Below are 110,152 nucleotides of genomic sequence, written 5' to 3'. Positions count from 1 at the left end.
GCTGTGTGCTCTGTGGGGCTGTGAGCCCTGTGTGCAACGTGGGGCTGTGGGATGAGGCTGTGAGCCCTGTGAGCCCTGTGGGGTGAGGCTTTGTGCCCTGTGGCTGTGGGGCAGTGAGCCCTGTGTGCCTTGTGGGGCTGTGACCTCTCTGGGGCTGGGAGCCCTGTGTGGGGTGAGGCTGTGACCCTGTGGGGCTGTGAGCTTTGTGGGGTGAGGCTGTGGCCCTGTGGGGCTGTGAGCTTTGTGGGGTGAGGCTGGGAGCCCTGTGGGGTGAGGCTTTGTGCCCTGTGTGCCTTGTGGGGCTGTGAGCTTTGTGGGGTGAGGCTGTGGCCCTGTGGGGCTGTGAGCCCCGTGAGCTCTGTGGGGCTGTGAGCCCTGTGTGTGGTGTGGGGCTCTGGGCCCTGTGCTTTGTGGAGCTGTGAGCCTTGTGGGGCTGTGAGCTCTGTATGGGGTGAAGCTGTGAGCTCTGTGAGCTCTGTGGGGCAGTGTGCCCTGTGTAGGGTATGGCTGTGTGCTGTGGGGCTGTGAGCCCTGTGCAGTGTGGGGCTGGGTGCTCAGGTCCCCTGTATGTTGAGGGGCACTGTGTTCAGGGGCCTGGTGCCCTGAATGCTGTGGGGCTGAGGTCAGGACCCCACTATGATCTGGGGGTCAGCCTGTGTCTCACATGATGTGGGGCTCAGTCCCCTGTGTGATGTGGCCATCTATGGGGGTCAGGTCCTTCATGTGGGGTCGGGCTGTGCCCCATGTCTGGTTTGGGGTTGTGGGTCAGGGCCTCCATGTGGGGTGGGGTGGGGCTGTTCCCCATGTCTGGTTTGAGTCTGAGGGTCAGGCCCTGCCGTGCCATCTGGTGTGAGACTGCAGCTTCTGTTTCCCATGGAATGGAGTCCCTTTGGGAGCCAGGGCTGGGGGAGAATCACGCAGACACTGTGACATTTGTGAGGGAACCGCAGCTCCGTCTGTGGAGCAGGGGTGGAGGTGAAAACAAGGTAGGAGAATGAGTCATGGAGGTCTAGAAGTGACAGGAGCTGTAAGAGTAATTTCCGTCCTGTCTCCTGCTGTAGGGCAGGAGCCAGCTTAGACCTGGTATCAAACCTGTTCTTTAAAGGTCCTGCAATAAAGAGGAGTAAAAGGGAAAGTAGAAATGAAAGAAGTGTGGGAAGAGCCTGTGGGATTTCCCTGCTGGGCTGCTATTCCCTTCCTTGAGCCTTGTTTGACAATGCAGCTCTCAAGGACAGTCTGAATTTGTGTTTTTATTCCATGCAGCAGAACCAGCAAAATGGCCAAGCCTGCAGGCATGAGCCACAAGTTCCCAAACCAAGGATTATTTCCCTGACTCAGTATTCCCCATCTCCTTTAATGGAGGCACTTCATTTGTTCTCACAGCCTAAAACTTCCAACTGAGCTGTTATTTCTTTCTGTGCTGAGAAATCTTATCCCAGGTGGGGCTGCACCCTTCACTGTTGCTCTCTTTACACCAACCATGGTTGTTTTTTTCCTTAAAACTAAACCCTGTCATTATCAAATATTATAATCTGATACTTTTCCATCTAATTCATTTTCCTGCATGGAGGTGGTGGCCCCATGTCCCTCAGTCTGTGGGGATCCCTCCCCAGCCCCACACGTGAACTTTGGGGTCTGTATTTGGAGCTGTATTTGTGGAGGTGACATCATGGCAGTTTTTTTCCATGGCAACAGGAGGATGCTGAACACTGGAGCTGAACACAAGGAGATTTTCAATGGCAACAGAGCAGGCAGCCAAAGGCAAGTCTGAGATGTTAATTAGTTAATTAGGGTAAAAATAAAGATGAATGTGGGAAATCCCAGAGGCTGACAGGCTCATGCTTTCAGTTTAATGTTTTCTTGCTGACACACCTCCCATAAATACATTTAATCAGGATTAGTCCCATTTTAGAGAGGGGAAAACAGAGGTGCTGAGAAGAAAACTGTGATCAGACAACATTGGCTGGGGGCAGATCCTTCCAACACCTCCTTTCTGCTCCTTGGCCTTGGCTGCAATCATTCCTTGGGATTTTCAGAGCTGTGCAGCCTGTCAGTGTGACTGTGGTGGGTGTTTCTCTGTTCTGCCCATGAGGAAGGACTTTCCTCCTCAGTCTCTGGAGCAGGGATGGGCTCCTGGAGGTGTGGGTTTCCTGTGGGTTCCATGCAGGGTCCTTGAATTTTCTGGAGACTCTGCTATCATACAATTACATATTTATTCATTTAAACATGAGGTAAATATTCAGATTTGTTTTTAATAAACGCTTATTTATTTAAACCAGCAGACTTTGGCTGTGCTGGAATGAGAGAGCTCACAATGGTGGAGGTTGGATGGTGGAATTTCATTGAAATTATCTCTGGTCCTTACACCCCAAACAGGTCAGTGTTCCTTGCCCACACACAAACCTGCTGCAGGGAGGAGGAAGAGGAAGAAGAAGAAGAGGAGGAAAAGGAGGAGGATAAAGATGAGGAGGAGGAGGAGGCAATCCCTGCCCAACCCTATGTTATCACTTTTTAATCATCAGTCTCCCTACAGAGTGATTATTTGTTTCTTCAGAGCATTCCAGGCTGAGGAAAATGGCATTTACATACAGAACACACATGGAGATCATGGGAAGTGCTTGTTGCTGCCCATCCAGCAGGAGATTTGGTTTAGTATTAGTTTTTTTCTAGTTTTGGGGTTTTTTTGTAAGTTTTGAGCCCATGTGAATCTCCCAGCACAAGAGCACCACACGAGCACACTTGAGTGAGCTGGTAATGAGCCTGGAAAACCTGTTCTGTGCTTGGCCAGTCCCAGAATCCACCCAGGCATGAACCAGGACTGGGAATATTCCTCTGTGGTGGCTGGAGGTGCTGCTGTTGCCTGGCCCCAGGTGGGTAAAACCACAGGCATTGAGATGGCACTTAGGTGATCTCAAATGTTACTTTTAGCTTGTCCCCTCCCTGGTTTTGCCTCATTTACACCCATTCCATTCCCCACTGCTGCTCCCTGGGAGGGGCTGGCCCTCATCCATGGTGGGGTGTCTTGAGCAGAGCCAGCCTGGAGAGGATGAGGAGGAACAAACACCTGTGAGCTGTTCTGGGCAGCACTTTTGATCACTGTGGTGATGCAGCTTCAGCATCAGCACTAAATATTAATTCCCCCCAAACAACTCCATGTGTGTCTTCCTGAGGTCTCACACTTGCCTCATCCACCCTATTAGATGTTGCTTTATCTTCTAAACAAATACCCTGCTGCTACCACATTTGTTGGTTTGAATCCCAGGATTTCTCCTGGCATATGTTATTTTCTTCCCAGAAGCCACAAGCTGTGGTAAACAAACATTTACAGGCACTGGGAACACGGGACCTGTGTTTTGCCATGGCTGACTTATTTGTCTGGCAAGAGCCATAAATTCTGGAGGGTCAAGGCTGAAGTCAGCCCTGGGAGCTGGGCTTAGGAAAAAATTCTTGATCAGATATTTGTTTGTGGAGTTTCTTGCCATTTCCTCCAAAACACATTGTTCTTGGGGGAGAGGATGGGTCATTAGGGGCGCCACATGTCTGGTTATGCCAATCCTGCAGTGTGGATGTGTCCTTGGAGGCCAGGGGGAGAAAGAGGAGCTTTACCTTCGGTGTGCTGTGACCCAGGCTCGGTGTCCAGCTCTGCTTTGGGACAATGTCCGAGTCTGTGTCCCTCCAGCTGCCTCAGTTTCCCCTTTCTACAAGTTTTTCCAGGGTTTAAGTGTAAGTTGCTCAGGGCAGGGACTGTACCCCACCAGTGACAGCATTGCTCCTGTGGGGAGGGTCCTTGTGTACCCCCATGGGTGGGGGCTGTGCTTGAGGGGCTTTGGGGGTTCCTGGGGGGGAGAGGGTGCAGGAGCTGAGATTCGAATGGGGGCAACAGCAAGGCTGGAAGAGACATCCAGCCTAGGGCTGCACTGGAGGCCAGTGAGCAGTGATGCACGCTGATTTTGGGGGGCTTTAGGGTGCTTTCCTTCCTTTGAATGAGAAAGGGGATGACAAAGGTGAATGCGGTGGGTTCTTCCCCTCCCGGCAGCTGCTGCGGAAAATCCCGAGGAGATAAATCGTGGGCATGGGTGAGGGGAGTTTCAGCCTCTTTTCTCCACCAGCCTGCCCAGCTCAGGGGCATCTCCTCCGCCCGGATGGGCTTCGCCCCTCGCCCGTTGTCTCCCCCGCAGCCCCCGGGCTCAGGAGGCGAGCGAGGGGAGGGGGAAGCGCCGGGGTGTTCGAGGGGATTGTCATGGTTACCTCCCTGACAAAACAAATGGCTCCACTGGGTGATGATGATGGTGATGGTCACCCAGACAGCTCCGGACACTTTGAGTCAGCGGCGGGGGGCAGAGCCCCACCCTGGCGGTGCAGACGCCCCCCATCCCAGGGGAGCCAGACCCCCTCCCGGCTCCGGGCTCAGCCTCCCCGCCGGGGCACATGTTGCTGCAGCCCGTTCGGTAAGACCCTTCCTCGCCCCCCCGGGACCCCCGGGCTCCCCGGCTTCCCCCAGCCCCGCTGCTGGGGAGGGTCCGGGGGGTGCAGCCACCGGTTGCTGAGGTGGTTGGTGGTGCAGCGCTCCCCCACCCCAAGCCCCGGCGCTTGCTCCTCTCCCTCTCTCCCTCCCTTTCCCTCTCTCCTCATCTCCCTCTCTCCCTGCCTTCCAGAGACAGCGCTCCGCAGCCGTGCCTGCCGCCTTCGGGATTCCTCCTGCCCCTCCTGCCCTCCCCAGCCCAGCCGCAGAGGGGCTGCAAGAGTGGGTGAAGTTGCTCCAACCCCCCCATCCCTTTCTTCATTCTCCTCCTCCTCTCTCCCAGGAAAGGTAAGAAAAGCAGTGGCTACTCTCCAGTTGCTCTTGCACCGTTTTAGCTCCGCAGGGGTGGGTGTGAGGGGTGTGTGTGTGTGTCACTTCCCAAGGCTGTGCACGATCCCAGCACAAAGCTGCTCACTGTAAAGATCCCTGTCATAATATTTGTGCAGGCACAAGCCCACACTTTGCAAGCTGCTGCTTCCCAGCCTTGCTTTTTTCCCAGCTGGATGCTGAGTCCTGGAACATCCCATCCCTCCCCAAAAATTGTACAGACTTTAGTAGTGACTGTGTCCATCTCAGTGCAGGCAGAGGACAGGGATGGACGGGGGGATGATGCTGGGGGTGATGGGCTGTTGCTGTCCTGGGCAGCCAAGTGGGATAACCCATCTGTGGACACACTGTTTGGGGAAGGAGGAGTGACCTTGGCAGAGTGAGGAGGGCTGATCCCCCCAGAAAGGCTCAAAACACTGAGACCTGGCTGGAATCCACCACACTGGCTGGGGCGGGCAGGACAGGGGTGGATGGAGAAGGGCTGTGCTGCTCCTGGGGGCCCTGTGTGTCTCCTTGGATCTGGATGCACCCCAGGCAGGAAGTCGCCTGCCTGGTCGGTTTTGGTGGTGTCTGGGCCAACACCTCCCCTCTGGCTCAGCCCAGGGGTCTTCCCCCCAGCTGTGAGCCTGGCAAGGTGGGGGTTAATTAACCCCTGTGTCAGAAATGTGTGATTAACAGCTCTAGGAAGGGGCCTGGGACAGGAATCCAGGTCTGTGACACCCAACTCTGGGGCCAGACTGGTGGTGCAAGACACTTGCCGGGGTTATGGCTGACAGTCCCCAAAGTCTGTCTCTGCCAGGGCTGTCAGTCATGGCCCAACCTGGCACTGTGTCACCTCAGGAAGGGGCACCTGGCTGCTTCCACTGGCTCCTGGCAGGAGAAGTTGCTTCCTAGCCTTTCCTCAGTTTCCATATCTGAGGCCTCAGGGTGTCCTTGGGGCCAGCAATCCTTGTCGCTGCTGTGGCAGTGGGGGCCCTTGCTGTCACCCTCTGGGGGCCTGCAGTGGCTGTTTTCCTGGTTTTCCATTAAGTGGGATATTCTGCTTGCAGTTTGAGGCAAGGGGAGGCTGGAGATGGGAGAACAGTTCCTGTAGCCTTTGCTGAGAGTGTCTCACAAGTCTGCCATGGTGGATCCAGGGCTCTTCCAGATAGGACAGTGCTATGGGTGCTCTTTCAAACTCCATTTCCTGCTCTTCCTAGAGATATTTAGGGGGTTGATCCCAGTTTCCTGACCAGGTTTGAGCCTTGTGCTTTGGAGGAAAGCATCTGGAGGACTCCTGCATGTCTTAGTCATGACCTGCAGTGATGTGGATTGGGTAGGTGAAGTCAGGGGTGCCTCAGCATCTCCCTGAGCCTTGAGGCCCTGAAAACCAGGGAGAATTCCCAAGGGTGATTCTGCTGGAGAGCCCTGACAGTTTGGGAAGTGCAAGGCTTCTCCTGTCTTGGATTTACAAACAGTGGGGGTGGTTTTTTCCCGGTGGAGATTATTCAGGAATGCTGATGGGAGGCTGTGGTGCAACAGGCATCCCTGGCCAGCTCTGTCCACCTGTACATCTCCACAGGGCGCTCCGGCTGTCGTCATCCTGGCGAGCCACTGGATGTCAGTGTTGATTGAGACAGACGACGTGGAAGGAATATTTTACCCAGCTGCAGAAAGCCAGGCGTCCTCTGAGCAGTGGGGATGTGCCCCGCGTCTAGCTGGGACCTGGAGGCGACATCTCCAAGGGAACCAGCTTGTGGTCGGTCAGGGGTTACAGCAGGGCGGGGCAGTGATTCAGCTGCTCAAAAATGCGTTTGATGCAAGGTGTGACACCAGGGCTGCTCCTGACACGGCAGCCTGCCTGTCCTGGAGGGCAGAAGCAGCCGGGCTGCCACTGATTTCTGCCCTTCAGGCAGCAGGGCTGGGTGGAGCTGTGTCGGGTTTTATCCCAGCTCCTGCTTTGACTATCCCTATCCTGTTGTCGGCTGTGGATGCCACAGATCCTGTGGTGACCCCAGCCCACTCCTGGGAGTCATGTCCTGCCAGAAGCCAGGCTGTGTGCTCACAGTTTTGCTCTGTTTTCCTTTTCAATGCATGAAAATTCACCTTAGAGGAGCATTACTCTGCCCTTGTCTTTACTCCACGTGCTCAGACAGAGTTTTTGAGGGCTCATCAGTGCTTAGAGACACAGACGGACAACCCAGGAAGCTCCAAGCAGTGCTTCAAGCCCCACCCCCATTTTCCAGGCACATTAACACTTTTTCCTATCCCATAAAATCCAGCCCCAGCCTCTGGGGAGTGCTGGGACAGACGCTGCAGCCCTGTGAGGGGCTGGAGCCCGTGCTCTGGCTCCAGTCCTGTGCTTCCTGTGTGTCATGGGGATGTCACAGCAGCATCAGCCCTTCCCCATCAGTGGGGCACAGGGTCTGGTTGAGGGTATTGCCTGCAGTGGGATGATCACACTTCTGTGTCTCCCTCCCCTCCGTGGCCAGGAAGAGCAGTGGATTGTCATGGAAAGGAAGTGGGGAATAAAAGATCAATCCAGTAGCAGCCTGGTCCAGAACGCAGCTGGCCAAGGGACAATGTCTGTCCCTGCCCTGAGGTGCTCCCCAGTTGATGGGATTACAGGTGTATTTTGAGGGCTGAAGGTGGTTTCCCTTTTTCCTGGGATGCCAGATGAAGTGCGAGGTCGGGAGGCACCTGGCCAGGTCTGTGGGATGGCCCTGTGCCTGCTGTGTGTGACACGTTTGGTGGCAGTGAGGGGACACACTGAGGACTGAGTGTGTCTAGGGGTACTCTGTGCAGCATTAACTGTTGGTAATTTTTTTGAGATGCAGGATCCTGCTGTTGGTAATTTTTTGGGGATGCAGGGTCCTGCTGTTGGTAATTTTTTTTGAATGCAGGGTCCTGCCAGGTCCCACCCTGAGAGTCCAGGCCCCATGGCCTGAACGGAGACTGGGTGCACATCCCAGAGCAGCAAAGGCAGGATGGGGAGCAGGCAAGGGGCCAGTGCTGAGCTCCTGAGTGGCACAGGGGAGAGATTCCAGCCTTCCCACTGCTCTCCCTCACTCCAGCCTTTCTGCTGCTCTCCCTTTCCATGCTGCAGTCACTTGATGGCGTTGGTGACACAAGCTGTGTGGAGCAGCCCCACGGCTCTGCTGGCAGCGTCCACTGTCAAAGGGTTTTTGCTGGGAAGAGCCCTCTGAGCCCTCCCTGTCCTTGTGGGGCCAAGTTTTCAGCTAACACACCAGTGAGAGCTGGTGCCAGGCTCTGAGCCACCTCAGAGGTGCAGGAGAGGTGCAGCTTTCCTGGCTGGATTAAACAGGAGATAGCACAGGGCTCTGCATCTCACCAAGGGTCCCTTAGTGCTTGTTCTGGCCCAGGTGATGCAGAAATCCCTGCTGGCAAGTGGCTCCCATGGGGGCTATGTCCCCAGTGTTCCATGGGTGCAGGAGATGTGAGAGGCTTGGATCTCACCCGTGGCTCTGTACCAAGTCCCCAGTTCCAAGCTGAAGTCACGCTCCTGGAGCCCAAATTCACCCCTCTGGCAGTCCCATAATGAATTCCTGTGGTGCCAAGCTGTTAGAGAGCTTCTTCCTGTTATTATTTCTTCCCTAAGGTAAAATAATTCTCCCTCCTTCCTCCCCCACCTGGCATTTAATCACTTGCCCATACCTTGGTGGCCTCTGCCACATACTGAAGTGAGGGGACCTTCACTGTGTCTCCCTGTGGCAGGTGAACCCTTGCCAGCTCCTGCCTTCCCAGGCCCTGTTGGCATGGCTTGGAGCATCCTGCTTGGGATGGCCTCCCCTGGCTCAGCTGGGACTCCATCCATCCCCTGACTGTGGGGGCTGTATCCCCATGGATGCATCCCCAACCTCTCTGGGCAGCTCCTGGCATGAGCAGCGTTTGTGCTGGAAGGAGGGGTGGATTAAATCGGGAATTTAAGTTTTTTGGCCGGGATCCAGGGGCGTGCCTTGGGATTACTGCCCTCCATCATCATCATCTTCTCTGCTGTTTCCTGTGCTCAGTTTCCCTGACTGCTCTCCCCCATCCTGGACAGCCCTTCTTGCTCTGCCTGGCTCTCCCTTTGTCCTTTCTCAGCGCCGTTTTCCTGCCCGAGCACTCACCCAGCTCGTGGCTGTGGTGTCTTCTGTGGCATTTGCATATAAACGTGGGTTTTAATAACGCAGGAATGAGAAACTGATGCATTTCAGTGCTGCTGGCTTCTCCCGGGCCTCGTAAATCACTGCATAGAGCGTTGCAGAGCCAGCCAGGGAGAACTGCTGCCTAGCAACTTCTCCTGGTTCCCTGGGGGAGCAGGATGGGGCCCTAAAATCCACCTGAAAAGTCTCCTTTAAAACCCTGAGGCCTGGGGGAGAGGAGCTGTAATGGAGGAAAACCTGCTTAGGGAAAAGAGTTGGAATGTAATTGGCATAAGGAGTCACTTTGCATCTGAATGTGTCGGCTGAGCACAGGGAAGAATGAGTCAGCCTGTGCAGGAAGGATCTGGAGATGCAGGACAGCAGAGCAATGGCACTTCCCTGTAATCAGCAAGGATGAGGATGGGCAAGGGCATGGGAGGGCAGCAGCGTGTATGGCTCTGCCTGCCTACTCTTCCTTCCCCAGGAGAAAGGAAAACTCTCATGATCATAGTCTTATCCTGGAGAAAGTTGTTGGTTTGGAGGATAATGAGGAGAAAGAAGGACAGAAAAAGATGTTTGCTTTTTCTGCTCAGACTCCAGCAGTGTGGGAGGTGGGGACTATGCACCTCCAGGGCTGTGTCCCCAGCCAGGGAGGTTTCATCTGCACCTCCTCCCTTGTGCCCAGTGGGGATTTGGGGCAAGGGTTTGCCTTGTCTTCCCATCGGGGTCTTGCTTCATCCCCATCACTGCAGTCATCAAACCCAGGTCTCATCCTGTCCCAGGTCACTCAGGGTTTCAGAATGAGATGGCAGAGCCATGCAAACATTTTGGGCACTCAGGGCTCCACAACCATTCTCACCTTTCTCTCTCCAGCTCCCCACATCACCCAGAGACCCCCAGGAAGATGCCAGGGCTGATTGACCGTGGGACCCTCTCCCGGCTGCCCCTCATTGCGTCCGAGGTGACATCCTGCGTCAGTGGCTATGCCTTTGGGATGACAGCCCTGCTCACCTACCACAACCCAGACCCCCAGGCTGTGGAAGGCAAGTTTGAAGGAGTGAAGCTTGGAATGGGAAGTTTAAAGCCAGGATATGGCAGTGCTGGGTTTCTGGGCATGCCTTCAACCTTTAGATGCTGGTGGAAAGCACAACCAAATATATTGTGTCCAAGTGTACTTTTTAGGTGTGAAAAATCCCACAAGTGGGACTTTTTTCCCACTTGGGAAGTGCCAAGAGGGACCTGGCTGGTGGGTCCAGGGAAGAGGTGGGTGTTGCTGACACCCTTCCTGGCTGGCAGGTCTCTTTGTGTACCCCTTGGACGAGGGCACAACTGTGGTGGGCTTCGAGGCGGCTGTGTCCCGGCGCACCGTGACAGTGCAGATCAAAGACAAAGCCAAGATGGATGACACCTACTTCAACAGCTGCAGCCTCCCCCCTGGAAGAGCTGGTGATGGAAGTGGTGAGGGGGCTGAGGGTGTTTTAGGGAGAAAAGGAGGGGAAGGGGAGTGGGGAGGTGATGGGGGTGGCTGGCTGGTGTATGCTGCTGCACCAAGGGGGCTCCTTTTGGGAAGATGAGGGGTTGTGGTGCTCATGCCAAAAGTGTCAGTCTTATCCATCTTGGAAAGCACTGCTGCTTCTGGGCAGCCAAAGGAGTGATGCAGAAGCTGGGGCTCTTTAGAGAAAGCTGATATGTGTGCATTGGTGGCGGCTTTGGGTGTTTGATACAGGGCTGGGGGTTGTGGGAGGCCTGGAAAGGAGCATTTTCCATGGTTGCAATACCTGGCATGGTCCAATCTCTGTGCAGGAAGGCTTATGATGGATGAAGACCTGGAGAGGATTGTTTTTGTGGCCAACCTGGGCATGATTCCTCCCCTGGAAAGTGTCTCCATCTTCATCAGCACTTCTTCTGAGCTGCAGACACTGCCCAGCGGGGTGGTGAGGGTCCTTCTGCCAGCTGTGTGTGTCCCCAGGGTCCCCCAGCCCAGCCTGGAGAATGCCAGCAGCATTTCCAGCCACCAGCTCCAAATGTATGAAAAACCACGGGGTGGGCTCTGTCTGGGATTGATCCTGGAGAATGCAGGGCTGAACAAGCAGGAGCTGCAGGAGGCTGGAGAGTGGCTGCAGGCTTTACCTCTGGCAGACCTGCAGTTCCTGGGGGCATAGAACATGTTGACAGGGTTTATTTGGATTTATCTCACCATCAGGGACAAGCACCCCTGTGGATTGGGGAGCCCAGAGCAAGGGAGCAGGTTCTGCCTGACTCAGCTGCTGGACAGTGAGCCCACCAACCCCTTTGAGTACGAATTCAGCTTCCACCTGGAGATCCGGGGGCCATGTTTGCTGGCAGGTAGGAGCACTGGGGCTGTCCTGCTGCACAAGGCTGATTTATCACCTCCCTAAGGCAATGTCCACACTCCCCCTCCTCCTCAATGTAAATCTGTGTTGGCAACTTAACTGTGCTGGGGTGGATTTACCAGCACAGGATTGATGCTAACGTGGGTTCCTGTCCTCTACTGCCTTGTCATCCCTTCTCCCTGGTGTCCCCCACCCTCAATCCCTACTGGCACCTCGTTTTCCCTGCAGGAGTTGAGAGCCCCACACACGAGATCCGAGCAGACGCCGACCCCTCGGCTCGCTCTGCCAAGAGCATCGTGATCACACTGGCCAACAAACACACCTTCGACAGACCCGTGGAGATCCTGATCCACCCAAGTGGTAGGTGGGCTCTGCTTCCCCTCTGCTGCTCTTGCCCATTCCTGGGATCTTCATCTGTAGCTCTGGAGACAGCTGGATTAGTGCTGGTTTTGCAAATATTGTCAAGGTTAGGCTTTCCAATCCTGGCCTCTCTCAGGGTTTTCTGAGCTCTCCAAACTCACAGATACTGCTGTTTTCCCAACCAAGGCTGCCTGCATCTCTGCCAGACCCAAAGTGTAGCCACAGCTGTTCTTCACACAATTGTCTGCATTTACAGAGCCCCACATGCCCCACGTCCTAATGGAAGAGGGTGACATGACCCCTGCAGAGTACGAGCGACACCTGAAGGGGAAGAATGATTTCATTAAAGGCACTAAGAAAGACCCCAGTGCCAAGAAAAAGGTGAGAAACACAAGCTGCAGGTGTTAGCTGAGGCTTTCCATGGACTGGAGCTGAGCTAGGAGATGATTCCATGTTTCCAGCATCAGATATTACATTGTCCCAATGAGACCTGCAGCATCCTCCCTCAGAGAGGGGCTTGTGTGGAGGAAGAGGGGGAAATTCAGCAGTGCTGCTGATAAACTGAGAGGGGAAGGAGCTCTGAGATGGTTATTGTGTGTATAATTAGTGCTAGTCTAGCATAGCATAATTAGAGAGGTGCATTGTGATAGTATTAAGGGTATTATAATTATTGCAATGACATAGAATAAAATATTCTTTTAATTGCTCGGTAAATGTTTACTGTTTCTGGGTAGCTGTCAGAGAGAAAGAAGTGATCTTCCTGGGAATAATGAGCTGAACTGAAGACAAGGTAGGAGAGACTTCTCTTTGTTCTGCTGAGCAGCAAAGAGAAAAATATCTGTGCTGGGATTTGTGCCTTGTCTTCCAGCAGTTCTGAAGGAATGAGTGACAGCCCAACTCTTTGGTGTATCTGGGATCAGCGGAGAGGAGCAGACAGCTCAGAGCCCTCTGGATTTCCAGGGTGGGCGTCTTCTCCTAAGGGACAGGTTGTGCTTGTGTGGCCACAGCTGGGGCTGACAGTGTCAGCTCCTGTTTTACACAGCCAGGGCTCTCCTGTGTGCCCAGGGATGCTCATTTCCCCCTGAACTCCTTCTCCACGTGTCTGATCCTGGGTCTATCTTGGCAGAGATCCCTGACCTGCTGCAGGGGTGTCTCCCTGTGCTGCTCAGATTTCTTCTTTCACCAAAGACTTGTCAACCCTCCTCTCCTCCCTTCCCTTTGCCCTCCACTCTCTCTGGCAGGGCTGGGACTCTGCAGGCGTCTCCTCTAATTGTGTTCAGCGTGTGGCAGGTGGAACGAGATGAAACTCCCACGCTACGCCTCGGATGGCTCCCTAATTATTTCTGCACATTTAGCATGTCAAATTATCTAAGGGGGGATCATTCTGGAGACATTTCCCTGCAGGAAAGCCACCTGTGCCCCAGGAGGACTGGGAAACAACGGCAGGGAGCAGAAAAAATGCCTGGAATACCTGGGGTAGATGATGGGCTGGAATTGCTGCTGCCTAGAGCAGGACATTGGCCACTTCTTGGCTTAAATTAAATTAGCCCAGAGATTTCAGCAGTAAATGATAAGTAATTCTCCTCCCTCTGTTTGTTATGCAAAAGGCTTGGATGCTGTCAGCTGCAGGTTGGTGGGGATGGATGCTCACTGGAATCAACTTTACTCAACAAAATCTGATTAGTTTACTGTAATTGGATAATGGGTGAAGGGGAATGGAGGGGAGGTGAGGAGATGTTTTCTTTTCTGGCTAACCTGTAGCAGCTCCACTGAAGCTGTTTATTGAAGATTTGCCTCTAAATTCCCTCTAGTCAGTGAGAAATCCCAAAGTTCATCTTGATTGCACAGGAAATTTATGTCATGGATATCCAAGAGCTTTCCAAGAAGTTCTATGGATAGGTCCAGGGCCACGATTCAGTATTTGTACAGAGGCAGCCAGGACCACTCTAGTCTGGAATGTGATAAACTGGAAAAATTGTGAAAGAAAATAATGTCATGTGGCTGGAGGAAAATTGAAAGGGAAAAAGCCCTTTGATTTCTCAGCAGCTGATTAATTTATGATTTCCCTTCTACCCATAGCATAGAAGGAAAAGGCAGGAGGATGAACGGGAGCTTGGCTTATTCCTCTGAGTGGGACCTGTCTTTTCACTGGGTCAGAGAAGCTTTGCTCAGGCAGAGGAGCTGAAAGCAGAGCTTGTGTGTGTGTGTTGAGCCACAGGGAGTTAGTAAGTTTTAGAAAACAAAGGTTGGTCATCAGCTCATAAACTGAGGAATGTGACTCATGGCTGGAGAAAACAAGCCCAGTTATCTGGGGTCTGGTTTACTCCCTGTGAAACCAACGAGAAAAGCAGCCAGAAAGAGGAGAAAAGAGGCAAACAAAGCCCCTGAGGATCGAGCTGCTGTTGAGGAGTTTTTTCCCCACTCAGACCCCAGGATGAAAGGCCATGGCTGGGCTGATGTGAGGTCCTGGAGCTCCCTGCAAAGCAGCTGAGGCCATGAACCCGTTATTGCTTGATTCACACGTAACAGCACATTATAAACCCAACACAAGAGGTTTTCACCAGTTTTATTTTATCCCATTTGTAATGAATACTTGAAATAGAAGGAGAGAAAATGCAGAGAGCAATTGGAGCTGTGTGCAGTGCAGAGATCATGAAGGTTCCTATAGAGCCATGGCCAGAGCAAACGGTTCAGCTTTCCAAAGCCTTTCAATCCCTACAAAAAAAAGTGATAAAAGAAATGGGCAGAAAAAGCAGCAAACCAGGGGCGGCAGGAATGAATTGGAGTGCTGAATGCAGCAGATCAAGGGCTGCATCTCACACTTCATTAGTGAGTGACCATGGAGAAAACCTCTGGTGTGTCTCGGTGGGATGCTAAGCTGTGCTAATGAACCAGGTTTTCGGGAAGGATCTAATGAAATGTTTGGAGAATCAGATTTGCAAGGTGCTGGGTAGGGCGAGGTCTTTTGATTTCTTCTCCAGGCTTTTATCTGAGTGTGCAGTTACTCCATATAATCCCTGAATGGTTTGGTGGAGAGGACCTTAAAGCTTATCTTGTCCCATCCCTCCCGTGGGCAGGGACAACTTTCATTTTTTCAGCTTGCTCCAAGCCCTGTCCAGCCTGGCCTTGGACACTTGCAGGGATGGTGAATACTGTGGGTATGGACAGAACAGGACCCTTGGATATTGGCCCACCCTGGTGTTGTCACCTCTGAACTAGCAGATTCTGGCCCACAAAAGGCCATGCACCTGCATTTGAGCCCTGCTCTGATCCTCCTCAAATTGAAATGGGGTGGAGAAATCAACCTCTCAAAATCAACCTCTCAAAATCAACCTCTGGAGCTGTCTCCTGCTTTCTTTCAGACGGAAATCATCAGGAAGAGGCTGAACAAGGACATCCCCCACCACCCTGTCATCATGCTCAACTTCTGCCCTGACTTGAGGACTGTGCAGCCAGGCCTCCGGACAGCCCAGGGCGAGTTCATCTTCCTGGTGGACCGCAGCAGGAGCATGAGTGCTGTGAGCATCAGCCGTGCCAAGGTACCTGCAGGAGGGGAAGCACCTGCCTGTCAACAGGGATGAGTGAGAGAGAGCAGTGGGGCTGCTGAGAGCATAACTGTTCATTATCAGGGCGTGGGGGGTAATTATAGGCTGCATTTCAGTCATCTCAACCGTGGTGCTCCTTTGGTACCTGCAACAAAGGTGACTCTCCCCTGTTCTCTTCTGCTTCCTCCTATCAGCACATAAAATGCAAAATTATTTTCTTTCCCTCTCTTGCTGGCATGTTTTGTGCATCCTTTTTCCAGTTCTTCCTGTATCCAGAAGGGCTTTGGGTGATGGCTGCCTAGGAGGAAACCTCCAGGGAGCTCCAAGGCGAGCAAGGTGCTGACCATGCATTAGGAGAGGTTTTTCACATCTCTGTGAACATACAGAAATGATTTAAATATGAGACATCCCTTTTCCAAACACAAATGGCCACCAGCAGCCTGGTGGATAGTTATGGGAGTTGTGTTGAGAGCTCTGAATACAAAATAGCATTGTCAGGATATTTTGTGGGTCTGAGGTTCCCCTGTCAGATGTGGCTCTTACCCAGAGCCAGCCCTGGTGCAGGACCCTGCACTTGGTCTGCTGAACCTCATGAGGTTCCCACAGACCCCCTCCTGAACTTGTCCATCTTCTAGCACATCTCTTTTCCCATCTGTCTCCTGTTTCCATGGGAACTGCTGAAGAAGGACAGACACCTTCAGCAAAAAGGATTGGGATGCCGGGGAGCCTGAAGATGGCTGCAGCACATCCCCTGGGATAGGGAGGCTGTTCCCAGGAGGAACAGGATATCTCTGGGCTTGTAACCCCTTCCCCCAGCATCTTTAGGAGTCTGAGAATCTTTTCCCAGCATGGATTTTTGCATTCCAACTCCCAGCATGGCTGGGTTTGGTCACCACAGTCTCTGCAGCCTCTGTGGAGGCTGGATTATCCCCTAGGGATGGGGACCTGCAGGATCAGAGCCCTTCTCTGATTGCTCCTGAAATAGAAACCCCATCTCAGGAGGGCTGTAGAAACAGGAAAAGGATGGCTCCCCTTCAGGAAAAAATATTTGGAGGGAAATTTTGGAGGAGATGCCTCAAGGGAGAAACCCACTGTCCCTCCTTTGAGTGTCCTGTCCTTGTTTGTCACTCGCAGACACCAGGGACCTCACAGCAGGATCTGTTCTGAGAGGGTTTGGGTGGGTTTTGGTTGGTGGAACCTCCTGCATCATCCTCAGCTGGCTGGATGCATGGCATGACAGGTCTTGGAGCTGTGCAGCCTCAGGATGCACTCAGGGATGGGGTGGAAGGGCCTGTGCAGAGCAGGGGGGCACCTGTCCAAAGCAGCTGGAGTGGAAAATTCAGGGATTTAAATTTCCTGCAGCCAGCTCCTTTCCCACCCTGATGGAGCCAGGGAGAGGAGCCAGGCTGTGATGGTGCTCGCTGGCAAAACTGCACTAATAACTGGGAATTGACTTTTCTAGAAGCAAACATCCCTCCTTATTGAGTTGCCATAAAGCTATGGAGTGCAACAGGATCAAGATCAATATTTACCATAAGAAGCAATAAATCTTTCTGCTTGCTGAAATAGCAAGCAGGCATCGGTTGCCCATTTTGGGAAATGCTTTAAGAGAAATATTTGGAAATTTGTATTTTTTCCCTTGTAATGAGTTCCAAGATGGGATGTCAGCACTGAGATCTGGAAGAGCCAGCATCCCGGGAGCCATCTGGGAGCAGTGGTATAAATATATCCTCGTAGGTTTGAGATAACAGCTTGCATTCAAGTACTCCAGAGCCTGTTAAAGGGCAGCCCTGCTCTTGTACATTATTCCTCTGATTTTCAGTGCTCCAGCTCTGAGTTTTTTGCTGATTCTTACAGGCTTTGGGAGCCTGTAAGGAGGAGCTTTTGGGATCCCTGCTGGACCCAGGCAGGGAGTTCGCTGTGTCCCTCTGTGGTCACTTGGTCTTTGCCACTGGTAGGACAACTCAAGGAGGCAATTCTTGCTCATTTGACCTTGGCAGCTCCTCCAGGGGCTGGCTAGAGGGTTTCTGCTGCCCTGGCAGACTGGCAGGAGTCTGCCTTGATCAGCATTTAAATAGAACTGAGCTGCTCCTGAGCACTTTGCTTTACATTTTGCTTTAAATAAACACTTTGCTTTAAATGGGTCTCCTCTCCTGCCACATAATTGCTCCTACAAGTTCAAGAGCTCCTTAAGCAGCTCTTGCCCAGTTCCTGTGATCGCAGGCTCTGTCCTGGACTTGTCCACAATACCACTGTGACAATTCAAGTTGCTCTTGCCTTATGTAAAGCCCAGGAATAGGCACATTAGATAACCACCTCTGGTAAAGAAAATAGCTTAAATCTGTTGTCTCCCAGTTATTTTAATTGAAGCCAGCTATGAATACAAGAGAATTGGGGATGGGGGAGGCTTTTCCTTTTGTGTAACTTTAAGCTGTTTGTTTATTTTCTGCAAGTTTAGGCATTGAGATGCATTGCGTGTCGCACTTCTCAATTTCACACTCTGCTTCTCACCCACCAGCTCTGTGCTGCAGCACTGTGTTGCCAGCACAAATTGAATCCCTTAAAAACAAACAGAAAAAATTGTTCCGTTCTTTGTTGTCCTTTTTCCCAAAGACTCCCCATTTTCCTCACTGCTTCACGTCCCAAATATCATCAAGGGACTTTGAAAAGAGCTTGGTCATATGGAGGCATGGGAAAGAAGCAGTTGGTTTGTTGTCAGGTGAAAGTGGGAATAAGATGGGATGGCTCTGGGCAGAGCTTTTCCTGGTGAAGTTGTGGCAGCCAGGGAGGATCCAAGTGTCCTGATGTCTGTTTGCTTTCCACCCCTCAGGATGCCCTGTTGGTCATTCTCAAGAGCCTGATGCCAGCGTGTCTCTTCAATATCATCGGGTTTGGATCCACCTTCAAGACCCTCTTTCCTGTCAGCCAGGCCTACTGTGAGGTGGGTGAACCCACAGTTCACACAATCACAGGCTGGTTTGTGTGGGGAGGGACCTTACATGCCACGGGCAGGGACACCTTCCACTATACCTGGGTGCTCCCAGCCCTATCCAGCCTGGCCTTGGACACTTCCAGGGATCCAGGGGGAGCCACAGCTTCTCTGGGCAGCCTGTGCCAGGGCCTCACCACCTTTAAAGTAAAAAATTTCCTTATAATACCAAATCGAACCCTGTCCTTCTTCAGCTTAAAGCTATTCCCCCTTGTCCCGTCACTCCAGGCCCTTGTCCAAAGTCCTTCTCCTGCTCTCTTGGAGCCCTCTTATGCACTGGAAGGGGCTTTAAGGTCTCTCCAAAACCTTCCCTTCACCAGGATGAGCATCCTCAACTCCCTCAGCCTCTCCCATGGCTCTCCTTGGTGCTCAGAGGGTGCTGGTGCTGACAATTCCCCTGTTCCTTTGGGCAGGAGAGCCTACTCATCGCCTGCCAGAGCATCAGGAGGATCCGGGCTGACATGGGCACCACCAACCTCCTGTCCCCCCTGAGGTGGCTCCTCCGCCAGCCCCTCCACAGGGGCCACCCCCGGCTGCTCTTTGTGCTGACAGCCGGGGCCATCAGCAACACGGGGAAGGTTCTGGAGCTGCTGCGGGACCACTCCTGCTCCACCAGGTACAGCTCAGCCCTGCAGGGCCAGGAACTGGCACAGGCTGCCATGTGCCTCCCCCTGAGCACAGCTCCCTCTCACAGACGTCCCCACTTCAGAGACAGAGGCAGGAGAGATTGCTGCTATGAGCCATGGGAGAACCTCAAAGGGTTTGGAACGAATCCCAGAAGTTCAGATGCTTTTTAAACAATCAAAAGCAGGATAATTGAGCTGACAACTTCACAGCTCTCGGCTGATGCTTCCTGCTAGGAGAGATTGACACGCCAACAATCTTCCTCGCTTTTTTTTTATTTTATTTTTTTTTAAAGCACATCTGGGGTTGGCCCCAGCTGCTTCCAGGATGGGGCTGTGCAGAATTGAATATGCTGAAAGGCAGCAATGTAAAAAGCAGCTAATTGTGCACAAGCTCCCAGCCTGGCTCCCCAGCCCTGATCACAGGCTGTTCTGGTTTCTCCTCTGCCTCTTTAAGGAGCACAAAACATGAGAAAAATGTAAGAAATCCTGATTCCTCTTCCATCTCTCAGACTTTGGAGTTATCAGGGAAGCTGCTCTGTGGGTTTGTAACTGCACAGAGGTCTGGTTGTTTCCCACCCTCCCACTCCTGGCTCCTGCAGGGCTGGAAGGGTTAAATGCAATCAGAGCTGGAGTGTGGTCTCAGTGACCCTGGAACAGAGAGTGCTGGGCATGGCCCATCTTAAAAGAAGATCAGAGCCTTATTTAGGAGGGGTGTGAGGCTGGCCTAGGATTTGCAGGCAGCTGAGGATTAAAACCCTCCAAGAGAAAAGCCCCTTGTGCAGATGCAGTTTGCTGCTGAAGGTGCTTTCTTTCTCAGCAATCCCCTGCCCTGCCCAAATGCCATATCCCACCCATTCCCATCCTCCTGGCTTCCTGGCACATCCATCCCCACCTAGCACTGCCCTCCCTGCCTGCCAGGGCTCCAGCTCAGCTTCCAGCCTTCAGCCCAAACCAAATCCTGATTCACAGACCTGGCAGTGGAGGGGGGAGCAGCCTCACCTGGCTTGATCATCCTTCCTTGAGAAAATGTTTATTTTCATTGCAAGCAGAGATAATTACTGGATCTTTAGTGCTATTGACCACAGCCAGCAGGGAAAAGAGCTGAACTGAGAGCAAAGCAGCTTGTTTGTGTTTGCAGAGGAGGGGAAGGCTGGAGGTCCTGCTGGGAACCCCTGAGTGTCACTGCTGAAGGCTGCTCTTTGGGGAAAGGGTTTGGGGTCTGCTGAGAGGAGGGGGCTGGCAGTTCACAAACCCCAGGATGGTTTGGATTGGAAGGGATCTTAAAGCTCATCTCATTCCACCCCCCTGCCATGGGCAGGGACCCCTTCCATAGCCCAGAGTGCTCCAAACCCTTGGGCATTTCCAGGGATCCAGGGGCAGCCCCAGCTTCTCTGGGCACCCTGTGCCAGGGCCACCCTCACAGGGAAGAATTTCTTCCCAATATCCAGTCTAACCCTGCCCTTTTTTGGCTTTAAGCCATTCCCCCTTGTCCTGTCACTCCACGACCATTTCCAAAGTGCTTCTCCAGCTCTCTTGGAGCCCCTTTAGGCACAGGGAGGTTCTCAACCTTCCTGCCACATGCCTAAAAGAGGGGCTGGTTTATTCTGCTGGACACAGCAGTGGCAAAAAGCCAGAGGGAGTTTCTGCCTGAGGGAGTGTGTGAGTACACGGGGCTGGTGGATGGCTTTTCCTTTGGATCCTGATTCTCCCTGTCCCTTTGCAGGTGCTACAGCTTCGGCCTCGAGCCAAACGCCTGCAGGAGGCTGGTGCGGGGTCTGGCTGCCGTGTCCAGGGGCGTCTCCGAGTTCCTGGAGGAGGGCGAGAGGCTGCAGCCCAAGGTACAGCCCCGCTCCCCGGGGCTCGGAGGATGCTCTGCCTCAGCGAGGGGGAGGCCACGGCTCCCGGGGGGCTCATGCCCCATCCTGGCCCTGTCTGCCCAATCCCCCCGCAGCAGGTGGGCCAGCGGGAGGGGATGAGAGCGCACCTCGGTGTCCGGAGGGAGCGGAGGGTGCGTTTGCCTCCGCCTGGGGCTGGGCACCGCGGTGCTGCGGCTCTGCCTTCAAAGGCAGCCGTGCCTCACATACGGCGAGGGCAGTGGGACCGGCATCAAAGCAGCCAATTAGTTTTGAAGTCGGGCTCAGCCCTGGCGTTGCTCAGGCGAGAAGGACTCGGGGTTGGAGCGAGAGGAATGCGCTGTGATGGCTTTGCTTGTTAAGCTGGCTTTAAAGCCTCTCCATTCCTTCTCTCCCCATGAAGAGTAAAACTGTGTGCTTGAAATCTGGCGTAGGGATGGCTCTGTCCCCTGGTGAATGCAGAGCCCAGCCTGTCACCTGCTGCTTGACTAAACCCAGAGAGAATTGGGTCTTTAGCTCCTAAATATCTCCAAAAAGCCAGCTTCTACCTTCTTGATCTCTCAAGGAGGAGTTCGGCAACTCCACCCTCTGCAGGAGCCTGGAGCACACAAAAACCTAAGACAGAATGGCATCAACATTTCTGATGTAAATTGAAAGCAGAGACAGTGAAGAGAGAGGTGTTTAATAAGAGCTATTAATAAGAGCTTTGCAGGCTGTGCAGCTCGGTGCCTTCAGCAGTCTGAGGCGTCAATTAATGGCCTTATAAAACACAGCCTGGTGTGTCTTCCCGAGCCTGTGAAAAAGCAGGGAACAATGGGGAATATTTGAGCTGTTCTGTCTCTAAATCTGGTGTTCAGTTCCCTTGGCATGCAGGGAAGCTCATGTAGATGGCTCCATGGGAGATTTGCCCGTGAGGTATTCATGAATATTGGTCTTCTCCACATGTGTAACAGGCAGAGCATTGCTGATCTCTGGCAGTGGCTTGTGCCAGCAATGAACTGTTCCAAAATTATCAGTGTGTGAGTGCTGGGCTTGGGACAAGGGCTGGGGCTGGGGCTCAGACCAGTGAAGGCTGACAGCATATCCTGGGTGCTAGAGGGGAGCAAGGGATGCTGCCTCACATCAGAGAAAGATCCCTCAGGCCATAAGCACCCACCTTGCTCTGGGCTGGCAGTGTGTGTGTGAGATCAGCGCTGTGCCCCATCACTATCTGCTCATGGTAAAAATCATGGAATCATGGAGTCATTTAGGTTGGAAAACACCAACCATTAACCCTGCTCTGTCAAGTATAACTGTGCCAAGGAGATGGGGGTGCTGGGATGGATGTCAGAGTAGACTAACAGGAAGCAGACTGTCAGGAGAGGGTAGGAATCAGCTGATGGGACTGTTAGAGGGAATGTTCCCCTTCCCTGCAGCACATGGCATGTGCACCGTGGCTCCCACTGTGTCCAGCAGGTGTTGAAGCTCTCCCCTGCCCTTTGCAGATGATCAGGTCACTGAAGAAGGCAATGGCTCCTGTCCTGAGCGATGTGTCCGTGGAGTGGGTCTTTCCTGAGAGCACTGAGGTCCTGGTGTCCCCTGTCAGCAGCAGCTGCCTGTTCCCTGGTGACCGCCTGGTCAGCTACAGTGTCATCTGTGACACCTCCCTGTACCTGTCCAACCCCAGAGCTGTGAGTCTGTCCCAGGAGTGGGGGGTGTTGCGGTGTACACAACACTCTTGGCTCTGTGCATGGTCAGGGGGTGTCCCCTGCTTCCCAGCTGTGCCCTTAAGGGAGGTGATGGGAGGGACTTTGGGGGGCAGTAGTGGCTGAGGGTGCTGCTCTCAGCTCAGGTGGACAGAGACTGTGGTGGGAGCTGTTCCCTCTCTGTGCTTCCCCCCAGGACAAGAGGCGGCAGTACAGCACGATGCATTCCCAGGAGTCGGGCAGCTCTGTTTTCTTCCACTCCCAGGAGGAGGGAGCAGGCTTGGAGAGCTGGAACCACTCCAGAGACTCGGAGGGGTCCTGCCCCACTGAGCGCTCCCCCGAGCACCTGGGCGTGGGCAGAGACCCCGGGGGAGAGTCAGACACGGACACAGGTCAGATTTCCCTCTCTACATGATGCCCTGTCTCTCTAATCAAGCTCCTGTCACTGCTCCCCCAATTTTTTTGCCTGATTTACACGTCTTCAGCTGCAAAGAGCTGGAGGAGTTTGCAGGAGAGATGACAGATCTCCTGAGGCTTGAGCAAGTCTGTTTGGTTTGGATGTTTTATCCAAACCTGTCAGGAAATCAAGGGAAGCCCTGGTGAGCTGTGTTCCCTGGAGATTTTCAAAGCATCTTTAGCTTTGGCCATATAATTATTTACAAGCTTCCCAAGCAGTGTGAGGAGGAGTGGAATGAGCAAATGGGTAGCTCTGCTAGACCATCCCTCTACCTGCAAAGCAGCTTCCCAGTCAGGAGAGGGGGAGAATGGGTCCAAAGCCCTCTCCCCAGGGTGTCACTCCTCCCCACCACAGCCTGCCTGGGTGTTTGTTTCAGCAGCATGTGGCATGAAGCAGCTGGTTGCACCCTGGAGGTGGGGAAACCTCTGTTACTCATGGGATGTTCTTCCCTTTTGTTCCAAGAGGATCTGTACTGTGCATCCCCTCAAACTTGTCAAAAGCAATGAGAAATCATGTCTTTCCAAGGCAAATTTCAGTCTTGCTCTGACAGGAGCGTGTCTGCACTAATTAAATTTCATTAGTAAACCCTTTGTCTTCTCCAGGGAGATTTGGGGAAATGCAGTCAGGCTTTTTTCGGCTGAAAACTCCTCAGACAAAACCTTCCCAACCTGCTCTCTTGACATTCCCCAGGAATTTTGCGTTTCTATTTCCTTCTGTGCTTTCGTTGCTTTGCTTAAAACTCTGCAGGGCTGAGTGTGGCCCCCTGAGCTTTGGCAGGACCTTGGTGAGGGCTCCCTGCCTCCCACTGCTGGCTGCTCCCAGTGTGGAGTGGAGCTGATCCCGTCTCCCACCGTTCAGGAATGGATGTGAAGGCTCTGTCCAGGAGACGGGCGTACAGCACCACCCACATCTCCGAGCACGAGCCCCGCAGGAAGGTGCCCACGGCCAGCGACCCTGGCACTGCCCTGGTGAGGAACCCCCTGAGGAAAACCCACCTGCAGGACCTGCAGCAGCTCAGCCCCGAGCCCTGGCAGGTGGATTTCCAGGTAGGTGAGGCTTTGCCTGCAGGTGGAAGCCAGCAAGGAGATGGAGGAAAATATCAGGTGGATGAGAGCCTGAAGGAAAAGGCCTGACTCACACTAGCCCTAAAATATTGATATAGATAATAGATACAGCTCTGCAGCACATCCCAAACACTGGGGAAATGAGCTGAGCAGGGAGCAGAGTGCCATCCTGATATCCCTGATATCCCATCCTGATATCCCATAGCAGTCCTTCCCCATGGGAGCCTGCTTTTTCCTGCTCCCCTTCTCCTTAGCAGCCTGTGCTGCTCCTCTGGTCCTTCTTACCTCCCTACAATTTAGGATTCAAACCTGCCCATGGCTGTGGCACTTCTGTGCCTGGCAGGGAAAAGGAATTCAGTGCCAAAGGAGATTCCCAGCTGGATCCATTGCCTTACACAGCATTGGGATGAGATGTGTACCTGTGTGATGATACATCTGCTGAACAGAGTTTTGTCCCCTACCTGCAGCAGGTGGAGTCTGGGGAGATTTTTCAGCTGATCTTTGGGAAGGATAGGAATAGTTTTCTCTCATCCTTGGCATTGCTGGGATGTTCTGCTCTGCAATCAGCATCTGCAGGGCTGGGAGGACCAGCAGCACTTGTGTTCCCATGGAAACTCAGAGCAGGGACTTTCATTTCCCCTCTTCTCTGGGTTAGAGATCACTGGGTGAGGGCTGGGAGGGGAGATGAGGGGGCAAAGGGGAAAGCAGGGCCAGGGCTCCAGAGGGAGGGATGAGACCTCTGCCCTCAGGCTACAGCAGTGAGGGTGGTGAATAGCATCAGTGACCAAGAACAAGCAGCTTTTAGGGGTACTGGCAGCATTCCCTGTATTAGGAAGGTCCTCAGAGCATCCTCCTGCCCTTGTTGTGCAGGCATGGGTGGAGCTGACTCCCTTCTGGGGGGCAGTAAATGGTTAACAGCATGCAGCATGCTCTTAATTAAATGCAGCCTGGTTTTGCTATCCCTCCTGCTGCCAGGGCTCCCAGCAGCTCTCCCAGCTCCCAGTCCTGCTGCCAGGGCTTGACATTTTCAGGGGTGTGAAGCCGAGCCCGCAGCTCATCTCCACGCTTGCCATGCTGGGAAGGAAAGGTCAGCAGCAGCCACGGGCAGCTTAAACCCCCAGCTCCATTCCCATCTGGCTTCCCCTGGCTGGGAGAGAGCTCAGGCAGGAGAAGGAGCAGGTTTGGAACAGAAAGGGTCTGGCAGGATGTGTCAATATTAGCTTGGTAAATCCTGCCTGGAGCCACCTGGCTCCCGGTTTTGCTGGTGGTGTCACAGAACAACAAAATTTAGGTGGTGGTGGAAGTCATATATGTCTGTCACTCAGAGACCATTCTCCATTCTTCCATCCACTACTTTCTATCACCTCTGTTCTTTGCTGGTGATGTCCTAGGAATATAGAGTCTGTCTGTTAGATGGATCTTCCCACAGCCCTGGGGACAGGGATGAAACCCAGACCTTGCACAGGGGAGCATCTCTGTGGAATGTGGCACCAGAGGTGCTGGAGTGGGGGATTCATGTCTCCTGAAAGTGGAGAAACAGTCTCATAAAAAAAAAAAGAGATAAAAAGATAAAAATTCCTTTCTCCCATCCCTTGCACCTCTCTCCTTTCGTTACTAAGCAACTGGTCCTTGATCTTTCTGTCTCTCTTCTTTTCTTTGGTTCCCAAGCAAAGTCATTAAAATGTCTGGAGGGATGAAACTCATATTTCACCTTCTGTATGTCTGGGGAAGGAGCCCCTGGGGCCAGGGTCCCTTGGGGACACCCCAGGGTCTGGTGGAGAGCTTTGTCTGGGCACAGATCCCAGCCAGGGGTGGGCAGAGGGAAGGACCTGGGTGGTGGCATCCCTCACAGGAGTTGGGTGGGGACCAGATGGGATCAGAGGGGACAGAGCAGATCCATGCAGGGAGCAGACAGGATCAGAGCAGGTCCATGCATGGAGCAGAGGGCACAGAGCAGGTCCATGCATGGAGCAGATGGGATCAGAGGAGACAGAACAGGTCCATGCATGGAGCAGAGGGCACAGAGCAGGTCCATGCATGGAGCAGATGGGATCAGACGGGACAGAGCAGGTCCATGCATGGAGCAGAGGGCACAGAGCAGGTCCATGCATGGAGCAGATGGGATCAGAGGAGACAGAACAGGTCCATGCATGGATCAGAGGGCACAGAGCAGGTCCATGCATGGAGCAGATGGGATCAGAGGAGACAGAACAGGTCCATGCATGGATCAGAGGGCGCAGAGCAGGTCCATGCAGGAAGCAGACAGGACCAGAGGGCACAGAGCAGGTCCATGCATGCAGCAGAGGCACAGAGCAGGTGTGTGCCATTGCCTGCAGCCAGACCCAGCTCTAACCCCCGCTCTGCTCCCAGCCCCTCCCGGCCATCCCGCCCGGCTCTGCCGGCAGGATCCGCGGCTCAGGCGCCCGGCGCCCCGCCCTGCTCCAGCACAGCTGTGTGTCCTTCTGCCACGGCGCCACCGCCCCGGACGGGCTGCAGGAAGCCATCAGGAGCCTGCACTCCTCATCGGACAGCCGGAGCCCCGGGGATGTGGGTGAGTGGGAGAGGGAGGCATGGCCAGCCTCATCTCACCCTGTCCGTGCCGGGGTCTGGTGCCATTGCACCCCGTGCCACCGTGTGACAATTGGGAAGCATTAATTATGGTTTTGTGGTGCCAGTGGGGAATTCAGCTCCCGGGGAGGTGATTGATGATCTGCTTCTCCCATCCCTGCAGAGGCTGCCCAGCATCCATCCCTCACCTGTGAGACAGAGACCTCCTCCGACTGGGAGCCGCAGGACCTGGAGATGGGCGCTGCCTGCGGCTCCCCGCGCTCCCCCAGGGCCCTCTGCAGGGCACTGGTGAAGGGGCTGAGGAACAACGAGCCTGTGCAGTGGGAAGTCACGTTTGACATCCACCCTCTGTTCCGGGAGCGGGAGAGCCACGAGGATGCTGACACAGACCTGTGGAGTGAGACCTTCCACCACCTGGCAGCCAAGGCACTCATCCAGGACCTGGAGCAGCTCGCTGAGAGGGAGTGTGAAATCGAGCATGGTAATGCACAGCTGGCTGCAGGCAGACCCTGCTTGGCCTCGGGAGGGCTTTCCAGCAGTCTCAGCAGCCTCTGGAATGAAAACAAAAGCTGCTGGTGGTAAAATATTAGGGAATGTCTCGCACAACTCCCAAATAACAGCTCCCTTCAGCTGCCTTGTGCTCTTCTGCTTCTGCAGCCTTGCTGCACATGGTCATTCCTGAACTCATGTTCCTTCCTCCTCAGAAACAGGGGTTGGACTTGATGGTCCTTGAGAGTCCCTTCTTACTCAGTATGTTCCATGATTCTGTGATCCCTCTGCTTCATGCATGAGGTAACATGGTTACTTTTAAGGAGTTGGTCACTTGGAGCTGGGAAGTGGCATCCAACTCCAGCAGCAGCCACACATCACTGCCATGGGCCACACATGTCAACCCTGTCCTCCATGAGGTGCTCTGGCCTTGTAAAATAACAGCAGGAGCAGCAGTAGGCAGAGTTTAGAGAGATAAAGGGATGCAGCCCTGCTGGGCATGGATCCCCAGGCATGGGGGTGGGTGTGGGAGCTGGGTGTGAGGGGTGGGGACCCTTGGGGACCCTGGACTCTGAGCCTGCTGTCCCTCCTCTAGTAGGGTCTGGGAGCTGGGTGTGAGGGGTGGGGGACCCTTGGGGCCCATGGACTCAGACCCCGCTGTCCCTCCCGTGGCAGGGTCAGGGCGCCGGTTCCAACTCAGTGCTGTCCACACCAGCAAGGCCTGTAACATCATCAGCAAGTACACAGCCTTCGTGCCTGTGGACCTGAGCATCAGCTCCTACCTGCCCACCCTGGTCCAGTACACCCACACAGGTAACATGGAGCTGGCACAGGGGTGGAACCTTGTCCTGGCAGGGAAGGTGTCACTGGGAAACTTCTCTCAGGGCAAACCCTGTGAAGCCACAGCAGTTTGGCACCAGACCCATACCCAAGGCTGTGGTCAAGCTCTTGGTGGCACAAACCTCTTCCCATGGCCAGAGAAAAGATCTCCTCCGAGGTCTGGATACCCAGGGACGACCAGAGAATCACATAATATTTTGGGTTGGAGGAGACCTTAAAGCTCATCCTATTCCACCCCCTGCCACGATCTCCACTAGCCCAGGCTGCTCCAAGCTCTGTCCATCCTGGCTTTGGACACTTCCATGGAGGGAGCAGCCACAGCTTCTCTGAGCAACCTGTGCCAGGGCCTCACCACCCTCATATCAAAGAATTTGTTTCCAATAGCCTATCTAAGCCTACTCTCTTCCAGTTTGAAACCATTCCTCCTTGTCCTGTCACTCCAGTTCCTGACCAAGCTCATTCTGTGGTTTCATTGCCATCATGCAGTGCCAGTCTGTCTCTAAAACTGGTCATTCTCTTCTCTCATGCCAAGGGGCAACATCCAAGCAAAGCAACCAGAGGAAACAGAAGAGTTCAGGACACAGAAGGCATCGTGGCTGTTCCCCGGGACATCCTCAGTCAGCATGTGGCCAGAATGGAGACCTTGGATTGAGCAGCATGAGTAAGATTGCCTGGGGGTTTATCTCCTTCCTGCTGTTAGAGATCTCAGTTGTAGCAGGCCCTGGGCTTGCTGGGGCCCCGTGGAGAGCAGAAGCCTAAAGATAGGAAATGCCAAGTCATGGCAAGCTCCTGTCTTCCACCTTTCAGACCCCAGCTTATCTCTGTGTAACCCCATAGGTCACTTTCCCTTAACCCCTGCTATTGGACAATTCTGGATACCCCTATACCCTATGTAATGGGTTGTTTTAACCCATTCTGGTCAGAAGAGACGTTGCTGCAACCCTTCACAGACCCCCAGTACAGACATCACTGTGGTACTCCAGAGCTCCTTCTCTCTCTCTGTGTGTCTGCCAGCCAGCCAGCAATGCCTTAGCAAGCAAAAGAGCTGAACTCAAGAAAGCTGATAATCACTAAAGAGCTGATATCCCTTATGCTTGCTAGAGGTAGCCAGGGGCTGAGAGCTGCTCGGGTTTCAGGCAGTCTGTCCCCAAAGGGGACTGAGCCATCCAGCCCGTGCAGCCTGCTCGGGGTGAAAGCTGCTCTCAGCAGGAGGCTGGGACACTCAGTGGTTTGGGGACACCTTCTCTGGTCCTTTTTAAATCCTGCCTTCCCCTTTGCATACGGTGCTCACCAGACACGTGTCAGGCTGGGGCTCATCTCCTTGAAGGGCGAGGAAGCTTCGATTTCCCCAGAGCCCTGGCAGGGCAGGGGTGCTGCTGGCAGCGCTCAGGAGTTAATTGGCAGCCGTAGCGTGGGCAACACGCAGGATGAAACGAGTGTAATTAGAGGCAGGGGGGGATGTGAGACACTCACTTGTCACCAAATCCTCCACTAATGAAGACGAGTTGGATCGGACCTTGTCTGGCACTGTCAGAGCTGGAGCTGAATTGCAGAGCCCCAGAGAGGCTCATTAACCCCGTCGTGCCGTGGGAGGGAAGGTGCTGGCTTTGGCTGGGTGCTGATGTGTTTCCTTGATTGCAGATGCTGAGGAGAGGAGCCCCTCACCCTCCAGCACCCCGTCCTTGTCTGCCTGGGAGCGCTGCCGTGGCCCTGAAGGTAGGGGAAGAGCTGCTGGCACCTCGTGCAGCTCCATCAAATCCATGGTTTGGGCTTCTGCTGAGTTTTGGGGAATTTTATACAAATTGATGACCTAAAACTAGGCTTGTGAGCACAGGGCCTGACTCATTCTGAGGTGAAAAGGATGGAACTTGATGTGGGTTTTCGTATAAATCTCCCCCAGGTACATTTTTTTAAAGGTATAGGAATTTTTATTATCCATATAGGAAAAATGAGGCAAGGGGAAAGGAAGAGTTTTGCCAAAAATTCAGCAGCCAAACAAGCCAGAACGTTGACTCTGCTCCCTTTTGCTCCCCTGTAGCACCTTGTAACCCCAGCACTGTGTTTCTCCCCAGGGCCTCTCCACAGCCTGTCTGCTTCCTCTGCACAAGCCCAAAAATCCATTGAGAGGCTCTTTGCTGCCAGGTATGAGCCAGCTCGACCTTCTCTGACCCCAGCAGGTGCCTTTCACCTGTGTGGGTCTGATGTGAGCACAGGCCAGGGGGAGGGGAGGGACCCCCAAGGACAGCAGCCGGAGCTGGGACTAAGCATGGTGCTGGTGTCTGGGGAGCAGGGATGGTTTGGAGGGGAAGGTGGGTGTCAGGGTGAGCACAGAGGTCACAGATATCTTTTCTTCCTTTCACAGGCTGACCCTCAATAAAACCATGCTGCTGGTTCGAGCTGCCAAGGGCTTCATGGGTAAATCTCCAAGCAGAGGGAGCAAAGCCAGCTCTGAGGGTGACAGTGAGAGCATGGACTACCTTCCCCTGGTGAGCAGCTCCTCCCCGGGTCTTGTTGGGGTTGTGTGGTCACTGCAGGGGAGCAGAGGAGGATCCCCCCCCAAATTTTCCTCCTGCTGCTTCTGTAAACCACATCCAGTGACCTGCTCAGAGATGGAGAGCTGTTTCACCCATACCTGCCTTTTTCCTGAGCTACTCACAAGTGGTTGGTGCCAGAGCTACCCTTTGTGCCCACCATCCCTTGCAGGTGTCCCTGCAGCTGGCCTGTGGTGCCTTCCTTCTGAATTCAGCCTTCTGTGACGCCGTCAACATCCCCATGGAGAAGCTGAAGTGGACATCACCCTTCGCCTGCCACCGCCTGTCCCTCAGCCCCTCCGGCTCCTACAGCAGCAAGAGGAGCAGCTCCTCCTCCTCGGCGCCCAAAGCCCTGAGCTGCCCCCGGCAGCTGCTGGTCCCCAGCGGGCAGGGGAAGGGCCCCACCGCTGCAGACCCGGCTGGGGGAGCAGTGCTGAGCACGGGCCGCCCTCGGCACCTGTCGGGCAGCGCTGCCGAGAGCATCTCCAGGGCGCTGAGAGCCGAGCAGGAGCAGGAGCAGGAGCTGCGCCCCCCGGCCATCACCATCCGCAGCTTCTCCTCCCCCGCCGACAGCCGCGCCTGGGACACCGAGGGCGGCCCCGAGCTGCAGGCTGTGCTCTCAGACGTGGAGCTGCAGCAGCAGACGGAGCCCGAGGGGATGCTCTGGGCCACGGCGGTGGCCCTGGCCTGGCTGGAGCACAGCTCAGCCTCCTACTTCATCGAGTGGGAGCTGGTGGCTGCCAAAGCCAGCCTGTGGCTCAGCGAGCAGGACTTCCCCCAGGGATCCAGCCTGGCCACGGTGAAAGCTGCAGCCCAGCAGCTCTTTGTGCTGCTCCGGCACTGGGATGAGAACCTGGAGTTCAACCTGCTGTGCTACAACCCAGGCAGTGTGTAAGAGGAGGAGGAGGGAGGCTTGGGCAGATTACTGAGGGCACAGGAGCAGGGATCTATCCTTAAGGAACTGCCTCCAAGGAGCTCATCTCCTCTGCTGCAGGGATGTGTGTGTTTATTAGAGCAATCCCTGCACACAGCAGCCTGGGCAAAATCCTGCACTCAGCAGTCAGGATTTTGCCCTGGAAGGGAACCCACCACTGCCTGCAGTAAATGCTTTTTATTTTCAACTAGATCAGCACTTCCAGCTACAGCAGTTCCCTCTGATTCTGGTTTCTTCTGGTCCAAGCCCAGTTTCCAGGGCAGATCTTGTGGCCTGCTCCACTTTCCCTGTCCTAGCTTAGATGCCTCTTCCCAGCTCTGAATCACTGCCAAGGCCCCACTGCAGCCCCTCAGCCCCAAATCCCTGCTTTCCTGAGGCTCCTGCCTGGCTCCTGCCATCTCATATGGCTTTCAGAGAAGGCAAAGGTCTGACAACATGCTCATCTCATGGATAAAAGGGAATCTGGGCTGGGGATGAGCATGTGAAGAGCAGCCCCGCTGTCACAGCCAGGAGGATCGAGTCCAGCCAGGCCAGTTGGAGGCTGGGACCAAACCCCATCCCATCCACACAGGGCTGGGCTCCTTCAGGCTCTCTGCAATCCCAGCAGGAGTTTGTGAGATCCCTTGCAGCCAACGTGTGCCTTTGGAGCTTCACAGGCAGAGCCAGGGTGCCCGGGATTGAAGGATCAAGTGCCTCCAGAGGGAGTTGTGTGCCACTGTCTCCCGTGGAGCCCGCCTGGAACCCCCTGCCTTCTGCTCCCTCCCTTGGCATGTAGCAGCCGTGCCTGTCCCAGCAGGCTTCTGTCTCGTGTCTGTGTGTCTGGGGATGACACAGGCAGGAAACCTGTTCTGGGGACCATGAGCACCCCTCTGGCCTCTGCTCTGGTGTCACCTCTCCAAGGTCCCCAGGACCATGAGCACCCCTCTGGTGTCTGCTCTCAGTGTGGCCTCTCCAGGGTCTCCAGGATTATCCTTCTGCTCCCTGCTCTGGTTTCACCTCTCTCGGGTCTCCAGGAGCTTCCCTCTGGTCTCTGCTCTCCGTGTCAGCTCTCTGGGTTCCCCAGAGCCTCGAGCACCCCTCCAGTGTCTCTGATGTCCCCTCTCTGAGGTCCCCAGTGTGGCAGTGCTCAGTGCTGCTGTGGGTTTGCCGGCCGGGCACCTCAGCACAGTTGTGTTCTCTGTTGTTGCAGAAATGTTGTTGTCCCAGTAAATCACAGCCTGCTCTACTTCCCAGTGTGAATCCTTTGTTTTGGGGTGCGTTCTTGGTGGGTTTCCCTGGGCCACCCCAGCTGCTTGGAGCACTGTGTGACTGTTGAGTAAAATACCCCCCAAAAAACCCCGTGATGATTTTAATATGTGAGTTTAGGTCTAGGTTTTAGAGGGGATGAGGAGCTTCCTTCCACTTTTGGGGAGTTGTGTTTTGCAAACCCTGAATTGCACAGCATTTGGTAAACTGATGCATCCAGGATTTTAAAACCCAGGGGAAATATGATTTGATTATTCTCTGAGGCAGAGATGGAGCTGAGAAATCTGCTGTCTTTCTCTGCATAGTTTAACCTCTCACCTTGGTCAGTGCAAGGAGACAGGAATCCTGCCTTCATCCCACACCTTCCTTAATTAGTGTTGTAATTTCAGGAATTAGTAAAGCAGCCATTGTGTTTTCCAATCCAAAGTAGGACATGGGAGCTCTGCCATCCCTTATTTTCCCCTTGGCAAGCAAGGATCCCCTCGGATGCCCTCCTGCTTTTGGTGACCTCTCTATCTATACATACATCACATAAAACAGACACTTCTAGCCCAATTTCCTCCCTCTAGACTGCATCTCCGGTGATGGAGCAGGTCTCAAGAAGGGATTTGGTGTCTCCAGCCCCAGCATCTCCAGAGGCCCCCTCAGAACACCCTCCTGGCATCTGAGGGGATTTCACCCCAGTAAGTATTTTCCTTAAGGAAGGGCACTCCGGTGCTGTTGCCGGGGTGACTGCAAGTGCCTTATTAAGAGAAATTAATTCGAATACAGTTGTCAGCCGTGGCTTAATAAATAACCCCCTAATGCTGTGTAAATAAACATTCACATGCAGCGCCTGCACGGGGAGGGAGAGACGTCCCATCCCGGGCAGCCCAGTGCCAAGGGGGTTTTGGGGAGACAATTGGCCAAGTTGGGGTTATGGTGAGACCCCGCAGAGACCCCTCCGTGTCCCCCTGCCCGTCCCACCGCGCTGGGGAGGTTTGGCTGCCGCGCTCCTCCTCCGCAGGGCTCATTAGCCGGGAACCGGAGGAGCCTTTTCGTGCTTTGAAGGGTTATGAAATCTCAGGGAGAGGGGGAGGACAGAGGGAGAGCTTAAAAAAGAGCCGTGGTGTCCCCCCCCGCCCCACGAGCCAGCCGCCGCCTGCCGAAGGAAAAGGGCTGGCAGCCGCTCCGGCACAGATTGCGCCTCTGCCCCGTCCCCCGCCGACGGGCGATGCCGCGGGGTGCAGAACTCGGCTAGAAAATGACATTTTAATCAGAATTTGCCATGTTTGGTGTGCCTGTGTCCCAGTGCTGAGAGGGGAGCGGAGGGCAGAGGCCACGCTGCCATCCAGGGGCAGCTCCAATGCCTTCAGCTCCCGAGCTCTCCAAATTGGTGCAACATCCACCTGCAATGCTGGGGAGCAACCCTCACCCCCAAAACCCGAACCAAGCCTCACTCCCAAAACCCCAACCAAGCCTCACCCCCAAAACCCGAGCCGGGGAGCAGCGTGGGGCTGTCTTGTGTTAACTACAAAATAGTTTTGCTTCGGGCATGTCTTTGGCTTTGATTTTCCCCATCCCAGGACCCCGGGCATGCCGGCGGGGGATGCAGCCAGTTGGTGCCGTGGGCTCCATCACTCCTGAAATAGAGCCCAGGGGCAGCTTTTGGGTGTCGGAGGCATCTGAGTGAAGTCATGTGGATGTTATGCAAGACTTGATGATAGGTTGTAAACAGCTATTAAAGTGATTGACAGGCCCAGGACGAAGTTTTGAGGGGGGGAAGAAAGGGGAAAGATGAGTAATAATGATTAAAATAATTATCAAATAGAGACGTTTCTTGAATAAGGGAAAGTTTTGCGAGGATGGAGGAAGATGAAGAAATCACATTTGAGCATTTCCCTGAGCTGGGAATTGGGAGGATGGGGCAGATACTGAGCACATAAAGTTTGGAAGGGAGGGTTTTGCATCTTTAAAACCAGCTAAAAAAACAATTTCAGCAGAAATTTGGTGCATTTGGGTTCACTAAGAGCTGCTGGGTGCTAGCACCCCCAAAACCCAAGGGCTGAGCAACCCAAGGAGAGCAGCCCTGAGTTAATTAGGAGAAACAAGCAGATTATGGGGAAGACAGCTTCTATTTATATATAAATACTCCAGTAATCAGCAGTGAAGGGCAAGGGAAATCCAATAGAAATATGTGACTGTTTAAGAAGCTTTCTGAGCAAAACGTTACACAATCAGTCGCATTTGCCTGGGTCTCGCTCCAAGTCCCAAGAAATTACGGGGGAAAAAAGAGTGACCCTGAGCAGAAGGAAGGAGAAGGGATTTGTAGAAGCTTCTGCCCATCAGATAAGGGGGAATCTCAGGAGCCTAAGTGGAGATGTCAAGGATGCCAGCAGCTCCTGCCACCCCAAACCCCCCAGCTTTGCCCCCAGAACCAGCGAGCTCCACACCTCACAGTGCTGGGGGTTCACGGGGAAGCGCAGTCATGTACAGGTGAAGTTCACTCAGAAAAAAAAGCTGCCTGGAGCTTCTGTGTGTTCACAGGGTGCTGCTGTCAGTGGGTGCTGACACGGAGCAGAAATAGCTGTGGCCGCCCCTCGATTTCACACATCGCCCTCGCTCCTCCCGCAGCTCTGCCTCACCCCAGCACAGCACAGACTCCGGGGCTGCCACACGTGTCCTCTGCTGAGAATCACCTCAACGATGCTTTCCAGAGGCAATCAGGTGGTTGGATGCTCACCTTGGGGCTTGGAGCTCTCTAAGCACCTGGGGCTTGTGTCCTTTTGTGTTGTTTCCCCTCCCGGGGCAGCTGCGCTGGGATTTTGGGATTTGTTATCCTGAAGGCAGTAAAAGGCCTGAGGCAGAGGTTTGGGGGTGTCTCAGGGGAGGGATGGGTGCAGAGCTGGGGTATCTGACCCTGCCAGTGAGCTGGTTGTCCCAGTGTTGTGCCTTTGGGGTGGCTGCTGTCCCCATAGAGTCATTCCCTACACTAAGAAGGAGGATGGAAATTTTTCTCCTTGCCTGCAAGGAAGCAGCATCACTGCCCAAGGGTCACTGGTGAGTGTTTGCTGCAGCTCTGGGTGTGCCTGTGGCTTTACAGTGTGGGTTTGTGGGGTTGTATTTAAATCAGGAGAAACAGCCCCTCTTGTGCAACGACCTTTCCTGGTTTTCTCTTTCTGTGCCACCTGTAAAGTCACCTTTGCCATGGGAAGTTTGGGCTGGGATGCACATGGGTCCTGCAGGTGCTTGTGCCCTCCATGTGCAGCCTCCTGGGGAGGTCCTTTTAATTGTTAAAATAATTAAATCTCCTCAAGACACAGATATGATATTGCTCATACTTAAAAAGCCAAGCTAGTGGTCTGTGGGCTTCTCTGCTCATTAAATTAGTGGATTTCTTCACTTTTTGTTGTGTTTTTTTAATCCTTTCTTTGCACCGGGCAGGAAAAGAAGGGATGGGGGGGGGGGAAGAAGTTGGAGTCAAAGCATCAGCTCCAGTGCAGTGGGCACAGAACCTAGGAATCCTGGAAAGGAATCCTGGAAAGGGTGTAAATCCCTTGGGAAAGGTGACTGGGTTGGCATTGCAGGCTCTTAAAACCCTCTCTGGTCATGAGCTCATTGACAGCCACGGAACTGGGCCAGATCCAAAACACCACAGTGGGCAGAAACAACGTGGTTTAGGGCATGAACAATGTGTTTTGGGGCATGAACAATGTGTTTTGGGGCATGAAATATGTGTTTTAGGGCATGAACAACGTGTTTTAGGGCTTGAACAATGTGTTTTGGGGCATGAACTATGTGTTTTAGGGCATGAACAATGTGTTTTGGGGTATGAACAATGTGTTTTAGGGCTAGAACAATGTGTTTTGGGGCATGAACAACATGTTTTAGGTCTTGAACAACGTGTTTTAGGGCTTGAACAATGTGTTTTGGGGCATGAACAATATGTTTTAGGGCATGAACAATGTGTTTTGGGGCATGAAATATGTGTTTTGGGGCATAAAGAACGTGTTTTGAGGCATGAACAACATGTTTTAGGGCTAGAACAATGTGTTTTAGGGCTTGAACAATGTGTTTTGGGGCATGAAATATGTGTTTTGGGGCATAAAGAACGTGTTTTGAGGCATGAACAACATGTTTTAGGGCTAGAACAATGTGTTTTAGGGCTAGAACAATGTGTTTTGGGGCATCAACAATGTGTTTTAGGGCTTGAACAACATGTTTTAGGGCTTGAACAATGTGTTTTAGGGCTTGAACAACATGTTTTGGGGCATGAACAACATGTTTTGGGGCATGAACAACGTGTTTTAGGGCATGAACAATATGTTTTAGGGCATGAACAATGTGTTTTGGGCATGAGCAACGTGGTTTAGGGTGAGCTGCCCTGTGCCAAAGGCACCTGGGTGCTGATGGGTGCTGCTTTGGAGGCAATGCTGGTTCCCCCCAGAGCAGGACTGGGAGCTGAGGGCTGATGCTGACCCGTGGGTGTCCTGCTCCACAGAGGCTCCCTGGGAGCCCAAGCCCCACAAAATGCTTCCCCAGCACCTGTTTGGTTAAAAGGCTTTTTAAAATGCTTTTCCCCTGGGACAAACCCCATTTCCAGGCCTGGAAGTGGCAGCAGGTGAGTATTGGGTGCCACAGGGCTGGTGTGCAGGCTGCTCGCTGGCTTTGGGCGTTCTGGCAGCCTTTTTATGGCTGTTAAGGACAGAATTCCTGCTGTTTTCAGCCTATCCACAAGGATGGTGAGGGGATGGGGCCAGTCCTGCTGCAGGGGGTTGTGTGGCTGCGGGATGCCCTGCTCCAGACCCGCGGCACCCGTGGGATCCGGGCTCTGCTCAGGGATTCCATCCCGGGCGTGGCTCCTGCTCGCTTCTCCTCTCTCCCTGAGGCCGCACTCGCTGCTGCCGCTTTTGCAGGCGCCGGGAGCCGGGAGCCGGAGCCTTGTGTAACCGTGTGTAACCGTGTGTAACCGTGTGTAACCGTGTGTGTGTAACCGTGTGTGTGTAACCGTGCCGCGGGGTGGGGGCGAGGCCCCGCCGGCATCGCCTGGAGCAGCATCCCTGTCTGTCCGGGCTCCCCATGCCTGGAGCAGCATCCCTGTCTGTCCGGGCTCCCCATGCCTGGAGCAGCATCCCTGTCTGTCCGGGCTCCCCATGCCTGGAGCAGCATCCCTGTCTGTCCGGGCTCCCCATGCCTGGAGCAGCATCCCTGTCTGTCTGGGCCCCGCACACCTGGAGCAGCATCCCTGTCCAGGCTCCCCATGGCTGGAGCAGCATCCCTGACCGGGCTCTGCATGCCTGGAGCATCCCTGTCTGTCCGGGCTCCTCAGACCTGGATCATCCCTGTCCGTGCTCCACATACCTGGAACAGCATCCCTGTCTGGGCTCCACATACCTGGAGCAGCATCCCTGTCCGGGCTCCCCATGCCTGGATCATCCCTGGCCAGGCCCCGCACACCTGGAGCAGCATCCCTGTCCAGGCTCTCCCTCCCGATCACTCCCCAGGTGTGCAGTTCCCCGGCCTTCAGGACTGTAGGATGGATGCTCTGGGGTCTCGTGGCTGTTTGCTCCTGGCTAGAGCCAGGGAAGAGTGCAGCAGAGCTCCTGGTGCCCAGCTGGGAATGCTGAAAGCCCTGGAATGAGGATCTGTGCTGGGCAGGGGTGGTGGGATGGGGGCAGCCCCCCAGTGCCCCTGAAAGGGCTGTCCTGGGTTTGTGTCGGGCCACAGCTCAGCTCAGCCTCCCCTCACTCCCGAGGTGCTGAGTTGCAAAGTGATTTTCTGTACCAAACCCTATTTTTTGCTGCTCATGGGGTCCCCCCGAGCTCCCTCCTCATTCCTGCTTCCCAGCACCTGCTGCCGATCTGGGGCTGAACCTGTTGCTATGGAAACTGGTTATGGATGCTGAGGATGCTGCCAGGGTCTCATCCTGATCCTGCCTTTCGCCTTTCCTTGCCCTGAGGCTCAGGGATAGTGCTGTAACCTGGGATGAGGCTGGGACCAACCTGGAGAATCCCAGGAGGTCAAACACTGGGGGGTTAAACCCAGCTGTAAATAATATAGGGGAGTTCCACCCCCGTGCATTTGTCCAGATCCAGTGGGAATAACCCAAGAGCAGCTTTCCCAAGGCACCTCCCCCAAACCCAGGCATCAACTGAGGTTTCCCCCCCTCTGGGGATGCTGTGGGATGCTGTGGCTGGGGCTGGATTGCACCCAGGTGGGAACTGAGTCTCATCCCAGCTCCTCCAATGTGGTGTCCCACCTGGGCTGGCTCTGCTCTGTCTTGGCTTCCCTTGTCTGTGACCCATGGGAATTGGTGCTTCACGTTTAAAATGATGCTAAGCTGAGAAAATACTAATTAATTAGAGCTAGCTGGAAAATCCCAAGTGCTTCCTTGATGTGGCATCAGCAAGAACCTCCTCTGTGTGTGTGTGTGTTTCCCCCTCCAAAAATGCATATTTTAAAAACACTTTAAATGCTTCAATGGTCCCCAGGCCTGGCTTCTGTGGGACACTGGTGTGTCCAGCCCTTGTGGAACCACCAGGAATTGGGGGGGGGCTTGAAGGGGCTGCTGCGGGCTGAGCCCCACCACGCGTCTCTTAGTCACAGAGTATTTATTTATATTTGAGCAGGTTTGGAGCAAAAATGGGAAACAGGAGTTGTGGGGGGGACACAAACAGGCTGCACCGGCTGCCCGGGCTGAGTCAGAGCTGGATCAGCCCCATCTCCACACCCGTGACTCACCGCGGGTATTTCGGAGCCTCATGTCACATGGCCTGTTTGGGGATTTATTTCTGTGCTTTGGTTATTTTCCTTTATTTTCTTTTATTCCCCCCACCCTGAGAAGGGGCTGATGCTTTGGGTTGTGTGCACGCACAGCTCCGGGACTCTCAGATGTTCCCACTTTGCTGCCCTTTGCCCCTGGGAAAGGCTGAGCAGGGTGGGACACTTGCAAAGGAAAGGGCTCGTGCGGGTGTCACATTTATCTCTGCAAAATTTATATATATATATATATATACATATATATATATACCATTGTATGTATTATATAATACCATCTATATTACATAATATTATATAGTATTATATAATGTAATACTATATATATTAATAATTGAGGAGTTGTAGCATGGAGAGGAGCCCAAATTCCTCTGGTTTTCTTTGTATTCCTCCACGTTCCTGTTGTTGCATTACCAACACGAATTTAACAGGGCAATTGCTATCACAGGCACATCCTGCCGAAACTCAGGGGAGGAATTATCTTGGAAAAATCTGTGGCAGGGAATCTTCCTCCAAAGCCAGTGAGGCTGGGAACTGAGGCAGCCCTGAGAAGGCAGTGGCCATTCTCACCTGCTCACCAAGGGTCTGAAAATACCCAAATGTGAGGCAGCACAGACATCCCAACCTCCCAAAAAATACAATCCCCCTCCCAAACACTGACTGTTTATCTGGGAAGGCTTTGGCCAGGTTGCAGAGCCTGGTGCTGTTCTCAGGTTTGGGTTTTATCTGAGCACCTGCTGCTGCATTTGGCTGCAGCTGGAAATTCTCTGTTTTCTGGGTGAGGTGTCTCCCACTTGTTATTGTCATGCAACAGTTTGACACCTGGAGCTGTGTGTAAATGAAGATGTCTGATGTTTCCCTCCTAAGTGGGAACGGCTGTTTAGAATATCCTAGAAAATTTTAACTCCAGGCAAAATGAAAATGAGGAGCCTGGGGAGGCAGGCAGCTCCACTCCCAGGCTCCCCGAGGCAGCAGCAGCAGGGATCCAGGGATTTTCTTGCAGAATATTCCCAAGGTAAGGAATGCCACATCATGGGAGTGTCCTCTTGACCTCTCACAAAATTCCTGGTGAGCCCAGGAGGGATGCTGCACGTGGGGCAGCATTTCCCTGTCCTCTGGAGACGTTTACCTTGGGTAGGACCCACAAAATTCCCCCAGTGCTCAGCACAGGTCTGGGCAGCTGAGTGGCTTGGCCAGATTTGGGAAAAGTGCCCCTGTTCCCCGTGGGGTCCTGATGTGGGGATGCCCCTGGAGACCCCAGCGGAGCTCAGGGACAGCTCCTCCCTGCCCTGCCTTTCCCCAGCTCTGCTGCCCCTGGGGATGTGCCTGTTTTGGACTTTTGGGTGCCAGTGTGTGTCCAAATGTCCTGCCTGGGTAAATCAGCCGGGAGCACAGAGCCTCAGTGGCCTCTAGTGGCTGTGGGACAAAGATCCCAGGAAAGGGGGACCCACAGCCCCCCAAGCCCCCCAAACAAGCAGCACTGGGGGTCCATCCCACCAGAATCCACTCTTCCAATGGGCAGGTCCAAAGGCAAAGGTAAAGCCCAAAAAAAAGCTCTAAGGCCATGAGTGATGGGGGAGCACCCAGCAGGACAGGGCTGCACCCCAAATCCCTCTTGGCCCCATTCCCTGGCAGGGATGGATGGAGAGGTTTCAGGCAACCACTGGGTTTTTCTCATTCTTGTGTTAAAAAGCAAAAAAAAAAACAAACAAACCCAAGTTTTTAAGGAAGGTAAAATTTCTTTCATGCCTTTTTCCATTTTTCATTTTTCTAAAGTGTATTTTCTGTCTGATGCCACAGTACAAATCATGAACCCCAGCGGTGAAAACAGTCGAGCCAACGGATCAAAAAGGGTTTGATTCCATTGAAATGACCATTTTTGTGTCTTCTCCACCAAAGGTCACTAAAGCTGCTTCCTTCTGAGTAATTGTGACTTTTCAACGAGGGAAGAGGGAAGAACTGACCCATTTTATTCCCCAAACCCACAACCTTTGGGGGCAGGATGGAGCATCCCCTTCTGCAGCCCATGCTGCTGTCCCTCCTCTCTCCCCGCCACGATAAATAAATTACTTTAGGAGTGCTGGCCTAGTTTAACATGCCCTAGTTTTGATGGAGGAGGGGAAAGGAAAAAAAAAAGAGAGAGAATATTTTGGGCAGTTGCTTCATGGGCGTCCTTTTGGGATGAGCTTTGGGGGACTCACCCACTCCCCCTGCTCCTCTTTGCCCTGGCTGCAACACACTGCCCTCAATTTCGGTTTCTTTTTCTGAGCTGCTGCCTAGGTGATGTGGGAAATGAGTGGTGGGGACACCGATCCAGCCCCAAAATCGTTGTCCATTGCTCTGAGCCCCCCAGGACTGGTGTCATGCCAGGGGGTTTCCATGCCTCAAAGCCTGTGGAACACGAGCAGCTTTAGAGGTGAATGAAGATACACCTGGCTCTGGGTGTAAGCAGTCAGGGTTGGCTTTGCTGCAGGAGCAACTGTGTTAGCCCCTTCCCCCAGCACCAAAATCCCTGGGAAAATGGGATTCAAGTGTGTGTTTGGGCATGGCAGTGGGATTTCACAAGTGCTCTGGGTGCCGCTGGGACCTTTGCACCTCACTCATCCCTCCCCTACCCTGCTCTTCCAAAGGTGCCAAGTTTCCTCCGGTAAATAAACCTGCAAATGGCTCTTTTCCATGCATTTTATTTTTTCCTCCTTTTTTTCCCCCACCCCTGCCAAAACAAGCAGCCCATATGGGCAGGGTTGGGTGGGGATTTTTGCAGTTTCCATGGGGATTTGGCTCTGGAGCTGCTGGGTGCTGGCTTCTGGGGTTTGGTTCTGTTTTTTTTTTTTTCTTTTTTCCCTCTGATCCCTGTAACCGGAGCGTGGTGATGGCACCGGGCTCCCTTCCCGGCTCCGGCATCTCCCAGCCAAGGTCACCGGGGAGACCGTAGGCAGCCGCCGCCTGCGTTGGGCCATCTGTTAAATAATGTATGCAATAAACTCCTGCCCCGGGGCCAGCTTAATCCTTAAATCCTCCTTCAGAACACCATCTCCCGGCCGTGCGGGATGCCCGGCTCGGTCTCTTGGGCGCATCTTTCGCCACCATCCCCCGTGAATCGCTCTCTCCTCGCCCCTCCACCCCGCATCCTCCCGTACGCGATCGCGCCGGGCTCTCCTGCTCCATTATTTATGCGCCGTGCATGAAAGATGCATATAAAAGAGCGGTTCATAATTTAGCAGAATCTCCTCTTCTTTCAGCCTCCCTTCCCCCTCTGGCTCCAGGCTTTCTCTGGAGCATTTCCAGCCCCTCCCAGGCCTCCAGGTGTTTTTGGGGGGATCTGGGGCTGTGCCTGCGCCCCATCCTCAGAGGACCCATAGACGGGTCTGGGTTTCAGGGAGGTTTAAGTGCTCAGAGGTCTTTTGATGTATGGGATAAAGTGGGAAATGGGGTTTGGCAGACCCATAATCAGGTTTTTATAAAAAGGAGGGGGTTTGGGTGAACTTAATTACCCCAGTGCTGCATCCAGCCCATGGTTCTGTGTCTAAGAGCTCCCGAGCGCTGTGTCCTTGGCACATGTGGGATGCTTTGCTCCTCTCTGGCTGTGTCTGCTCTCCCAATGCCCTGGGCTCATCCCCAGATGTTGACTGGGGAAAAACCCATTAGTCTGGGAGAAAACACTCCCTTCTGGGGGCCATCTCGTGGTTTGGAGGCGCAGCAGGTCCCCCAGCACAGAAAATCCGGGGGCCAACACTGTGTGTGCTGCATCCAACCCACACAGCCACGACCTCAGAGCTGAACTCGCTGGGGAAAAATTGAAACTAATTGGGGATTTTTCAAGGGAGCAATTTAACAAAGCTCCTCATCATATCCTGGATGTGGGAGAGCCTGTGTGGGCTTAAAATGGAGCAATAAATAGCAAAGGTGGTGGGGACAGGAGCATTGTGCAGCCTTCACACCCCAGCTCCCTGTGCCACCCCAAATTAATCTGTTTCCCCCCAGGTTATCCTGTACAAATCCCAGCTCAGCAACATCCTGCTTTTATTGCAATATATGATTTTCTTTGCAATAAAAATCCCACCCCTGGACCTGTTTCCCATCTGTGATTATATTCTTGTTCCCCGGGCACAAAGGTTGGTTCGTGCCCCCGGTGGCGTGGGCAGAAGGGATAATGGCCTTTTTTAACACCAGGATTTGGGGTTTGGGGGGAAGGGAGGCAACACTGCAAGAGAAATGCCCATATTCCACACCTTTCCCACCAGTTAAGGGGAAGCCACCTTTTATTCCCCATTCCCAACAGCCACTCTCAGGACCCAACGTTGAATTTTTCCATTAAATTTGTGCCTCTGAAGTGTTTTCCTATCAAAGAAAAAAATCCCACAAATAAATATTAATCACAATTAGTTATTCAGATTAACAGGGGTCTGTGCTAGAGAGTGGGGAGGTTTTCCTCAGTTATTTTGGGATTATTTGGGGGGACAGGGACGGATGCTCATGCTGCTTGGCCCTGGCAGCCCACGGGAAAACACGGCAGATCCGCATTTATAATTTTTTTTTCCATTTTGTTTCATTTTCCTTTTTATTCGGACATTGCAGAAATAGCCCTGTGTAGTGGATAAAAGTGCAACATACACAATATTTAAGAAAAGGAGGAAAGAAAAACCTGCCTTGAGGTCTGTCAGTCAATCGCAAACAGAAACAAGAACCAAGCCCGGGCACCAGAGGCGCTTTTTGTCCCCCCCCCCACTTTTTTTTTTCCCCTTTTGTTTTTATGCACGTCATGCAAAATAGTTAAAAAGAAAGATTAGAAAAGAGAAGTCAGAGAAAACCCCACGAGAGATCGACCGAGCCCTGGAAAGAGCAGAAAGCTCCGAGTGCTGCTCGTCTCGGGGAGGGAATCGCTGCCCTCCAGCATCTCCAAGTGTTTGGCACTCTTGTGATTACATTAAATAATTTCTTTTATATATATGTTTTAATACAGTCTATTAAAGAGAGGAAACTGCCACAATATAAGGAAAAAAAAAAAGAAAACCAAGATCACCCACACTACAGACTGCATGGTAGTTAGAAAAGCTGAGCGAACCCCCCGCCCCCCCATACATATAAAATCTGTCCCTTTGCTCACAGCAACCAAGAAGTACAAGCTTTAAAAAATAAACCAGCAATTCTTCCTTCAGGCCTTTCCTTTATAAAAGTTTTGGTTTTCCCCCTTGAGAACCTTAAAACGTGACTAAAATTAAATATATATATATATATATCTATTTTATATAATTTCCCAACATCCAAAGACATCAACATAAAAAAAAAAAAGAAACTCATACAGAAGGGGATAGCGTGGTACATCCAAGTGCACGGATTCATTTTTGCAAGATTAAATCATGTAAACAAGGTGCCCGCTGGGAACAAGCCTGGCCGGAGGGAGACTCCAGGGGCTGTTCCCCCCGCTCCCCCCATCTCCCTCTGCCCCCTTCCCTCTTACCCCCCGATCTAGCGCGGCACAAGGTTCATCAGCCCGAGAAAAGCCATCCCGAGTAATTCAGAGCCGCGGCGTGCCTCCTCCGTCCGTCCCTCGGGGCGGGGGGTTTGAAGCAGGTGACTATTTTCCCGATTACACAGCTATATTTGAATTTATTATCATGTTTGAATTCACGGCTGGGCTCTGGCTCGCTCGCCGCCCTCCCCTCCGCGCGTCTCCGGAGGGCAGGACGGGCGCGGGGCTGCGGGCGGCGTTCCCGGCGCTGGCTGCGGGGCTGGGGTCATTCTCTGCCGGTCACCTGGGCCATTGTAAACCGACCCCAGCCCGGGCCTCGGCCCAGCGTCCCCAGGGAGGCTTTAAACACCGGGAGGGGCCTTTTCGGAGAGGTTTTGCAGCACATCATCAATTCTATCATCTTCAATAACCACTAGAAAGCAGAAAAAAACAGAAGAGCGGTGAATTTTCTCCCCCCGCACAAGGTCACCCTGGGGGGCTTGGAGGGGTTCCACATCCCTGGTGTGGCTGCCGGCAAAGCGACACGGCCCCGACACGCTGCGGGGCACCGGGCACCGTATCCCGTCCCCAGGGAGCGTCCCCAGCACCGCCCGCCCCGGCACTGGCGCCCTGTCCCTGGGGACACTTGGCAAAGGACACGGCCCCAAGGAGGGTCCCCTCACCCCTGTGCCCTGCGGATGGTCCCCAAGGAATGTCCCCTGTCCGTGAGGAAGGTCCCTGCTGCCCTATACGCGGTGAAGTGCCCAGGGCACAATGTTCTGTCCCCAGGGAAGGTCCCGGCTACCCAACACCGCGGTGACAGTCCTTGGGACGTGCTGCCTGACATCCTGCGGGGAGCCTGGTGCATCGTGCCCCGTCCCCGGGGACGCTTCCCGGTGCCCTGCATCCCCGAAAGGCGCTCGGTGCCCCATCCCTGGGGAAGATCCACGGAGCACGATGCCCAGCATCGCTCAGGGAGCCCGGTGCACCATACCCTGTCCCTGGGGACGGTCCCCAATGCCCTGCATGCCTGGAGAAGGTCCTCGGCACGCGATGCCCGACATCCCCAGGGAGCGCGGTCATCGTGCCCGGTCCCTGAGGACGGTCCCCGGTGTCCCGCATGCCCGGGGAAGGCTCCCGGTGCACGATGCCCAGCTCCCCGCGGGATACCCGCTGCATCCCGTGTCCCGCATCCCGGGCGGCTCCCGGCGCGCCCCGGTCCCTCCGGCACCCACCTCTCTTGCTGCGGCCGATCTGCCCCAGCTTGGGCGGCCGCTTGCCCTGCCCGCCGGCCAGGAGCCCGTCGCCGCCGCGGAGGCGAACGGGGAAGGGCAGCTGCCCCACGGCCGCGTCCCCCGCCAGCTGCCCCTCGCCGTAGGGCGGCCCCTCCGACATGGGGGCGGCGGGGGGGGACCCGCCGCCGCCGCCGCCCCCCGACAGCCTCCCGGGGCGCGGGGCCCGCGGGCCCGGGGCAGCGGCGCAGCGGGCGCGGGGCGGCCGCCCCGTCACATCCCGGCCCGGCCGGCGCTGCTCGCGGCTCCGCGGCTGCGGCGGCGGCTCCGGCGGCGGCGGCGATAGAGGAGCGGGAGGCGGGACCGGGCGGGGCGGGGCGGGGCCGGCTCGGCCCCCGGCACCGGCGGCGGCGCCGCCCCGCGGGCTGATCCCGCACCCCGGGGATCCCCGGGACTGCCCCGCCGCCTGCCCCGCAGCGTCCCCGGGGAGCGCGGAGCATCCTCAAGGAGCCCGGGCCTGCCCCGCCGGCTCCCCGCGGAGCACGGAGCTGTCCCGGAGATCCTCGGGGTGTCCCACAGCATCCCCGGAGATCCCAGAGCTGCCTGGCTGACACACTCTACGGCTTCGGGCTCTGGATTCCCCAACCTGCCCCTCAGCTTCCCTGGGGAGTCCAGAGCTGCCCTGAAAGGACCCTCGGAGAGCTTAGGTGGCCCCACAGCACTTTTGGGGAGCCCAGAGCTACCCCAACAGCCACACCAAGGGAGCCCAGACCACCCCACAGCCACGTTTAGGGAGTTCAGAGTGAGCATCCCCAGCCACTCCTGGAAAGTCTGGGACTGACCCTTCACAGCCCTGGGGAGCCCAGCGCCCGTTCCCAGGAGCCCTGGGCACAGCCTCACGTGCCCTGCAGAGCCATCTGGGGGCCTCTGGCACTGTGTGGGGGGCCGCAGGGTGGGGGGGACTGGGTGTGCGTGGCTGGGGGCCCCCAAGACCCCTCCCTGCACGAACCTTTCCTGGGGCACTGCAGGAGCACTCCTGAGTCACTGTGAGCTTTCCGTGGGGTTTTCTATGCAGAGTCACCACAGCAGCGTGGGTCACTGGGGCTATTGCCTGGCAAAGCGAGTGATGGGAAGGTTGGGGATAACATCTTGGGACAGGCCACAGCTGTGTTGGGGTGTTCAGGCATCTGTGGTGCATCTCCTACAAAAGGGAGCAGGAGGACAGTAGCAACAGCAGCAAAGAACCTGTTTGTGCAAGGCTGAGTTAGAGGGCTTCTCTGGAATCGGAGCCTGGCTCATTTGGGGCTGAGCAGAATGGAAGGACAGGGTGCCTGGTGGTGCCAGGGCTGGGGTGAGCTGTCCTGGGGCTGCTCCCATCTCCAAAGCCCTCGTTTGCTGAAATCCTCAGCCCCCAGAGCTGCACAAGCCCCTCTCCCCTGCACTCCTGCCCGCCCCCGAGCTGTCAGCTCCTTACATAAGGTTGCGGCTACGCCCGAGAAATCACAGGGAAAGCTTGGAAACAGGAGGCGAGGGGTAATGGGGAAGCACAGCCCCTCCAAGGAGTATTTTTAGGCTTTGCCTGATGCTCCATTCCTGGGCAAAACACCGAGGCTTGAGGGCGTGCCCTGCACTGGTCTGAGGGGGATTGACCTCCCCCCTGTTCCCAGTGAGGGGATGAGGCTTTTTGGGGTGCTCGTTCCCCTGAAGAGGAGGGACACCTCTTCCAGCAGATGGGATTCTGCCGTTTCAATCTGTCTGCTGGGTTTTGGGGCTGCAGTGTGGCTTTTTGAGCTCTGTTCCGCTGTTCTCTCTGGGATTCTGGTCTGCGGGCTGCCTCACCCTGCAGGCAGCCACCGCCATCTACAGCTGGTGGGACACCCTTTCCCAGCCCTGGAATAACCAGGGAGCTGCTCCTCCTCAAAATCCAGCCCTGGGATAACCAGGGACCGGCTCCTCCTCAAAATCCAGCACTGCAATAACCAGGGAGCTGCTCCTCCTCAAAATCCAGCACTGCAATAACCAGGGACCGGCTCCTCCTCAAAATCCAGCACTGCAATAACCAGGGACCGGCTCCTCCTCAAAATCCAGCACTGGAATAAGCAGGGACCTGCTCCTCCTCAAAATCCAGCACTGCAATAACCAGGGACTGGCTCCTCCTCAAAATCCAGCCGTGGATTTGTGCCCCACAGCCAGAACGGCCTTCGGACACTGCTTGGCTGCTCTGGTTAACGTTTCATGAGAAACAACTCATCATTTTTACTGTAAATTCAGGGGGTTTAAAATGCCAGTCGATGAGAATGTTTCTTTTTAAATGTGCCTGGGGGATGTGGACAGCTCTGCCTGGAGCAGGGCTACCCAGGGGCTGCCTCAGTCTTGGGGTTTTCAACTGCTCCTACTTGAGATTCCCTCATTGCCCTGGAATGTTTCTCTAATTGTCCTCCCCAGCAAATGTTCACTGCAGCAGCACTTTGGGTCCATCAACCCTCTTGGGTGCTTATGGGATTTATGGCAAAATAGGAGTGTCAGGGAAGGGAATTTTCCTTTTTTGTGTCAGTTTGGGGGTTTGGCACCACCTGTGTCATGAGGAGACAGCAGTGACTGTCATGTCCAGGGCAGGGAGGACAGGTTTCCCCCTCAGCCAACCTCCATCATGGCTTGGGATGATCCAGGCTCACCATGTCCACCTCAGGGAGGACAAACCTCACCACTCTCCTGGAATAATCCGACACAGACACACTTTTCATCCTATTTTATTACTTCACACCTCAATTGCTATCCCAAGCCAAGCCAAGCCAAGCACAGCCATCAGCCATTAGCCACAGCACTCTCACATCCCCATCCTCACACCCTGGTGTGACAAAGCCATTTTGGGGGGATCACAGAATTACCTGTGTTCACACCCGCTGGTACGAGCTCTCCGACAGCCCCTCCTGCTCCATTAGGCCTTGCAGCCCTCTGGCAGCCTCACAGGAATTCTGGAGCCTCCCAGAACCCTTAATACATTTTATTATGGTTTTTCCCATGTTTTTATCAGCTGGGTAAGGGGCTGCAGGCTCTGTAACCATGACACAAACCCTGCGAGTCCAAACCTAAACAGAAGAGCTTCAAGTTGAATCCTCCCCCAAGCACCTCACCCTTTGCAAAGAATCATCTCTCTCAAAAACACCTCCATAGCACAGCGTGAGCCCTGATCAGCTGCAGAGTCACCTTTTCAGACTCTGCTCTGCCCCCTTGGTGAAGCACCTGCTCCCTCAAGTTCCCTCCCCTTCCCCAAAACCCACCACCCAAGCAGCGAGGCGACAAAACCCCTTTGCCAGTGGCAGCTTTACATCCAAAGTCTCCCCCCCGAGAACCACAAAGAATTAACTGTTGTACAAAGGAACCACCCTGGTGATGCCCTGCCTGCAGATTGGGCACTTTTTGGGCGTGGGAAGAGCCTGGTAGCACTCGTGGCAGGAGCAGACGTGGCCACACTCCAGGAAGACGCAGGATTTGGTGCTGCTCAAGCAGACCACGCAGGCGTTTTTGAGAGCCTCGCCGCCCTCGGTGCCGGTCAGGCGCTCCTGGGCCTGCCGGAACTCCTCCTGCATCTGCCGCAGGTGCTGCCGCTCGCGGTGGTGCCGGTACTGCTTGCGCAGCAGGAAGAACAGCACGGCGCACGTGGCAAAGCCAAAAACCACCGTCAGCAGTTTCCAAAACCGCACGCTGGACTCCTGTTTCTGCAGCAAGGACTCGAAATCCAGGGAGCTCAGGTAGTAGGGCATGCCCTGCTTGGGGGGCTGCAGCTTGATGGTGGCGTTGTCCAGAACCAGCTCTCCCACCCCAGTCAGGGCCGTGCCCACCTTCAGCATCTGCTCCGTCTCCTGGATGCCCTTGGGACGCTCCCCGCTGATGTAGTGGCCGATGACGTCCGTGAAGGACTGGACAGAGGGGTGGAATTTCTCGTACACCGTCTCCAGGCCGAGCTCGGCAGCGTCCAGAGGCTTCATCACCCGCACGGTGACGCCGGCGCCGTCCTCGGCGGGGACCAGGTCGAAGGGGGTGGTGCTGGTTCTCTGGTGGATGATCTTCTCGTAGTCATTCCTGGGGAGGGAGGAGGGGGGAAGTGAACTGACTGCCCCTGATGGGAAACACAGCCTGGGATGGCCTGCTGGTTTTGGGGACTGCCAGATGGGACACGCCCTGAGTGGAGTTTCATTGATGGGGGTCTCTGGATTGTGGAGCCTTTCCGTTCTGAGGAGGCTGTAATCTGATCCCAAGACTCCTCCCACGGGACATCTGACAAAACCCCTGCCCAGGTCTGTGTCCCCCTCTCTGTTCTCGGCTCTCTGGGCTTTGTTTGGGCTCTCCCCCATGGCACGGGGTGGAGGGGGGGAAAATAAAATGGACTCTCGTGCTAAACAAGGAAGAGACTTGTCTGTCTGTTTGCTGTTGGCTGTGGCCTCCCTGGACACGACTGTCACTGTAGCCACTCGCTGCTGCACTGGAGAACACCTTTCCCCTCATGGCACTGTCAGGGGTGCACGAGGCCACTCCACCCTCACTCAGTGCTCCACAAGAAGTGGGGGCTCCCCCCATCCCCACCTCCTCACTGCCTGTGGCATTCCCAGCTGGCACAAACCATCCCGCGAGGGGAAGCACCACGTGTCACACATCCCAGTTTGGTGTTACCAAATGCTTATCAAACAGCATCGCTGGGCTCTGTTTCAGCAGTTCTGGGACCCCTGGGTGTGGGGATCAACCAAATGCAATTAATTTCTTTCCTGCAAGTGGGTTTTTTCTGAAATGCTATCCTCTGGTGGGGTAACAAGGTGGGGCTGATCAATCTTCAGCCCATGTTGGGTCACTCGATGCTCTCTTCTCCTCCAGCCCCTCTGTGAAAGCCCTAAAATCAGCCAAACCCTCCATTATGGCAGCTGTCACTGTGGAGGCTACTTTGGCACCCAGCTTTGAGGCACTTGGTCACTCTGGCCATGCCTGAGGCCATTTCAGGCTGTCAGACCCCCCCCAAGGGTACCACAGGAGTTTGAGGGTGCCAGGCACATACCAGAGGTGGGTGGTTCTGTTCCACACCATCTTGTGCTCCTGCAGTGTCAGCCTCTGAACCACCCCCTTGCAGTTCTCCACGAACTGACTGCTCAGGGTGTCCTTCACCGAGCGCACCACACCTGAAACAGGAACCAGGGGCCACGTGAGGGCTCATGAAACAAACCCTGCACCACGGGGAATGGCTTCACTGGGCTGCTAGGAAGAAATCCCTTCCTTCCTGTGAGGCTGCTGAGGGTATCCAGAGCAGCTGTGGCTGCCTCATCCCTGGAAGTGTCCAACTCCAGGTTAGATGGGGCTTGGAGCACCCTGGGACAGTGGAAGGAGTGGAACTGGATGAGCTTTAAGGTCTCTTTCTACCAAAACCACTCTAGAATTCTAAGATGAGGGCAAAAGGGCTAAGAGCCTGTGTTTTGTGCTGTCAGGAGTCTGTGGCTGCTTGGTGTGGGGGAAATGACCTGATGGGCACAGGAGGAGGAGCTGGGGATGAAATCCCCCAGTGAGGAGCAGCTGTGGGGCAGGAGGTGCCCCCCCCACCCCCAGCTGGGGCACCACTTCAGGTCGTGTTTGAAAGGAATGAGGGATTTTTCTTTACAAACAAACTGTGGGTCTGCTGGTAGATAAAACTAGATGTTGAGAGATAAAAGAAACAATGGGAAGAACCACAAATTCCACAGGATTTCCACTGACTGACACAAGGGAGGGAAAGCGAAAGTAAAAGCAAAAGTGAAAGGGAAGGGAAGGGAAGGGAAGGACATTAGAAGGGAGCCATAGGTATCAGGCATTTCGGCCAGTCTGCACCTCTCAAGTGCCTCAGCCAATAGGGAAAGAGAGAGGGAAATGCGGCCGGAAAGCGAGAATAAAAAGGAGGCTGCACCCTCTAGTAATCTGAGAGACCCCATGGGAAATGCCTATGACCCCTCCCTTAGTTCGAATAAAGTTATAGGACTTCTCTGTTTCCTCTTTGGACATAAATCTCTGGTGTTTATACACGACCTTACCTTCTATGACCGCATAGGGCACGCAGCGTCCGGGTGCCTCCAGCAGCACGGCCCGCAGGTCCCCGTCCAGCCGGACCTTCCTGGCGCCCTGCGGGAGCAAACAGAGGCCGCGGCTCAGCCGGCGCGACCAGGCCGCGGCTCGGGGGCCGGGCACATACATTGCCCCGTCACACCCCTCACACCCACCTCGAGCCCGCGGGCCACGCGAGCCTTCTGCCGGTAGATGGAGTAGAGCAGGGCGGTGATGGCGGTGCTGGCGGCCAAGAGCACGGCCTGTGCGGCCGAGGGCCGCCCGCCGCCCTCCATGGCGGCCAGGCCCGCCGTTACCACGGCAACCGCGCGCCGCGCCGGCGCCCGGCGATGACGTCACGAGAGACGCTCTGGCCGCCGCAGCGCCGCCATCGAGACGAGGGGTCCGCCAAGGCCGGGCGGGGCGCGGGGGCTCCGCAGAGCCCTGCTGGGGTGCGGGGTCACACACACTGTCCCCCCACACAGGCTGTTACTCAGGGGAGGCGGCTCAGAGCCCGGCCCCTCGGAGCTTTAGGGGGACAAACGCCATCCTTGGAGTTTGGGGGGCGGGACAGGTGGCAGCCTCCCCACGCCTTTACCGCCACCTTCACCCTGCGGTCTTGGGGAGGACATCAAACTCCAGCCTCCCTGTATCTGAGGGGGATTAGCCCAAATCAGGATCTTGGCAGCTGGCCCCAAATCCTAATGCTCCTGGGTGTTTGGGGGAAGCATCCCCCGTACCTTCCCTGCCACCTTGGGGCTGGGGGGGCAATCCAAATCTCACCTTCTGCTAAGTTTAGGGGACAGTGGTCAGACCAGCGCCTGTCCCCCGTGGCTGGGAGGGTTTATCTCTCCAAATCCCAGCCCTATAACACCTTGGGGAAGGGCTTACAAACCCCTTGCTGGGCTGTGGGGCAGCAGCATCACGTGGCCCCATTGCGGGGGCTCAGCCTCAGGACGCAGCCCCCAGCCCCACTTTGCAGAGTCCCTTCTCCCACCCCACAAAGGGCCATGGCAGGTCCCTGCCGGGGAGGACACAAAGCCACCCACACCCCCAACCCCACATCTCCTTACCATCGCTTATTCTGGGAAAGCAGCAAAAGGGGAAGAAAAAAAATAGCAATTTTTTGTAAATTATTGATCTTCAGGCCCTGGGTGCTAATCTGGAGTGGGGGGGGGGGGGTGTAGGCAAGTTGTGCTCTCCAGTGGGGTCCAAGGGGCCAAACCCCCATCACTGCTCCCCCGACGTGGGCGGCAGCGCCTCCCCCCCAGCTCTATATTTAAAAATTCAAGTTGCCATGACTACACAGATCAGCTCTCCCCCGCCCTCGGTGCCGCAGGAAAGCACCATGGACCCCGCAGCCCCCCCTCCTTGGCTTGCCTTTCGAGGGGTAAAAGCAATATAAACCCCCCAGACTGCCTCAGAGCCGAGCTTTACTCTGTCGTCCGCCGGGGTCCGGGCGAGACACAGGCGCCGTCACACCGCAGAAAACACACATTCATTTTATTATTATGGCCGCTGTGGAGGAGGCACGAGAGCAGGTTCATGTGCGGGGCCGGGGGGGTCCCTGGGGTGCAAACCCACCCCCACCATGGGTCTTCCTGCAGACGGAGCCGCCGTCTTGTCCAGATTGCTCCCCGAGGAGGGTCCGGCACCGGCTCGGGGCGCACCGAGGGCACCTCGTGTCCCGCCGGCGCTCAGCACGCGGCGGCGCGGGGCCCGCGCAGGCTGCAGCCCCTCATGTCGCTGGCCAGCCGCAGCACGGCCGCTCGCTCGGGGTCCCCCAGGGGCGGCCCGGCGCCGAAGGCCTCATCCTCCTCCTCCTCCAGGATGGAGCTGAGCCTTGGGGCGCAGCGGGCCCGCTCGGCCGGCGGCCGGTAGGGACACTTGGCGTTGAGCAGCCTGCGGAGCGGCACCAAGGGCACGATGGCGTCGCCCAGGAGCTGCTGCTGGACGTGGCGGAAATCGCTCTGTCTCTTGAGGCGCTTGAACTCGTTGAAGGCGGAGGCCGAGGTCTGGTAGAGGAGCAGGGCCATGGCGCGCGCCTTGTCGGCCTTGGAGACCAGCACGGCGTGGCAGCGCAGCACCACCGCCTTGTTCTTCACCTGGTGCCGGTACACCCAGGCGAACACCTTGGGGTGCCGGCGGTCGGCGGCGCAGTAGGTGATGCGGTGCAGCAGGTACGCGTGGCCCGGCCGGCGGGCCCCCTTCTCGCAGGGCGTCATGCGGATGCCATGAGGGCCCAGCGTCAGCGTCATCTTGGCCCCGCCGGCGCCCGCCTCGCTCTTGGCCCAGATCTTGCCCACCGCCTCCTCGGTGCAGCCCTCGCCCTTGGCGTGCAGGGTGACGGCGTTGCCCAGGTACCTCACCGTGTACGTCGGGTCCTCCTTGTTCAGCTCCACTTTCTGGCGTTTCCCGCGGAAGACGCTGCCCAGGCGCTCCAGCGGGCACTCGGGCAGCAGGTCCGGGCAGGAGCGGAGGAAGCCGGCCAGCAGCGCCGCGTAGCTCAGCCCCGGCCCCAGGCTCTTGCCTTTGCACTTACGTTCATTTTCCACCAGCACGAACTTGCTCCGGCGCCAGGGCAGCATCTCGGCTCCGCTCCGCTACCGCCGGCCTCGCTCGCCAGCAGCGGGACCACCCCCCCAAGCCCCGGAGCCGGTCTGGGGGGTGTCCCCGCGCCCCCCGCGCAGGGGGTGTCGTGCCCTACCCCGGCAGCGGGACGCGGCCCCGTGTCCGATCCGGCTGCCCACGGAGGAGGATGCGGAGCCGAGGAGCCGCCGCGTTCCGGGTGCCGCCTGCGCCTGATGCTGCGGGAGCGGCGGCGGCTGCGGGGACGCGGCTCCTCCGTGGGCTGCTCCACCTCCCCGAGCACGCGGGGAGCCGCCGGTGAGCGGCCCCCGCCGGTGAGCGGCCCCCGCCGGTGAGCGGCCCCCGCCGGTGAGCGGCCCCGTGCGCGCCCGCTCCGTGCCCCGGAGGGAGAGGAAGCCGGGGGGAGCCCAGCCCCCCATCCCCGCGCAGCAGCCAGACCCCCAGCGCCGAACCCACCGGCGTCAGGGGAAATTCCCTCATTTCCCACCCGGGTGGCGGGGGGGGGGAAGGGATGATTTGGGGAGGGTCAGATGATGGCTTCTAACACGGGAACAACAAAAAGGTGGGGGCTTCCCCCCCAAATCAATACGTGTCACAAGGGTGTGTGCCAGGATTTGCAGATCCTGCAGGTTTGCTGGCGTTTTTTTCCTCCAAACCTCCCATTTGCTCCTGTTATTTCCAAGCCAGTCAGATCTCCTTGCTTCTCCTCTCCTTTTGGGCTGAGCTGGCTTTTAACCTGTTGCTTTTATCTCTGGCCAAGGCCCTAGGACAGTTTCTCTCCCGGAGAAATGGAATGTTATTTTATTTCCCCATGGCACAGCTTGGGGGGAATTTTTTGGGGAGCACTGCAAGGTTTCAGCCCTTCAGTGGAGTCTGAGGCTCAGGATTCAGTGTCTTTGGCTCAAACCCTGATTTCCACCTTTTTTTTTTTTTTTTTTTTTTTTTTTTGCCATCTGGACATAAAGCAGGGAGACCCCTGGGCTTGGGGATGCTCTGTTTGCCTTGGGATTAAAAAAACGGAGAGGAGAAAGGGGTAGAATAACACCATGTTCCCCCACTTTCAGTCTGCTTGGGGAAGAAAATCAGAGTGGGGTGTTGCAGGGAACGGGAAGCCATTTCCCAGCAGCTTCCCAGATTTTCTGCAGTTTGAGTGAAGCAAATACAACCTTAAAATAGCAGCTTCACAGGCAGACAGCACCAGCCCCACTCTCTCACTGCCGCGGCCTTGACAGCCTTGTAGGATTTTGCAGCCAAAATAATAAAAAATGCATGAATTTGTCTGTTTTTCAGCTTTTCTGATGCAAACATGGGCTGTATGGTTTGCTCCCAGTGCAAGGATGGTTTTGGGGAGATGGCAATTAGGGAATTAGTGTTGATGAGGGAGATTTCTATCCATGCAAGCCTCTGTCTTTCATAATTTCTATTCTTGTTGACTGAGGTGAGGGCTGTGTTTACTTGCTCAGTGTTCATATTGAGAGGGCAGATGTGCACCCACGCTGGAAGCTTCTTTATTTAGAGATCCCACATTATTGGGGTCGGGGGAGCTGTGGTGTCCCTCTACCCTGGTTTGATCCCACAGTGCCACCCACAAGTTGCCCTAGGACTGGTTTTCCTATTTTCTAGAAAATAGGTTTTCCTATTTTCTCCCAGATTTTGGGGGGCAAGGGAGGCTCTGCACCACACTGTATATAGGAGAAAACAACTTGGATTTGCACTTGAAAGCTGAGAAAAAGAGTTGTGGGCTGGTTCAGGGCTGCCAATCCCTCCTCTCACTCACTGTCCTGGCAAATAGTGAACTGTCATTGCTGGGCTCCAGAGTGACCAAGCAACCTGGCAGTGGGTGGGAGAATGGATTTCCTCGTTATCCCTTGGACAATAGGGATCTCAGCATCCTGCCCTGACAGGTAGTGAACTGTCATTGCTGGATTCCAGAGGGAACAAGCACCCTGGCAGCGTGTGGGAGATGGATTTCCTGATTATCCCTTGGACAATACAGATCTCAGCATCCCAGATTTGGTTTCTTGGGGTGCCTGTGGTGGTCTCACTGTCCCATACACAGTTTCAGCTCCTGGAGTTTCAGCCCTATCAGAAGCCACTCCCAATTTGGATGCTGCTTCCCAGCCTGTTGTGGCTCCTCAGTGACCCAGCAGCAAGATTTGATGGCAAAACCAGCAGGTGAGGTCAAAATCCTCCCAAAATCAAACAAACTGGACAAAAATCCCAGTGATAAATCCCTGGGACCTGTGACAACCGTCCTTGTAGCTAGAAAATGGGGCAGGAAGCTCCTTGGGCAAGGGGAAAAATAGAGAAATCTTTAATTAAAAAGCAATTTGATGATCACCTGGGAGCCCTTTACCTTGTGTGGGCTGATTCCCATGGAAGCACCAGCCAAACTGAATTTGGACTCCAGCATGAGGGCATCTGAAATTGGCTTTTGACCTGTGTCTTCAGCCAGATTCCCCTGCTGCTTGTAGTTAGAAGACCTGGGAAAATATAATTTGTATTATATTTTTTTAATGCTTTTAATCTTATTAATTTATTTCCTTTGATCTCACTGATCAGGAGCTGTTGTTCCTTCCCATCAGGAATGATTTAAGGACATTTTCCTTTGGAGCCACAGAACCAGTTTTGAACTGAGGAGGAAAAAAACCTCCAGGATGGCGGCGGAAAAATGTTCTGCTGGGACAGAGAAAGGAGAAAGTAAATAAAAACCAGGAGAAAATGGAGAAAATGAGGCAGCAGGCAGGGAGAGGATGTGGGAATCCCTGCACACGGTGCTGTGGGGGCCAGGGCTGCCCCTGAGGCTGCTTCCCAGAGTTCAGCTCAGCTCTTGCAGGAAAATCACCATTTCCAGGCTTGCCAGAGCAAGGACTCAAGGGCAAATCCCTGCACCTGGAAGGTGAGATAAGGAATTCCCACTGAACACCCACACAGGGCTGGAATAACCCTTTGCCAGGAGATAATGAAATTTGAGGAGCCTGGAGCCAGCCCTGGGGCTGAGGATGGGGGGCTTGCACCCTCCTTGGAACCTCCAGGTGTTTTAGGGGCAGATGCCTGGGCTCAGGGGATGGTGTCTGGGGTCAGGGAATGAGCCATGGGGCCCCACACGAGCTGTCACCTCTCTCATCACTTGTCTGCAGGCGCCACAGGGTGTGATGAAGTCGTCCCCCATGTCACTGCCAAAGGAGAAGGGCACAGAGTCCTGAGGTCAGAGGAGGGGAGAACACTTGCAGAAGACCTTCATGCCTCGATAAATACAGAGCTGCAACAGATTTGCCCCCAATTTCTCCAAAAACACCATGCAAAAACTTCATTTCCCTCCCCAAACGACGGAGCTGCTGCAAAAGCAGCTGTCCCTGAGGAGCAGTGGGGACAGCTGCGTGCCGGGGCGTTATCCCGGCCTCCCGGCCAGCCTATTTTCCAGGCGAGGAAATATTTAACCGCAGCGTCAGCGGGCAGGGCAGGCAGCTGCAGCCATGCAGAGAAGCGGGCAGCACCCGCTCCCTGCTGTCCCCCCGGGCCAGCCCCAGGGTGACCATCTCCAGCTCCTGCTGCGCCGCAGCCGCGAGGCCAAAAACTGCGCCTATTGCCCCTATAGCCGCTTCCCGGTGGGAGCTGCGCTGCTCACCGCCGGAGGGCAGATCTTCTCGGGTAAGATGGGATCTGACACCCCCCCCCGGGATTTTGGGGAGCCCCCAGCCAGCCTTGGGTCACTTGTGAGGGTGTAGCGGGGCCGTGCCGGGGTGCTGGTGTTGTGTGTCCTCCCCCGCTGCCTGCTGGCAGCCGCCATCCCGGACTGAGCCAAAGATCACAGCTGATGGGAAAATAAATAAGGGAAGCAGGGAAAATGGCTTTTCTTTGTCAATTCCCTGGGGAGAAAGGAGCTGGTGGGGTTTGGAGAGGCTGATGCCGGGGTTGTGCCTGCAGGGTGCAACGTGGAGAACGCCTGCTACAGCCTGGGGATGTGTGCCGAGCGCGGTGCCATCCAAAAAGCCATCTCTGAGGGGCACACCAGCTTCAAGGCCATGGCCATCGCCAGGTGAGGGTGCTCTGAGAGCTGCAGTGCTGAGGGATGGGGTGGGGAACCAGCAGACAACCCCTGGGACAGCTGCTTTTGCAGCAGCTCCATCGTTTGGGGAGGGAAATGAAGTTTTTGCATGGTGTTTTTGGAGAAATTGGGGGCAAATCTGTTGCAGCTCTGTATTTATCGAGGCATGAAGGTCTTCTGCAGGTGTTCTCCCCTCCTCTGACCTCAGGACTCTGTGCCCTTCTCCTTTGGCAGTGACATGGGGGACGACTTCATCACACCCTGTGGCGCCTGCAGACAAGTGATGAGAGAGGTGACAGCTCGTGTGGGGCTCCATGGCTCATTCCCTGACCCCAGACACCATCCCCTGAGCCCAGGCATCTGCCCCTAAAACACCTGGAGGTTCCAAGGAAGGTGCAAGCCCCCCATCCTCAGCCCCAGGCTCCTCAAATTTCATTATCTCCTGGCAAAGGGTTATTCCAGCCCTGTGTGGGTGTTCAGTGGGAATTCCTTATCTCACCTTCCAGGTGAGCAGGGATTTGCCCTTGAGTCCTTGCTCTGGCAAGCCTGGAAATTGGGGTTTTCCTGCAAAAGCTGAGCTTCCCACAGATCCTGTCCAGCTCTTGTCTCCTTTCTGCACGGGAATCCCAGCACCCACACTTTGTTTTGGGGTTGTTAATATTTAATGGGTTGTGGGGCTCTGCTCGAGGGTCAGATTCAGCAGGTTCAGAGGCACTGGAGCACACAGTGTTGGGGTAAAAACACAGGATCTGAGCCCAAAATATCCTGTGGGGGAGGTAATGCTAATAAGCCAACCAAAATACATGTAATAGAGGGGGATGCTCCCTGTGGACCTGAGAAAATGGGGTATATGAGTAATTTGGGGAAGAAATGCACGTTCTTCCCTTCTTCTCCCTCATCTGGCTCTTCTTTCTCCTCCTCTAGTTTGGCACAGACTGGGATGTCTACCTGACCAAAGGAGATGGCACCTACATTGTCAAGAAGCTGGAGGAGCTGCTGCCTACCTCCTTTGGTCCTGAGGACCTGAAGAAGGTCTGAGCAGTGTGGCCACCACCAGCCTTTGCCCTTAGGCACAGGGGACAATGGTTTTCCCTGATTTTCTCAGCCTGTAAGCAACTTTTTGGGGACAACACAGTGGGAAATTTGTTTATACAAAGTTGTCTGTTCCTCTGTCTCATCTTCTAATTCAGTGTTGATTTGCAAGCTCCAGCTCCACCTTGCCCCGAGGAAATGGCAAAATCACATCATAGAAATTCCCTGTTATTAGTAAAAAATGCGTCCAGACATCCCTGTAGGCAAGGGAGGACATGGCTTTGGTGCAGAACTCAAACAGGCTTTGGTACAGAAACCACTCCTGAATAATGCAAAATCATTGCTTGGGAAAGTGCTGGATCCTTCAGCTGTAAAAAGAAGTGAAAGCAAGAGGGAAAAGGTCCATCAACCCCAGCAGTAATTAGTGACCCAATCCAGATTACGTGGATTGCAGGATGGTTATTGCACTGACCATGTCCTTTGCTCCTTTCTTTCCAGCTTGTTTTCCTTGCTTTTATTCTGTTTGGGGTGAAGAAGAGGACAAGTTTTTGGGGTCTTCTGGGGGGTTTTGTGCCTCCAGGATAAGGCCATTTCTTGATTGAATATTGATTTGTAATACAATGATAAATGAATTCATTACATTTCCCAACCAGAGCTGGGTTGAGCATTTCTGCCATGGCCAAGTGAAATAAAAGCAGTTCTGGTTTATCTCCTGCAGTTGTAGCAAGTGATGAAACACAGGGAGTGGGGTCCTGGGGCTGTCCTGGCAGGGCTGGGGGTGCTGGATGTGCCCTGGGAGCCTCATGAGGTTCAGCAGAGCCGAGTGCAGGGCGCTGCCCCTGGCTCAGGGGAACCCCTCAGTGTCTGTACTGGCTGGGGCAAGGAGAACACTCCTGCTGGGAAGGACTTGGAGAGGCTGGTGGATGAGAGGCTGGATGTGCCTCGGCTGTGGGGCTGATCCCACAGCACGGGCAGCAGGGAGGGATTCTGGCACAGGGTGCCCAGAGCAGCTGCGGCTGCCCCTGGATCCCTGCAAGAGTCCAAGGCCAGGTTGGACGGGGCTTGGAGCAAGCTGGGACAGTGGAAGGTGTCCCTGCCATGGCAAGGGTGGGACTGGATGGGCTTTGAGGTCCCCTCCACCCCAGATCAGTCTGTGATTCTGTGATTTGACGATTCCACGCACTGGGCTGTGCCCTGGCTGTTTCCAGGGCAGTGCTGTCGTCCATGCCAAAGCACTCCCAGCAGCGGCATCCATGACCTGCATTGCACAAGGCTTTACCTTGGTTGCACCCTGCTCTGTGCCCTGTTCCATGACCCATTCCATGCCCTGCTTGATGCCCCATTTCATCTCCCCTTCCATATCCTGCTTTATGCCTTGCTACATGTCCCCTTCCATGCCCTGTTCAGTACCACACTCCACGCTCCGTGTCTTGCTCTATGCCCCATTCCATGTCCCACTCCCATGCCCTGCTCCCTGCCTGTCTCCATGCCCCATTCCATGCCCGTTTCCACACTTCGCTCCACGCCCCATTCCCTGTCCCACTCCATGCCCCATTCCGTGCCCATTCCCTGTCCCATTACATGCCCTGTTCCCTGTCCCATTCCCTGCCCACTACCTGCCCCATTCCCTGTCCCATTCTGTACCCATTCCCTGCCCACTCCATGCCCCATTCCGTGCCCATTCCCTGTCCCATTACATGCCCTGTTCCCTGTCCCATTCCCTGCCCACTACCTGCCCCATTCCCTGCCCACTACCTGTCCCACTCCCTGCCCCATTCCATGCCCATTCCCTGCCCCACTCCCTGCCCCATTCCATGCCCATTCCCTGCCCCACTCCCTGCCCCATTCCATGCCCATTCCCTGTCCCATTCCGTTCCCCGCCCGTTCCCGCACCGTCCCCGTCCCGTGCCGGGGGCGTGGTTTCGCGCCCCGGTGGGCGTGGTTTCCGGGCGAGGCCTGTGGCCATTGGCCCGCTCTCGCCCCGCCCCCCGCGGTGACGCGCTGGTCATGGCGGTGCGGCTGCTGCTGGCCCGGGCCCTGCGGCTCCTCCCGCGGTGCCGCCCGCCCTGCGCGCCCCGCGCCCCCCGCCCCGACCCCCGCCCCGGGCCCGCGCCCGCGCCCGCCGCGCCGCCCGCCCCATGGCGGCCCTGGCTGGCCTGGCTGCCGGCCGCCCGCCGCCTCTTCCTGCGCGGCCCGGCGGGCGGGCTGGCGGCCGTTGCGCGGCGGGGCCGCGGCGGCGTCTGCCTGGCGCTGGCCATGGCGCTGGGCCTGGTGGAGCCGCGCCTGGAGGAGCAGCGCCGGGCTGAGGCGGCGTGTCGCCACATCCAGGTGGGAAGCGGCCCGGGGGTCCCGCTGCGCACTCCGTGAGGGGGAGGGAGGGCCTTGCCGGGGGGGAGGCGTTCAGTCACCTCCCCAGAAGGGCACGGGGAGTCGCAGGCCTCCCGACATCCTTCATGAGAGAGTGATCCTCGATGTGTGGAGCCCTTTGAACCGCCCCATGAGCGGCACAGAGTGTCAGTGCTGGGGGGAGCCGCATAGACACGCCCTCCCATGAAGGGTAGGGGGGTCCTTGCTTTGGGGAGTCCCTCACACACCCCCACTAAGGGTAGTGCTCATTGCTCTGGAGAAGCTGTCAGACATCATCCGTAAAGGGAAGGGGGGTTCTTGTGAGGAACCCCCTCAGATGTCCCCTCTGAAGGGGACGGGGGTGGTCACTGCTCTGGGGAGCTCTCCAGACTCCCTTGCTGAAGGGCAGAGCCGTGTTTGATGGAGCCCCTCATGAAGGGAAGGGGGGTCACTGCTGTGGGGAGCCCCCCGAGAGCCCCTGTGAAGGGCACACTGACACCTCCCCATCTCCCCCCAAGGAAGGTTGGGAGTGCTGCAGTGAGCAGCCCTCAGGCACCTCCCCAAAGGAGGGGTGCTGGGAGCAGCCCCACAGGCACCTCTTTCTCCCCAAAAATAGGGTCATGGGGGAGCCTCTCAGCAGCCCCTCATCACCCTAAAGCAGGTACTTTCAAAAGCAAGGGACCCTCACTCCCTGTCCCTCCACAGAGGGAGGGGGTCAGGGCCCTGGTTGGGGGGGTTTCATGTCCCAGGACACTGATGTTGATGCCCATGGGGACCCTGTGGCGCTGGGACAGGCCGTGCTGGCAGGGCACGGGGCATGGATGGTACTGAACTTATTTCCTGGGTAAAAATAGACCTCTGGTGCTCAGAGCCAGCTGTCACCTGCTCCACCGACCAGCAGACACATTCCTGAAGTTTCTTTTGAAGAGGATGCTTTCTCTCCTCTGTCCTTGCTGGGTTGTTCCATTTGCTGTCCCTGGTCTGTGTCCAGTGACACATCCCTAGGATGTCACCACTGCTTTGGGGCTGCAGCTCACGGAGAAGGCCACTTGTTTGTATTGGTATGGTGACAGGTGGGGCAGCACCAGACCTGTAGGATCATGAACTGTGATGAAACTCCAGAACAGCCTCCTGTGTGCTGTTTTTCCACATCTCTTGATTTTCTGCCCCAGCTCCCTCCCATCTTCACTCTTCCTCACACTAACCAGCCCTCACAGCTGACTGCCACAAAAAGGCCACTGTTTCTCCTCTTGCTGCTTTTAATTAATTTTTTTTTTAAATGCTGTTTGACTGGTTTGTTTATGGAGAGGGAGAAAAGTGTAATAATGCATCTGATTTCAGAAGTGTTCAGTTAAACTTCTCTTTACACAACCATGGAATCATGGAATGGTTTGGCCTGGAAGGGACTTTAAGGCCCATCTCTTTCCACCTCTGCCAGGGCAAGGACACCTTCCACTCTCCCAGCTTGCTCCAAGCCCTGTCCAACCTGGACTTGGACAATTACAGGGATGGAGCAGCCACAGCTTCCCTGGGAAAATATATTCTAGATTGGCAAATGACTCCCCCTCCTGGTTCCTCTTCTTCCCTTAAAAAGGGCGCCTTTAGAAAAGACTGGTTTAGGGGTAAATTTTATCATACAAAATATATGGCCTGCAGATGATCTTTTGTGTGGTTACAGTGATTTGAGCCCAATGCTTAGAGTCTGATTGAAACTTTCAGGTTGGACCATCCCACCAGGACGTGTAATACCACTGACACACCAAGTTCTCCTTCACTGGGAAGTCTGGGCTAACTGAGCAGGTTTTCCTGTTCGTGTTCCTTTCAGACCGTGTTTGTTGGGAAGAACAAGCCGCAGAAAGATCCCCTGAGCTCCTTGCGCTGGCAGGGCTTCAAGCTGGAGGAGTATCTCATTGGGCAGCCCATCGGGAAGGGCTGCAGTGCCGCTGTGTACGAGGCAGCCATTCCCTTCTGCCCTGCTCCTCAGGATCCTGCTCAGAGCAGCCCTCTCCCAGCCCTGCAGCAGCAGCCTGCCTCAGCTTCCCAGGGCGCTGAAGAGGAGCCTGTGGTGAAGCACCAACCGCAAGGGGCTTTTCCCTTAGCTATCAAAATGATGTGGAACATTTCGGTAAGGAGTCGGCGCTGAATCCCCTGTGTCTGTAGCTGGGGAATTCTGGCTGGAATGTTTAATACTGAAGTGTTGAAAGCACTAATTATGGAGTGCAGGATGAGTGTGTCACAACAAAGCTGTTGGTAGGTGAGACTGGAGATGTCGAGTGTTAGTGCAGAGCCCCAGAGCGAGGTAATTGGCATTCGTCATCCTCTGGAATCAGCACTGAGAGCTGCTGCTGGAGCTCTTGGGTATGGGGGTGATGTTTTGGGAAGAAAAGGTTTTCTGAGGCTGGCTCCATTGGAAAAGTCTAAGAAGGGGAAAGTCACTACTGCCAGTGATTTAGGAGTTGGTGTCCTGTCAGTGTCAGGACAGAGATGGGTTTTCTTCCTGAAGAGTCAGTAGTTTCAGGGTGCACAGTAACCTGTCTGCTGTGTCCCCTTGCTGTGCAGTGACTGTCCAAGATCTGCTCCAGTGTTTCCCAGCCTGGGTGACTGGAGATCGAGTTCCTCAATGTGGCTCTTCCATGTTTAAAAAAATCTACGTGGCTTTCCCCATTGATGTGACAAGTGAATATTTCAAGAGAATCTTCCAAAATGCGAACATCTGGAATCCCTTAGTCTCCAGATGTAGCCTGGCATTTAGCTGTGGGCTCTTCCACTTGGGTTTGGAAGTTGAAAGTGAGTGCTAAGGTGTAGTTTGGATTGCTGACAGTCAAGGGTGCATTTGAAGTGACAAATAGATTTCTTTCTGCAAATAAAGGCCTTGTGGCCTCCCTTAGTGAGATCTTTAAGTGGTTAATTGCCTTCCTTGGTTTTCAAGGGAGGGAAGTCCTGGAATCTGATCTCAGTCAACCCAGCTCCAGACGTGGTGCCAGCATCAGGATGATCTGCTCTCAGCTTGCTTTGGGACGGGGTGATTTCAGAGCTGGAGCCCACATGGGTGTGGTTGTTGTTGCAGGCTGGTTCCTCGAGTGAAGCCATCCTGGACGCCATGGGCCGAGAGCTCGTCCCAGCCACAGGCCTGGCCTTGTCCGGGGAATACGGAGCTGTCTCTGGCCGCAGGTATGGAGGTGCCAAGGTGCTGGTCTTATCCCTTGATTAATTTTGCAGCAATTTGTACTGTTAAGGAGGTGGACAGGGCTTTCTAGAATAGCTGCTGAAAGCAGGTAAACCTGGGGATTGTTAAGTTTTGTTGGCATGCAGGGAATTGTATTGCTAAAGTATGTGGTCCAGAGGAGGTTGAAAGGGTGCACCAAGAATTTGGGAGCATTTGTGGTCCCACCAGGGTCTAGTGGCTGTGCCTTAGCTTCCCTGTGTTGAAATGTGTTGGCATTTGCTGAGGTAAGGGCTGGAGGAGCCACTGGGTGAACACCATTTAAATTTGTATTGTGATGCTTTTTTATTGCACCGCTGCAATCGGTAACAGTTTGAGTGTATTAAACATCAAATGATTTCACTGTAATACAATTTGACTGTGAGGTTTGAGAACTGGTGTGGGATAAGATGGCTGCTGGACAGGTAGGTTGAAACTGTTTTAGTGCAGGAAAACTGGTGAGAAGGGAAATGGAAATGATTAGTGTGTACTCTTTGACCTGAGTGGGAAGTGAGCAAACAGCATGAAGGTGGAAAATCTCATGGAAACTTCTAAATTACCTCAAGTTAGCTATCATTTTGTTCAGAAATGTATCTTTTTTTTTCCATTTGAAACAATGGAGTCCACAGCCCAGATTGTCTGATTTAAATTTCAAATCCATCCCAGCTGCCAATACAAATGAATAATAAATGCTGTGCCCGTGGCTGGCTGGGAATGCAGCAGAGCAGCCAAAGGGATATTTGACATTCAGGGGATGAGAGATCTGTGTTGCAGACAAATAGGTAACCTGCTTTTCAGGGTAGGGAGAGCTTCCTGCCTCTGCCATAAAATAGAGGTTCTAAATTGATACTCCCAGCGTGAAGTTGACCTTTATTATGTCTAACAAAGTAATTGCGTTTGGGTGTTACTCTCTAGAGCTGCTGTAGCTGTTTTTGAATGGAGAAGCAGCCTGTGCCTGGCTCTGCCTTTGTTAGCAGCATAGAAGGGCTCATGGGGCTTGAGTGAAATGAAGGCTGCATGTTGTGTTTGAGGGTTTTTATCAAAGCTCTGTTTGTAGTGCAGGTAAAGCACCTAATTTCCTATTTGGCCATTGTGAATAGGGAAATCCAGTTACTGAAGAGCCTCTGTGACACCTTGGTTGGCTCAGTTTGCTCTGGGAGGCACTGGGGTTGATTCTGAGCTCTGGAGAAGGTGCTGGGAGATGCCTGTGGGTGCAGTGGGTCCATACAGGCTGTGGGTGCTCTGCATTCACCTGGGAAGTGCTGGGCTGAGGTGCTGGTTGGGAAATGGGCCATGAAACTGCTGCCCATGCTCTTGCTCAGTGAATAGATTCCAGGATGTGAGTGTCTGACTGTTTGCTTAATGTGCAGTCCTGTAATCCACCCTGTGCAGCTTTAATGTCTCTCTGATGAGGCTTCCAGTGCTGAGAAAACATGTTTGCTCTCTGCTGGGGAACCCTTTGGTGTGGAGGACAGGCCACAATAATGAAAAGTAGCTCCAGCAATAGCAGCAATGTGCCTGGGATCCATCAGAACCGACTGAGGCATTGGTGCAATCTGTGGTGTCTTTCCTCTGCACAGAAATCCTGTCCTTGGGAGGAAGAAGCTGCAGCCTCATCCGAATATAATCCAGGTGATCCGAGCATTCACGTCCTCTGTCCCTTTGCTGCCTGGAGCCTTTGCTGATTATCCTGACATGCTTCCATTGAGCCTGAACCCCAGAGGGATCGGTCACAGCCGCACGCTCTTCTTGGTGATGAAGAAGTAAGTGGAGAGAAAGAAGCTGGTTAATGTGACTTGGGCGCTCTGTCCCTGCAAAGCTTGGGTCTGGGCTGCTGCCAAAGAGCAGAGTATGCTCTTGGAAACGCCTCCCAGGACCTGTTCCAAGTTCTTGAGGTTCTGACTGTGCTTCCACAATGAAGACAAACCGTTCTTTGTAATAATTACCCCAAATTAAAGTGAGAAATGTGGAGTTTGTCCCTGTTTGTCTGCCCTTCTAAGCTTGAACTTCACCCCTAGTCTGAGCACACTGCTAGAGATGGAGTAGAATCAGTAATGAGATGAGCCAACAGTGAGGTTGAGCTGCCAGTGATAAGCCTCCAGGATGCTAATTCCCATTTTTTCCCTGTTCTGCCTAGCTACCCCTTCACACTGCGCCAGTATCTGCAGGAGAACACTCCGGATGTTCGCCTCTCCACAGTGATGATTCTGCAGCTCCTGGAAGGCGTGGACCACCTTGTTCGACATGGAATAGCACACAGAGACCTCAAGTCTGACAACATCCTGGTTGAATTTGATTCTGGTACGTAGATCCCTGAGGATAAATGCCAGTTAATTCACAGAAGTGATTTGATCACATTTGTATTCGGGGAGGTCTCACCCAGCTGCGTGTTTGGGGGAAGAAGCATCAAACCTTTTGAATAATCTCAGGTTTAGTTTTTAGCTTAGTATTTGCTGTGAGTGCAGCAAGTCATTGATCCTGTCTGTGCTTGAGGTTTTGGATCATTAGCATGGACACAGTGTATTGCTGAGATGATGGATTGCATGAGCACAGCCAGCATTGACTGGAGCATCCGGGAACGCCACATTTGGGATGCTGCAGGAGCCTTTGCTTCAGGCTCTTGGTTCTGTCATCTTTCCCAAGCCAGAGAGTACAGAGAGCCTCTTAAAATCCCACCTTATGGCCAGGTTAATGGTGCTTGCACCCTGGGATGATGAAACATGGGTTGGGAGGGAAGGGATCCAGCATTTTCTTCTATGTGTTCTCCTGTCAGCCTCTAACAGCAGTTTTAATTACCTGAGCTCTTTTTGGGTGTGATTGAGATTCAAATTGGCAGGAGCAATAGGAGGCAGTCAGATCTGTGTGATTAGGAGTGGAAGAATTTGGTTGAAGACTATCAGGGAGAGAGAGACACAGAGAGACCACTGGAATCCACCCTGCCTTCCTGGAGACCAGCCCAAGAGCTGACAGAGGATTCTCTGTTCCCCAGGGCTCAGGATTTAGAATCCTAAAATGATGGAATGGCCTGGGCTGGAAGGGACCTTAAAGCTCTTCTCATTCCAGCCCCCTGCCATGCACAGGGACACCTCCCACTAGACCAGGTCACTCTGCTGAATGTCTTTGCCCACAATCTAATGAGGGGATCGAATTCCCCCTCAGTTAGTTTGCAGAGGACACCAAGCTGGGTGTTGATGTGATGTGTTGTTTGGTGCTGCCAGGTCCTCCCAAACTGAGCCCTAACTCTGGCAGCTCTGTGTTGTTCACAGCTGGCTGTCCCTGGCTGGTCATCACTGACTTTGGCTGCTGTTTGGCGGATGAAAACATCGGCCTGAGGCTGCCCTTCACCAGCTCCTACGTGGATCGGGGTGGCAACGGCTGCCTTATGGCACCTGAGGTAAATCCCTCTGTAGCAGTGCTTTGTGGTGCTGGTTTTCTGCTTGTCCTGTTGTTGGGGCTAAAAGTTTTGGTGGCATAGAAGGTTTGTGTCCTACCTTGAGTTAGGCTTGGTAAACATCTCTGCTGAACTATGTCAAATAGACACTGTGAGCTCTAACAGGTGAAATGTAATCAGTTGGTGTTAAGAGGCAGAATCAGCTTTTCCTTCCCTCCCCCAAATTTACTTTGTAATATTTATTCAGGCTCCTTTCCATGTACCTATTAAGAATTTTATGCAGCCGTTGCAACAGTAGCTTTTGGCTAAAGTTCAAGACTGTTGTGAAATTATTTACAGTTCCTTTTTATTTCTTTGATGATAAGAAATAATAAAAGCCAAGACACCCTTAACTGTCTGCTGGACCTGGAGCACCTTGCTGTGGTGTTGGTTGTTCATCTGCAGGTCTCCTGTCTCCATAATTCCAGCAGGAGATAGCCCTTGGAATTCTGGGAGTGGTGGTCAGGGACAACAGCTAAAGCCTCAGTGCAATGTTCAGACTCCTCCCAGCATCCCAGTGGGCTGAGCAGTGCCAGAGGCTTAGAGCATGCCAATAGGGAATATTTACAGGTTCAGATGCAACTCACCTTTGGGTTCAGTGTCTAAGTTTATTACAGGGAAAATGCAGGTTTGAGCATTAAAAATTGAATTTCAGCATAGAGGCTGCATTCGAGCTGTTTATTTGAGTAGCCCCCTCTCTGTGGCAGGTGATCACAGCATCACCTGGTCCAGGCACGGTGATCAACTACAGCAAAGCTGATGCTTGGGCTGTTGGAGCGATTGCCTACGAGATCCTGGGCCTGGCCAATCCTTTCTATGGCCACGGGGACTCCAGTCTGGAAAGCAGAAGTTACCAGGAGGACCAGCTGCCAAGCCTGCCCAACCACGTGCCCTTCGAGGTGAGGCAGGTGATAAAGGTGCTGCTTCAGAGAGATCCCAACAAGGTAAGAAGCTGTTGCCTTCAAGATATCCTCTTTGGGAGTACCCCTGGCAGATCTTTTTACCCTGGAGGGCTGTGGGTACAGGGGTTAGGCCAGATCTCACTGCAGGATCAAAGGATGACATATAAGTATCAAAACCAAAAAAGTCTTCACTGAGTGGTGCTGAATTATTTCAGATGTTTGTGTCAGGACCAGACCTCACACTGGAGGGTTCCACACAACATTATATATGTACAGTAGTAGTCTGAAAGAGCTTTCTGATTCACAGGGTGTTGCCTTTGGGGGGGCTTCAGGGAGTTTTGGAGGTGCCAATGCTCCGTGCTGGTGATGTGGCCGAGTGTAGCAGGATCAGCTAATCTCCCTCCCCTTCCCTCCCCTTCCTCTTGCAGAGGTTGTCTGCGAGGGTGGCTGCGAACGTGCTGCACCTGAGCCTCTGGGGTGACAGTGTTGTGGCATCCAGGACCCTGAAACCTGACCAGATGATCGCCTGGCTGCTCTGCCAGTCTGCAGCCACCCTGCTCACCAACAGGCTGGCAGACAAGAGCCAGGTAGAAACCAAAATGAAGATGTGCTTCTTGGCAAACCTCGAGTTCGAAGACCTCTGGGCAGCAATATTCCTTTTGCTGGCATGGAGAAGCAGCTCTGGGTGAAGGAACCACCTGGAACACGAGCATCCCACATAAATGGCACTTTCTAAAGGCACTTAGGAACCTGTCCTTTCTGTCTGTCTGCAGTCCTGTAGTGCTTTAGAGAACAAGCTGCAGGCCTGTGTTTAGGAGCTTGAGTTTCTCTCTAGCAAGTGTTAACCACGCTGCTTTTGTGTCCCTGCTAGAGGAGATGCCCTTCTTGCTTCCTTACCCTCTGGGGGGACGGGAGTGTGGACCTTGCAGGTGTCCAGAGGTTTGTGGTTGGCTTTCCTCCCGTTTGGGAATTAATTGACTTGTAAGTTGTGTGTTGAGTGAAGCAGATTCCTTTCAGAGGGGTGACTGGGAGGAGGCACTGTCTGGCTGCATTTTACAGAGAAACAATTTAACACACAGAAATCCAAGCTGACAAAGGGAACTGCAGTCTCTGTTCTTGGGGTAACCATGGTGGTTTGAAACTCATTTTCTTCTGAGCTGTGAAATGACAGCCTGAAATCTTCCTGATGAGGTGCTGCCTGGTAACGTGAGCGTCAGCAGCAGTAAAAACCTCGCAGTTGTATGCAGAATAGTGGAAGCACATCATCCTCAAATCCCGCTTATCCTTGTTCTTAACTGTTGTAGCTCTGTGGTGGTGGCTGCCCCAGGGTCCAAGGCTGAGTCAGACTCTCCAGTTAGGGATAATGCTCCAAACAGAGTGAGGCTGGGCAGCAGCCCCTGCTTAAAGAGCTCAGTGTGATGCTCTGCTCTTTTACCTGTCTGTGTTTCCTTCAATGAAATAATATCCTTTGGTGTGGGGGACAGAGACATTGATCTTTAAATAACAACAGCCATGTTTATGAAACAGCATTCAATTTCATGGCTATAATTGTGTTTAGAGGAACTTGGGGAGAAAGTTATTTATGCTTGTTGCACAATAAATTAAAGATTTAATGTGGCTGTGGCTGCGTGGGTTCTCTCAATCCAATTTGGGCTGTGGAGCATTGGTTCCGGGGTGTGTTAAACGCAAATTCAGCTCTTTCCAGTGCTAACTGTGGAACACGGTGTTCTACTCCAAGGGGAATTTCCCAAAGAGGAACAGACCTTACCCTAGGGATGTGTTTCGTACTCTGCTGTGTGGTAAATCACTGTCTGCTCCTGCAGTTTCCAGGTGGATGACAGTGGCTGATACCCCTAATCATCACAGGGTAACCTGCACTCAGGGTTCTGCACATTGTTCCAGTGCAGCAAAGAGCACAGGGCCTGGGCAATTGGGGGAAATGAGCTCTCGGGGAGAAAGCTGCAAAAAAAGGCCTTTGTAACACTGATCTGACCCAACCAAAGTGTCTGCTGCTATTTCTTACATTACTGAGCTCTTGCAGTGTGTTTCTGCTGTTTTTGCTTTCTGTGTGCCTGGGTCTGGCAGTGAGTCCCATGCCCCGAGCCCTGTGGAGCCTTTTGAGGAGTAAATGCTGTTGCTGTGTGGTGGATCTCTAAGCCCTCTTCCTGCCATGAATGTAATTCCTGTGCCTTTTCCTCTCTCCCAGGTCCTGTCTCTATAAAAATAGGGAGCGGAATTATGGGCTGGGGCCATCCAGTATCAAGTGTGTTTGTATTTGCCCAACCAGGGTTTTATCTGCACTGATTAACTCCACTCATTGGAAACTTGCTTTCCCTGAAAACTGTTTCAATTCTGTCCTCAAAAATGGCCTAAAATGCTTGTCCTGCAGCTTGTCCCTCAGGTCCTTAAATCCCTGTTAATGCTTCCCCTGTTGCTTGCATTTTGTCCCCCCTGTGGTTCTGCTGAGGTCGGACTTCCCTTTTGTTTTCTTTCCCTTCTGCCTTCCGCTAACGAGACATTTTTATGATTTTTCAGCATTCTGGGTGCTTTTGTGGCGTGCAGGTTAAAAGTACAGGCTGTTAATGCAACAAATGCTACTGTGCTGTCTGCAAATGCCCAAGGGGAGCAAACTGGGACATCTCCCAGCATGTCCCTCCCACCCTGTCCCACTAATCCCTGCACAGGTTCTTGCCCCTGTGTTTGTTCCCAGTGTTTGCCAGGACTATGCCATTGGGAAAGGGGTTGCTTGGGAGGGTGATTGTGGAGGCTGGGCTGGATTTCTGCCCTTCCCTGGGCAGTGCAGTGTCCAGTGCACTTTGATCCCTGGAGGGAGGCTTGGCAGAGGCAGCTGGCACTCTACCCAAGCTGGGAACGGGCTCCACAGCACGCCTTGCTGCGTTCCCAGTGAGAGAGAGGGTGGGAGTGTGTGGGTCAGGATGAGGCCTCTGCTCTGGGCTGCCTGCAGCCAGCTGCTGCCCAGGGCAGCTGGGCTCTGTGCTCCCAAGCCAGCTGTGACCACCATGGTGACAGCATCACACCACAGCCTGCGGCCTCCAGCCCTTCTGGCTGCCTCCAGTATGTCTGCAGGGCTCCTCCAGCCCCTGCTCCCAGGGAGCAGAGCCCCCAGCTGCTGGAGCTCGCAGTTCAACGTGCCCCCCAGTGCCCTGCTCGTGGCCCGGCCTGTGGGAATCTGCTCCATGATGAGGCTTCCCGTGCAGGCGTCTGCGGAGGGACTGGATGTGGCGTTTGTGGGTGTCCCACTGGACACAGGCACGTCCAACCGGCCGGGAGCCAGGTAAGGGCCAGCCAGGGAAGCTCATGCTTCCCTCTGGCCATCGGGCACGGCTCTCCTGTGGTGAGAGGGGTGCTGGGGACAATGCCTGGTGGCATTTCCCAGCCGTGTCACGGCCCAGGTTCGGCCCGCGTCAGATCCGCGCCGAGTCGGCCATGCTGAGGAGGTTCAACGGCAGCACCGGGGCCGCGCCCTTTGACTCCCTGCGGGTGGCCGACATCGGGGACGTGAACGTGAACCTCTACAACCTGCCCGACAGCTGCCGCCTCATCCGGGACTCCTACCAGGAGATCGTGGCCTCGGGCTGTGTGCCCCTCACCTTGGGTAGGAGCCCCGGTCTCCCTTCCTGCCACTGCGTCCTGGCTCTGCCAAACTCCCTCTGCTTCCTCTGTCATTCAATCCAGCCTTGGCAGAAGGCGAGTCATGCATCTGTTCCCTGCCTGGGCTGTTGTGCTGTATCATGGGTAAATTCACAGGCTCTCACTGAACAGAATGTTCTGTGATGCCTCTTCCTTTGGGTTAAAAATGAGGAGGATGGGTCCGTCTGCAAATAATACCATTGACATGTTTTTGGTGTGCTGTTGAGCAGGACCCAAAGCAAGAGCAGGTGTTTTCCCTTGTGTCCCTCCAGCTGAGCGAGCACCAGGCTTTGCACGAGACCTGATTTAGGTGCGTGTTCAAGTTCGCAGCTGTTAGTGCTTGGCATTAGTGCTGCTGAAGGCAGTGAGTGTGTGGAGTAACGAGGGGCAAGTCACCAGTTACAGAGTCCTAGAAGCTGATCAAATATCTATTTATAAGCCCAATCAAGGATCCTGCTCCAAGGCTGTCCCTGCTGGCAGTTCTGCATACCTGGTCCTCCCTAAAAGGAAGACCAGGAGAAGAGAGGACCCAGGAGAGGAAGCAACCTGCACATGGGAGTGTTAGTTTTCCTTTGGCAATGAAGCCCGGAATGAATAAGTGCAGGATAAATGCAAAGAGGGGAAAAAATACTTGGGAGAAAAAGTAATGAGCACTGAGCAGCTCCTGTAGCGTATTTCCCCTCTTCCCTGTGTCTTCTTGCAGGTGGAGATCACACCATAACATACCCAATCCTGCAGGCCCTGGCGGCAAAGTAAGTTTCTAATCTGGAGATGGAGAGGAAGGACCTGGGAAGGAGCCTCAGCAAGGCTCCAGGTTTGCTGCCCCTGCTGTTGGCAGGGCCACCTTGCACGGGACAGGACTAGCGTGGCCGCCGTGTCTCGAGCAGGCACGGTCCCATGGGGCTGGTGCACGTGGATGCTCACACGGACACCGGGGACACGGCCCTGGGGCAGCGGATCTACCACGGGAGCTCGTTCCGGCGCTGTGCGGAGGAAGGGCTGCTGGACTGCGCCCGCGTGGTGCAGATCGGCATCCGAGGCTCCTCCTATGACCCAGATCCCCACAAGTACTGCCGGGAGCAGGTAAACTGATCCGCGCACAGAGCTCTGTGCTCCCCCTGCCATAAATACCACGTCAGTAACGATTACTTGGCTTCAGACGGGAAATAAATGCATTTTTTGCCTCTTGTTCCATGCCAGCGGCTTGTCTGCAGGACAAGCACTCTCGGCTCGCTGAATGTCAGCTGAGTGGGGAGTTTGTGTGTGAGGGGAGTGGAAGGTGTTTCCCGGTGCACTTCTGCAGCTTGGCCCTGGAATGAGGATTGTTCCCGGTAGATATTCCCCAGCAGGGCAGGGGATGCTCCTCATCTCCCCCCCTTTCCCTGTGCTCCCGCAGGGTTTCCGCGTGGTCCCAGCTGAGCAGTGCTGGATGAAAGTCCCTGGAGCCGCTGATGAGGGAGGTGAGGGCGCAGATGGGGGAGAGGCCGATGTACATCAGCTTCGATATCGACGGGCTGGACCCCGCCTACGCCCCGGGCACCGGCACCCCCGAGATAGCCGGGCTCACACCTGCACAGGTGAGGGACACGCTGCCCTGCCCAGGGGGAAAGGGCTCTTTTGCTCCCTTAAAGGAGGTCGTTTCACCAGCACTGCAAAGTGGAAGTTAGGGAGGCCAGGAAGTGTTTCCTCATGGTGGTGAGGAAGGAAAATGTGGAACTGATGTGATTTCATCTGTAGAGGCTGGGTTTCCTTTCTGGAATATGGGGAAAGCGGAGCCTGGACCGGTCTGTTTGGTCAGATGAGTTTCTTGATCCCAAATCCATGTTTTTCCCTAGGCTTTGGAGATTATTCGTGGCTGCAAAGGCCTGAACATAGTGGGGTGTGACCTTGTGGAAGTTGCACCAATGTATGATGTCTCTGGTGAGTCTGACGATGCCTGAGGGCAAGACAAGTGCCTGGCACAGGTGCCTGTGGGTGAAAGCTGTTGGATATACACAGATTTCCTTTCTTCGCTTGTTTTTTTTAGGCAATACAGCCCTCCTGGGGGCAAACCTACTGTTTGAGATGCTGTGTGTCCTCCCAGGAGTGAAGACACTGTGAGGGCACTTCCCACCTTCCCTTCAGACAGCTGCAGCCAGCATGGGTTTTGCAGCATGAAATAAATGCCATTTACTACTAGAAAATGTATTTTTTAGCTGGGAAACATTTTTTAGCTGGGAAACTGTAGGGAACAGGCTAGACACCCCATTTAACTGGGGTCTTGAGCTTTGGAGCTGGCCTGGGAAAGGCACAGATGAGGCTAATGCCATTTTGCCTCTGGAATGATTCACCCAGCTCACAGGGCTCCTGGAAAAACTGTCACTGGTGAAAGATTTGTCCCATTAGGATGCTGCAGCAGGACAATGAATTTGGAAGAGGGGAGGACATGGAGGGAGCCTGAGCCTCCTGCTGAGAGTAGGGAGATATTTGTCTAGATTGCCTGCTGGTGGAATAACCAGGAGTTGCCTATGGCAGGAGCAGTTTAACGCTCCTGAAATTTCTGAGAGGACATGGAGGTGAGGTTAGTTTGGACATGGAGACACAGAGCCACCTCATCACACATTAAAATAGTTTATTTTGGTTGCGAAACTGTAATTGTCTTAAAACAAAATGACATCAGTGCCTGATCACAAATACAAAAACAAAACAAAACCCCCCAAAAATAAAAAAGACAAGTTTGCAAAATAAGTTAATTTCCCCCCTCCCAGTATCAAAAGTGCAAAATAGGTACCTAGTTCTCAGTCCTACTTGTCAGGCTGCGCTCGTGTCCTGGCTCCTGGTTGCTGTGGGTGAAGGGCAGAGACAGGGACAGGGAGGAGTTTGGGAACAATCTCCACTCTGGGGCCTGTATCCCTTTGCCTCAGCTCTGAGCACTGTGCCATCGCTCAAATATCACTAGGAAAGTGCACTAGGACCCAATCTCCTCAATCTTTGGATTACAAATCACCGCGTGTGGAACAGAATCACAAGTGTTCAGAAAATGATGGGGTGATGGTTCATGGCTGCTGGGAGAGGGCAGATCCCGGGATAAGCAGCTCTGACTGTGGTCTCAAGACAGCAAACACCTGGAGTGCCATGCTGGCCCTAACCAGGGGGCAGAGCAGCTTGGCTTTTGCTTCAACTCAGGCAAAATTTCCATAAAAATCCAGGAGCTGTGCTCCTGTCCAGCCCCAGCCAGCACCAGTGGACCGATGCAAACACTCCCTGGCTGAAAGGGGAGGTTACCTGTGTTAAAAAGAAAATAAACCCAATGATTCTGGCAGCATGCAACACACAATGGATGTGAAGGCCATAAAGCCTTCTCCCCCCTTCCTCAGGGTTGAGCTGAATTCCCTCACTGTAGCATAACTAGGCACTTTTTCATGAGTTGAGGGTTTTCTCCTTGTTTCTGATCAGCTGAAGAAACAGCAGAGAGACAGAGAGCATTCTTCTGCTACTGCAAATGTTTAAGATGTTATGTGGAGCCTTCTGCTGGGGTAAAAACTATTCCAACCACATCCTGCATGGCAAGCTGTGGGAAAAGTGCAGGAGTGCTGCAGTGATTGCTCCAGCCAGGTGGAAATGAAGTCTAGAAGCATCAGGCTGGTGTTTCACTCCCTCTCTGCTCTCTATCAGCGCTACCTGTGTGCCTTCACAGGAGCTCCAGGGCAGGGAGAAGACTTCACCTTCCTTCCTTCCCTCTACTTTAGTGCCTCATTCCATGGCCCAGAGTGCACTGGGCTGGAATTAACTCACATTAATTAACCTCACATAGGGATAGTTTGTAGTATTGCAGCCTTTATTTGAAGCACGTTGTACAGGGGATCTGAGGTACCTGTGGGGGCTGGAGCATGCCAGTCTGCTCCCAGGATGGGGAAATGCAATGAGGCAAGGCTTTGGGAGCAATTAGGGCACACAGGGAGTGCAAAGACTGGAGTATTCCCTACTTCTCTGCGGGATCAGCAGCTAGCTCAGGGGTTGGCAGTTATTCCTACTGACTAGCTGCTCTGCTAAGATGGTAACTAAAGTGGCAAGGGCTGAGTCTGGAATTAACACCATGTGTTCACTGAGTGCTCTGTGCTCCAAGCCCTGTGACAAAAGGCCACTGGCCCCCATCCCTGTGCTTTGGCAATGCTGGAGCCTGATGGTGCCCCAGGGTTCCAGATCCATGGAAGGAGGAAGCCTGGGTGCCAATGTCAGTGCAGTGAGAAGGAAGAACAAACCTCACAGGATTTCAGTCCTTGCCACAAAGAGAAGCCCTGCTGCCTCACTGTGTCACTCAAGGAGTGTTAAGCAGCCACCAGGCTGCTGTTTATCATCATTCTGCCTTAGCCAGGGGCACCCTTTCCCTGTGGTGCTGGAAGCAGCTGTTGGGGCACTGCTACAGCAAAGCAATGTCCAAACCCAGGGCTGTGCAGCTGCTCTAACCTCACACACCCCCAATGCTTCCAAAAGATGAAAGAAATACCCAAGCAAACAAACACAAAGCCACGAGAGCAGCCTGAGTGTGCAGAAATGGAGGTTTGGGGTAAGAAGGAAATGGGTGAGAGGCTGAAACCCAACATCTCAACCTCCAACTAAACCAAAGGAGCTTCACACGCACGCAACAGTCTGATGATACAGCACTTCTGGGGCAACATTTCAAGAATACAATCATTGAAGGTTGAGGTTCCTTGATACAAAGGAAGGTTGGTTTGTACTACAGCTGGAAAGGTGTTTGCAAGGAGCCCAGGTGACTCCCTGGCAGCTACGTAGACTTTTTTACATATCTACTGGCTCATAGCAGCTCACGCCTACAATCTGAGGACGCAGGTAAAATTATGGCTCTAGGATACATCGTCTAAAATCGACAGAAGCAGAAAAGGCATCTGGAAAATCAACATGACATTTAAATGACTCAACACTTTGACAGTATTTTATGGCCGTGCCCTTTCCCTCCCTGTTATGGTTCAGCCAGTGAAGCTGCAGGTGGAACCATGACACGAGGAGCATGAAACATGCAGATCGCCCACGAGCCTGCACCATGGGGGGGTCCCAGCTAAGGTTTGCTACAAGGGAGATGCTCCTAACTGGATTCTGCATCACTTACCATGGGGAAAGCCAAGAGAGTACCACTGCCTGGTGGGAGGAGGCCTTTCGGAAGGGCAGGGCCTGGAGGGTCTGCAGGGTCTTGCCAGAGTTACACCATGCACCATGGGCTAAGCACACGGGGACGGGGAGGGAGTACCATGACCTGGCCTGCACCACCGGCCACAGCTGGTCCAGACCCAGGGAGGTCACAGATTTCTTCAACTGAGGTAAAACAAGAGGTGGGATGGGGGCGACTCGGGAAGCAGACGTGGCAGGACGAGAGGCGCACAACGGACTTCTTGGCTCTGGGGTTGTACAGCGTCCAAACGCACGGCGGGGCGGCGGAGGGCACACGGGCGTGCTTGGCTGCGCTCCCGGGCTCCAGACACGGGAGATGTGTTCTAATTGCCAGCCCCAGGAAAGTTCATCTAAAACCTAAAGTCCATTCAACAAGTTTGTTTGAGTATTCCTGGAAAGAGCTGTCCCTTGTCATCTTCATAAAAAGTTTGTCCCCTTAGAATCTCTGTAAAATTCCTCAGTCTAGTGCAGGCCATGAGGGGATATAGAACCTCTGTAAGGAACCCTCTAGAAGGCGTTCCATCCAAAAGGACAATTTGTGTAATTTGTTTTTAATGGATCTAGATCCCGGGCTGCAGGAGGATTTCCCTCTGGCTTCCGCATGTTGTAAAGCATCGTAATCCTCGCACGATCCCAGGGTTCCCCCCTCGTCCCCTGATCTGTGAGGCTTAAAGAGGCAGAAGTATTTCTTGTGGCCGTTCAGAGCCAGGACATAGCCCGTGTAGTCACGCTCGAGGAAATGCTTGTCATACTGGTTTGGGATGGGGGCCGCATCCTGTGCAAACTCCAGCAGATATTCCAGCCACTCTCGGTGCTTGTCCAGGCTGAGGAAGGAGAAGTGAAGAGAGCTGCTTCTGGGGGAAGAGCAGAGAAGATACTGGGATTAGCATGTGTCCTGGGTCTGGCTGGATTCCTACTGGACAGGTAATGAATTGTCAACAAGGACAGCGCAGTGCTGTGTTGCTGCAGCTCCTTTTTCAGCTCAGTGTATGCAGCACTGTCATGCTTTCTATTTGTCAAATCATGGCTCCAGTCAAAGTGGCACCAGCACCCAACCCCTCTGGCCACCACCACCAAGTCTGGCTGGGAACAGCCTCTTGGTTTTTGGTGGTTCATTGCCACTGATGAGGGCAGAGGCCGCTTTGATCAACAGAAGCATTCACTCCTGGCAATGGAGCCACCCACACTCCTGACGTGTCACCAGAGCAGCATCACACAAGTGATTAATACAGCAACAGAAACCTGGGAGAGGGCCCAGCCTACCCTGTGAACATGTAGACTTCGAGGGCAAACTTCTGGAGCAGGGGGGTTTTGGTGGAGTTGGACAGGATCAAGACAACGTTCATGTGCCCTGGCCTCAGGCGCACCAAGTTACTGGTGTAGTTGATGTCTGTTAGCTCAGTCACCTCCACAAAGCTCTTTTTGGGAATCCTGCTGCAACAAAAACACTGAGTGAAAGGGGGGCAAAGGACTGGGAGCAACTGAGGATGGAGAAACTGTGAGTGCATTTGCCAGCCCGTTATGCTGAGCCATCCTTGTGCCCTGTAGCAAAAGCCAATGTAACTGGTGCAATGGCTTGGTTTGCACCTCTCTCAATGAGTGGGTCAGACCTTTCCCTTTCCCCTGAGGATGCTCTCTTGGGCAAACTTGGTGGGAATTGTTTAATAAGCAGATTAGTGTCCCCTTGTCCTTGCTGGCTGGGTCCTGGCTGCACACTGGTCCTCCTTCCTTGCTCTGCCTGCACTGCCCTGCACAACTGCACTATGTGCAACTTCAGCACTTCTCAGCTCTTTACTAACCCTCCTTGCACAGGTGCTCCCTGAGCAATGCTTTTGCAGAAAACATTCTGGAAAAGTTAGAGAGGGAACCTGTTACTCTCTTTGCTGAAGCTCGCGTCGTTCTTCTCCGTCTTTGCAGCCGTTTCTTCTTTCCCCGAGGGTGGAGCGTCCCTTGTGTCACTCGAATCACTGCAGAGGAAAGGCATTTTGTGCGTGTGTAAGGCTTTGGGGTTGGACTGAAGAGCTATCCCTGAGGGCGTTTTGGTGCACACTCACCTGAAAGCCTGAACAATAACAGTGCCAAAGAGAATGAAGAGCGCAGAGAAGAGCAAGGACAGGAGTGGCATCATTTCTCGCCTGAGGGAAGATGTGCAAACAGCAGTCAGATCTGTGAGTTCACATTTTCTGCCTCGATTTCAGTTCCTGCCTATGTCAGATAACAGGCAGTGTGCCTTCCCCAGAAACTCAGCTTGTTTCTTGGGTCTTAAAGGCCATCATATTTTTGAGTGCTGTCCTGCTCCCACCCAAAAGGATGCTAAAATTTGATCTGTTTTAAAATAAGGTGACAAGGAAGCTATGAATACCAACAATGGATGCCCAATCCATACCAGTTACTGTGAAACAAACTGTCCCACCAGTCTGAGATGTAGTCCACTGTGGAGTAGAACCATCGGATAAGGAACATCTGTTTGAAAAGAATGAAAAGCAAAAAATGAAATGACAAAACTATAAAGAGCCCCAACGGGTTCACAGCATACCATGAGATTCCTTCTGTAAGCAAGAAATCTTTCAAGAGTTTTGCCTTGTTATTTTAAAATAAAAACAATGCCTCTGAACAACCATAATGGGACTGTCCACAAAGGTGACGTGAATGTCAGGCATCTGGAAAGGCTGTGCACTTACAGGAGCGAGCTCATCATTCAGGTCTGCCACAACGGTCTCTGATGACAGAAGGCCTGGGTCTGTCCTCAGCTGGTCCAGGAGATCCAGGAGGATGAAGTTGTCCTCTTTGCTGCCTTGCCAGGCCTCCTCTAAGACTTTATAGGCGATCTTCCCTGCATTATTGCGTCTCTCCAGAATGACCACCTGGATGAGCCAAGAGCATGGCACACATCAGAGAGGAAGGGGCTTTTGTTTTCTTCTAGACAGATGATTCATTTCAAACCACTGCCCAGAATCAGGTGCCACATCAAGGTACAGCATCAATTAAATGACAGGCTAAGAGAAGAAGGGATTAAAAATAATAAAACGCTCACAGCTGATCTTCCACGATACTTCTCCTCATCCATCAGCAAGGCGTCTGCGAATTCCGGCTGCCGATCACTGTATATGTGCACAAACCTCAGTGTGTCTTTTGTGTTGGCCACAGCAAAAGTCAAAAATGCCTCATAAGCCTCAGCAAACTTCTCTCCTTCCTCGGTAAGCAAGACCACGCAGTGCCTGGATGACACAATGAGATACAGATTAAGAGCCAGTCTGGAGGTGAGAGGGAATGACCAACCCCTTTCCTCTTGGAAGAACAAAGTGACAAACCAAAAGTGACTCTAGGAGCAGCACCAGAGCCTTGGGAAACAAAATGGGAACCCCTCACTTACTTCCGCTGACGGTGAGACTTTTTCACAGGACACAGCTCCTGGAACAGCCTCTGGCTGGTGAGCCTGGCCACCATGAGGAACTTATTCTGGGAAAGGAAGTCATCAATGAGCTGCTTCTTCATTTCTCGTGCCTGGCAAGGACCAAGAAAGCAGAAGTCGGAAATGAGCAGGAAGAGGAGGGGAAAGCTGTCGGATGTTCCTGGAGAAGGCTGCCAGCCCTTGTGGTCATCCCTGCAATCACCCAAGATGTTTTGAGGCCCCAAGACTGTAAAGTTACAAGTGTCCCCACTCCCCAACAGGCTGGAGTGCCCCAAGCTTCTCTTGTCCTAACACTCTCTCTCCTCCTCCAAAGTCTGAGTTTAAGCTGAGAACAAACACTCTTCCTCCAAACTGCACCACTGACCACGCCCTCATCACCAGCTCGGTCAGAAAAGCTCTGTGCCCCTTTCCCATAGCTCTTGGAGAGGGCTCTGAGTGATACCTGCACAACGTCAGCGGGCCGGTCGATGTGCTCCTTGAAGATCATCATGGTGGGAGTGTAGACGTTGATGTTGTACTGGCTGGACAACTCCTCGGTGCCTCGCAGTCCGACGTACACGTAGCCAAAGGAGAGGTAATCTCGGTAGGCAAAGGCCGTCAGCTGGGCAGGAGGAAATCCCCAGCACAGTTATGTTACAGTGTAAGCATTTGCTCCCCAAGTGCCCGTGGTGACTTTGCTCCAAGAACACATCCTGCTGGTTGAATCCCATCAGATGTGCTGTGAGAGGTACAAGCTCTTGCTCTCCCTCACTGAACCAAGTTTTGCATCCTCTTAGTCATTGCGCCAGGAGTCTTCACAGATCCACGGCTTTATTTACAGCCTGACATGTTGTAGGGTGGCAGGGGCTTCTTAGGAAATGGGATTTTCAGCAACCCAAATTAGATATGCCACAAACATCTCTCATTCCCAACAAAGGTTGTGCACCTGTGTTGCTGCTACCTCTGAAACACACCTGCACCTTCACACCCGTGAAGGGTAACTGTGTCAGGATGAAGAAAAAGACTCCTTACAAAGCTGGTCACCTGGCTACATCATTTACAACCTGCACAAATCAGCTTGCTCTCCTCAGACCAGTCAGTGGTGTCTGGAGGCATCAGTCCACCTCTGCTCATGGCAGTGACGTGCTGTAATTTGGAACATCTGGATTTGTAAGCAAGTCAACAATGCAGTGAGAGAAATGACATTACCTTGTATAACAACGGCACAACTGGCATGTGATCGAAGAGCAGCACGTGGGGCTTGTTGTCTTTCCTCCAGTGGGACAGAAAGCGGATGTAGTTTTTATCTGTAATCTTTAGACAGAAGCAGAACATCAGTTTAAACTCTGAGCTGTCAGACACCAGCAATGAGGTGTCTGAACAAGGGCTGAGTCTGAAAATGCTGTCCAGGTGTTGCAGGAAGCAGACCAACAGTGGGTTGGTCTTTCCAACACATATTCCTGATTAATGAGTGAATTAAAACCACCAGTCTTGACCTCCCTCAGCCATCTTAGTTATTGCAGCCTCTGTTGATGCCATTCCAAGTCAATGCCAACATCACTGTTATTCTCTTGTTTGTTGGGACCATATTATTTATATGTACATAAAAATGGGAACCCAAAGGTTAAAAGAAGGCTGAGAACTCCAGTAAACCTGCTCTGTTTCAGGTGTGCTACCTCTCAGAAAGGACATAGATGGCTGCAGTTACTGTGGAAGGGGAAATTATCCCTATTTTTGGGGCGAGAAATCAAATAACTCCAATAACCAGAATACAAGTGAAAAGTCCACTGGGGAAGGTGACCCAAGGGAAAATGAGGTGAGATGAACAAGGCCATGAGCAGAGGCCAGGCAGGTGAGAGTGCTGTGGGGGCTGACCCAGCCACATCACAGGGGTGGTGGGCGTCTTAGGACTCTGTCAAAAATAACCAGAAGGCTGAAACACAGGAATATTTTATCAGTTAGGAGATTTTACTTATGACTTTGAAAGGGCTCATGCTGCTAGTTCATTTCAAAGGTCTGAAGGAAAACTGGATAAAACAAACGGGACTCTGTGTCAGTGAGTTTTAGCAGACATGACCTATGAGGTAGCAAGTGGTCCCTAATTTGCTGGATGAAATGCCAGGAAAGCAGGAGAGAAGTGAAATCCAGCAGGTTCGTGTTCTAGGGATAGCTTGGGTAGAGCCCTGGCAGCTGTGGGGTGTCACAGCTGGGGTCAGCTGCCACTAGAATCACTGGTGTGGCCATGCAGTAACAGGATCCTTTTTTCAAGGACTAGTGTTACAGAGCTGTGGGGTGGGAATGCTTCTGACAGCTCCAGGGCTTGGAGCTTTGTGTCACAGATCAGCTTGGAGCCTGAATTAAACAGATTAACCACCAAAACAGCCAAGGAGAGAGGGATCTCCAGGCAGAGAGGAACAGCAGCATCTCACACCCCTGCTAGAACCTACCTTTTCAACAAGATTCCCTGGCAGAAGGTTCTCCACGAACTGCCGCAGGTTTTCCCGAACGACAGCGTTGTGGAAGAAGGTTATTTTCCCATTAATGAGCCCCAGCAGGGTTGGAGTGCTGTGGGCACCCAGATGGTGGGCGAGGCGCCGTTCGTACCCCGCGTGAACGACGCCGATTCCTGCTCCTGGAAAAGGAGAGCACCTGGTTCACGTCTAAGATCCCCCACAACCCAAATGCCCAGTGCAAAACTGATGACCTGCTCCTTTGCCCAGCACCCTGCTTTGGAGTTAGGAATGTTTGGGAGAGCATTAGGATAAAACCCTGAGGAAATCCACCGGGTCTAAACTGGGTCACACAAACCTGAAGGCAAACCACCGCAGCCTTACGAGGCGAGGGACACACACCCAACCCCAACAACCTCATCCTTACCCAGAGCCTCCAATTCCTGAGCAACTTCCTTCCACACGGGCTCGATGTGGATGCAGCTGAAGCACCAGTCTGAGGTGATTTTAATGAGGTAAGGTTTCTTGAAGCTATCTGGCACGATTTCATTGATGTAGTGGGAAAAGTGGAGCAAATACTTCTCGTCGGAGGTGTCGCGCCTCTCGGAATTGAAAGGGAAATGGAAGAAGGACTCATCAAAATAGAAGCCATCGTGGAAGCGGTGGAACTGGCGGTGCTGCTGCTGAGAGAAGCCCTGGCTTTCCCCAGCATCTCCGTAGCGATCAAAGTTTGCCCTCTTTTCCTCGTTGGAGAGAATCTGGAAAGGAAATGATGGAAAAATGATTGCCTGAAACCATGAGGGGGAACTGCCCTGACTGTAATCCCTCAGTAAATAACATAAGCAATGTGCAGTCTTTGCTGCACATCAGACAGATAAATATTTTGAAAAAGGAAGCATCACATCCTTCTCAGCTCACTGTGGTAAATAAGGGTAAAAAACCCTCAAAGCCCAAAGAAAATGAGCCCCTAAATCCAGATTGCTATACCCACTTCTGTAACCAACACCTCCTCGGGTCTGAACATTCTGTGTTCTGAGCACAAACACTTTTCTGGAATGGCTTTTGCTGGTGTCTCTTTGAATCTGGAAGGTTCAGAAAGTGCCAAAAGTTTCACTGAGCAGCCAGATGCCCTGCAGAGAAACTGCATTTTTTTAGCAGGGAAATAAAGATTTATTTTGATTTCCATGGGCTTGGCTGCCACAAACTGGAGCAACCAACTTCCAGAATGTGCAAATAACTACTGCTAAGACTAATTTGAGGTGACTAAATCCCTGTGATGATGAATGTTGCTTACATGACCCCAAAATGCTTTTATGTATATGTGACACAGTCAACATGCTGGTCAGCTGAGCAGGGCTTGGGGAATACCCCACTCCTTCCTTCTTTGAGGCTTTTTAGGCAGAGCAAGGCAGACCTGTAGCAAAGTATTTACAGCAGAAACCATGCTGGTGACCCCAGTGGCTCTGTCAACAAAGCTGAGCAAATATTTGGGTGGGTAATGTCCACCTCCACAGAGTCAAGCACCTTTCCCACACAGACATACACTGGAAAAACACAAAGCAATGTATGGAAAACTAAGGTCACTTAATGTTAACGATACCAGGAGTTCACAGGAAGCATGTGTTACCTCATAGGCCTTGCTAATCTGGATGAATTTGTCCTCTGCTCCCGGGTCCTTGTTTTTGTCAGGGTGCCTGTGGGGCAGAACCAGAGGAAAAGGGGTCAGTGGGGGAGCTGTTGGCCTCTGTTTGGAGGTGAGGAGGACATGGGCAGTGAGGGTGTGCACTGACATCCCCGAGGCTGAGGTCAGATTTATACCCAGCGCATGCTGTTCCTGCCCAAACCCCATCCCAAAATGCAGCACTGGGATGTGGGCTGTGTGCCTGTGGACCTGTCCCTCTGTCTGCTCCATCCCCAGCTGCCTGAGCCCAGGACATGGAGTGTGTCTCCTTCCTAGCAATGCCTCCCTTGGCTGCTGCTCTACATAACCACCAGGTTCTTCCTTGAATCACCTCCTGCCATGGCCTCAGGGATGTCTCACACGGAACAACACAGGCTCTAAAAGCTGCAGGTAAGCCTACTTTATTAATTTTATTTCTATGCTGAAAGCCTGCCCCTTACCACACACCACCTGCATGAGGGGCGTGACATTTGTGCATCCAACCCATTTCCCTTCCACAGCACAGTGACTGAATGGCCCTAGGACATCCAGGTATCAAGCTGAGACTTCAACCCTTGTGCATTAGAAGTTCCCAGGGAGAATTTTTTCTCCCCACAGCGAGACTCCAAGAGAACTTTTCCCCCCATCACCTGATTCTGGGAGAACTTTTTCCCTTTGTAACCAGACTCTGGAAGAACTTTTTTCCTGTAGCCAGACTCTGCGACAGTTTTCACCCCACAGCCACACTCCAGGAGAACTTTTCCCTCTGTAGCCAGATTCCAGGAGAACTTTCCCCCACTCGTAGCCAAACTCTGAGAATTTTCCCACCCTAGCCAGACTCTGGGAGAACTTCTCTCCCTGTAGCCTGATTCTGGGACAACTTTTTCCCCTCGTAAGCAGACTCTGAGCGAACTTCTGCCCCCGCAGCCGGACTCCAGAGGGTTTTACAGCAGTATCGCCGGCATGCAGCATCTACGTGTGCGTCAGGCTGACGGCCGGCCTGCGAGGACGCCGGGGCGCACCGCCAGGCGAGGCGGCTCACGGCACCGCGGGCCGCGGGGCCTGCCGCTGTCACCGAGCCGGGGCCGGGATCCGCTCCGGGGCCGGGCGGAGGGGGTGCAAGGGCAGCACGTACCATTCCCGGGCGAGCCGCTTGTAGGCCTTCTTGATGTCGGCCTGGCTGGAGCTCCGGCCGACCCCTAGCACGCGGTACGGGTCGAACTCGCCCGGCGCGGCCGCTGCCAGCGCCGGCAGCAGCAGGAGGAGCAGGAGGCAGCCGGCCCGTCCCGGCTCCATGGTCCGGCGGGCCGCGGGCGGAGGAGCGGACGTGCCGCCCTCCCGCACCGAGCGCCGCCGCTTCCGGCGCGCCCGCCCGCCGTCCCCATGGAGACCGAGCTCTTCCGGGAGACCGGGGCTGCCGGCGGCGCGCTCGGAGGTGAGGGCCTGCGGAGGGGCCGCGGCGGCTCAGGGGCTGCGGCAGTGCCGTGCCGTGGGTTCGGAATGGGGATGGTGGCAGCCGTGTCCTGGGGGGCATCGGGCCGGGGAGGGGATTGTCCCGCTCTGCTCTGCGCTGGGGCGGCCTCACCTGGGATATTGAGGGCAAGTGTGGGCACCGCAATATAAGAAGGATATTAAGGTGTTAGAAGGCGTCCAAAGAAGCTGGTGAAGGGCCTTGAGGGGAGGAGGAGCGGCTGAGGGCACTTGGTCCGTTCAGCTGGAGGAGACTGAGGGGAGACTCATCCCAGTTACAGCTTCCTCTGAGGGGACGTGGAGAGAGACAGACACTGATCTCTGCTCTGGTGACAGCGACAGGGCCAGGGAATGGCTGGAGCTCTGTCAGGGCAGGGTTAGGCTGGAGATCAGGGAAAGGTTCTGCCCTCAGAGGGTGGTCGAGCACTGAACAGACTCCTCAGAAAATGGGCACTGCACAGAGCCTGTCTGAGTTCAAGGAGCTCCAGGGGACATGATGTGACTCCTGGGGTGTCCTCTACAGGACCTGGACTCGATGATCCATGTGAGTCCCTTCCAACTCAGCATGTTCTGTGATTCTGGTTTGATTTTTTGCTAAGTTGTGCTTATCCAAAGTCAAAGACTTCTTTCTTGTCCCATGTTCTGGCAGTGAGGAGGTTCACAAAGGAAACGGGGAGGGAGCACAGATGGGACAGGTGACCTGAACTGGCCAAAGGGATATTCCACACCACAGAATGCCCAGTGTATCACCTGGGGGGAGTGACTGGGAAGGAGCTGGTCTGTGTTCAAGAAGGGAATCTGACATCAGTCAGTGGGTGGTGAGCAACTGCATGGTGCAGTTTCCCCCTTTATTATTGTTGTTATAATTGTTATTGTAGTTGTTGTGTTGTTGTTGCTGTTATAATTTATCATTACTACTCTATTTTACTTTATTTGCAATTATTAAACTGTTATTTTCTACACATACAAGTTTTACTTTGGTTCTTCTTCCCATTCCACAGGGTGGGAGGGGAAGAGAAGGGGGGAGTTGAGCAAGGAGCTGCGTAGTGCCTAATTTCCTGCTCAGCTTAACCCACCACAGCTGGCTTAGGGAATGTGTGTTGGATGAATGGGTGGTGAAGTGGATCAAGGGCTGTCTGGGTGGCAGAGCTCAGAGGGCATCATCCACTTGGAAGTCTGCAGTCAGTGGCTTCCCCAAAGATCTATACTGGGTTCAGTAGTCCAGTCTTAATCAACTTGTTTATCAACGATCTGGACAGACTGACGGAATGTACCCTTCAGCAGGTTTGGTGATGATACGGAACTGGGGAAGTGGCTGATCCACCTGAAGGTTGGGGGCTGGGTGACACACCTGGGGCACTGGCTGATCCACCTGAAGGCTGTGCTCCCATTCAGCAGGACTTTGAGAGGCTGGAGAATTGGACAAAGAGAAACTTAATGGTGCTTAACAGGGGCAGTGCAGGTCCTGCCCCTGGGGAGGAACAGCCCCAAGTACCAGCACAGGCAGGGGTGACCTGCTGGAGCATCTCTGCAGGGAGGACCTGGGGGTCTCATGGTCACTGAGCTGTCCTGGAGGCAGCAGAGTGTCCTGGGGGCCCTGGGGTGCACTGGGAGGAGCACTGGCAGCAGGTCAGGGAGTGACCCTGTCCCTCTGCCCAGCCCTGGGGGGCACAGCTGAGTGCTGTGTCCAGCCCTGGGCTCCTCGCCGGGGGCATCTCCTCGCCGGGGGCATCTCCTTGCTGAGGAAAGGCTGAGGGAGCAGGGGCTATTCTGCCTTGAGAGGGGTCCTCATCCCCGTCCTGTCTGTCCCTGTCTGCAGGGAGGGCTCAGCCTCTTCTCCGGGGGGCCCAGCAATGGCACAAGAACAACTGGCAGGAACTGATGTACAGGAAGTTCCATCTGAACATGAGGAAGAACTTTGCTGTGCGGGTGACACACTGCCTAGAGAGGGCGTGGAGTGTTCATCCCTGGAGATATTTTAAAAAAACCTAACAAAACACCAAAACACAAAAGGACGGAATCGTGTTCCGTTCGCTCTGGGATGACCCTTCTGGACCACGGCAGGGCTCTTCCAGCCGGAGTCCGTGTGTGATTCTGGAACTCGGAGGCGGTGGCGCTTCCGGGCAGCGAGCTGCGGTTCCGGGGCAGAGCGGCGGCTCCGGGAAGGGACCGGCGGTGGGTCTGAGGCAGAGGGGCCGGTGCAGGGCAGAGCAGCAAGTCCAGGAAGGGACCGGCAGTGGGTCCGGTCATTGAGCGGTGGCGTCAGGAAGGGACCAGCGGCGGCTCCGGGTCTGAGCGGCAGTCCCGGGCATTGAGCGGCAGTCCCGGGCATTGAGCGGCGGTGTGTCCGGGCATTGAGCGGCGGTCCCGGGCATTGAGCAGCTGTCCTGGGCGTTGAGCGGCGGTGTGTCCGGGCGTTGAGCGGCGGTCCCGGGCAGAGCACGGCTGCGGCAGCCCAGGCTCCGGGGCCATGGAGGAGCAGCAGCGGCGGGCGCTGCGGCGCGGGCGGGCCCGGCTGGTGGCGGCGCTGCGGGTGGAGCCGCTCTGGGACCCGCTGGAGCACCACGGGCTCTTCACCCGGCCAATGCTGGAGGAGCTGCAGGTGGGCCGGCGAGCGGGACACTGAGCACCGGGGGTGGCCCGGGAAGGGTCCATGTTTCCTGAGAGCCGGGGACGGGCATGGCGGGGTAGCTCCTGCATCCCCTGAGCCCTGGTGACAGGACTGAAGGGTGGCCCCCATGTCTAACCCTGGTGACAGGCCTGAGAGGGGTGGCTCCGTGTCCTCTTGGGCTCAAAGAGGGAACCCCTGTCTCCTGAGCCCAGTGACAGGTCAGGGGGATGGCCCCCAAGTCCCCTCACTCTAGTGACAGACGTGGGAGGGATTGTTCTGTGTCCTTTCAAGTCCAAGGCAGACTCCAGGTCGCCTCACTCTGGTGACAAGCTCATAGGGGAGCTCCATGTCCCTTTAGTCCTGGTGACAGGCCCAAAGGGATGGCACTGTGTCCCTTCACTCTGATGACAAGGCCTGGCGTTGGTCCTTTTGTAGATGTTTGAGTACCGCCCCCCCCCCCCCCCCCCACTTTTCCCTTCTTGTCCCCAGCTCTGGCAGTGCCTGGTGTAGGGCTTTCTCTTTGTGTCCCCTTCCCAGTCTGATGACACCCTTAAGGTGTTCTTGTTTCCCCCCCTTGGTTGCAGGTGACAGGTCTGGGGGTGTTTCTACCCCATCTTACACACTGGTGACAGCCCAGGGGTGCCATTTTGTCCCCAGGGGTCAGATTTGGGGTGCTCTCTCTCCCCCATTCCCTCTAGACCCCTCATCAGGCTGGGTGTCCCAGTGGTGACCATTGTTGTTGGAGGGAGGTCAGGGCTGGGGGTCTGGTGGGGGTCTCTGCCTATTTCCACTTATTTTGCTGTTGTTTACCCCGTGTCCCTGTCCTGGGTGTTGATCCCACATTTCCCTGCTCAGAGTGGTTGGAAGGGCTGCCCAGGCACTGCACAAACCCCTGCTCTGGGTTTTTCTCCTCTGCAGAGCGCTGGCAGCCGAGCGGAGCAAGCCCGGCAGCTGATCATTGACCTGGAGACTCGAGGGAAGCAAGCTTTCCCTGCCTTCCTCTCCATCCTGCGGGACACTGGGCAGGGCGACCTCGCTGAGATGCTGATCCAGGAGTGCGAATCCCGGCCGGTGCCACCGCAGCTGCCGGACCTGCGGCCCGTGGAGCTGAAGCTGCGGGTGGAAAAACAGCGTAAAAGTCAGTGCTGAGGGTGTGCTGTGTTTTTGGCAAACAGCATGAGGGGTGGCAGCTGGGATCCCTCTCACTGTGGGCAAGAGTCTAGGAAGTCATGATTTTTATTATGCTGGTAGAGGGGACTGTTGGAAGAATAATGGAATCCTAGAATGGTTTGAGTTGGAAGGTACCCTAAAGCTCATCTCATTCCATCCCCTGTCCTGGGCAGAGACGCCTTCCACTATTCCAGGTTGCTGCAAGCCCTGTCCAACTTGGTCTTCAACACTGCCAGGGTGGGGCCTCCACAGCCTCTCGGGGCAGTCTGTATGTCCTGCTTTTCAGCCATGGAACCTTTTGAGCTTGGACTCATCATCTGTGTTTTTATCCCATGCCGTTACAGATGTGACCCCTCATGAACGTTTGTCTATCCCAGTGCAAGCCGAGAGTGAAAGACCTCGAATGCCTCCTGAGCCAGCCTGGGGTAAGCCACATTCCACTCCTAGAGCCACAGCATGCCAAAGGCTCATTTCCAGTGTGGTGGGAAGGGGAAATTCATATGCATTGGGAAAGATGCAAACTTTAGGAGTGTGATCTTCTTGTGGAGTGTGATGAGCTGAATCCTGTGCCTGTTTTGTGTTGTAGGTTCTGCTGTTGACAAGAGGAGGCGTGACCAGGTTAGTATTTGAGAAGGCTAAAATTGCAAAAGCTCTGTGCCTCATGGGTGACTCCAGAAAATATGTCTGGAGGAGCTGGTTCTCACTTTGTCATACCTGAGCAATTGCTCCAAGGCTGTAACAGGGCTGATGGTTTCAGAGTGGATCAGTCATTAGCCAGATCCTCCTTAAGATTACCACAGTGATAACACAAATACTTGGCTCCTTTTGGTGAGGTTTGATGATGATGCCTAGAAAATTTTCCCAGAAATTTCAACTTGCTGTTGGACATGCTACAGATAAAGCAGCTGGTTTTCCACAAAGGCTTTCCCCAGTTTAGTGGGTTGTTTCTTGTTTCCAGCTGCTGATGAGGAGATGTGTGTGGAGAAAGGGTGCTTCTACCCATCCCTAGGACTAGAGTAATTGAAAAGCTGTGAAATGAGCCACTTTAAGGACTCCCATTCCTCACTGGCATTGTATCCTGCTGGATTAGCCAGCAAGCACTTGGAATAAGGAGTTTAATTGTAACTTGTCCCTGCCAGGATTATGAGATGAAAGCAGATCCCTGTGGACACTGCCTGATCCTCAATAACGTCAATTTCTCCAGAGACTCGGGTCTGTCCACCCGAGAGGGCTCTGACATTGACTGTGAGAAGCTGGAGAGGCGCTTCAGGGCCTTGCGCTTCACCGTGCTGACCCGGCGGGATCTGAAAGCTCAGGTGAGCCTGGGTGTGTCCTGCTGACACGAGGGATGAGAGGTCAGCCCCTGGAAGCAGTGGGAATGCTTTAGGGGATGTGTCTTGTGTTGGCAGCACACCAAAAACCTCCCACAAAGAAACAATGAACCACTTGCATCCTCTTACTTTATTGTTGCTCTTCAATTGCAGATGGGGAGAGGACCTTGCACATTTTTGCCCTTCTGCATGAATGTTGAATCCTCATTGGAATTTGTAGGGATTTGGTGAGGCTGTGTTTTTGGGATAGCTTGAACAGTTGTGTCATGTCTGTCTGTGCCATCCTTGGCTGTTACTGGGAGTGTTGGAGGGAACTTGATCACCTGAAAATAAATATGGTTCTTTGCTCACCCACCAGCTCCCGGTCAGAAACAGTGGATTTCATCAGATAAATCATGTGGAAATGTGCTTTGGTTTGTGGTGCTGTGTTGTAAAGAGTATAGAGAGGTGAGAAATCTGTGTGATTAAAGCAGCCAGTGTTAAATAAGGGCAGAGATGCAGAAACTCTCACTCTCTGCCAATGGCTGTACTCTGGGCTCATGTTATCCTGTGGCAGAGGTTGACAGGATCCATGGCAGTGCAGTTAGAACAGGGCCTGGCAGTAACCTGTGGCTGACATATGATTCAAAAGACTCTCTTTGTGATGTTTTCTACACAGGAAATGGTGTTGGAGCTGCTGAAGCTGTCTCGGCAGGACCACAGTGCTTTGGCCTGCTGCATTGTGGTGATCCTTTCCCATGGCTGTCAGGTGGGTTTGTCCCATCTCTCCCTTTGTTCCTTTGCTGTGGGAAAGGGTTAATTCCCTGTCCTGTGGTCTCACACAGGGTGAGAGGGAAGTGGTCTGTCAAAACTTTGTTCTGCCATTGCTGTGCATTTCAAAGAGTTACACCATTATTCTGTGTTAAAGAAAACAGGAGCTTCTCTGATGTGGTCTGATCCAATGGTGCCAGTGAACAAATGTTTTCCATTTTGGAAGTTGGGGCTAATAATTTGGAGCTGCAGGGAGGTCCCAGTCAGCCTCATGTTGTGGTGATTCAGTCCTTCCCATTCTCCAGCTCTGACTGGGAGATGCTATTAGCAATAAAGCCTCTTTATTCCAAGTCAGTTCCTAAAGGATGAGGAAAAGCATTCTTAGGAAAATGGTGTATGATATGTGCCTATTGTACCAAAGGATGAAGAACTCCTTTGCTGGAGGATGTGGGATATGAGTTGGATAACAGAAGTTGGATTGCTGGGTTTTAGTGCATTTCAAATGTCCCTGGATGTCCCCTCACCCTGACTTGGCCACAGGGATTCCCACAAACACCAGGATTTGTTCTGATACCTTTATGCCATGAAGCACCTGATGGGAAATGGGCCCCCTTGGAACTGGCCTTGCCTTCCCTGTCACTAGCTCCTGCATTTTCCTCTTGCAGACGAGCCATATTCAGTTTCCTGGAGGCGTTTATGGAACGGATGGAAAACCCATTCCCATAGAAAAGATTGTGAACTATTTCAATGGGTCCAATTGCCCGAGTTTGAGAGGAAAACCCAAACTGTTCTTCATCCAGGCCTGTGGTGGAGGTGAATCTTAGTGTTGGCTCCGGTAGCGTTGGGCTGTGGAGATGTGGTCAGGCTGTGGCTTTGGCTCCCTTTCTGTTCATTGATTGCCTCTCTCTCCAACTGTCTTCTCACACCAGCTGCCTCTTTTTTTATTTGTTGAGAGGCCACTCCAGCTCTTCACACACAGTGAGGAATTTTGTATAAACTACCAATGACTTTGACTCAACCAGTGCTGCTGAATGGCCAAAAAGCCTTACTTTGTTCTAGGGCCTTTTTCCTTTTCTTTCCCCATCTTTTCTTAATGTACAGCTGTGAATCTCTTGGGTGGAATGGACGTCAGGAGCTGTCTTGTTGCTGCTTTTTTCAGAACAAAGGGATCAAGGCTTTGTAGTGGATTGTGATTCCCCTGAAGAGGAAGCTCCTGGGGGTTCATTGGAATCGGATGCGACCCCGTTTCTGGTTTCATCAGATAACATGGATGAGCCTGATGCCATTGCCAGTTTGCCCACACCTAGTGACATCTTGGTTTCCTACTCAACTTTTCCAGGTGAAACAGCCTGTGCAAATCCTTTTCTGAGCATGGGGGAATTCGCAAAACAGTTGGAGTTTCATGGCCAAAGATAGGGGCAGTTCAGGATAACTGAGCTCTGTTGGAGCACTATGAGCTTGTTGGGGTGAGAGCAGCAGATGGGTTTTGGCATAACATTCTCCTTCTTTCTTTGAAGGTTTTGTCTCCTGGAGGGAGAAGTCAAGTGGCTCGTGGTATGTGGAAACGCTGGACAGTGTGCTGGAGCAGTATGCCCATTCGGAAGACCTGCTCAGCATGTTAGTGAGGGTAAATGTCTTTTTTGTTCTGCTTTTTGCTGATGAAGGAAATAGTCAGGGGTGTGATCAGTTGAGGCATGGAGGCCTACACTCAAAAAAGCAGTGAGGATATTGAGTGTTGAGTTTAGGGATGGGCTCATTGGAGGTACTGCAGAGAGGTTTAGTTACAAGGAAAGTGTCTAGCCTCAATCTACCAAAAATCATTGGAGGCTTCTCCAGTGAGAAGTAATCTTGGCAATACAGGCTTTAATCCTTCTGAAGAATTTGCTAAAAATGTCTTGGCTTGTCCTATCCAAGCTGATGGGATTTGGGTGCTCTTGTAAACTTGTCCTGGGGTTGGAGGAGCACAGTGCACAGGGCTATGGAATAAGTCTGGCTGATAAACATCTTTCTTTGTTTGCCTTGTTGACTCAATATTGCCAAAGTTGTGTACAAGTGTAGGTGCCCCAGATACTTTTTCTGTTCTCCATGGGTAGGAGAAAAGTCCAGTGTGGAGGGAGAGAGGATGTACAGAATCACCTTGTTGTTGTTTTCTGGTTGTTGCGGTGCTTCTTTGGCCACCTTAGCATGGCAGCCATTGATTCCCAGGGATGGGGAGAGCATCCCATTCCTCAGCCTCTCTTCTGTTCCCAGGTGGCACACGCTGTCTCTGCCAGGGGGAGGTACAAGCAGATCCCAGGATGTTTCAATTTCCTCCGTAAAAAATTCTTCTTCATGTGCCGCTGACACATGGGCTCCGAGCCCCCTGCCAAGCACTGGAGATTCTTCCTGTGGCTGAATGAAATCTGTGCCCACCACGACTTGGTGTCAGTGCTCCCTGTGGATTTTGTCTGTGTGTCCAGATGTTTGTCTGGAGAAATGTGTTCCACGAGCGTTGGCTTTGCCATGCAGTGGAGATGAGAGGGAGATTGTGCTGTTCCAATGGGAAATGTGAATGGAGCAGGAAGTCCCTTTGCTGGAGAACAGAGCCAGAGGAGAGCACTTCCAGCTCACCCTGACACGGCCACACTCGGCCTCAGAGGGTTTTTCTTTTCTGATCATGGTATTTGTGTCCTGTGCTGTCCAGGTAACTGATTGAGGGGATCAGGGTCTGATGTTCAAGTGAAATGGGATGAGTTTTGCATTCAGTGTTTCTAATAAATGCAATTAAAGAGCAAATCTTTAGCTGTATTCCCTTGTCTGTTCCATCTCCTCATTGCCATTTCAGCACCTCCTGAAGGCTCCTCTGAAGTGGGAAGAGTAGGAACCTTCACTCATGTCTGTGCTGCTCTGTCTGGTCATTACCAATGTGGCTGTGCCAGCCTATGATCCTGATCCTTTTGAGGAGTCAGTTGGGAGTTACTACAGGAAACTGATGAGGATTCATTGAAATACCAGTGCTGAGGTAAAGTTCTTAAGGAGCTGCTACCATGATGGCCTTGGGTCAGAAATCCTGTATCTGTGTTGGATTTTGAGGGGGAAAAGCATCCTTGGAGCCACCCTTGGGAGGTGCAGAGGCCTTAGGGTAGGTCTGTGCTGAGGGGTGCTTGGGGATTTGGAACTTGGGGATATCCAATCTGCTTTTGCAGTCACTGAGTATTTCCACACTCCTGTGGGAGCATTTCAGGTGCCCTGAGGGTGCTGCAGGAGGAAGCCTGGGCTGCCCTGAGCACCCCAAGGAGGGTCCAGCTAGAGCTGGGATGTGGCTGTGGTGGCCTTGCCCATGCTCAGGTGTTTGTGAGAACTCATGGTTGTCTCCTTCTCTGTTCTCCTTCTCCATCCCCAAGGGGAGTGGGGCTCTGGGCTGTCCTGTCCCATGTTATCCAGTTTTGTACAGAGCATCTGGGTGTGCAGGTGATCCCAGGGCTGATCCCATCTCCCCTGGACCTGTTCTCCTTCAGGAAAGGTGACCCTCCACTCTTCCCTTGTTTATTTCCCTGCTTCCCTCACTAAGAAAGCATTGGGACTGGGGTGGGGGTGACTTTGGGTCGAGATGGCTCAGCCTTGTCCCTCTCCTTTCCATGACATGGACTGCAGTGGCTGCTCCTTCTCCAGGGCATCCCTGGCAGAGATGAGAACAGAGTGGAGCACTCTGGCAGCACAGGTGGTGGAGGGAGTGTGGTGGGGCTGGGGAATGACCCCCAGGACCAACCCAGTTACCTCAACACCCCCATTATAAATCTGCTGCCATCAAGTTACCAGCAAGATCCCCTGAAACACCCCAGCACCAGCCAAGACACCTAAAAACTCCTTGGGCCAACTAGGTGCCCTATAGCCCCTCCCCAAGTTTGCTAGAGACCCCCCAGGACCACCAGGCCACATTCCAGCCACTCTCCCATCAAACCACCAGTCAAGGTTTGAACCCTTTGGCTTGGTGCTGGCCGTGGATCTACAATAGCTGGGAGTAACTTGTGGGGGATCTCTGCCCACTTTAGGCTCCCCAGGAGCCTGCCCAGCCTCACTGCACGATGTGGGGGCTCTCCCCAGCACACAGGCAGAAGCCCAGGACCACAAGGTGCAGCCCCCTGGTTCTGCTCCATCGTGTCCCCTTGAAAGAACCACACGAGACCAGCTTAGCACTATTGCTTTTATCACAGTCAGTACTTGTGCTGCATGCTGTGTCCTCAGTTCGTGCTCATTTTCTGCCAAAGAAAGACACGGGGAGGTTGATGGTGAGACCTCTGGCAGGGCAGGGGCAGTGTGGCCAACCTGCAGAGGGCAGGAGGAAGGGGCACCCACCTCGTTGATCCAGTCAATGTAGGCAGACACCCGGGTGAAGACTGTCGGCTTGTTTTTCATGTTGCATTTCAGGCCGGAGCCAAAGCTGACGATGCCCTCGACCTCCCAGATCCCATCTTCGCGCTGGCAGTTCAGGGGGCCCCCAGAATCACCCTGTGCAGACAGACAGTGTGGGCCATCAGTCCTGGGCACCCAGTTGGCACACCCCACATAGGACCCACCACTGTCATAGACAGGTGGAAGAATTATAAAAGAAAGGCCTTATGAAGTCAGACCTTGCTCTGCTAAAATTGCCAAAGCTGGCCTGTCATTTCTTCTGAGTGCAGCTAAGCTATTTTGTGAATGAGAAGTTCCTTTAACACAACAATCTATTCTGAGGGTGAAAAACAAATGCACCTCTGTAAACAATAAGATTTGTCCCATGAGAACCCACAAAGGGAAAATGGAAACATATCTAGAGAGAGAAAATTTGGTAGACTTATTCAATTGTGCTTACCAGCCAGTGACCTGAATTTCACTGTATTGCTGACCAACTAGGTTTAACACAGTGCCTTCTGATATTTCCTATAAATATGAGTTTTGTGGATAAAGAATTCACTTTCTGCATGAAGAAAATGGAGTCTTGGCTGATTTATTCCAACACTCCACTGCAGCTCCATCCCCTCCCCTCCTGTGCTTCTCATGGAACCTGTTGCCCTGCACTGCTCCAGCACCATTCTCAATCCTACTCTGGGCTAGGGGCAGGTGCCCCCCAGCAGTGCCCACACTCACGTTGCATCCAGAGACGATGCCGTCGCCGCCGGCGCACACCATGGTGTTGCGCACGAGGCTGCCCCACCAGTCCCACTTGGAGCAGGTCTCATAATCCACCACGGGCAGCAGAGCCTGCTGCAGGGCATCAGCCAGGGGCCCGTTGGCTGCAAGGACAGTCACACTTCACACTCTGCACACCCCTTGCCCAGGGACCCCTGGGGACTGTCTGGGGACACTCCACTTACTGCTGACGCGTCCCCAGCCGGTGACATAGCAGGGGTAGTTGTTGGACAGGATCGTGCCAGCAGCCGGCAGGCAGGCGGCACGGACGGTGTCAGTCTCCTGCACCTCCTCTGCCAGCTTGACCAGGGCAATGTCATTGCTACAGGGGGACATCAACCATGAGACAGCGGTCCCCAGCTTTGTTGCCCCCCGCCCACTCCTGGATATATTCCATCCCTACATGATAAGGATAGAGTTCCATTTCTCGTGGACAATTGTCTTCTCCACAGCCACGGCCACAGAACCAGGCTCGTCAGCCTCTGACAGGTCCTGCTTGCCCAGCACCACACGATAGGTCTTTGAAGAGCTGCCAGGGAGAGAGAGAGTGTCAGTCCCCACAGATCTTACCTGCATGGCACAGATGCCCCCCAGCACCCCAACACCCACCTGATGCAGTGGGCAGCTGTCAGCACCCACTGGGGGGCAATGAGGGTCCCGCCACAAGTGTGGCTCCAGGATCCAGAGCGGCTGTACTGCAGCGAGATCTGTGAGGGCAGAGGCACAGGGTCAGAGCAGGAATGTCCCCATCCCTGTCCCCATCCCGGTCCCTGTGCCCCTCACCTGCCATGGCCAGCTGTGGGCTACAGCGTCTTCACCGCCCACCACGCGGGAGCTCAGCTGTGGTGGCACGGCCGGCTGACCGCATCCGTAGGCTGTGGGACACCCGGCAAAGGGACATCAGAGGCTACCTGTGACATGTGCCCAGGTCCAGGGCAGGCGCCACGGTCCTGTCCCCCCTTGCCCTGACCCTTCCCCATGCCCTGCACCTACCGTAGCCCAGCAGCACGATGAGACAGACGGCTCCCAGCATGGTTGTGTGGAGAAAAGGTGCTGTTGGTGGGGCCACTCACCCCTCTTATAGTGTCTGGACTGCTGGAGACCTTGGAGTGTCCCTGCCTGCTGCTGACACGTGGGGACTGTCCCACGCTGTGGGCACAGGGGCTTCTCAGCCCCATCACCTGCTCTTATCATACTCATGGTCCTGCCTGGGAATGGCCACATCTGCCCCTCATGTGTTGGCACCCTGCTGGGACATGGTGGGGACACCTGGCCCTGCTCTGGGAAGGGGCAGGGTCCCTGCTGGGGCACAGGGTCACTCCCTCCTGGGCCAGCCCCCCACCCATGATGTTGTCAGTGAGGGGCTGGGCAGCCCTGCTGCCCCCCAGCCCTGAGCAGTGTCTTCCCCAGGACATTCTCTGCCCCCAGTCCCTCAGTCTCCCAGGGTAAGGTGTTCCCTTTCCCGAAATGCTCATCACTGGATATCTCTGAGTCCCTGTCAGTGCTTGTTCACCTTGTGTACCCATCTTTGGCATGTCTGGGTGCTTGTTCCTGGCTGCTGCCTTGGCTGTGGCATCATTGTGGGTGCTGGTGGAACATTCTGTGTTCCGGAAAGCCTGGGGCTGAGTGGCTGTGCCATGTGTGACTGCCAATTGCATGCGTGGGGATTTAGGTGGTTTTTGCTTTCCTTTATGTTATCACTTTAGATTGTTGTGTTTATGGTTTGAAGTTAACTGTAGAAGTTTATTTTTGGGTGTTCTTTTTGTATTTTTCTATCTTTGGTTGGTGGTGGGTGCCCCAGGACAGTGGTGGAGGCCAATGCCCACATGTGGCTGGAAAAAGAGCACCTGGACAGGTGTGGCTACTTCTGCCAGAGGGAGCCAGGGCCAGCCAAGCACCCCAGTGGGGTCCAGCAGGAGCTGGGATGTGGCTGGAATGGCTTGGCCTCTGCCCAGGGTTTTCCAAGAACTCAGTGGCACATGTGTCCCCTTCCCCATGGCCCTGTTCTGTGTTGCTACTTCTGCGCAGAGCTCCTGGGTGTACAGGTGGTGCTGATCCCATCTCCCTTGAACCTGTTTTCTTTTAGGAAAGGTGACCCTGCACTCTTCCCTATTGGGATGTTAGGAGACACAAGACAGAAGATGGCTTTCAGACCTAGTTAACATAAGAGATTTGATTACAGGATGCCTTGGCAAAAGCAAAAGGAGCTTTGAAAATTAGACCTAGATTGCAGTAGGATTCCATCAGATGGCTTTACTGGAAAAAGCAAATCCCATTCAACTCTGCAAGCAAGAGATGCTGTTATATTCTTATGTGAAAAACACCAATCACTTGTTTTTAGAAGTTTAAAAGTTTAATAGTATTAAAATGGTTAAAAAAATAGTAATATAATTAGAGTAATAAAAATTTGAACAATTGGGATTAGGACAATACAAGATAATAAAAACAAAGTGTTACAGACAGTCCAGGTACCTCTTTCTGGGCAAAATAAGCCTGAAAAAGGACACCTGTTAACAAAGGATTAACCCTTAAAAGAAATAACCTACTGCATATTCATACACCTCATACATGATGCATAAATTCCATTCAAACAAAGGATTCTGTCTGGTCTGTTTCAACTTCTTCCTCTTAATCCTAATGGTGTCTTCAGGACTGAGCGAGGCAGGAAGAAGTTTGTTTCTTCTGATAAGAGAGCAATGAATTATTTTTCTCTGAAAGATTTAGGTGTCCTGTGGCTGCTATCTTGGTGTGAGTCCTCTCTTAAAAAAAGTATCTTACATATAATAGTTTCTATTTTAACATTATGTTATAACCTAAAACTATATTTAACACACTACTTAAAGAAATTAATACAGCATAACTTTCTAACATAACACATATAATATTCATTTCAATATTTACAAAAAGCCAATCGCAAAATATGCATTTTTCACACATAAGTTAGTGTATGTGATTTTAACCTAATCATTGTAGTACACATTACTAGTCTCCCTAAAATAGTATATGTGTTTGTATGCCACAATGAAATCGGATTCTGATCACCGAGTCAGTCTCCCTGTCTCTCTCCATCGCTGACAATTGGTGCCTCCGTGTGAGGAAATGAAACTGGCCTCAATGGCAGCAGTCGGTGAGCCCCTTGAACTGATCTTTGTCAGAACCCAGGATGTTCCTCTGGCTGCCCTGGATGGCTTGAGACCCTGACAGGGGGCTTAGAGATATTGGCACGGAGTCAAAAACACCTGTGCCTTCAATTTTATCCCATGGAAACAATTATCAACTTTGTATGAAGATTTACAAGCCACAAGAGTTCGAGTAGAATGATAGTTAATTTGTCACAGTGTGAAAAAGTAGAATTTTGGTGATTCAGAATGGGGGTTCAGGAGGCAAGATGGAGGGATCTGGGCATGTCTTGTCCTTCTTCTTCTTGTCCACCATCTTCTGCTGTGATGGTGACACTGTTTGATTTGTTTAGAATAGAGACAGACTGTCTAACATAGGTGATAGGTATTGGAAAATTATTGTAAATAAAGTTCTTAGTATAAAAAGCTAACATCACCCCAAGGGTGGTCAGTGTGGCACGAACTGATCTGCTCGACAGATCTCAGCAGGTCAGAGGAATGTAACAGATAAGAGAAAATAACCTTGAAAAGCAGAACTGATGAATCCCGACTTCTTCGGTCATGGGCTGGGAAAAAAGAGACTTTCTAATACCTTGGGAGCCATTTCAACCACAGAAACCCAAGAGATCGTGGTGGTGAGAGAACTGTATCTGGGCCCACAATCGCCTGTCTGCTGTGACTGAGCCAGGGGAACTAAAAAAAGAACTAAAAATGGGAAAGGAAATGTCCAAAGAGAGAGACGTCTATGAAACCATGCTCGCCCTTCTGGGCAGGCATGACTCCCCCATGGCAAAGCAGGACCTTCAGTCACTTTTACTCCCGTCCTGGAGAATGCATTTTAAGATGTTGAAAAAGCAAGAGCGGCCCGATGCTGCAGGCCCCCTGCCCTCTCTGTCTCTCCTCACTCTGAGTCTCCCCACCCACCTGAAACTGGCACCTCTGGGTCTGAAGACCAGCTGCAGCCATCAACCCTGCCCAGACAAGGGAGGGGGAGGCATCCTTTCTCACAGTCATTAGCAGATTATATTGCTGACTGTGGCTCTAGCAGTGAGGAGGTGAGCTTTTTTTTCTCTGAATCTATAGATTGACAAACAGCAGAAAATCTAGGTTTTTGCTTTACTAAAAAAGAATTCTCCGAGTCTCCATGCACCTGACACGTTTGAATTGAACTCGGAACTACAATTTCTTGAGTGGGAGCCGAAGTCGCCGATCCAGGGCTGATAGACTCAGATTATTAGATCCATTCCCTCCTGACCCTTGTGATAAATGGATGGAACTAAAGAAAAATACTTGGACCCCCAAACTTTGTTTGTGTGCAGGAAATCTCGGCATTCGCAAAAAGGACTGTTTCGAAAAGAGGGAGGCCTATGAAAAACTTCAGTCACTTGTTTTAAAATTTTAGAAGTTTAATAGTAATAAAATGGTTATAAAAATAGTAATAAAAATTAGAGCAATAAGAATTTGGACAATCAGAGTTAGGACAATAGAAGACAATAAAAAGCAAAGAAATATGGATGTTCGGATGCTCTCCTAGGGCAATTAAGCCTCAAAAGCACCCCCGCTAACAAAGGACTAACCCTTAAAAGCAATAGCTTGTTGCATATTCATATAGCTCATACATGATGCATAAATTCTTTTCAAACAGAGGGTCTTCTCTGGTTATTGTCAACTTCTCCCCCTTAATCCTCTTGGCTCCTCACAGGCAGGAAGGAGATGGAAAAAAGTTGGTCTTTTCTGATAAGGAGGCAATAATTCTTCTCTTGGGGATTTAGGTGTCTTGTTGCTGTTATCGCTGTGCAAAGAATTTCTTGATTGTCTCATCCTTTTCTTGAGCTAGTTAAAAAAGTATCTTACATCGCACAGTTTCTATTTTAACATTATGTTATAACCTAAAACTATATTCACCCCACTACTTTAAAAAATACACTATTACTGTTATAAATGAATACTTCAATTTAATAATTAAGGAAATTTATTAAATAATCAAAGAATAAATTCGGAAAAAGCCAAAAGCACTTTGACTCTTAGCCAGGCCATTAGAGTCAGGAATACACAGGATTTGGCCTCTATCACACCAAAGTCCCCGTGTGTCTCCAAATGTCATTTCTAAGGGGTTTTCACATGGGGGTTTAATGTCTCAGTCCTTGATGGAGAGGCTCCTTACATCCCAGTCTGTCACGGTGGTTGTAAAACAGGTGAGGGTCTGCTGTGGGACACACCCGAAACTCAGGAGAAGTCCAGCCAGGCCGAGAGGTGGGACAGCTTCCAAGGCTATTGTTGCAAATGGGGCACTGTGCTCCCCCTTCTTAGCATAGAGCAAACAACACCTCTGAAAACAAATAACACTGCTTTCAGTCCCAGGGCCTTTGGCGAGTGACTTTCTCCTTCAGAGCCAGAGATTCTAGACGGTGGGGGGGTCTTCTCTTCAGTGGTCCCCCAATGACAATCGTGAGGCAGATGAGGGAAAATTCAGACAGACTCTCACATAAGCCAAACTTAAATCTGTCCTACAAGCAATATTTAGAGCTGCTGCAGGGGGTGCAGCCACCCCTTCCTGGCACCAGCCAGTGTTGAGATTTATCTTCTAATTTTAATAACTTGTGGTTTTTCACAGGATTGTTACTAGAAAAATTCAAAGGTGCTTTTATGGAGGTGGTGTCTTCTTACATATTAGTAACATAGCAAACCTGCATAGTTCACTGAGAGTAATTAGATAAATTGTAAATTCAAGAATCTTTAGCTGACATTCAAGACAAACTTTGAACTAAATCTGCAGTAATTACTTCAGACTTAACTCCATTGTCAGCTTTATTAAGTGCTTGCTTTTTACTTCATAGTTCTAACAACATAATTTTATTGTAAATATTTCAGTACCGTTGTTTACTTGCATGTTGTTTACTTTGATGTTGTGAAAAATGCCATTTACTTGTGTTATCATTTTAGAAGTTTAATAATAATAAAATAGTAATGAAAATAGTAATAAAAATTAGGACAATAAGAGACAATAAAAAGCAAAGAACTACAGATGTCTGGGTGCCTGGCATTCTGCCAAAAGGCACACCTTGCTAACAAAGGATTACCCCGTAAAAGCAATAGCCTATTGCATATTCATATATCTCATACATGATTCAAAAATTCCTTTCAAACTAGGGTGTTTCTGCTTAATTTCAGCTTCCCTCCCCCATCTTGTAAATCAATCTTCTTTGGTTCCTCAAATTCTGGGCCTTCCTGATAAGGAGGCAATAATTATTTTCTTAGGATCTTGTTCTCTGTTTGCTTCTATCTCTATCTTTTCCATTCTTTGAGCTAGTTACAAAAAGTATCTTACATCACAGAGTTTCTATCTAATATTATGCTATAGCCTAAAAACTATATTTACCACACTACTTAAAAGAGATTAATACAGCATAACTTTCCAACATAACACATAGAGTATTCATTTTAATATTTGCAAAGAGCCAATCATATAATATGCATTTTTCACAATGTTTAACTCTTTGACAAATTTTCAGTAACCTTTTTGTAATAATAGATTTTAAATAAGTTAATTCTAGTTAAGATTAATTTTTGTTTAGTCTCAGTGGTGCTAACTTTAAGTTCTTTTAGATATATTTATTAAGGTTAAGTTTTAGTGAAGTTGATTTTAAGTTTTGTTGAAGCTTACCTGTTTGAATTACTTTTGCTATTACATTGGCTATAGAAGTGAATCACATAATGCCTGAATGATTTTTTGTCAAAATTTGCTCATTTAAATTACAAGATACAACTTTTTTACTATAGCAATAAGAACAATTTTTGCTATTTTATTTTTTTATAAGTAGTACTGGAAAATGAGTTGCCATATTATGATTGCTATTAGTTGTGGGTTATTTAATGCTTTATTTTTTATCTTTTTGCCTTAATGTCATATATGTCTAGGAAAATATAACCTCAATTTCTTAAAGACTTCAATTATAACCTGAATTTCTTATATGAGTTCCTACTGATGTATTAGTAACTCTGATTATGCTGTTAATCTTATGATATCAATTCACTGACTTTTATAACAAGCATTACTTTAATAATTTGCTATGTGTGTATGTTTACCTGTTTAACTAATGCTAAATGACAAAACCAGCTACTTTACAAACCTTCATATATCTCCGTATAGCTATATATAAGACATATATTATTTTTCTAACTACTATTACTAAGAGGTTTCTAAAATAAAGAGATTTTTCCACCTATAAGCCTGGACACTTGGTCAAGTCCTTGTTTTAACTAGTAGAGAAATTTTTCTACACCAAAACTATACTCACGTAATTTTGACTTGCTGAATTTGGACCTATAATAGCTAAATCTCCGTTTAAAGTGAACTTGAAATCATACCTGGGAATGATTTTTTAAAGTGCCCGTGGGGTTTCTTTCCCCTTTGTTGTAAGAAACTGGTGCAGCTTTACATTGCTAATCAGACGCCACTCCTTTGACCTCCCCTCCCTCACTCCTGAGACTGTGAAAGCTGTTGGAGGAGGTGTGTGGACTAGAGGGTGGAAGGGGAGACCCCATGGCCATTGCTGTGCGGTCTCTGCCATCTTGAGCATGTGAATGCAACCACGTGGCTGTGGCCATGCAGTGACAGCATCAGGAGTAAAGATGGAAGAGCTTGGAGAAGGGATTTTCAGCTGGGGTTCTCCATTTTTTTAACTGTACCTCAAGATTCTGAATGCATATCATCATCATATTAAAAAAAGGATAGAATTCTTTATGGACTTCTTCAGGTCTTAACTTTTCCCAAACTACTTCTAGAAACTCATTTGTTAGGATTATGTTCCATGAAATATAAGTAAAATGTTTAAATAACCAGTGTACAAAACACTTTAACTCCCCCTCTGCAAAACCAAAATCTTCTTGAAGAAAAGACTTTTTAAGGTGGAGGTGAGCTTCTTGTTCTGGTGAGTGAGTGTTGTTTCCATCTTAACCCAGTCTCTTCCCAACACCCAAGAGTGAAAGGAGGAAGGAACTAAAATTTCAAACTCAACATACTGGGGTAAGACAACAAAATTGTTGGGCTGGTGTAGTGCAGATATTTTCTAGGAGAAGAGGTCCCTGTTCGGGCGCCATTTGTAGTAAGCTGAATTGCTGCTAGCATACTCCAGGGTAAGGAAGCAAAAAGGACCTTTGCATAATATCCACAAGTGTTTTATTCAGCCACGCGGTGAGATGATCAGGTCCCAGACCCACACACATGGAGGATCCGGCTTTCTTTCTGCAGGAGCCTGGGGGCTGACCCTGGTCTCGAGGCAGTACAAAGATGAGGGTCAATCAGGGAATAGGGAAGAAGTGGCTCAGGGACATAGGGACAGACATAGGAACAGGGGAAAGAGCCAATGGGGTCTAACAGCTTTTTGAGGGAAGTTTCTTGTGTCTCCCTAGACCAGGGAATGCTCCCCCAGGGGCTCCACATGTCTCTGTCTTGTCCTTTTCCTTCTTCCATGATGTGGACTGCAGTGGCTTGTCCCTTCTTGGGACATTCTGGGTGGAGGGGAGAGAAGAGCAGGAGTTCTGCAGTGGCTTAGCTGTGGTGTTGGGGTGTGTGGTGGAACTGGAGGAGAGTGGGGGCTGAGGGAGAGATGGGGAAATGCTCTTTTTGGCTTACTACATGGGCCCCACTGCTTTTCTCCCTCCTCCTTGCTGGATGCCCCTGAGGGGAGCCCAGGATGTGGACTGGCTCCATGTGTCAGGGCAGTGCTTCCCTATGCTCTGGGCCATCAGCATTGGGATGCTGCTCAGTGTCAGGGGAGTTTGTTCATGTGTCCCTGGGTGTCCTGAGCTCTCATCCCCAGGAGTGGGTAAAGATCACTGATAACATGAAATTTTTATGTAAGGGATTGTATGAGTACTTATATTTCAACAGTGAAGTAAAAGTAATGAACTTCACAAAGTTTAGTTGTATTCTTTTAAACTTCCCCTTTTTCTCCCATATTGTTAAATACTTAATAATGGACACATCCTATAGAGTCTACATAGGATGTTAGCCATTTAATAAAAATAAATCTTACACTTTTTTAGGTTAACCTGTAGATTTACTGTGTCAGTTATAAATTATATGAAGAGAATATAACAGTAATTGACAACATATAACAAATATTCATTAAACTCTATGCAGCCATAGAGACTAAAAGTAGTTGAGGCTGAAGTCAGTTGGTTTGTTCAGCTGGAGGAGACTGAGGTCAGACCTCTCTGGAGGCTGCAGCTCCTCCCGAGGGGCAGCTCTGATCTCTGCTCTCTGTGACCAGGGACAGGACCCAAAGGAACGGCTGGAGTTGTGGCCAAGGACAGACTGGATGTTAGAAAAAGCTTCTCCCAGAGGGATCACAAGTCTTCACCACTTCCTGGGCAGGGCGACACTGGTTATTGGGGTGACACACACTGTGGGAGGATGCCCATGCCTGGCTGGTTGGGGCAGGGCTGACGCCCCAGCAGAGAGCCTTGTGGCACTCTGGGGTCTTTTACAGGGCTCCTTTGTTGCCACACTTCTCTTCACAGAGGAAAGCAAGGCCCAGTTCTTCCCAGGAAGCGTGTCCAGAGATCTTCGTGGAATGGGTGGGAAAAGCCTCTAGGACCCTGCAGGCCCCCGATGCTGGATGCTGCTGCCTGCTTTCCCCTGAGAGAAAGGTACTACCCCTTTCCTAAGTCTCCCTAGGTGGAGACCCGGTCTTTTCCGACCATGTTTATCCCCCGAGCCTTGGAGGCAGGGGTGGGGGGAGACTCTTCTGGCAGACACTGCCCGATTGGGTGGGCTTTGACTTGGGAAGACATGTGTGTGGACATGAGCACTCAATTTTCACGGGGAGAGAGATTCACTTTGGAATTCTGGGACGTCACGCTTCGTGACCATGGAGTTCTTGTGCCCCAGCAAGAAATTTATGAGTTTTTTTGGCTGGGCCAAACGCCATGGGCTCCCCATGGGCATGAATTCCTCCTGGGACCCCCCAGTGTGGAATGCCCTGGGTGCTTATTTTCTGAGGCATTTCCAATGGACTCGGTAGCTGCCGACCTGGGAGCTGCTTTTCGTATTTGTGAGAGGGGACCACCTTCATTTCAAGAGCATTTCTGACTTTGTGGGGGCCTCAGGCAGGGATGTGGGGGGACGTCTCCCCCTGCGTGGGGATCCACCTGCCCACCCTACCATGGCTGGTGGGAGAAGAGACTCTTCAAGGACAGTCGCCACCGCTGGCTTGTCCCCCTGCGCAGAGCAGGGAGAGGAGGTTCTGCCCAAGGTGTCGGTGGAGGGTTTTTCATCTGACTCCCTGGAGCATGTGCAGGGGCCACCTCCTCTGCCCCTCCCAGGGCTGAGGGGACCGCCTGCTGTTCCAGTGGTGGCATTGCTGCCCCTGCCAGCCCCACCTGCCACCCCACCTTCAGCACGGTCCATCATGGCTCCAACCATGGTGGCCTCGCCCTTGCCTGCCATGCTGGTGGGAAATGTTGAAGCTGGAGATGATCTCCAACTACTCCCACTGCCTTCCGCCAGCCCGGCTCCTATTCAGGAAGAGGTTGAGGATGGCGACCAGCCCACAGAACTTCCCCACATGCCTCCCACAGCTCCACCTCCAGTGGTGGCTGCCTCAGTGCCTGCACACAGCTCGCCAACCCCTCCCTCAGCAGAAGAGCCCGTGCTGGAACCACCCGACCTGGAACCAAGAGAGACCATGGCAGGGCTTCCTTGTGTGCTTATGCTGCTCCTGCAGCTGATCCTACTGCCCCTGCCACCCCCAGCTGCAGCTGCTGTGGCACCTGAAACCTGCCCAGCTTCCCCCCTGAGTTTTTAAGGCTGTCTCGAGGCTGCCCCTGTGGTGAGAGCTGGGACCGAGGAAAGGGACACCAGCCTGTCCCCCAGGGGAGGCACGGCTCGTTTGCTCACAGCTGGCGCCTCTCGGCTGAACACTTTGAAACTCATTGTTTTCCTGGGACAGGGTATTGTTATAAATTATCAAATCAAGAGCCAAATTTATAAGAAAATTTAGCAGACTTATTAATTTGTCTGCGAGACCGAATTTCGGTCGTCAAAAACCACCACAGCCAATGGGCAGTGTCGAGCCCGGGTTCAGCGCTGGGAGAACACATGGATCTGACCTCCAAATGTCAGAATCTCCCCCTGTTCATGAATGCTGCTTCACACAGCGAGTTTTTATACAGTTTATTCTGCCCAAGGCAGAGATGACCAAACATTCTTTGTGTCTCTTCACATGCATAACCGTGGCTTTACATGTGCAAAGGTAGACAAAGATCCAGTCCAGGTGTCTAGATGTTGTCAGAGAACTTCAGGGAAGTCAGCATTCACATGTATCAGGGTGGCGCTGTGGTAGATGTAATCCTTGAGGCAATAATCACTCTTGAGTGGTCCGGGGGACCCAGGGAAGCCGGTGATTATCGCCCTGGAAGCTTCTATTCTTATGTTATAGACCCCGATGTTATCTCAACGTAGTCCAGGAACTAGATGTATATGAATAAGACACTGCTCCCAGCCAGGGTGGTCAAAAGACATAGTTTGGATCTTACAATATTTTATACATTAATAGCATGATTATCTGTACCATATACTACAGTATTTTTCACAGGCTGACTCTGGGTTGGCCAGGGGGTTGTTACTGGGATTTGGGGTGCCTGGTTCCCCGCGCGTGTGCCAGCGGCGTG

The 110,152-nt window shown here is 53.0% G+C and overlaps 10 protein-coding genes across 12 annotated transcripts; 5 read left to right on the top strand and 5 right to left on the bottom strand.

Moving 5' to 3' along the window:
* The first annotated feature begins 9,862 nt into the window (after positions 1-9,862).
* VWA5B1 (von Willebrand factor A domain containing 5B1) lies at positions 9,863-31,229 on the top strand. The gene is made up of 21 exons (XM_058818889.1): positions 9,863-10,016; positions 10,270-10,431; positions 10,777-10,999; positions 11,177-11,319; positions 11,556-11,687; positions 11,944-12,068; positions 15,050-15,226; positions 18,063-18,173; positions 18,635-18,837; positions 20,571-20,685; positions 22,185-22,370; positions 22,582-22,777; positions 23,701-23,888; positions 26,277-26,457; positions 26,638-26,955; positions 27,639-27,776; positions 28,336-28,464; positions 29,445-29,519; positions 29,876-29,945; positions 30,166-30,289; positions 30,507-31,229. Exons 1-21 carry the CDS (start codon positions 9,878-9,880, stop codon positions 31,227-31,229), a joined length of 3,858 nt encoding a protein of 1,285 aa, XP_058674872.1. The 5' UTR covers positions 9,863-9,877.
* A 12,783-nt stretch (positions 31,230-44,012) lies between these two features.
* Positions 44,013-46,221, bottom strand: CAMK2N1 (calcium/calmodulin dependent protein kinase II inhibitor 1). Its single transcript, XM_058818772.1, has 2 exons — positions 45,957-46,221; positions 44,013-45,154 (listed from the first exon to the last, which is right to left on the bottom strand). The coding sequence occupies exons 1-2, from the start codon at positions 46,114-46,116 to the stop codon at positions 45,084-45,086; spliced, it is 231 nt and encodes a 76-aa protein (XP_058674755.1). The 5' UTR covers positions 46,117-46,221; the 3' UTR covers positions 44,013-45,083.
* A 2,482-nt stretch (positions 46,222-48,703) lies between these two features.
* On the bottom strand, positions 48,704-52,339 carry MUL1 (mitochondrial E3 ubiquitin protein ligase 1). The gene is made up of 4 exons (XM_058818770.1): positions 52,187-52,339; positions 52,001-52,088; positions 51,001-51,121; positions 48,704-50,036 (listed from the first exon to the last, which is right to left on the bottom strand). Exons 1-4 carry the CDS (start codon positions 52,304-52,306, stop codon positions 49,316-49,318), a joined length of 1,050 nt encoding a protein of 349 aa, XP_058674753.1. The 5' UTR covers positions 52,307-52,339; the 3' UTR covers positions 48,704-49,315.
* A 1,204-nt stretch (positions 52,340-53,543) lies between these two features.
* On the bottom strand, positions 53,544-54,810 carry FAM43B (family with sequence similarity 43 member B). Its single transcript, XM_058818878.1, has one exon. It carries the CDS (start codon positions 54,596-54,598, stop codon positions 53,708-53,710), a length of 891 nt encoding a protein of 296 aa, XP_058674861.1. The 5' UTR covers positions 54,599-54,810; the 3' UTR covers positions 53,544-53,707.
* Positions 54,811-58,058: 3,248 nt separating this feature from the next.
* On the top strand, positions 58,059-60,377 carry CDA (cytidine deaminase). The gene is made up of 4 exons (XM_058818855.1): positions 58,059-58,250; positions 58,527-58,638; positions 58,882-58,939; positions 59,572-60,377. Exons 1-4 carry the CDS (start codon positions 58,076-58,078, stop codon positions 59,683-59,685), a joined length of 459 nt encoding a protein of 152 aa, XP_058674838.1. The 5' UTR covers positions 58,059-58,075; the 3' UTR covers positions 59,686-60,377.
* A 1,309-nt stretch (positions 60,378-61,686) lies between these two features.
* PINK1 (PTEN induced kinase 1) lies at positions 61,687-71,172 on the top strand. The gene is made up of 8 exons (XM_058818671.1): positions 61,687-62,007; positions 63,851-64,150; positions 65,093-65,196; positions 66,808-66,990; positions 67,365-67,528; positions 68,494-68,621; positions 69,365-69,601; positions 69,988-71,172. The coding sequence occupies exons 1-8, from the start codon at positions 61,687-61,689 to the stop codon at positions 70,246-70,248; spliced, it is 1,698 nt and encodes a 565-aa protein (XP_058674654.1). The 3' UTR covers positions 70,249-71,172.
* Positions 71,173-72,481: 1,309 nt separating this feature from the next.
* AGMAT (agmatinase) lies at positions 72,482-75,385 on the top strand. The gene is given in 8 exon segments (XM_058818890.1): positions 72,482-72,854; positions 72,973-73,175; positions 73,914-73,962; positions 74,098-74,293; positions 74,607-74,642; positions 74,644-74,787; positions 75,046-75,130; positions 75,237-75,385. Coding segments are annotated over 8 exon segments (1,146 nt in total). The 5' UTR covers positions 72,482-72,495; the 3' UTR covers positions 75,311-75,385.
* A 427-nt stretch (positions 75,386-75,812) lies between these two features.
* DNAJC16 (DnaJ heat shock protein family (Hsp40) member C16) lies at positions 75,813-87,205 on the bottom strand. 3 transcript variants are annotated; one of them, XM_058818731.1, is made up of 14 exons: positions 87,013-87,205; positions 85,845-85,911; positions 84,645-84,975; positions 84,215-84,399; positions 82,977-83,081; positions 82,231-82,389; positions 81,750-81,880; positions 81,411-81,594; positions 81,058-81,240; positions 80,763-80,839; positions 80,431-80,511; positions 80,245-80,343; positions 79,640-79,810; positions 75,813-79,230 (listed from the first exon to the last, which is right to left on the bottom strand). In XM_058818731.1, the coding sequence occupies exons 1-14, from the start codon at positions 87,171-87,173 to the stop codon at positions 78,834-78,836; spliced, it is 2,331 nt and encodes a 776-aa protein (XP_058674714.1). In that variant the 5' UTR covers positions 87,174-87,205; the 3' UTR covers positions 75,813-78,833. The 3 variants fall into 3 exon arrangements, with proteins under 3 accessions (XP_058674714.1, XP_058674716.1, XP_058674715.1); XM_058818733.1 differs by having other exon boundaries at positions 75,813-79,227; XM_058818732.1 differs by having other exon boundaries at positions 79,640-79,807.
* A 2,612-nt stretch (positions 87,206-89,817) lies between these two features.
* Positions 89,818-95,868, top strand: CASP9 (caspase 9). The gene is made up of 10 exons (XM_058818868.1): positions 89,818-89,949; positions 90,877-91,096; positions 91,473-91,553; positions 91,715-91,746; positions 92,268-92,444; positions 93,118-93,207; positions 93,875-94,022; positions 94,369-94,548; positions 94,727-94,836; positions 95,460-95,868. Exons 1-10 carry the CDS (start codon positions 89,818-89,820, stop codon positions 95,550-95,552), a joined length of 1,263 nt encoding a protein of 420 aa, XP_058674851.1. The 3' UTR covers positions 95,553-95,868.
* Positions 95,869-97,429: 1,561 nt separating this feature from the next.
* Positions 97,430-99,390, bottom strand: LOC131567156 (chymotrypsin-C-like). Its single transcript, XM_058818670.1, has 8 exons — positions 99,351-99,390; positions 99,141-99,232; positions 98,967-99,064; positions 98,761-98,886; positions 98,534-98,679; positions 98,316-98,461; positions 97,545-97,697; positions 97,430-97,447 (listed from the first exon to the last, which is right to left on the bottom strand). Exons 1-8 carry the CDS (start codon positions 99,388-99,390, stop codon positions 97,430-97,432), a joined length of 819 nt encoding a protein of 272 aa, XP_058674653.1.
* Between the last annotated feature and the right edge of the window lie 10,762 nt (positions 99,391-110,152).

This window comes from Ammospiza caudacuta, chromosome 22, assembly GCF_027887145.1.
Source record: "Ammospiza caudacuta isolate bAmmCau1 chromosome 22, bAmmCau1.pri, whole genome shotgun sequence".
In the NCBI taxonomy this organism is placed as follows: domain Eukaryota; kingdom Metazoa; phylum Chordata; class Aves; order Passeriformes; family Passerellidae; genus Ammospiza; species Ammospiza caudacuta.
This window is presented reverse-complemented; position numbering and strand designations above follow the sequence as displayed.

Excerpts from the sequence above, each read along its gene's own strand:
- FAM43B (XM_058818878.1), bottom strand. The coding sequence starts at position 54,598 with ATGCTGCCCTGGCGCCGGAGCAAGTTCGTGCTGGTGGAAAATGAACGT.
- PINK1 (XM_058818671.1), top strand. The coding sequence starts at position 61,687 with ATGGCGGTGCGGCTGCTGCTGGCCCGGGCCCTGCGGCTCCTCCCGCGG. Across the intron at positions 64,151-65,092 it reads AAATGATGTGGAACATTTCG|GCTGGTTCCTCGAGTGAAGC; the intron begins GTAAGGAGTCGG and ends TTGTTGTTGCAG. Across the intron at positions 66,991-67,364 it reads CTCTTCTTGGTGATGAAGAA|CTACCCCTTCACACTGCGCC; the intron begins GTAAGTGGAGAG and ends TGTTCTGCCTAG.
- CASP9 (XM_058818868.1), top strand. The coding sequence starts at position 89,818 with ATGGAGGAGCAGCAGCGGCGGGCGCTGCGGCGCGGGCGGGCCCGGCTG. Across the intron at positions 91,554-91,714 it reads GCCTCCTGAGCCAGCCTGGG|GTTCTGCTGTTGACAAGAGG; the intron begins GTAAGCCACATT and ends TTTGTGTTGTAG. Across the intron at positions 92,445-93,117 it reads GGCGGGATCTGAAAGCTCAG|GAAATGGTGTTGGAGCTGCT; the intron begins GTGAGCCTGGGT and ends TTTTCTACACAG.
- MUL1 (XM_058818770.1), bottom strand. The coding sequence starts at position 52,306 with ATGGAGGGCGGCGGGCGGCCCTCGGCCGCACAGGCCGTGCTCTTGGCC. Across the intron at positions 52,089-52,186 it reads GCGTGGCCCGCGGGCTCGAG|GGCGCCAGGAAGGTCCGGCT; the intron begins GTGGGTGTGAGG and ends TTGCTCCCGCAG. Across the intron at positions 50,037-51,000 it reads AACAGAACCACCCACCTCTG|GAATGACTACGAGAAGATCA; the intron begins GTATGTGCCTGG and ends CTCCCTCCCCAG.
- CAMK2N1 (XM_058818772.1), bottom strand. The coding sequence starts at position 46,116 with ATGTCGGAGGGGCCGCCCTACGGCGAGGGGCAGCTGGCGGGGGACGCG. Across the intron at positions 45,155-45,956 it reads GATCGGCCGCAGCAAGAGAG|TGGTTATTGAAGATGATAGA; the intron begins GTGGGTGCCGGA and ends TCTGCTTTCTAG.
- DNAJC16 (XM_058818731.1), bottom strand. The coding sequence starts at position 87,173 with ATGGAGCCGGGACGGGCCGGCTGCCTCCTGCTCCTCCTGCTGCTGCCG. Across the intron at positions 85,912-87,012 it reads AAGCGGCTCGCCCGGGAATG|GCACCCTGACAAAAACAAGG; the intron begins GTACGTGCTGCC and ends TCTGCCCCACAG. Across the intron at positions 79,811-80,244 it reads TTCAGCAAAGAGAGTAACAG|CAGGATTCCCAAAAAGAGCT; the intron begins GTTCCCTCTCTA and ends TTTTTGTTGCAG.
- CDA (XM_058818855.1), top strand. The coding sequence starts at position 58,076 with ATGCAGAGAAGCGGGCAGCACCCGCTCCCTGCTGTCCCCCCGGGCCAG. Across the intron at positions 58,251-58,526 it reads CGGAGGGCAGATCTTCTCGG|GGTGCAACGTGGAGAACGCC; the intron begins GTAAGATGGGAT and ends TTGTGCCTGCAG. Across the intron at positions 58,940-59,571 it reads GCAGACAAGTGATGAGAGAG|TTTGGCACAGACTGGGATGT; the intron begins GTGACAGCTCGT and ends CTCCTCCTCTAG.
- LOC131567156 (XM_058818670.1), bottom strand. The coding sequence starts at position 99,390 with ATGCTGGGAGCCGTCTGTCTCATCGTGCTGCTGGGCTACG. Across the intron at positions 99,065-99,140 it reads CCCACAGCTGGCCATGGCAG|ATCTCGCTGCAGTACAGCCG; the intron begins GTGAGGGGCACA and ends CTGCCCTCACAG. Across the intron at positions 97,698-98,315 it reads GCATCGTCTCTGGATGCAAC|GGTGATTCTGGGGGCCCCCT; the intron begins GTGAGTGTGGGC and ends CTGTCTGCACAG.
- VWA5B1 (XM_058818889.1), top strand. The coding sequence starts at position 9,878 with ATGCCAGGGCTGATTGACCGTGGGACCCTCTCCCGGCTGCCCCTCATT. Across the intron at positions 10,432-10,776 it reads AAGAGCTGGTGATGGAAGTG|GAAGGCTTATGATGGATGAA; the intron begins GTGAGGGGGCTG and ends ATCTCTGTGCAG. Across the intron at positions 11,688-11,943 it reads GATCCTGATCCACCCAAGTG|AGCCCCACATGCCCCACGTC; the intron begins GTAGGTGGGCTC and ends CTGCATTTACAG.